This window comes from Oncorhynchus nerka, linkage group LG9a, assembly GCF_034236695.1.
Source record: "Oncorhynchus nerka isolate Pitt River linkage group LG9a, Oner_Uvic_2.0, whole genome shotgun sequence".
NCBI lineage: Eukaryota > Metazoa > Chordata > Actinopteri > Salmoniformes > Salmonidae > Oncorhynchus > Oncorhynchus nerka.
Genome location: NC_088404.1, coordinates 21,517,341 through 21,639,663, shown reverse-complemented (window position 1 = coordinate 21,639,663; position 122,323 = coordinate 21,517,341). Strand labels below are relative to the sequence as shown.

The 122,323-nt window shown below is 41.6% G+C and overlaps 2 protein-coding genes across 4 annotated transcripts; both read left to right on the top strand.

Moving 5' to 3' along the window:
* Positions 1-16,854: 16,854 nt before the first annotated feature.
* LOC115134040 (transcription factor E2F4-like) lies at positions 16,855-25,824 on the top strand. Of its 2 annotated transcripts, XM_065022412.1 has the most exons (11): positions 16,855-17,296; positions 18,078-18,187; positions 18,590-18,751; positions 19,173-19,216; positions 19,335-19,399; positions 20,057-20,354; positions 20,452-20,607; positions 20,804-20,851; positions 21,059-21,103; positions 23,769-23,836; positions 24,287-24,376. In XM_065022412.1, the coding sequence occupies exons 1-10, from the start codon at positions 17,141-17,143 to the stop codon at positions 23,786-23,788; spliced, it is 1,104 nt and encodes a 367-aa protein (XP_064878484.1). In that variant the 5' UTR covers positions 16,855-17,140; the 3' UTR covers positions 23,789-23,836; positions 24,287-24,376. The 2 variants fall into 2 exon arrangements, with proteins under 2 accessions (XP_064878484.1, XP_029523446.1); XM_029667586.2 differs by lacking the exon at positions 23,769-23,836 and having other exon boundaries at positions 16,856-17,296; positions 24,287-25,824.
* A 15,415-nt stretch (positions 25,825-41,239) lies between these two features.
* Positions 41,240-104,443, top strand: LOC115134039 (engulfment and cell motility protein 3-like). 2 transcript variants are annotated; one of them, XM_029667583.2, is made up of 21 exons: positions 41,240-41,421; positions 43,709-43,817; positions 44,758-44,798; positions 44,896-44,968; positions 67,657-67,707; positions 67,889-68,058; positions 68,860-68,959; positions 69,295-69,446; positions 69,698-69,776; positions 71,788-71,838; positions 72,032-72,154; positions 72,354-72,476; positions 72,663-72,767; positions 72,951-73,059; positions 76,906-77,042; positions 91,694-91,857; positions 97,057-97,169; positions 97,363-97,467; positions 97,616-97,695; positions 99,654-99,734; positions 99,968-104,443. In XM_029667583.2, the coding sequence occupies exons 2-21, from the start codon at positions 43,743-43,745 to the stop codon at positions 100,178-100,180; spliced, it is 2,145 nt and encodes a 714-aa protein (XP_029523443.1). In that variant the 5' UTR covers positions 41,240-41,421; positions 43,709-43,742; the 3' UTR covers positions 100,181-104,443. The 2 variants fall into 2 exon arrangements, with proteins under 2 accessions (XP_029523443.1, XP_064878483.1); XM_065022411.1 differs by lacking the exons at positions 41,240-41,421; positions 43,709-43,817; positions 44,758-44,798; positions 44,896-44,968 and adding an exon at positions 58,480-58,534.
* Positions 104,444-122,323: the final 17,880 nt, after the last annotated feature.

Here is a 122,323-nt window from a genome sequence, read left to right as displayed (position 1 = left end):
TCTGGACTGACCACTTCAATCTGGAGTACATCCGGACAGCGAGGAGACTGAACCTCGCCAGGCAAGGTGGGCCATGTTTTTCACCCGTTTTGTTTTCACACTTTCTTACAGACCAGGTTCGCAGAACGTGAAGGCAGACGCACTGTCCCGGCTGTATGACACAGAGGAGCGGCCCATGGATCCAACCCCCATACTCCTGGCCTCCTGCCTGTTGGCACCAGTAGTATGGGAGCTGGACGCGGACATTGAGCAGGCGTTACGTGCAGAGCCCGCTCTCCTCCAGTGTCCTGCTGGGCGTCTGTACGTTACGTCTGCTGTCCGTGATCGGCTGACCTATTGGGCCCACACGTCACCTTCCTCTGGTCATCCAGGCATCGTCGGTCGGACGGTGCGCTGTCTGAGTGGGAAGTACTGGTGGCCTACTTTGGCCAAGGACGTGAGGGTTTATGTTTCAGTGTGCGCTCAGTGTAAGGCTCCTGGGCACCTGTAAGGCTCTTGGCATCAGAGTCAGACCGAGGCTCCTGCGGTGGACGACTGGTTCAGTCGCTGCTCATGTTCACCTTCAGCGTGCCGTGCTGCGCCAGAAAGCCAGCGCAGACCATCACCGCAGTTAGGCCACCGGGTCTGGCTCTCGACCCGAGACCTGCCTCTCCGCCTACCCTGCCGGAAGCTGGGTCCACGGTTTCTGGGGCCATTTAAAGTCCTGAGGAGACTGAACGAGTTACAGGTTACAGCTTCCCCCGATTACCGTATTAACTACTCATTCCATGTGTCTCTCCTCAGGCCGGTGGTGGCTGGCCCACTCCAGGCGTTTGAGGTGATCCATACTGGATTCGAGGCGTCGGGAGAAATGCTGTGTTCCGGTGGAGGACGTGTTGGACCCTTCTATGCTGCTGAAGTTCCGGATTGGATCCATCCGGATCACCCTGCACCTCGCCCTCCGGGTCGTCCTCGAGGCCGGTGTTAGCACGCTGCTGGAGCCGCGCATCACCTAGTTAATATTGCCTGCTAACATGAATTTCTTTTAACTAAATATGCAGGTTTAAAAATACATACTTCTGTGTATAGATTTTAAGAAAGGCATTGATGTTTATGGTTAGGAACATTTGTGAAGATTGTGCTTTTTTTCGGCAATGAGCTTTTGTTAAATCAACACCTGTTTGGCAAAGTTGAAGTAGGCTATGATTCGGTGATAAATTAACAGCCACCACATTGATTATATGCAACGCAGGACAAGCTAGTTAACCTAGAAATATCATCAACCATGTGTAGTTAACTAGTGATTATGTGAAGATTGATTGTTTTTTAATAAGATAAGTTTAATGCTAGCTAGCAACTTACCTTGGCTCCTTGCTGTACTTGCGTAACAGGTGGTCAGCCTGCCATGCAGTTTCCTCGTGGATTGCAACGTAATCGGCCACAATCGCTGTCCCAAAATGCCGATTACCGATTGTTATGAAAACTTGAAATCGGCTATGCCGATTAATCGGTCGACCTCTAGGGTGTAATCATTAGTCCAAAATAAAAGGTTTTCAACAGAATCGGCTGAATGAATCCACCCCTGATCATACGCTAACACAGTTCAATTTCATAGCAGCCACATACAAACAGCATGATAATTTTGCTCATTGTAGAATTTCTTCTCACATCTACTTGCTCTCCTCCTCTCACCTTTTCCCTTCACTTGTAGACTTCAGTGCACAACACATCAGCTGTCTGTGACCAGGCGGGAAAAAAAACGTTCCAAGCCAAACCTTCGTATCATTACCGCTACACACAGCCTACCTACATCGTCATAGCTACTAGAACTAATGCATCAGCAAGCAGTTTATCAGTTACAAAAGCATGGAAGAGTTCCAGTGTTGGATAGCCATAGCCAGATAGCTAAAATAGCATCCCACTGTGTTTGAGTCGGGTGTTTGAGAAGGCTAAACTACCTAGCTGCATTCGCTAGCTATGTAAAAAAAATACAATGAAATATAGCTAGCTCCCTCTTGCCTCTCCTTCATGTTTAAAGAAATTAATTTGTTCAAAACTGTTCACAATTGTCTTTCTCTGTTTGAGTCAACTACTCACCAAATAGTATGCACTGCAGTGGTAGCTAGTACTGAAGCTCATGCTTTCAGTACTATATTCATTCTCTGATCCTTTGACCGAGTGGACAACATGTCAGTTCATGATGCAAAAGCTCTGATAGGTTGGAGGACATCCTCCTGAAGTTGTCATAATTACTGTGTAAGTCTATGGAAGGGGGTCAAAACCATGAGCCCCATAGGTTTTGTATTAAAGGCAATATACCCAGAGGAGGACAGAAACTAGCTGTCCCCTGGCTACACCTTGGCGCTACCCTACCAGGTGCTGTTGAGACTACTGTAGACCTTCATAGCAAAACAGTGTGTTTTAATCAATTATTTGGTGACGTGAATACATTTAGTATAGTTTTACATTTACATTTACATTTAAGTCATTTAGCAGACGCTCTTATCCAGAGCGACTTACAAATTGGTGCTTTCACCTTATGACATCCAGTGGGGGGGGGGGGGGGGGTGAGAAGGATTACTTTATCCTATCCTAGGTATTCCTTAAAGAGGTGGGGTTTCAGGTGTCTCCGGAAGGTGGTGATTGACTCCGCTGTCCTGGCGTCGTGAGGGAGTTTGTTCCACCATTGGGGGGCCAGAGCAGCGAACAGTTTTGACTGGGCTGAGCGGGAACTGTACTTCCTCAGTGGTAGGGAGGCGAGCAGGCCAGAGGTGGATGAACGCAGTGCCCTTGTTTGGGTGTAGGGCCTGATCAGAGCCTGGAGGTACTGAGGTGCCGTTCCCCTCACAGCTCCGTAGGCAAGCACCATGGTCTTGTAGCGGATGCGAGCTTCAACTGGAAGCCAGTGGAGAGAGCGGAGGAGCGGGGTGACGTGAGAGAACTTGGGAAGGTTGAACACCAGACGGGCTGCGGCGTTCTGGATGAGTTGTAGGGGTTTAATGGCACAGGAAGGGAGCCCAGCCAACAGCGAGTTGCAGTAATCCAGACGGGAGATGACAAGTGCCTGGATTAGGACCTGCGCCGCTTCCTGTGTGAGGCAGGGTCGTACTCTGCGGATGTTGTAGAGCATGAACCTACAGGAACGGGCCACCGCCTTGATGTTATTTGAGAACGACAGGGTGTTGTCCAGGATCACGCCAAGGTTCTTAGCGCTCTGGGACGAGGACACAATGGAGTTGTCAACCGTGATGGCGAGATCATGGAACGGGCAGTCCTTCCCCGGGAGGAAGAGCAGCTCCGTCTTGCCGAGGTTCAGCTTGAGGTGATGATCCGTCATCCACACTGATATGTCTACCAGACATGCAGAGATGCGATTCGCCACCTGGTCGTCAGAAGGGGGAAAGGAGAAGATTAATTGTGTGTCGTCTGCATAGCAATGATAGGAGAGACCATGTGAGGTTATGACAGAGCCAAGTGACTTGGTGTATAGCGAGAATAGGAGAGGGCCTAGAACAGAGCCCTGGGGGACACCAGTGGTGAGAGCACGTGGTGAGGAGACGGATTCTCGCCACGCCACCTGGTAGGAGCGACCTGTCAGGTAGGACGCAATCCAAGCGTGGGCCGCGCCGGAGATGCCCAACTCGGAGAGGGTGGAGAGGAGGATCTGATGGTTCACAGTATCGAAGGCAGCCGATAGGTCTAGAAGGATGAGAGCAGAGGAGAGAGAGTTAGCTTTAGCAGTGCGGAGCGCCTCCGTGATACAGAGAAGAGCAGTCTCAGTTGAATGACTAGTCTTGAAACCTGACTGATTTGGATCAAGAAGGTCATTCTGAGAGAGATAGCGGGAGAGCTGGCCAAGGACGGCACGTTCAAGAGTTTTGGAGAGAAAAGAAAGAAGGGATACTGGTCTGTAGTTGTTGACATCGGAGGGATCGAGTGTAGGTTTTTCAGAAGGGGTGCAACTCTCGCTCTCTTGAAGACGGGAGGGACGTAGCCAGCGGTCAGGGATGAGTTGATGAGCGAGGTGAGGTAAGGGAGAAGGTCACCGGAGATGGTCTGGAGAAGAGAGGAGGGGATAGGGTCAAGCGGGCAGGTTGTTGGGCGGCCGGCCGTCACAAGACGCGAGATGTCATCTGGAGAGAGAGGGGAGAAAGAGGTCAGAGCACAGGGTAGGGCAGTGTGAGCAGAACCAGCGGTGTCGTTTGACTTAGCAAACGAGGATCGGATGTCGTCGACCTTCTTTTCAAAATGGTTGACGAAGTCATCTGCAGAGAGGGAGGAGGGGGGGAGGGGGAGGAGGATTCAAGAGGGAGGAGAAGGTGGCAAAGAGCTTCCTAGGGTTAGAGCACATATGTCAGAGTCAAGGCCCGCGGGCCACATCCGGCCCGCAAGAAGGTTTTTTACGGCCCCTGGGATGATCTTGATTTATTATTAGAACCGGCCCGCAGCAAGCCGGCAGCCCGCAGATCTTTTACACGCACCAATACTACATTTCCCACAATGCAAAGGTGACGCACCGAGCAGTAGGCTGCTTCATTTCAATATTTATTGGCACAGCAGTCGTCAGCATCACAGTAAAATTAACTTTCAGATACCCATCAAAAATGGCAAAACGGAAGGTGGATACTGAGAACCGGGGGTTTCAAACAAGGTGGGAGTCGGAGTATATGTTCACGAAGGTAGCTGGAAAACCTGTGTGTCTTCTGTGTGGAGAAAGTGTGGCGGTACTGAAAGAGTATAATCTGAGACGACATTATGAAACGAAACACGCGGACAAAAACAAGAATATGGACATGGAACAAAGGCTACAAAAGGCAGAGGAATTAAAACGAGGCCTCAAATCTCGACAGGCTCTGTTCAAAAAAGCCAAATCACAAGGCCAGGCTGCTGTCAAGGCCAGTTTTATTTTGGCAGAAGAGATCGCTAAATCAGCCCGGCCATTTACGGAGGGGGATTTCATCAAAAACTGCATGATTAAAGTTTGTGACGAAGTTTGCCCAGAAAAAGGCAACTCTTTTTAAATGTGAGTCTGAGCAGAAACACCATTGCCGAGAGAGTAGACCAGTTGTCCATCAATCTAAAAGAGCAGCTTGTGAAAAAGGGAAAAGATTTTATTGCATATTCCTTGGCTGTGGATGAGAGCACCGACATTTCTGACATTGCCCAGTTGTCAATTTTCATCCGCGGAGTGGACTCCAACCTAAGCGTGACAGAGGAGTTTTTGGCTTTACGTCCTATGCATGGCACAACTACGGGGCATGATTTGTATGAAGAGGTGTCAAGATGTGTAAATGAGATGGAGCTGCCTTGGGAAAAACTCGTGGGTTTGACAACCGACGGAGCACCTGCGATGTGTGGACACAGGAGCGGACTGGTGGCGTAGATACGGGAAAAGATGCAAGAGGAAAACGCGACAGGTGAGCTGACAGCTTATCATTGTATCATACACCAGGAAGCGTTGTGCGGTAAAGCCTTGAAAATGGAGCATGTAATGAGCATCATCACGCGCACAGTTAACTTTATCAGAGCCAAAGGTTTGAATCACCGCCAGTTCAAGGCATTTCTGACGGAGTTAGAAACGGAGCATGGTGATTTGCCTTATCACACAGAGGTGCGATGGCTAAGCCAGGGAAAGGTGCTTCAAAGATGTTTCGAGCTTCGTGAGGAGATTTGTCTGTTCTTGGACAGCAAAGGGAAAGACACAACACAACTCCGAGACGAAATGTTTCTGTGTGAAATGGCTTTTCTGTGTGACATTACGAGTCATCTGAATGCAATAAACTTGCAGCTGCAGGGTCGGGATCGTGTCATCTCTGATATGTACAGTACAGTGAAGGCATTTAAAACCAAACTGACTCTGTGGGAGACGCAGATGCGGAAAGAAAATTTGAGCCACTTTCCCAGCTGCCAGACCATGAAAGAGAAGCTCTCTACCAGTGCGTTCCCGAGCACACAGTTGGCTGATAAAATAGGTATGCTTGCCGCTGACTTTCGACGCCGATTTGCTGACTTTGAAGCACAAAAAAGCAGGTTGGAACTGCTCGGTAACCCATTTGCTGTTGACGTGGAAAGCTCACCACCAAACCTCCAAATGGAGTTGATTGACCTCCAATGCAATGATGCACTGAGGGCAAAATATGCGGCAGTGGGTGCTGCGGAGTTCGCCCGTTTCCTCCCGGCACAATACCCCAGCTGCGCATCCAGGCTGCTCAAACGTTGTCTATGTTTGGCAGCACATACCTGTGTGAACAACTGTTTTCTTTGATGAACCTGAACAAAACATCACACAGAAGTCGACTTACTGCTGAACACCTCCACTCAATTCTGAGGATTTCTTCAGCTCAGAGCCTTACCCCGAACATTGATGAACTTGTGGAAAAGATGGGACACCACCAAGTATCACCCTCAACCTCAAACAAGTGAACATTACTGTGCAATCACATATTTAGAGTTTTTACTCAGTTCAAGTTTAAAAGTTAAAATTTAATATTTGTTTTCACTGCATGTTACTTCTCCTTAAACAAAGTGTTGTTTTTGATTAATAGATTTTTGCACTTTATTTTTTGTATTTCAATCCAATTATATTTTAAAAATATTTCAGTTGAGTGGATGATAGAAAATTGCTATTATTGTTTTTTCTTTGAAGTAAATTTAGCCCACTTTTGCTAAAATAGAAAATATAGTCTACTGATGGTGCCTTGAATACCGGTTTCTTTCATTTAATGTTCATGTTATGGGGATATTTATATAAAGGAAATTTGTCTTTTGTGTCTGTTGAAAATTAAAGATTACTGACAGAGCCATAAGAAAATATTGCTTTATTTATCTGATCATATTGTAATATATTTGTTAGGTTTTCAGTAGGTTCAATTAGGTTCACTAGACTATATGCGTCATTTAAAATTTTTTCAATGAACATTCGAACAGTCCGGCCCTCGTCTTGTAGCTGATTTTTTTATTTGGCCCTCCGTCCATTTGACTTTGACACCCCTGGGTTAGAGGCAGATGCTTGGAATTTAGAGTGGTAGAAAGTGGCTTTAGCAGCAGAGACAGAGGAGGAAAATGTAGAGAGGAGGGAGTGAAAGGATGCCAGGTCCGCAGGGAGGCGAGTTTTCCTCCATTTCCGCTCGGCTGCCCGGAGCCCTGTTCTGTGAGCTCGCAATGAGTCGTCGAGCCACGGAGCGGGAGGGGAGGACCGAGCCGGCCTGGAGGATAGGGGACATAGAGAGTCAAAGGATGCAGAAAGGGAGGAGAGGAGGGTTGAGGAGGCAGAATCGGGAGATAGGTTGGAGAAGGTTTGAGCAGAGGGAAGAGATGATAGGATGGAAGAGGAGAGAGTAGCGGGGGAGAGAGAGCGAAGGTTGGGACGGCGCGATACCATCCGAGTAGGGGCAGTGTGGGAAGTGTTGGATGAGAGCGAGAGGGAAAAGGATACAAGGTAGTGGTCGGAGACTTGGAGGGGAGTTGCAATGAGGTTAGTGGAGGAACAGCATCTAGTAAAGATGAGGTCGAGCGTATTGCCTGCCTTGTGAGTAGGGGGAAGGTGAGAGGGTGAGGTCAAAAGAGGAGAGGAGTGGAAAGAAGGAGGCAGAGAGGAATGAGTCAAAGGTAGACGTGGGGAGGTTAAAGTCGCCCAGAACTGTGAGAGGTGAGCCGTCCTCAGGAAGGAGCTTATCAAGGCATCAAGCTCATTGATGAACTCTCCGAGGGAACCTGGAGGGCGATAAATGATAAGGATGTTAAGCTTGAAAGGGCTGGTAACTGTGACAGCATGGAATTCAAAGGAGGCGATAGACAGATGGGTAAGGGGAGAAAGAGAGAATGACCACTTGGGAGAGATGAGGATCCCGGTGCCACCACCCCGCTGACCAGAAGCTCTCGGGGTGTGCGAGAGCACGTGGGCGGACGAAGAGAGAGCAGTAGGAGTAGCGGTGTTGTCTGTGGTGATCCATGTTTCCGTCAGAGCCAAGAAGTCGAGGGACTGGAGGGAGGCATAGGCTGAGATGAACTCTGCCTTGTTGGCCGCAGATCGGCAGTTCCAGAGGCTACCGGAGACCTGGAACTCCACGTGGGTCGTGCGCGCTGGGACCACCAGATTAGGGTGGCCGCGGCCATGCGGTGTGGAGCGTTTGTATGGTCTGTGCAGAGAGGAGAGAACAGGGATAGACAGACACATAGTTGACAGGCTAGAGAAGAGGCTACGCTAATGCAGAGGAGATTGGAATGACAAGTGGACTACACGTCTCGAATGTTCAGAAAGTTAAGCTTACGTAGCAAGAATCTAATTGACTAAAATGATTAAAATGATACAGTACTGCTGGGGTAGGCTAGCTGCGTTGTTGACACTACCCTAATCAAGTCGTACCGTTGAGTGTGAAGTTTCTACAATGCTGCTTTTCGGGAGCTAGCTGGCTAGCTTGCAGTGTTGGTTACGTTACGTTGCGTTAGGAGAACGACAATAGCTGGCTAGCTAACCTAGAAAATCGCTCTAGACTACACAATTATCTTTGAAACAAAGACGGCTATGTAGCTAGCTATGTAGCTAGCTACGATCAAACAAATCACACCGTTGGGACTGTAATGAAATGAAATGAAAATGTGATACTACCTGTGGAGCGAAGCGGAATGCGACCGGAATGCGAAAGTTCTATTCAGTAGACGTTGGCTGGCTATTGGCTAGCTAGGAGTGTCTCCTACGTTAAGGACGACAAAATAGCTGGCTAGCTAACCTCGGTGAATTAAGATAATCACTCTAAGACTACACACTCTAAACTACACAATTATCTTGGATACGAAGACAGCAAAGACAACTATGTAGCTAGCTAATACTACACTAATCAAGTCGTTCAGTTGAGTGTGATAGTTACTACAGTGCTACGGTAGCCGGTGAACGTATGCTAGCTGGCTAGCAGCTAGGCAGATAGGAGGACGACGAAATACGATAATAACGCAATTATCACTCTAAGACTCCACACTCTAAACTACACAATTATCTTGGATACGAAGACAGCAAAGACAACTATGTAGCTAGCTAACACTACACTAATCAAGTCGTTCAGTTGAGTGTGATAGTTACTACAGTGCTACGGTAGACGGTGAACGTGTTGGGCAGATAGGAGACGACGAAATACGATAATTACGCAATTATCTTTGATACAACGACGACTATGTAGCTAGCTAAGAAGAAATTGCTAAGATTAGACAAATCAGACCGTTGTACTATAATGAAATGTAATGAAATGTAATGAAAAAGTTATACAACCTGCAGACCGAAGCGCGGATGCGACCGGCTCGCTCCAACCCGGAAGTTGATGATCTGGTGTTTTATCTCAAAAGGATAACTTTCACTATTTTTATGAAATTTACTGAGGAGGATGGTCCTCCCTTTCCTGTTACATATACGCAAATCAAAAATAAATAAATATGTAAACCCAAATTTACATATTAGATTACATCAATCCGATTGAACCTCTGTCTAGAATATCCCCTTAACTAGTTTTCTCTGTCAGGGTGTGATTAGGGTGGGCATTCTAGTTTTTCGTTTCTATGATGGCCTGGTATGGTTCCCAATCAGAGGCAGTTGTCTATCTTTGTCTCTGATTGGGGATCATGTTTAGGCAGACTTTTCCCACCTGTTTATGGGATCTTGTTTTTTGTGTAGTGTCTGTGAGCACTACATTTGCGTCACGGTTCGTTACTGTTTTTTGTGAGTTTCATTTAATAAACATGTGGAACTCTATGCACGCTGCGCCTTGGTTCGTTAATTCTTTAGGCGATCGTGACAGTATGGTTTTGGGGACATGGTTGCACCAAACACAGGGGTGTAGTCAGGTTCCCCTGCGTCCTCAGGCCAGACCAACTTGAACCATCACAGTAGAGTAACCGTGATGAGGAAGAGCTCCATGCGAGCGAGTCCTTCTCCAAGATACATTTGTGGCCCTGCAACAACAACAAACTGCATTACCTATTTACTTCCTATGCAGTCAACAACATCAGTGATTCACCTTGTGTTGTTCTATCCCTCACCTGCAGAGAACGGCATGAAGGCCTCAGGCTTCTCAAACACTCCCTGCTCGTTCAGGAAGTTTAAGGGGTTGAACTCATGGGGGAATTTCCACTGACCCTTTTCAGACAGTACAGAGGTGAGGTTTGGAATGATCATAGTACCCTACAAGTTAAAAATGGAGAGAGATAATGAAACAGATAAGGTGAAGAAGAAAGGACATTAGGTAAGAGATTTTGAACACATTTTAGATACATTTGAAATGATACATTTGAGATGTATGTAAATACAGCCAGAAGAGGACTGGCCACCCCTCATAGCCTGGTTCCTCTCTAGGTTTCTTCCTAGGTTCTGGCTTTTCTAGGGAGTTTTTCATAGCCACTGTGCTTCTACACCTGCATTGCTTGCTGTTTGGGGTTTTAGGATGGGTTTCTGTACAACACTTTGTGACATCAGCTGATGTAAGAAGGGCTCTATAAATACATTTGATTGATGTTGGCAACAAAAAAAGTGCTAAGATCAAAAGGGATTATCAAAATTGCCTGACACCTTTGTTCTTGCAAAATAATCTACAACAACTGTAGAAGTAGAAAGACACAATTTGAATGTAAACATTCAATGGGTCATAAGGTAGAGGAATACAGTGAGCAGTGTCTTGGAGGTGGTGTCTGTTCCAGCAAAGTGAAAGTTCAGGAGGTAAAAGATGAGCTGGGCCTCTGAAAAAGATCCATCATCTCCTCTCTGCTGGGGAGAGTACAGCTGTGACAGTGATTTTGAAGGCATGGTACTAACTTATCATAACAATAGATGATGTGGTCTATCCCTCTCGTCCCTCTCGTCGCACTTAAACTCCCATAAGCAAAACTGACACACTTTTTCTAGTTCATCCAGGTAGCAGTCAATTAAGTCTCTTGGCTCCCCAGGAATCCTGGTTTCTTTATGCTGAGTGATAAGTCATCTGAGGGATAAGACATCTGTTTGTAACTAACTACATGTTTAAAGTCCTTCTGGAATGGCAAGGGAATGTGTTGCAGCATGGGCACTGTGTCGTAAAGCTGTGGAGAAACTCCCAAGTGAAGAGTCAGAACTACTATTTCACCAATCAGTGATCTAACACCCATATCTGTTTCATGGATTTTTTCTGTGGAAAAATAACAATTATTACCCTTTTTTATAAGAAATATGTTAGTTCTCGTTGAGAAAAGGGGTAATCTGTATAAGGACATCAGTTAAAAGGCTAATATGTTACTTTCTTACGAAACTTTTTTTTTTCTATGTTCCACTTTCGTACCAATGCTTTTCTCCAAGGGTGCAATGATGTGTGATATCTCCCCAAGAATCCTCTCCTCCATGGACTGCTTTCCCAGTCCAACGTTTCTCAAGGTCATCAGGGCGAAGCGACGATGCTCTTTCCAGCAGGAGCCGTAGTCCATAAGAATGACACCTAGGAGAGTTTATTAGAGTCGGTGAGTATTTATTGACATATTAAATTATTGTTATGTTTTTAAGGGAGAAAAACTGTTATAGAAAGAAAAGATACACTACATGACCAAAAGTATGTAGACACCTGCTCGTTGAACATCTCGATCCAAAATCATGGGCATTAATATGGAGTTGGTCCCCCCTCTGGTCCTATAACAGCCTTCACTCTTCTGGAAAGGTTAACCACTAGATGTTGGAACATTGCTCCGGGGATTGCTTCCATTCAGCCACAAGAGTGAACTCGGGCAATGGTGTTGGGAGATTAGGCCTGGCTCGCAGTCGGCGTTCTAATTCATCCCAAAGTTGTTCGATTGGGTTGAGGGCAATGCTCTGTGTAGGCCAGTCAAGTTCTTCCTCACCGATCTCGACAAACCATTTCTGTATGGACCTCGCTTTGTGCACGGGGACATTGTCATCCTGAAACAGAAAAGTGTCTTCCCCAGACTGTTGCCACAAAGTTGGAAGCATAGAATCGTCTAGAATGTTGCTGTAGTGTTAAGATTTCCCTTCACTGGAACTAAGGGGCCTAGCCCGAACCATGAACAACAGTCACAGACCAGTATTCCTCCTCCACCAAACTTTACAGGTGGCACTATGCATTCAAGCAGGTAGCGTTGTCCTGGCATCCACCAAACCCAGATTAGTCCGTTGGACTTCCAGATGGTGAAGCGTGATTCATCACTCCAGAGAACACGTTTCCACTGCTCCAGAGTCCATTGTTGATATATATGCATTATAAGGTTTAAAATGGTTCCACAGTTATTTTCAGTCTCTGCCTCTTATAAAGAAACGGTCTGAGAGATGTGTGAGTTATTGCAGTCAAAACAGGGTGTCTGTGAGAAAGCGCCTCAAGGCTAAAAGAGATTCATAGACACAGAACCCTGCAGGGGAGTGAAAGAGATAAGAGACTAGTCAGACATACCACTATAAAGCAACTTGGGGAGTGGAAAATTACTGCTGAGCCCTAGAAAACACTGGAACTATTGTCTCTCCTGCAAGTTTGTAAAACTGTATATGCATGGTGTGACGGCCCTGAATTTTTCTGAACGTCTCAGTGCTTCTCCTTCCAATAGGGTGCTTTCCCGTTAATTCCCAATTAAATAGCTAGCATCAGCTGCGCAAAAGTGGGGTTGTGATGGAGACGTGAATGAGGATGTGTTCAACCCTCAGTTCCGAAGCTTCTCTATTCCGTTTGTTTTGTAGCCTAATAGAGTTTACCCGGGATCGGATCCACTCTTTGCGTCCGTGGACTACACCTCTCTGTTCTTCGTGCCCTTTCTCCGCTGGAGATCTGTTGGCGGATTGGATTGTCTGACTGACCGACTGACTACAACCTTTTTATATAAGGTATTTCATTTGTTTTGATGTGATGTATACTGTAGTTAGTTGTATTTGAGGACTTAGTAAGAGTTGATACGCTTTATAGTTGTGTGGTAAAATAATTGTTATATTGATTGTATGATTAATACTGGGTTTACGCTACACTTGAATGAACAGACACACATTGTGTGACAAAGGTCACTTGAGTACAGGACATTTCTGGAGGAACCAGAACTCATTGTGTTATAATATTATATGTGTGTGTAATCATTTATGTTGGTAATACAACCCACGCAAAAGAATAGTTGTTGTTGAAGCAACTTGGACTTTTGCTATTTTGCAGTACTCAGGAGAGACATCAGTTGTATGTTTGATGAATGATCTTTGTCTTCTGTCTACAGCTGTATGTTGATTAAAATTGATATGATTTATAAGTGCACTTTTTGAGTATTCCTTATTTGTTAAGTAAATAACGGAGCCCAGAAAAGTGGAACCAACACAACCGAGGACAGGCGTCTTGCTCTGATACTCACATTTTAAAATGTTTATTTATATTTTATTTAACTAGGCAAGAACAAATTCTTATTTACAGTGACTGCTTACCCCGGCCGAACCCGGACGACGCTGGGCCAATTGTGCACCACTTTATGGGACTCCCAATCACGGCCAGATGTGATACAGCCTGGATTCAAACCAGGGACTGTAGTGACGCATCCTGCACTGAGATGCAGTACATTAGACCGCTGCGCCACTCGGGAGCCTGAAGGGCCATGTTCGAGATCATCAAAACGACTATAGGCGACTGCCGACTGACTGATCTACAAATCACCTTGCATCACAAATAACAACCCATTACTATTTGTATATCAGTCAGAATTTATGCGATTTTGATCCTCTCAGACACAGCCATTGACTTGATCTTAGAAGGCAGTGTGACAAAAAACACATCTAATGACCGAAGGAAATGAATTCAAACCTGATTTGACATTTTGTTGATTTTGACATTTATTGAGATGCTTTGTTTTCGGTGGATAAAATACCCAATTGTCATACTTGAGTAAACGTGAAAGTAACTCAGTAAAATACTACTTGATTAAAAGTCTAAAAACATTTTGTTTTAAATATACTTAAGTATCAAAAGTAAAAGTATAAATAATTTCTAATTGCTTATATTAAGCCATTTTTTTACATTTAAAATGTGTGTTTACGGATAACAAGGGGCAAACTCCAACACTCAAATCATTTACAAACGAAACATTTGTGTTTAGTGATTCCACCAGATCAGAAGCAGTACGGATGACCAAGGATGTTCTCTGGATAAGTGCATAATTTTGACCATTTTCCTGACCTGCTAAGCATTCAAAATGTAACAAGTACTTTTGGGTTTCAGGGAAAATGTATGGAGTAAAAAGTACATGATTATCTTTAGGAATGTAGTGAAGTTAAAGTAGTCAAAAATATAAATAGTAAAGTACAGATACCCCCCCAAAATAATTAAGTAGTACTTTAAAACACTGGAAATTGGGCGAACTATTAGAAATTTAGCTGCCAGGAAATGGCGGAGCGATTTCTGCATATTGCACCTTTCAATGATGATCAAATTTTTTGGTTGCACCTCAACTCAAATTGGTTTGAGTTTTAGCAACATTTAATCTTAAGAAAAGTGCTTTATTAGTGGTTGTACCTATCTTTTTTTACACAGTTCTTTTGGAGAATGACCGCCATCCCTGCAGTTAAATTCTTATACACACACATATATATGTAAAAAAAATATATATTTTTTCATCTGGCCTAGAGATTACATGCGACATAAACCTTTCATGTCCAAGAGACATGTTACTCAATTTTAGGTTTATGTGCAAATGTTGCTTTGATGAAAGTATTTCATAGATGCTTCATATTGCAAGGAAGACTTACAGTAGGCTATGTTTTTTTAATCTGACACATCAAGTATTTATTGATTATTAATGAAAGTTAGAAGAATAGCATAATAATAGAGTTGTATACAAGACCTACCATCTCCAGGTCTTTCATAAGATTGAGCCCTCTCCTGTACTCCCTGTTCACCCACGACTGCGTGGCCATGCACGCCTCCAACTCAATCATCAAGTTTGCGGACGACACAACAGTGGTAGGCTTGATTACCAACAACGACGAGACGGCCTACAGGGAGGAGGTGAGGGCCCTCGGAGTGTGGTGTCAGGAAAATAACCTCACACTCAACGTCAACAAAACTAAGGAGATGATTGTGGACTTCAGGAAACAGCAGAGGGAACACCCCCCTATCCACATCGATGGATCAGTAGTGGAGAGGGTAGCAAGTTTTAAGTTCCTCGGCATACACATCACAGACAAACTGAATTGGTCCACTCACACTGACAGCGTCGTGAAGAAGGCGCAGCAGCGCCTCTTCAACCTCAGGAGGCTGAAGAAATTCGGCTTGTCACCAAAAGCACTCACAAACTTCTACAGATGCACAATCGAGAGCATCCTGGCGGGCTGTATCACCGCCTGGTACGGCAACTGCTCCGCCCTCAACCGTAAGGCTCTCCAGAGGGTAGTGAGGTCTGCACAACGCATCACCGGGGGCAAACTACCTGCCCTCCAGGACACCTACACCACCCGATGTTACAGGAAGGCCATAAAGATCATCAAGGACATCAACCACCGAACCACTGCCTGTTCACCCCGCTATCATCCAGAAGGCGAGGTCAGTACAGGTGCATCAAAGCTGGGACCGAGAGACTGAAAAACAGCTTCTATCTCAAGGCCATCAGACTGTTAAACAGCAATCACTAACATTGAGTGGCTGCTGCCAACACACTGTCATTGACACTGACCCAACTCCAGCCACTTTAATAATGGGAATTGATGGGAAATGATGTAAATATATCACTAGCCACTTTAAACAATGCTACCTTATATAATGTTACTTACCCTACACTATTCATCTCATATGCATATGTATATACTGTACTCTAGATCATCGACTGCATTCTTATGTCACTAGCCACTTTAACTATGCCACTTTGTTTACTTTGTCTACATACTCATCTCATATGTATATACTGTACTCGATACCATCTACTGTATGCTGCTCTGTACCATCACTCATTCATATATCCTTATGTACATATTCCTTATCCCCTTACACTGTGTATAAGACAGTAGTTTTGGAATTGTTAGTTAGATTACTTGTTGGTTATCACTGCATTGTCGGAACTAGAAGCACAAGCATTTCGCTACACTCGCATTAACATCTGCTAACCATGTGTATGTGACAAATAAAATTTGATTTGATTTGATTTGATTTGATTCCCAAATATTAGAATGGGTTGTGGACCAGGAGGAAAGTTTTTGGGTCTATTAACCTTTCGGAAGAAGATGAGGAGGTAGATGCATATCCACACAGAACAATTGAACACACCATACATGTTGTTCAGATCCAACCATAGTGACAGCACTCTGCGCTCCTCTTCTCCAAAGTGACAGACATGGGCGTACACGCATGCGCACATTTGCACAAACAGTGTTCTGGTAAATAGAATTTGCCATCTATAATTCTCTATTTATTACACAGTCATTGTCACTAGCGTGACCATAGCTTTTTTGTCATTACCACTGAGATTTTCTTCATGTATGCGATATAATGTCTATAAAGCAATGAGTATGCAATGAAAAAAAGTAGTAATATCAGACAAAATAGGCACCACATATTCTCATTTTTAATTTCCTGGTACATGAATTGCAATTGATTAAGCATTTCTCAAACTGTAAAATCCTAAAGATTTAGCCTAAGCATATCCTCGAAAAATGTATTATATTATTTGACTGTAAAATGAAAGTAGTTAGGGCATGTAGAAAATAGAACTGTCCCTAAAGGGCCACATTTGCAGTCTAATCCATAATAAACAAACATTTAATGATCTTGTGATTTAGCATATGTGATGAGGTAATATCTAATAATGCGAAATGCTTTACTAGCAACAGTTGACTTTCTTGTCAAGTAAAACGATTACAATTTATAGTGTACGCTTTTCATAGTATCTCATGTTTTGCAGGTGGCCCCTTGGCTTCACAAACCAAACCATCCCAGCATTACCTCGTGTGTCCAACGGCTTCGGACCGTATGCTCGTTGAAATATTTTGCAGGCCTGTTTTAAAAAAATTATCAGGTCAATAATCTGGACCGGACCATATTGGATTATCCTACAATTGGTACCATGCAAAGTATTTTATATAGGTAAATTGCACTTTAGCACGGCGAATGTAAAGGGGTTTCTAGCTAGCAAGTGAGTTTGGGGCCGGCTAGCTAACGTTACTGTTGTACGGATTCGAACAAGAATTCCTAATCAGATGGAGCTGGAGTCGGAAAGAACCGAATTTGGAGCTATGGGAGACTCGCTTCAACCCCAAACCCCAAGTCGACACGAGAAGAGTCTAGGATTGCTTACAACCAAATTTGTATCTTTGCTACAAGAGGCCAAGGATGGAGTTCTAGACCTGAAAGCAGTAAGCATGCCTTACTCTTTGTGTTGTTGGCACGCGGATGTACATGTAGCTTGTGGCTTGCTACTGTTAGTAGTAAATCTAATTCAAGGTTTTCGCTAGCTAACATTAGCCATCAGCGTGATACGTTGGGTCAAGTGTTTTTTTCTTCTGTTTATGTGTTTGAATAGTTCAATTAACTCCCTAGTTTGTTACAATTTGCCAGTCCACTGAATGTAGGAAAAGTTGGCTAGCCAGTTGCCAAGTAACGTTACTTCAACTCCTCTGTTGAGGTCATACAGTCATTGGTTGAGGTACTAAGCAGCAAGCTAGCCAGCTAACTTTATATATTCTGCCCCCTGCAGCCGCAATGAAGACAAGCACGCAAGGCTGCACATTGTTGTTATGAACTGGATCTGGCAAAATAGTTAAAACCCGAACCCGGTTCAGAGTCACACACCCTTTTATGTAGCTAGAAAATAAATAAATCCGCAAGTCAAAATTATCATTGGTTAAATTATGCTGACAATATGTTAGGTTTTGTTTAGGCTGGGCGTGACTGACCAGCATTGCAGTAATGAGGATTAACCCATCGTAGTTATCAGCACTAGCCATATGTTTATTGCTGTAAGTGCTTGTTGAAGACTCAGTTATGTGTAACTTTGAAGCCCATGAATAGCTAAACTTCCTCAACGTTATAGAATCTACCAAGCTATTTGTTTTTAGCTGTGGATTTGTTCAATGGACCCCCAAACTGCTCTACACCAATGTATAAATAACATTGACCACTCTTTCTCTCCCACAGGCAGCAGACACCCTAGCTGTAAGACAGAAGCGGCGCATCTACGACATCACCAATGTGCTTGAGGGCATCGGACTGATCGAGAAGAAGTCTAAGAACAGTATTCAGTGGAAGTAAGTCAAGGGCATGGCGTTATGGGCTCCGTTAGTAAATCTTGGGTGACACCCTCTCGCCATTCAGAAACTACAAGTGTGCTAGCTGTCTGTTATGTAAGTGAAGTCAGATAAGGAGAGGTGTCTTAACTGTGTTCCTACCAATGCCTTGCCGTTGACTGTTGTGTGTGTTATCCAGAGTCATATATTTAGAGAGTTGGGTCAATGGGGTTTCTGTCTGAACATTCCGAGAGCCCCACTTTTTCCTCCATAGCCGTTGCTAAGTGATAACACTTCCTGTGTTGTGCTCTATTTCTGAAATAGATTTTGAAAACTATAAACATTTCCTGTGAAATTAGATATGCAAATTGTTGATACCACAACACGGTACATTTCTTTGTGATACCTGTTTCCTGTCCCCAGGGGTGTTGGTCCTGGCTGTAACACACAGGAGATAGCCGATAAACTCATTGATCTGAAGGCAGAACTGGATGATCTGGACAAGCGGGAGCACGAGTTGGATCAGCAGAGGGTCTGGGTCCAGCAGAGCATCATGAACGTCACAGACGACTCACAGAACAGCCCATATCCTCAACTACAATCCCTCTGTCTAGTAGTCACTAAGCTTAGCAGATCTAGCGTGTTAGGTACTAGATATTTTGTATTTATTTATTTCACCTTTATTTAACTAGGAACGTCAGTTAAGAACAAATTCTTATTTACAATGACGGCCTACCCTGGCCAAACGCGGACGACGCTGGGCCAATTGTGCGCCGCCCTATGGGACTCCCATTCACGGCCAGATGTGATACCGCCTGAATTCGAACCAGGGAATGTAGTGACTTCTCTTGCACTGAGATGCAGTGCCGTAGACCGCTGCGCCAAAATGGGTTAAGGTCACCCCAAGATGCTTTAGATGGTAGTGATCAGATTTTTAACTCAATGCTTAGTTCTTAAATTCATGTTGCAGTAGTAAATAAACTCTTGACCCTTAACACAAGCACACTATGGCTTATGTAAAACATGAAGACCTCTGTAGTGCTTTCAAAGGTATGTTTCTCTCTTGTATTTTTCTGTGTTCTTCAATTACCTGTTGGTTCTACCTATTTAAAAATAATAATAATAATAATTTTAAAAATCCCACTCACCCCATCTCTGGCCTCCACAGGTGACACTCTCCTAGCGATCCGCGCTCCCACAGGCACACAACTGGAGGTGCCCATACCTGAGTCGGTAAGTGTTTGTACTGTTAGACCCAACTACTCTCCCCTTTCTATCTCACCATCCTCAGACCAGGGGTCTCCAACTTGGATTCTGGCGAGCTGTTGGTTGTGCATGGCCTGACGACACACCCTGAACTTAATTCCTCTTCTCTATCGATTGCTACATACATTCAGTCTGAATCAGCAATCCTAGAGATCGTTTGTGTGACTTCAAAATGGGCGTTGTACAAAATAAATCAATCAGCGATTGGATCGTCTCAAACAAATTTAACCAATCAGAATATCAAAGTTGATAAGGTCATTATGTAGGCTGGCTCTTGCCCAACCCTTCGGTATCTGGGACCAATCAGAACGGTCAGAATGTGTTCGTATTCTAGAAATCATAGCGGGAGGAAGGCAAATCTAGACTCACTGTGAAGAAGAAACTTCAGTTTGGCTGGAGCGATGTGGATGGTAGCCAGCCACGGTTGTGCAGGCTTCTGTTCCAGCCTAGCACTAATTCTACTTTTAAAAATAAACTAATTGCAGTCTGGACAACGATTTATACAATTATATGAATCAACTGTGTCAGTGCTGGGTTGAGACAAAGGCCTACACGCAGCAGCTCTACAGAATCTGAGTTGGACTTTCCTGTGCCACGACCGTCTGACTGAGTGATTGTTGGCAGGTACTGATTGGACAGAAGAAGTATCAGATCCGTCTCAAGAGCTCAGCAGGACCCATTGAGGTTCTCCTTGTGAACAAGGACCCATCCAGCCCGTCTCCAGTGGTGCTGTCCGTCCCCCCACCCGAGGACATGCTCCAGAGCCTTCCAGTGCCTGCTGCTGCTGCTGCTGCCAACACAAAACAGACACCTACTGCCCCCTCACAGCCCAGCCAGCCTCTGGCCCACTCCTCCAACCCCAGTCCTGCCACACTCTTACCTGCCTGCACAGCTACTTCGAATCAGGCAGTCACCACTGCAGGTACGATTTTGGTCTTTATCTGAGCAGCGTAGTTATTACGTGATGAAGTGAAATTGCAGAAAAAGATGTCACTTATATCACCATCCTTCTTTTACAGTGTCCAGCACACCGACTGTTTCCACACCCACTACAAACACAAATGCCCAATCGACTCCCCTGTTGGACACCCAGCCTCTCCAGTCCTCTGCCTCATTGGATGGCTGCTGTTCTTCTTCAGCAGTCTTTGAACCAATCAAGGCTGACCCCTCAGAATGTAAGTGTCATCTGCTGTTTCCCTAAGATCATGATGCTTCTCTATCCTGCTACAAATTCATACAAGGGGGATACCGCATAACTACTAAATTTACATCAGAGTCTAGGTTTATTTAGTGTGTTTAGATACTCTTTGTATCAATCGTTTTTGGGAGTTGTTGAGTGAGTGACTAATGTTTTCTGTCTTCTGTTTGTAGTGCTGTATTTCCCCAAAGAACTTTCTGACATGTTTGACCCGACTAAAGGTAAAGATCACCTCAAAATAGTATGACGTCTATTGAAGGAGTTGACATGTGTAACCACTGTATGAACATGCTATTACAGATTATATCAATGTATAGACAATAATTTGAAATTATAGATACCAGAATAGATGTTGTATATCTTTATTCTAACCCCTCATCCTCATTTCCCATATCTCTCCCTCTCTTTCACACCATTTCTCTGAGTAGAGATCATGAGTGCAGACCTGTTGGAGGAGTTGATGTCTTCCGAGGGTAAGTTGACATTTATAAACTGGGTGGTTCGAGCCTTGAATGCTGATTGCCTGACAGCCGTGGTATATCAGACCATATACCACGGGTATGACAAAACATTTTATTTTTACTGCTCTAATTACATTGATAACCAGTTTATAATAGCAATAAGGCACCTCTGGGGTTTGTGGTATATGGCTAATATACCACGGCTATGGGCTGTATCCTGGCACTCTGCGTTGCGACGTGCATAAGAACAGTCCTTAGCTGTGGTATATTGGCCATATACCACACCACCTCAGGCCTTCTTGCTTAAGTATACAGTTCTGCTGACGTGGATTTGTGGATCAGCAAAGATTTACTTAACTTATCACAACTAAAAGAGGATTGTCTTTTAATTAGGAATGCACAATATATCGGTGAACATATAGGAATCGGCCGATATTAGCTAAAAATGCCAACATTGGTATCGGCCCAATGTCTAGTTTAACGCCGATGTGCAAAGCCGATGTCAAAACTGACGTGCATACCTATATAATGTAGGTACATGACGTAATGACGCCACATAAAATGTTGTGCTACATGTGTAACACAGCATTCCTAACCTAGCCCACAATGTCTGCTGTGTGGATCGAGCAGTCATTTGAAAGAGTAAGAACAATTCTGCGAGACAACTCAAAAGGCAAAATCCTTTAACGCCAAGATAATGGAATTCATTGCCCTTGACAATCAACTATTCTCTGTCATGGGTGATGTTGGTTTTCGCCGACTGGTCGAGCACGGGTATACACAACCAAGTGCGCTATTTTTCAGATGTTGCCCTACCGGAAGTTACACAGTAATAGCGTCCCTGCTATTAGCTTCACGACATACGATGGAACGCCGTTTGGGTCTTTGCGTGTCAAAAAAGATACACGTCAAATAACACTTTGACACGTTAAATAAAGCTTTTAATTTGACATGTAAAATAACAGTATAATAATATAACAGAGTTCTATTATAGAATGTTGTGTGTTTTGAATTTGCACGTGCAAGCCAAGTGCCACCACTACTATCAGTAGCACTGTCAAAGCTGTACAAAAAAGGTCTGCAAACACCGGCCACAAACGATGTGTTTACAATACCGCGTTGGTAATAAAGCATTATTTGTTCGACCGCAACTTCTGGGGTATCTTGGTACCTTGCTAGCACCAATACAACCAGCCTACAACTGCAGTCATTTTCATTATTCTTAGCAATGATTTAGGAATCCTTGTGAGTAAGTATTAGCTAGGTAGCCACTTATTGTTCGCCCATTGAAATTGAACTTACCGTAAGTAGCTAGCCAGCTAGTTAAACCTGTTGCCCAAAGCTAACGTTATAAGCAGCCAGCTAGCTTCATCTGGCTAGTGAGGCTCGACCAGACCGGGTTATGTGTTGTGAAGCAAGCCACAATAAGGATTTTGCACAATAGTGGAATTTGCGGTTTGCCTTCAAAATAAAAGTACCTCTTTGAAAGTGATGTAAAAGGTTAATTGGTGGTATCTTGCCATATTTAGACTAGATAATGTTAATGGAATGGATTGGAATGTGTTGCAATGAAATTGGGTATCTGTCTACTCGGTGACACCCACAGAACACAACTGAAGAGCTTATGCAAATATTAACATTGTAGCTCTTATCGCGGGACTGTGACTGTGTGAAAGCACCTTCCCAGTTAGCCTATTGTGTGTATTGACATTCATATTGCACTGTACAGCTTTACCTAAGGATTGGGGATCAATGAAATGGGGTATCAGTCTACTCAATACTCAAGATATTTTTTATCAGACTCCAAAACATCCACGTAGTATTGTTTTTCCTCAGGAATAGTGTTCAATACACACAGGTTGACAATAAATGTGGCTCAATTAACTTGTTTCAGAGTCCTGCAATGAGAGCTACGATGCTAATGTTCTCTGGGTGTCACTGAGTAGACTGATACCCCATGTCATTGATCCACAATCCATAGGTAAGGCTGTGCAATAAGTATGCCCCCAATGCAATTCTAAAGTATAATACATCCAGTGTGATTTCAACAGATTTTTGTCACATTAACAAATGATTGTCTTTTGTTGATTTTCTATAACATTCCAACCTCATTTAGCATGATCTATTCAATACTGGCAGAATTCTATTATTTGTATTCATTTGCATCACTGTCAATTACAAACTCTTATTTTGAAGGCTAACCGCAAAGTCAACAATTGTGGCTAATCCTTATTGTGGCTAGCTTCACATAGATGGGTCCGACCACCATTAATCAAATAAGAACTGTCTTATAAAGTAGGGTTATTTTAGATGATGACGCCTAGCTATATAGTTAGCTAGCTAACTATAGCTACTGAAACAGATTGTCGTTTTGCTATACTTTTGGGGAAGAACATGGTTTGCATCCATGAGCGAGCTAGCTAGCTTTTTTTTATGACCAGCACTGTAGGTGCGCGAGACAACTTTACCAGCATCATAGCATATGTATTGATGAATCGTTGTGACATATGAAATACGAGTGATAGTGTAATCAATGTGTAATAACTACGTACAAAAATTATGAATGCGTTAAATTATTATGTGACGTGCAGTCATATTCAGGTCCTGATTGTTCAACAAGCTTATTTAACACGTCAAATAGTGTTATTTGACGTGTATCTTTTTTCGACACGCAAAGACCCAAACGGCGTTCCATAGAAATCCTGGTTAAGAACGAAACGACTGAACAACGAAACAGCGCAGCAAGTAAGTGAAATAAATAGGTTTTGATTGTTTTACTGGTAATGGGGACATGCGTAAATGCCAACAAAATAACTTTTTGGTCAGTGTGGTGTGTGTGTGTGTAACCTTTATTTAACTAGGAAAGTCGGTTAAGAACAAATTCTTATTTACAATGACGGCCTATCCCGGACGACGCTGGTCCTGTTGTGCACCGCCCGATAGGACTCCCAATCACAGCCGGATGTGATACAGCCTGGATTCGAACCGGGGACTTATGTGACGCCTCTTGCACTGAGATGCAGTGTCTTAGATCGCTGCGTTCGTGTGTGTTAACTGTACTAGAATGCTAGTACATTTTTCTTATATCGGTTATCGGTATCGGGTATTTGACAAGGAAAATATCGGGTATCAGCCAAATATGGCATATCGGTGCATCACTACTTTTAATCTCTTATGTCCCTCTCTTTTTCCTAGTGTTCTCTCCACTACTTCGTCTATCTCCCCCTCCGGGTGACCACGACTACATATATAACCTGGACGAAACCGAAGGCCTGTGTGACCTCTTTGATGTTCCGATTCTTAACCTTTGACCTCTGAGCTGAGTTCCCAAAAATGTATTATGTAAGGAAATTGAAGAATCATTTTTACCATTTTCTATGGAAAAAAACAAATGTGTGATTCTATTTTTGGATCCTGGTGTATTATAAGATTTTTCTGTGTAAACAATTAAGTGTTTTGATGTCGTACCCAAATATTTCCACTAAACATTGGCAGCAAATGTTTGAGGGCATAGTGGCTTTAGGTTAGATAAAAAGGGGTATAGTCCTCCAATCTGAACGGATGATCTCTCAGGTGAAATGCCTCGCATTCATGCTGACCTGTGATTAACTCTATTCCCTCATTTATCTATGTTTGAAATATATATGTAACAAACTGGCAACAGCAGTCATCATCACACTCTGATCCTCATCAACTTGGTGTCAACAGATTCAAAGACACCTAGGCAGCTGCATACACTCGGACAGTACGCACGAATGTGTACAGATACACAGCTGATCAAAGTTATGCGCTTTTGTTCTGTATATAGAGAATATTTATATTTTGTATTAAGAGCCTTTGTGGAGTTGTGTATAATGAACTACATGTGAAATACATTGAGACAGCAGTAGTGAACTAGGGTGCCAAACAAAGACAGAGAAAGTTGAAGTGTTTCAGATGTAGCTCGCATTGAATCAACTGCTACACGTTTATCATTCACTTTGGTCCCCTTGCGTTGTTTTGTCAGTAAGTTTTATTTCTTACTCATTTCATTCACTTTTCAACATTGTCTGTGTCTCTCTTGTTTTTTCTTGCAATTATGTATATGAATATTATTTTATTCAGTCTGTTTGTAAATTTTTTTTTTTTTTTTTTCAGATACAGTAATTAGTTCCTATGAAGTAGGGGTTAGTGCTTTGAGAGCTGGTCTATAGTCTGTATATGTCGCTCAGAACTGTGTTCAATACAAAAACGTTCCCCAACATGCTTTCACCATGACTATGGAAACACAAATGTTGACTTTGTTCTTTTTGTGAGAGAATATTTATTTTAATTTTCCTTCAGTTTTCATTTATTCCCAGAATACATTGTTTCCTTTGTATTATAGAAGAGCATTTTTTTTATATATACACCACTATAACAACACTACCGTTCAAAAGTTTGGGGTCACTTAGAAATGTCCTTGTTTTTGAAAGAAAAGCACATTTTCTGTCCATTAAAATAACATCAAGTTGATCAGAAATACAGTGTAGACATTGTTAATGTTGTAAATGACTATTGTAGCTGGAAATGGCAGGATTTTATTTTTATGGATTATCTACATAGGTGCACAAGAGGCCCATTATCAGCAACCATCACTCATGTGTTCCAATGGCTAATTGATCATTAGCAATTATGTTAGCGCAGCTGAAAACTGTTGTCCTGATTAAAGAAGCAATAAATCTGGTCTTCTTTAGACTAGTTGAGTATCTGGAGCATCAGCATTTGTTGGTTTGATTACAGACTCAAGATGGCCAGAAACAAATTCTTTCTTCTGAAACTCGTCAGTCTATTCTTGTTCTGAGAAATGAAAGCTATTCCATGCGAAAAATCACCAAGAAACTGAAGATTTCATACAACGCTCTGTACTACTCCCTTCACAGAACAGAGAAAACTGCCTTTGACCAGAATAGAAAGAGGAGTGGGAGGCCCCGGTGCACAACTGAGCAAGAGGACAAGTACATTAGTGTCTAGTTTGAGAAACAGATGCCTCAGTCTGGCCAACAAAAACAGAAGATTAAGATGGGCAAAGTAACACAGACACTGGACAGAGGAACTCTGCCTAAAAGGCCAGCATCCCAGAGTTGCCTCTTCACTTTTGACTTCGAGATTGGTGTTTTGCAGGTACTATTTAAATGAAGCTGCCAAAGATAATCCTGAAAGAGCTGCAAAGCTCCACAGCGGAGATTGGAGTAGCTGTCCATAGAACCACTTTAAGCTGTACACTCCACAGAGCGGGGCTTTACGGAAGAGTGGCCAGAAAGAAATAAGCAAACTTGTTTGGCGTTCACCAAAAGGCATGTGGGAGACTCCCCAAAAATATGGAAGATGGTACTCTGGTCAGATGAGACTAAAATGTAGCTTTTTGTCCATCAAGGAAAACACTGGTGCAAACCCAACACCTTTCATCACCCCAAGAACACCATCCCATGTTTTTCATCGGCGGGGACTGGGAAACTGGTCAGAACTGAAGGAATGATGGATGGCGCTAAATACAGGGAAATTGTTCATGGAAACTGGGATGGAGGTTCACCTTCCAGCAGGACAATTACCCTAAGCATACTGCTAAAGCAACACTCAAGTGGTTTAAGGGGAAACATTTAAATGTCTTGGAATGGCCTAGTGAAAGCCCAGACCCCAATCCAAGAATCTGTGGTATGACTTAAAGATTGCTGTACACCAGCGTGCGTAACCCATCCAACTTGAAGGAGCTGGAGCAGTTTTGCCTTGAAGAATGGGGAAAAAACCCAGTGGCTAGATGTGCCAAGCTTATAGAGACATAGCCCAAGAGACTTGCAGCTGTAATTGCTGCAAAAGGTGGCTCTACAAAGTACTGACTTTGGGGGGGGTGAATAGTTATGCACGCCCAAGTTCAGTTATTTTGTCTTATTTCTTGTTTCACAATAAAAAAAATATTTTGCATCTTCAAAGTTGTAGGCATGTTATGTAAATCAAATGATACAAACCCCCCTCTATTTTAATTCCAGGTTGTAAGGCAACAAAATATGAAAAATGTCAAGGGGAGTGAATACTTTCACTAGCCACTGTATATGTATGTGTGTGTGTGTGTGTGTGTATATATGCGTGTGTGTTGAAAGCGTTCCACAGTGATGATGGTCCATGTTGACTCCAAAGCTTCCCAAAGTTTTGTCAAGTTGGCTGGATGTCCTGTAGGTGGTGGACCATTCTTGATACACGTGGGAAACTGTTGAGCGTGAAAATACCAAGCAGCGTTGCAGTACTTGACCCAAACCGCTGTGCCTGGCACCTACTACCATACTCCTAAACTAGTGTTTTATTGCCCCCTCCCCCCCCACAGGTTTTCTGAACAAAATAAAAAGTTGAATTTCCATTGTTTTCTATTAAAAAATGAAAAAACACCAGGAAATCAGCTCCAATTTATTTTAATTTGGGAAATCTGTTCCTATGTATTTCCAAACATAATAGAGCGACACGTGATCATATAGAAATGTAAGCAAGGTTTGAAATAATCTTTTAATAAAATATGTCTGGGCTTCTTGTTGTCAATTTGCAGGCTACAAATGATTTGTTATTATGTTCCGGCCCCCGACCATCCGCTCAAGAAAAGAAATCAGCCCGTGGCTGAATCTAGTTGATGATCCCTGCCCTACACTGATCGAAGTTGATTTAAGAAGTTACAATAAGGGATCATAGCATTCACCTGGTCAGTCTTTTTTTATTTTTATATTTTTATTTATTTCACCTTTATTTAACCAGGTAGGCTAGTTGAGAACAAGTTCTCATTTGCAACTGTGACCTGGCCAAGATAAGGCATAGCAGTGTGAACAGACAACACAGAGTTACACATGGAATAAACAATTAACAAGTCAATAACACAGTAGAAAAAAAAATGGGCAGTCTATATACAATGTGTGCAAAAGGCATGAGGAGGTAGGCGAATAATACAATTTTGCAGATTAACACTGGGGTGATAAATGATCAGATGGTCATGTACAGGTAGAGATATTGGTGTGCAAAAGAGCAGAAAAGTAAATAAATAAATAAAAAAACAGTATGGGAATGAGGTAGGTGAAAATGGGTGGGCTATTTACCAATAGACTATGTACAGCTGCAGCGATCGGTTAGCTGCTCGGATAGCTGATGTTTGAAGTTGGTGAGGGAGATAAACGTCTCCAACTTCAGCGATTTTTGCAGTTCGTTCCAGTCACAGGCAGCAGAGTACTGGAACGAAAGGCGGCCAAATGAGGTGTTGGCTTTAGGGATGATCAGTGAGATACACCTGCTGGAGCGTGTGCTACGGATGGGTGTTGCCATCGTGACCAGTGAACTGAGATAAGGCAGAGCTTTACCTAGCATGGACTTGTAGATGACCTGGAGCTTTATCATGGAAAGAGCAGGTGTTCTTAATGTTTCTATACTCAGTGTATATCTGTCAAATATATTACTAATTTGTGGTTATGGTGTATGAAATATATTGACAAAACTAGCATCTGTATCAAAAGCATCTGTATCTCACATCATTGCACTTTACATCACTCCAACCCGTTAAGATTGCACCATCCGTCTGGGTTGGGTGGTGTTGCCAGTTCACTGAAGCCTTCATTGCCCAAGGAATTGAAGCTAAGTCTGCTTACATGTAACATTGGATGTGTTAAGAGGCTCAGAGGATCTACAGTATCATTCCATTTGTAATAATAGGATCATGATGACTAAACTTGAGTTACATCACACATGAAAGGAATATATATATATTTTTAATATGTATTTGTAAACTTTGCATAGTTTTTTTCTGTTTTTGTCTTGTCTTATTGTTGGCAGAGAAGGCCAAATTGCAGGTAATGCAATGTTAGAACTTACTATGGCTAAAGAACCCCATATACAACTATGATGACTGCATGAATTGGATTGCAAAACATGTAGCATTGGCTGCACAGCTCTGTAGGTAGGTTATCCAAAATCAAGATAATATCATCTGACAATATTTATCAGACCAGATTCATATTTATGGATTAGTAGTAGCCTATATAATTGTAATACCATATATATTTGAATGCGGACAAGGATCACATCATTCCCCCCCAAAATGTATTACATTTTTAAATACTGAATGTGGAAAATAATATGTGCCATATTTTAGTGTATTCTAAACCCACCTATACTAATTTTGAGCGCTCTGTAGGTGTTTCACTGAATTTCCCCTTGAAATGAAGACCTACTGTAATGTTGGAAAAGTTGGGACGGGTCTACAACAGGGTGGCGGGTGGCCTAGCGGTTAAGATCGTTGGGCCAGTAACTGAAAGTTCACTGGTTCGAAAATCAGCTGATTAGATAAAAAAAACTCTGTGCCCTTGAGCAAGGCACTTAACCCTAATTGCTCATGTAAATAGCTCTGGATAAGAGTGTCTGCAAAATACCTAAAATGTAACATGGATGGGCAACTCCAGTCCTTCGGGACATGATTGTCACACTTTTGACCCAGCTAACACCTGAGTCCAATAATCAAGTAATCATGATCTTCAGTTTAGACTGCAATTAGTTTAATCGTCTGTAATTGCTAAGGATGGGGGAAATGTGACACCTTCCTAGGTCTACAACAATGATTTATATATACGCACATTAACTCTTTAGACCCCAATAGAATTATAGAATGATGCTGTAGATTACTGAGAATCTTCACACATTTCAAACAAAGACATAGCTAAAAAAAGACAATTACAAGTTAACTTAATTGTAATGAGCACCACCTTTTCTTTAATATGACACTGCATTCATGTACATAGAAATAACACTCATTTTGTGTAGACAATCACTATCAAAAAATACTATCTCTCAACACAACAAAGAACCCTAGAGTATTTCAATTGACGTATATTTGACTAAATTACTCACTCAAAATATATACAGTACCAGTCAGAAGTTTGGACACACCTACTCATTCAAGGGTTTTTATTTATTTTTACTATCTTCTACATTGTAGAGTAATTATATACACTGCTCAAAAAAATGAAGGGAAACCCTAAAATAACACATCCTAGATCTGAATGAATGAAATATTCTTATTAAGTACTTTTTTCTTTACATAGTTGAATGTGCTGACAACAAAATCACACAAAAATGATCAATGGAAATCAAATTTATCCACCCATGGAGGTCTGGATTTGGAGTCACACTCAACATTAAAGTGGAAAACCACACTACAGGCTGATCCAACTTTGATGTAATGTCCTTAAAACAAGTCCAAATGAGGCTCAGTAGTGTGTGTGGCCTCCACGTGCCTGTATGACCTCCCTACAACGCCTGGGCATGCTCCTGATGAGGTGGCGGATGGTCTCCTGAGGGATCTCCTCCCAGACCTGGACTAAAGCATCCACCAACACCTGGACAGTCTGTGGTGCAACATGGCGTTGGTGGATGGAGCGAGACATAATGTCCCAGATGTGCTCAATTGGATTCAGGTCAGATTCCTCTTGCAGGAACTACTGACACACTCCAGCCACATGAGGTCTAGCATTGTCTTGCATTAGGAGGAACCCAGGGCCAACCGCACCAGCATATGGTCTCACAAGGGGTCTGAGGATCTCATCTCGGTACCTAATGGCAGTCATGCTACCTCTGGCAAGCACATGGAGGGCTGTGCGGCCCCCCAAAGAAATGCCACGCCACACCATGACTGACCCACTGCCAAACCGGTCATGCTGGAGGATGTTGCAGGTAGCAGAATGTTCTCCACGGCGTCTCCAGACTGTGACGTCTGTCACGTGCTCAGTGTGAACCTGCTTTCATCTGTGAAGAGCACAGGGCGCCAGTGGTGAATTTGCCAATCTTGGTGTACTCTGGCAAATGCCAAGCGTCCTGCACGGTGTTGGGCTGTAAGCACAACCCCCACCTGTGGACGTCGGGCCCTCATACCACCCTCATGGAGTCTGTTTCTGACCGTTTGAGCAGACACATGCACATTTGTGGCCTGCTGGAGGTCATTTTGCAGGGCTCTGGCAGTGCTCCTCCTGCTCCTCCTTGCACAAAGGCGGAGGTAGCGGTCCTGCTGCTGGGTTGTTGCCCTCCGACGGCCTCCTCCACGTCTCCTGATGTACTGGCCTGTCTCCGGGTAGCGCCTCCATGCTCTGGACACTACGCTGACAGACACAGCAAACCTTCTTGCCACAGCTCGCATTGATGTGCCATCCTGGACGAGCTGCACTACCTGAGCCACTTGTGTGGGTTGCAGACTCTGTCTCATGCTACCACTAGAGTGAAAGCACTGCCAGCATTCAAAAGTGACCAAAACATCAGCCAGGAAGCATAGGAACTGAGAAGTGGTCTGTGGTCACCACCTGCAGAACCACTCCTTTATTGGGGGTGTCTTGCTAATTGCCTATAATTTCCACCTTATGTCTATTCCATTTGCACAACAGCATGTGAAATTTATTGTCAATCAGTGTTGCTTCGTAAGTGGACAGTTTGATTTCACAGAAGTGTGATTGACTTGGAGTTACATTGTGTTGTTTAAGTGTTCCCTTTATTTTTTTGAGCATTGTATATTTGAGATTCTTCAAAGTAGCCACCTTCTGCCTAGATGACAGCTTTGTACACTCTTGACATTCTCTCAACCAGCTTCATGAGATAGTCACCTGGAATGCATTGCAATTAACAGGTGTGCCATGTTAAAAGTTAATTTGTGGAATTTGTAGGGGTGGTATAGAGAAGATAGCACTATTTGGTGTCCTTTAGTAGTGGTTTCTTTGCAGTAAGTCAACCATGAAGGCCTGATTCACGCAGTCTCCTCTGAACAGTTGCGATGTGTCTGTTACTTGAACTCTGTGAAGCATTTACTTGGGCTGCAATTTCTGAGGCTGGTAACTCTAATGAACTTATCCTCTGCAGCAGAGGTAACTCTGGGTCTTCCTTTCCTGTGGCGGTCCTCATGAGAGTCAGTTTCATCATAGCACTTGATGGTGTTTGCGACTGCACTTGAAGAAACTTTCAAAATTCTTGAAATCATCCATATTGACTGATCTTCATGTCTTAAAATGGACTGTTGTTTCTCTTTGCTTATTTGAGCTGTTCTTAATATGGACTTAGCCCTATTTGGTAAAATACTATCTTCTATACCACCCCTAATTTGTCACAACACAATTGATTGGCTCAATGCATTAAGAGGGAAAGAAATTCCACAAATTAACTTTTAACAAGGCACACCTGTTAATTTAAATGAATTCCAGGTGACTACTTCATGAAGCGGGTTGAGAGAATGCCAAGAGTGTGCAAAGCTGTCATCAAGCCAAAGGGTGGCTACTTTGAAGAATCTCAAATATAAAATATATTTTGATTTGTTTAACACTTTTTTGGTTACTACATGATTCCAAATGTGTTATTTCATAGTGTTGATGTCTTCCCTATTATTCTACAATGTAGAAAATAGTAAATATAAAGAAAAGCCCTTGAATGAGTAGGTGTCCAAACATTTTACTACCGTTCAAACGTTTCAGTAATTGTATTTATTTATTGGCCAGTCTGAGATATGGCTTTTTCTTTGCAACTCTGCCTAGAAGGCCAGTATCAAACAGAAGGGGAAATTAACAAAGATTCACTGACAACAACCAAAACAAAACAGATGGGTTCTGAAAGTTAACTAGCACCAACAACTGGGACCTAAAAGACATCCACCATGAGCGTCCCCTAAATTTGCCCACTGAGATACAAACAAAAGAAAAACCCATACTAAACTTAAAAACAGAATACAAACCAAAAAGTTGAACAAAACAAAAACAGGGAAGATCAGACAAAGGAATGTTTTTCTAGAAATCTAAGGGTCAACTAATGGTGTTGACCCTTCGCATCTCTCAAGACAACTGGAGCACTGGGCCAGCCACTCTTAAATATAACTTGGGCCAGCACTGGTGAAACTCCTTCTGAATAACTATATAGACAAGCCAGCACAGGTGTAACACATATTGACTAATGAGGTGACACAAATCGGTGCTCCCTACGTACTAATGTGCTATACGTGCTAAAAGTCCAACCTCATGCACAGACAGAAAATGGTGTACGTGCTGTATTTCCACCATTTTCTGCCAGTGCGTCCAACATTATAGTTGCTCCTGAGCTGGTCAAGATGGTCATCCCCGACCATTTTCTTGTTGTAATTCATTACAAACTCTGCAAAAGATATACATTTGTTCTGCCTGAACTTAAGACAATGGTTTGAGGATGTCCTTCCCTGAGCTGTTTGTGGACAGAAAATACACGTCTCTTTTGTCCCTCCAGCGACATGATCTACTGACCATTTCACACTGACCTCTCTGGAGCTTGCCCTTCATAATGGCCTTGGGGAAGTTCTTACGATTGGGCCTTACTGTGCCACAATAATATGTGTTGGTGTCAAGCAAGTCTCTCACCAGAGGAATGGATTTGAAAAAGTTGTCTGCGTAAAGATGGTGGTGTGACAATAGGTAGCCTCTCATGAGCTCCATTACTAGGTCAGTTGCTTCACCCTACCCCACCCCCACCCTCCCGACCTGTGTGCACATTGAAAACAAGGCAGTAACCAGTCAATGAGTCACACAGACACCATATTTTAAACCCCCACTTCACTGGGTTCTTCAGCATGACCTGTTTCCATAAAGAGTCTACTGTCAAATTGGATCATTGCCTCATCCACAGAGAGGGCTGAAGGGATGAAATAGTTTGGGGAAGTTGTATTGCAAAATGTGGATGAAAGGCCTAACTTTCTACAATTTGTCTGTCTCATTTGTTAAATTTGGATCCAAAAAGTCCATGTACCTACATAGCTGCTCAATGCGTTTGCGTGCCATTTTACTAGCTATGTATGTGTACACTGAGGGCTGCATCAGTGGACCAGTACCGATGAGAGAGGGTAGGCGGTGGATTCCCATGAGAGTATTGATGCCTATGAAACTTTCAATTACATATTCAGACTCAGGGGAGGATGGCCAAAAATCCACAGTTTTATTTTATAGTATTTATTTTTTTATTTCAATCTTCAATGCTGTTACACAAAGCGTACAATGAGTATGAAAATTATATATTCTGAATTGGGTAAGGATGGACAAAAATCCACGGCTTGTTTTTGTTTTCTAGATTTTTTGGTTGCTTTCAGTCTTCTAAGGCTCTTTCTGTTAAAGGAGCATGTTGTTGGGGTGGGAGGAGGGTGATTAATGACCTGACAAAGATTCAACTCAGATCAAGCTACCCAGGAAAAGGGCTGAAAATAGCCCATATTATGACATCTATAGCAATGTGTGTTTTTGGTCATGAGGTTAGGTGAAACACGAACAAAGTAGAATAAATATGTGTGTATCACAGTTTAGTGTGAACCCTTTTTACTCCACTCAACACAGGATTTAATATTATCCAGCACACAATCCCAACAAAGAAGACCAGGACAGGTAAGTATGCTCAAGGTAAGTTTTATTTTAAATTCATGGGTTAACATGGATCGGAACCCAATCCCACATCGGGCATGCAAAGGTGACACACTGCACACTGATATGGCACTGCAACAATGTGGTGAAAGGCACCACAAATCTCACTCTAATGCACACTGTGAATTATTCTGATATGGCACTGCAACAAGATAGTTATTCGAAGGGATGGCACTACAAACAATATGGTGAAAGGCACTACAATCTCGCTCTATTGCTGCACACAATATGGGACCCACCCTTTGCACACAATATGGGGCCCACCCTTGGCCCTGCTCTACTCTGCCAACCCTCTAACGGACTCTACTGCTATGGGACAACATATGGAGGGGGAAAGACAGACAAGACAACATATAGAAAGGGTGGGGATCAGTTCATTTTCGAACCTGAGTGTAAATAAATCAAATCAAATCAAATCAAATGTTATTTGTCACATACACATGGTTAGCAGATGTTAATGCGAGTGTAGCGAAATGCTTGTGCTTCTAGTTCCGACAATGCAGTGATAACCAACAAGTAATCTAACTAACAATTCCAAAACTACTGTCTTATACACAGTGTAAGGGGATAAGGAATATGTACATAAGGATATATGAATGAGTGATGGTACAGAGCAGCATACAGTAGATGGTATCGAGTACAGTATATACATATGAGATGAGTATGTAGACAAAGTAAACAAAGTGGCATAGTTAAAGTGGCTAGTGACATAAGGATGCAGTCGATGATCTAGAGTACAGTATATACGTATGCATATGAGATGAATAATGTAGGGTAAGTAACATTATATAAGGTAGCATTGTTTAAAGTGGCTAGTGATATATTTACATCATTTCCCATCAATTCCCATTATTAAAGTGGCTGGAGTTGGGTCAGTGTCAATGACAGTGTGTTGGCAGCAGCCACTCAATGTTAGTGGTGGCTGTTTAACAGTCTGATGGCCTTGAGATAGAAGCTGTTTTTCAGTCTCTCGGTCCCAGCTTTGATGCACCTGTACTGACCTCGCCTTCTGGATGATAGCGGGGTGAACAGGCAGTGGTTCGGGTGGTTGATGTCCTTGATGATCTTTATGGCCTTCCTGTAACATCGGGTGGTGTAGGTGTCCTGGAGGGCAGGTAGTTTGCCCCCGGTGATGCGTTGTGCAGACCTCACTACCCTCTGGAGAGCCTTACGGTTGAGGGCGGAGCAGTTGCCGTACCAGGCGGTGATACAGCCCGCCAGGATGCTCTCGATTGTGCATCTGTAGAAGTTTGTGAGTGCTTTTGGTGACAAGCCGAATTTCTTCAGCCTCCTGAGGTTGAAGAGGCGCTGCTGCGCCTTCTTCACGACGCTGTCAGTGTGAGTGGAACAATTCAGTTTGTCTGTGATGTGTATGCCGAGGAACTTAAAACTTGCTACCCTCTCCACTACTGATCCATCGATGTGGATAGGGGGGGTGTTCCCTCTGCTGTTTCCTGAAGTCCACAATCATCTCCTTAGTTTTGTTGACGTTGAGTGTGAGGTTATTTTCCTGACACCACACTCCGAGGGCCCTCACCTCCTCCCTGTAGGCCGTCTCGTCGTTGTTGGTAATCAAGCCTACCACTGTTGTGTCGTCCGCAAACTTGATGATTGAGTTGGAGGCGTGCGTGGCCACGCAGTCGTGGGTGAACAGGGAGTACAGGAGAGGGCTCAGAACGCACCCTTGTGGGGCCCCCGTGTTGAGGATCAGCGGGGAGGAGATGTTGTTGCCTACCCTCACCACCTGGGGGCGGCCCGTCAGGAAGTCCAGTACCCAGTTGCACAGGGCGGGGTCGAGACCCAGGGTCTCGAGCTTGATGACGAGCTTGGAGGGTACTATGGTGTTGAATGCCGAGCTGTAGTCGATGAACAGCATTCTCACATAGGTATTCCTCTTGTCCAGGTGGGTTAGGGCAGTGTGCAGTGTGGTTGAGATTGCATCGTCTGTGGACCTATTTGGGCGGTAAGCAAATTGGAGTGGGTCTAGGGTGTCAGGTAGGGTGGAGGTGATATGGTCCTTGACTAGTCTCTCAAAGCACTTCATGATGACGGAAGTGAGTGCTACGGGGCGGTAGTCATTTAGCTCAGTTACCTTAGCTTTCTTGGGAACAGGAACAATGGTGGCCCTCTTGAAGCATGTGGGAACAGCAGACTGGTATAGGGATTGATTGAATATGTCCGTAAACACACCGGCCAGCTGGTCTGCGCATGCTCTGAGGGCGCGGCTGGGGATGCCGTCTGGGCCTGCAGCCTTGCGAGGGTTAACACGTTTAAATGTCTTACTCACCTCGGCTGCAGTGAAGGAGAGACCGCATGTTTTCGTTGCAGGCCGTGTCAGTGGCACTGTATTGTCCTCAAAGCAGTGGCACTGTATTGTCCTCAAAGCGGGCAAAAAAGTTATTTAGTCTGCCTGGGAGCAAGACATCCTGGTCCGTGACTGGGCTGGGTTTCTTCTTGTAGTCCGTGATTGACTGTAGACCCTGCCACATGCCTCTTGTGTCTGAGCCATTGAATTGAGATTCCACTTTGTCTCTGTACTGACGCTTAGCTTGTTTAATAGCCTTGCGGAGGGAATAGCTGCATTGTTTATATTCGGACATGTTACCAGACACCTTGCCCTGATTAAAAGCAGTGGTTCGCGCTTTCAGTTTCACGCGAATGCTGCCATCAATTTCTGGTTTGGGAATGTTTTTATTGTTGCTATGGGAACGACATCTTCGACGCACGTTCTAATGAACTCGCACACCGAATCAGCGTATTCGTCAATATTTCCATCTGACGCAATACGAAACATGTCCCAGTCCACGTGATGGAAGCAGTCTTGGAGTGTGGAGTCAGCTTGGTCTGACCAGCGTTGGACAGACCTCAGCGTGGGAGCCTCTTGTTTTAGTTTCTGCCTGTAGGCAGGGATCAGCAAAATGGAGTCGTGGTCAGCTTTTCCGAAAGGGGGGCGGGGCAGGGCCTTATTGGCGTCGCGGAAGTTAGAGTAACAATGATCCAAGGTTTTACCACCCCTGGTTGCGCAATCGATATGCTGATAAAATTTAGGGAGTCTTGTTTTCAGATTAGCTTTGTTAAAATCCCCAGCTACAATGAATGCAGCCTCCGGATAAATGGTTTCCAGTTTGCAAAGAGTTAAATAAAGTTCGTTCAGAGCCATCGATGTGTCTGCTTGGGGGGGATATATACGGCTGTGATTATAATCGAAGAGAATTCTCTTGGAAGATAATGCGGTCTACATTTGATTGTGAGGAATTCTAAATCAGGTGAACAGAAGGATTTGAGTTCCTGTATGTTTCCTTCATCACACCATGTCTCGTTAGTCATGAGGCATACGCCCCCGCCACTCTTCTTACCAGAAAGATGTTTGTTTCTGTCGGCGCGATGCGTGGAGAAACCCGTTGGCTGCACCGCATCGGATAGCGTCTTCCCAGTAAGCCATGTTTCCGTGAAGCAGAGAACGTTGCAGTCTCTGATGTCCCTCTGGAATGCTACCCTTGCTCGGATTTCGTCAACCTTGTTGTCAAGAGACTGGACATTGGCAAGAAGAATGCTGGGGAGTGGTGCGCGATGTGCCCTTTTTCGGAGTCTGACCAGAACACCGCCTCGTTTCCCTCTTTTTCGGAGTCGTTTCCTTGGGTCGCTGCATGCGATCCATTCCGTTGTCCTGTTTGTAAGGCAGAACACCGGATCCGCGTCGCGGAAAACATATTCTTGGTCGTACTGATGGTGAGTTGACGCTGATCTTATATTCAGTAGTTCTTCTCGACTGTATGTAATGAAACCTAAGATGACCTGGGGTACTAATGTAAGAAATAACACGTAAAAAAACAAAAAACTGCATAGTTTCCTAGGAACGCGAAGCGAGGCGGCCATCTCAGTCGGCGCCGGAAGTACTATAGAGACGAATATACTGATAAAAGTCACCTTGTCCAAGAGAGATTTAAATGGTTATCAAAACGTCACGCCAGGGTAAGCCTACATGAAATACAGGCCTTATTTTAAGTTTATAAAATGATGGAAAAACGATTGGAACCATTTCCTGTTTGACCACTAGGTTTTAAGGGTATTATGACCTCTCCACTGTGGGGCTCTATTGGCCAGTACAGAGAATAAAGTAAACCCACAAGTCCAAATCCTTATCTCCATCCATAGCTAATTTTTGTCAATTACACTTTGCTCGTGATGTGATGTAATTGGTGTAAAGCCAATCCAAACTGGCTTTCCTTGACACTTTTTTTTGGTGTGCCAGCTGAGCTCAATGCAGATTGGCTTGTATTTTATACTTTTTTTTAATCAAGGGAGACCAAATGCTCGCTGGCTTCCCTTGCATTCAATGGCACACTGTTGATTCGAGAGAGGTTGTTAATCACTCCATCTCCGAAACCTCAAAAAGCCAGACTAAAATAATACAGCTAACTAGGGTAGCTACAAGTTAAGTAGTACTTGATATAGGCTAACAACCCCTCACCCACAAACACACATAGGCAAGAATACCTAGCCCCAGCTTCACTATCTAAGTTATCTAGCTAGTTAACTAGCAAGCTAGACTGTTGGTTTATAAAAGCCAAAGAAAGCTAAACTAGTTTTTATGAATTTCACATGCATTTAAATGGATAGACGAAGACCACTAATGTAGCCATCTAGCCAGGCTAATGTTGCTAACTAGCTAACCAAAACTTGCCTAGCATAGTTCACAATTGTCCATTTAAACAACTTTAGCTAATTTATTAATTACAAAATGTAGCTAACATTAGATAGTTAATCCAGAGATTATTATGCTGCGTTCACATACTAGCGGGAACTAGGACATTTTCGGACCTGCTGATTCGTTGAATGCGTACCTGTATAACTACAACCAATTAGCAAGTGGGACATTTTGGAGTTTCCTAGTTCCTACTAGCACGTGAATGCAGCATTACCTTTGCCTTGATTTGGCAGTCCCGTCCAGATCATCATGGCCTTGTTGAGTGATGTAAAGCTTGAGACAGGCATTTCTGTATACATTTGTAGTTCACATTAGCAGCTAATTAGCATTTCATTTGGGGGGGGGTGAATACAGGCGAAAATATTGAGAGATTTATACCATTATCAAAACGGCATGCCTACATGAATCACAGCTCATACTTTAAGTGTTTCTAAAATCCACAATGGATCAAATTAATAGTGGAAAAATTATTGGAACCATTTCCATGTTTGACCTCGAGGTGAAAGATTTTTTATAACTATCCCAAGATAGACCTGGGTTTTATGAGCATTATGACTCATACACAGTGGTGTAAAGTACTTTAAAAAATACATGAAAGTGCTACTTAAGTCGTTTTTTTGGGTGTCTGTACTTTACTATTTCTATTTTTGACAACTATGACTTCACTACATTCCTAAAGAAAATGATGTACTTTTTACTCCATACATTTCCCCTGACACCCAAAAGTGCTTGTTACATTTTGAATGCTTAGCAGGACATGAAAATGGTCTAATTCACACACTTATGAAGAGAACATCCCTGGTCATCCCTTCTGCCTCTGATCTGGTGAATTCACTAAACACATGATTCATACTGTGGTAGACTATGGAGGACTGCTCCTTCTGGGAGTGCCAATACGGCCGACCGGTGTCTCCATAGCACTGAGGTATAAAGCCTCTCACTACATAGCTCAGCATTCCAGGGTTTATATACAGCTCCACGGTGGAGGTGTCATAATACCTGAGGCTCCCGAATGGCGCAGCGGTCTAAGGCACTGCATCTCAGTGCTGGAGGCGTCACTACAGACACCCTGGTTTGAATCCAGGCTCTTTCACAACCGGCTGTGATCGGGAGTTCTATGGGGCTGCGCGCTATTGGTCCGGCGTTGGCCAGTGTAGGGCGTCATTGTAAATAAGAATTTGTTCTTAACTGACTTACCTAGTTAAATACTTGTTGTTTTTAAATATTTTTTAAATAAAACCAAGTGGTCAAACAGGGAAAAGGTTCCAGTCATTTTCCACCATTCATTTTAGAAACACTTAAAATAGCTTACACTGGCGTGACGTTTTGATAACCATGTAAGTCTCTATCTGACAAGGTGACTTTTATCAATATATTCGACTCTATTTACTCTCAGATTCGAAAATGCTAATTTTTTATCAAAGTAGACATGCAAAACTATAAATCCCTGCAAGCTCCTGCATTTCATCTCTAGCTGACACCTTTGCTAACAGGAATTGTGTCAATTTAAAACTTGCACAAGACAGTTCACCGAATTGTCAATTTAAAGAAATGTTGCACATGTTTTCATAACTACATTTAGATAACATAGTTAATCCAGAGATGTTTTTACTTTTGCCTCGATTTGGCAGTCTCGTCCAAATCATCATGGCATTTGTATTTCTTTATGATAGCCACATTAGCAGCTAATTATCATTTACATTTTGGGGGTAAATACAGGCGAATATATTGATAAAAGTTACCTTGTCCAAGAGGGATTTACATGGTTATCAAAACGTCACAGCACAGTAAGCCTACACAGCCCTTATTTTAAGTGTTTCTAAAATCTTCTACGGGAAAAATGAATGGTGTAAAAACGATTGGAACCATTTCCCTGTTTGACCACTAGGTTTTATGGGTGTTATGATTCATACTGTGGTACTCCATACCTTCTTTTCACTGTCTATGGTCGACACACAGTGCTTCCTACAGGGGGCGGGTGACTAAACTCAACCCGGAACTTTGCATGGTCAATAATTTTTGGAAACCTCTCCACCTAGGCACGCACATAGGTTCTCCAAAATAGTTGAACATATAATTCACTCTCGGATTATTGTCGTCCTCTCTAGGGAGATATTTCAAATGCTTCCAGTCCCGATCTCGGCGCTTTCGCGAGGACAGTAACTTTTCTTTTCAAACAGGTAGGAGCCAAATAAAAGTGCAACTCAACCAGATATTTTCTTTGATTGTTCGCTAAACTTTGCGATCGAGAATGAACAAATCTGTTTCGTGAACCTGATACAAATGGCCCCCGGGTCCCAAGTTCAGCATTACCTGTCTCTTTTTAACGTTACCTGTTTCGTCCTTTTTTAGTGTCTACGGCGAACTAGTAGGATACACGGGCGGAGGAACGTTGACATCATCAATAGTCAGCCACCCTAACTTTTATATAGGAGTGAAACAACAACTCGAATCAACCTACATAATGAATAGTTTAATTCATTGGTTGGTCTTTTTTTAAGTCGTTTTCAGTGTATGCTAGCATGTACTGTGAAATGGCTTACTGCAAAGAAAATAGTTTCCATTCCATTTTTGTAAAGTGTCAGGTAACAAGCAATCCTCAATGTTTCGACATACATTTGCAATTAATCACGGCAGAAAAGGGCTGGCTCTCGAGACATGGATCAATTTCACTAGTGTGTCGACAACTGCCATTGACAAAGTTCTACTCAGCACCCAGAATGTAAAGCCTCAGGCACTAATAACCCCTCTCAAGTGGTGGTGCCGATGACAACAGACTTCAAAATGTGTGTGTTTGTATGTGTGTGTGTGTGTGTGTTTGTGGTGGCAGTTGTAGGTGGTCTGTCAGGATTGGAATTCCAGGGAGCTGAAGGCCAGCTCCTCCCCACCCCCAAAGGGGACAGGCGGTGGGATGGTTATTACAGCGTCAAGGGGCATGGCACAGTGTTAGTTCTGGAGGATACACATTTATGCATAGCCCTATATGGTCATGGGCACTATTACTATATGGTTCACTGTACTCAAATCAAGCTTTATTTATACAGCACATTTCCAACATGGAATGCAACGCAATGTGCTTCACAGGAAAAAACAAAAAATTATGAAACTAAAAAGTGAAATATTTACTACACAACAACCACAAGAGGAATGAACAGTAGTTATACCATTCATATACAGGATTTACAAATGCAGAGACACTGATTCACACTTTACCTCTACACTCATACAACACATTCTCTTTTTCTCTCTTTTCTTTTTCTCTCTCTCGCACCTCTTCCTCTTGCAGTAGTAGCAGCGAGAGGGTGCAGCCCAATGCATGCTGGGACAGGCAGGGGAGAGAGCCTAGGAAACCCAAACACTGCTCTCCGTGCCAGCCTGTCATATAGCCTACATTTTGCATTTTAGTAATTTAGCAGACACTCTTATCCGGTGCAACTTACAGTTAGTGGATTCATCTTAAGATAGCTAGGTGGTACAACCAAATATCTCAGTCATAATAAGTAACATTGTCCTCAATAAAGTAGCTATCAGCAAAGTCACTGCTAGTAAGAGGGAAAAAAGTAAAGTGCGAGTGTTAGTTCACAAAATGATTATTATTATAATTGCCTTGTATTAATAGTAGGCTAGTATAGTAATGTTTGGGTCGAAGGAGCATTGTATTTCACAAGGCTTCAAGAGTATTAGTATATGAAGTGAGTGAGAACATTTTCAGGTTAGAGTTTCCATCTGCTCTGCTTTAAATGTGTCTTAACAAAATACCAAGGCTGAAGAGCTTATGATATTCCAGTAATTACAGTGTTATGTGATCAGCTATCAATGTAGGCTACAAGTTAACATCTATTGACCTACTTGGGATGACATAGGGCTACTGAAATGGAAGGGTTCTAGAAAACTATGTGCAGTTTGTCAGGTGAAAGAGGAAGTGTCCATGTTTTGACAGAAATGGCACTTAAACACCAATAATAAAACATAACATATTTTTTGTAGGTTAGTTCCATTGACCTATGAATGGGAGACACACACACACATATATTTCCCTTTTCATCAAGTGAAGCATGTGCAGAATTGTTTAAAAAACTTTAGTGTTTCCATATGTGCTGGAGAGAGTATGAAAAGAGCTTGACTGTCCTCTCCTCTGGGACTCCCATCTGTGAGCTGAGGAGGAAATGGATGTCTATGTGTGCCATGGAGGTTGTGTATGCATGTCTGTCTTTGTCTGGCCTTGTATTCAATTGTATGTAGTCCTATGCACAGAAAGGGCTATGTTTCTGTACACACTGAAGCAAATGTAGACATAGTACCTTAAAAGAGGAAGATATAAGTTCAGCAAATTCATTTGGAAAATGAAAGCTCCAATGACTCGAGGGCAGGGCCAATCTGGTCAGGCAAGAAACGTACAGAAAAATACTAATTTACTGTCTGAATTATTTGATAGTAATATTAACCTCATTTGACCTTATCTCTCAGAGTCTTAGGAGGACACACATAAACACACTTCAAGATGCCCCAACAGGATATTGTGAAGATTGCCATCCAGATGCCAGGGGCATACCCTCAGCTCATTCAACTGGACCAGGTAAGCATCAGAACACAGGAGTGGAGCCTGAGTCAGAGAGTTTAGAAAATCTACTGTACTATCAACGCCTAAGTGGAAAGTTACAATAGGAATCCGTATTGCAGCCTGTGGGTTGTATTAGAGTGTGGTATATGTAGCAATACTGAGCGGCGATGGGCAGGATAATAATGTTTTTTATGAAGGGCTGATACACCTCGGCATTACAATGACGGCCCACCCCGGCCAAACACTAACCCAGACGATGCTGGGACAATTGTGTGCCGCCCTATGGGACTCCCAATCACATCCGGTTGTGATACAGCCTGCAATCGAACCAGGGTCTGTAGTGACGCCTCTAGCACTGAGATGCAGTACCTTAGACCGCTGCGCCACTCGGGAGCTAATGTGCTGGGTGTTTAGGATGTCAAACTGTTAATAGACCAAGGCCATAATTAAATAAAAGGTTTTAGTTAGATATGGGTGCCTGTGAAGTTTGAACAAGCTGCTTCTGTAGACATTTCATGGGAGAAAAAAACTAACGGCAAGTCCCTCAGAAGTACTCCTATTGGACTACCAGACCTCACCAAAAACCTCTGATTGGTTGACCCCCTACAGACCACAAATTACAGGGCAGTGATAGATCTACCACAGTACACAAACACTTTTGATTGGTTGACCACCATGTATACCACAAATGACAGGGCAATTGAAGTGTAGACATTAAAGTAGTTTGTCTCAGTTTGTCTTATTTATTCACTCTACCGAATGTCCCTGTTGCCTCATAAGTCAACAGCATAGAGGAAGTAAAAGCTTTGAGTTTATCTTGGATCAGCAGGCTCAGGGTCATAGGACCAGTGTACTATAGTTAATCCACCATGGTTTCCAAAATGAAAGCATGATATCTAAATCAGTTCTTACCTTCTGCTGCTTATTGACCACAACTATGTTTTTCTCCTGACAGAAAAAGCCCCTTTCTGCTGTAATAAAGGAGGTTTGTGATGGGTAAGTGTCTGTGTGTGTTCATGTTATCCTTGTAGAGTTCAAGCAAATACTTTGTCCACTTGCAGTAGTTACAGTGCCTATGATGACTGGGTTTTAGGTGGAATCTTCCAGGCCCTGATAACTACGCCCTCCAGTATGCCGACGGTGTTCAGACCTACATCACTGAATCTGTGAGTTGATTATCTTTCTTTTCAGTGAACATGGAGGCTGTCATAGGTCTTTCTGTCTGTCCAGTGTGTGACTTCAATACTTTAAGTTGACAGTAGAGGGTGTGGTGTCCCTGTCATGCCAGTGATGTCTGAAATGTCATCAACGCCAGTGGCCTTGGTCTGGGTAGCTGTTGGAGCTAAACTAAGCTTGTGACTTTTGAAAAGGCCAAACACAAACCTCTACCAAGAGGTATGCTGTGGCTGTGTTCATTGTTATTCCACTGCGTGTGTGATGAGCATGGGGTAATAGGAGGGCTGGTTGGCACTGTTACAGTTGTGTGTATGAGGAGAGATTCCAGCTATTTCCTGGGCCAGTGCAGGCATGAATGACAAATTAAACTCAACCAACTTAATTTCTTGCTCTCTCTCGCTCTCTCTCTCTCTTGTCCCCCTCTCTCCTTTCTCCCCTTCTCTCTCTCCCTCACTCTCTTTCTTTCCCCCCTCTCTAATTCTACTGAACAAAAATATAAACACAATATTAAGCAGATCTACTGTATATAGTTATAGCGTACCTACTGTATATGGTAGACCTACTGTATATAGTTATAGTAGACATAATGTATATAGTTATAGTAGACATAATGTATATAGTTATAGTAGACATAATGTATATAGTTATAGTAGACCTACTGTATATAGTTATAGCAGATCTACTGTATATAGTTATAGCGTACCTACTGTATATGGTAGACCTACTGTATATAGTTATAGTAGACCTACTGTATATAGTTATAGTAGACATAATGTATATAGTTATAGTAGACATAATGTATATAGTTATAGTAGACCTACTGTATATAGTTATAGCAGACCCACTGTATGTAGTTTTAGCAGACCTACTGTATATAGCTATTGTAGATTTACTTTATATAGTTATAGCAGACCTACTGTATATAGTTATAGCAGACCTACTGTATATAGTTATAGCAGATCTACTGTATGTAGAATGCCTACTGTATATAGTTATAGTAGACCTACTGTATATAGTTATAGCAGACTTACTGTATATAGTTATAGCAGATCTACTGTATGTAGAATGCCTACTGTATATAGTTATAGTAGACCTACTGTATATAGTTATAGCAGACCTACTGTATATAGTTATAGTAGACCTACTGTATATAGTTATAGCAGACCTACTGTATATAGAATGCCTAATGCATTTAGTTATAGCAGACCTACTGTATATAGAATGCCTAATGCATTTAGTTATAGCAGACCTACTGTATATAGAATGCCTAATGCATTTAGTTATAGCAGACCTACTGTATATAGAATGCCTAATGCATTTAGTTATAGCAGACCTACTGTATATAGAATGCCTAATGCATTTAGTTATAGCAGACCTACTGTATATAGTTATAATAGACCTACTGTATATAGTTATAGTAGACCTACTGTATATAGTTATAGCAGACCTACTGTATGTAGAATGCCTACTCTATATAGTTATAGTAGACCTACTGTATATAGTTATAGCAGACCTACTGTATATAGTTATAGTAGACCTACTGTATATAGTTATAGCAGACCTACTGTATATATAATGCCTAATGCATTTAGTTATAGCAGACCTACTGTATATAGAATGCCTAATGCATTTAGTTATAGCAGACCTACTGTATATATTTATAGTAGATCTACTGTATATAGTTATAATATACCTACTGTATATAGTTATAGTATACCTACTGTATATAGTTATAATATACCTACTGTATATAGTTATAGCAGACCTACTGTATATATTTATAGTAGATCTACTGTATATAGTTATAATATACCTACTGTATATAGTTATAGCAGACCTACTGTATATAGTTATAGTAGACCTCCTGTATATAGTTATAGTAGATATACATTATATAGCTATTGTAGACCTACTGTATATAGTTATAGTAGACCTACTGTATATAGTTATAGTAGACCTACTGTATATAGTTATTATAGACCTACTGTATGTAGTTATAGCAGACATAGTATATATAGTTATAGCAGACCTACTGTATATTGTTTTTGTAGACTTGCTGTATATAGTATAGTATACCTATTGTATATAGTTATAGTAGACCTACTGTATGTAGTTATTGTAGACCTACTGTATATAGTTATAGTAGACCTACTGTATATAGTTATTATAGACCTACTGTATATAGTTATAGCAGACATAGTGTATATAGTTATAGCAGACCTACTGTATATTGTTTTTGTAGACTTGCTGTATATAGTATAGGAAACCTATTGTATATAGTTATAGCATAGCTACTGTACATAGTTATAGTAGACCTACTGTATGTAGTAATCGCAGACCTTCTGTTTATAGGATGCCTACTGCATATAGTCATAGCAGACCTACTGTATGTAGTTATAGTAGATATACTGTATATCGTTATAGTATACCTGCTGTATATAGTTATAATATACCTACTTTTTATAGAATTCCTGCTGCATATAGTTATAGCAGATCTACTGTATATAGTTATAGCAGACATACTGTATATTGTTATAATAGACTTACTGTATGTAGTTATACCAGACCTACTGTATATAGAATGCCTAATGCATTTAGATATAGCAGACCTACTGTATATAGAATGACTAATGCATTTAGTTATAGCAGACCTACTGTATATAGTTGTAGTAGACCTACTGTATATAGTTATAATAGACCTACTGTATATAGTTGTAGTAGACCTACTGTATATAGTTATAATAGACCTACTGTATATAGTTATAGTAGACCTACTGTATATAGTTATAGCAGACCTACTGTATATTGTTATAATAGACCTACTGTATGTAGTTATACCAGACCTACTGTATATAGAATGCCTACTGTATATAGTTATAGTAGACCTACTGTATATAGTTATAGTAGACCTACTGTATATAGTTATCGTAGACCTGCTGTATATAGTTATAGTAGACATAATGTATATAGTTTTATTAGACCTACTGTATATAGTTATAGCAGACCTACTGTATGTAGTTTTAGCAGACCTACTGTATTTAGTTATAATATATCTACTGTATATAGTTATAATAGACCCACTGTATATAGTTGTAGAAGACCTACTGTATATAGAATGTGTTGTGGTAATTTCCTGTATTACTAAACATTGAGAGAGCAAACCACACACAAGTCAGAGTTCTATTATAAAGTCCCATCTTTATTTATATATGAGCTTCACCATAGCGCTATTTGACTCTCAGATCAATTCAGTGTCTATAAATGAATTCTCTGAGAGTGCTTACAAAACAGTTCTTAGTATCATTTATAGCCAAGACACACCCATCTCAACTCACATGACGAAACACAAATCTTAGGAACATTACAAAGGAACACTTTATTTGAAAGAGGAGTATCCCATAGCTAGATAGCACTAGCTATAAATTATCGTTCAGTTTGCTCTCCTAAAACGAGGTTCTACTTCTCGTTCTTGGTACAACATAGTACCAAAACATTACCTCATCCAATGGCATACAGTATATAAATGGTCAATTCTAGATACTCCCATCTCAAATACAGCCCCTCCTGGACAAGCTCAACGAGACAGTGAGCCTCTTAGGTCATATACTAGATCAAGATAAGGGCAACCTCATAGGGGACATACAATAGGAACCGACACATTCCCATAAGAAGACAAGCCTCCATTCTGTCTTCCTCCCCTTCTGATATTCTACATAGCATCACATGGTTTAACAGATATATTGACATATGAAGACAAGCCTGACCTCTCCCCTCTCTGGGCCCCTAGTGACTGAGCCCTAGCAGAGAAGGGATAACTGCAAACTGCCAACAGTATTATCCAAAAGAAGACATCCTAATGACAAATATCTCACATAAGCGTTATTATTTAAATAAAACATCTTATTTATCAATGTTACCTAACTAATTCTGATTCAGCCACGACAAATGCCTAATGCATTTAGTTATAGTATACCTACTGTATATAGTTATTGTAGACCTACTGTATATAATTTTTGTAGACATACTGTATATAGCTATAGCAGACACACTGTATATAGTTATTTATTTATTTCACCTTTATTTAACCAGGTAGGCAAGTTGAGATCAAGTTCTCATTTACAATTGCGACCTGGCCAAGATAAAGCAAAGCAGTTCGACAGATACAACGACACAGAGTTACACATGGAGTAAAACAAACATACAGTCAATAATACAGTATAAACAAGTCTATATACGATGTGAGCAAATGAGGTGAGAAGGGAGGTAAAGGCAAAAAAAAGGCCATGGTGGCAAAGTAAATACAATATAGCAAGTAAAACACTGCAATGGTAGATTTGCAATGGAAGAATGTGCAAAGTAGAAATAAAAATAATGGGGTGCAAAGGAGCAAAATAAATAAATAAATTAAATACAGTAGGGAAAGAGGTAGTTGTTTGGGCTAAGTTATAGGTGGGCTATGTACAGGTGCAGTAATCTGTGAGCTGCTCTGACAGTTGGTGCTTAAAGCTAGTGAGGGAGATAAGTGTTTCCAGTTTCAGAGATTTTTGTAGTTCGTTCCAGTCATTGGCAGCAGAGAACTGGAAGGAGAGGCGGCCAAAGAAAGAATTGGTTTTGGGGGTGACTAGAGAGATATACCTGCTGGAGCGTGTGCTACAGGTGGGAGATGCTATGGTGACCAGCGAGCTGAGATAAGGGGGGACTTTACCTAGCAGGGTCTTGTAGATGACATGGAGCAAGTGGGTTTGGCGACGAGTATGAAGCAAGGGCCAGCCAACGAGAGTGTACAGGTCGCAATGGTGGGTAGTATATGGGGCTTTGGTGACAAAACGGATTGCACTGTGATAGACTGCATCCAATTTGTTGAGTAGGGTATTGGAGGCTATTTTGTAAATGACATCGCCAAAGTCGAGGATTGGTAGGATGGTCAGTTTTACAAGGGTATGTTTGGCAGCATGAGTGAAGGATGCTTTGTTGCGAAATAGGAAGCCAATTCTAGATTTAACTTTGGATTGGAGATGTTTGATATGGGTCTGGAAGGAGAGTTTACAGTCTAACCAGACACCTAAGTATTTGTAGTTGTCCACGTATTCTAAGTCAGAGCCGTCCAGAGTAGTGATGTTGGACAGGCGGGTAGGTGCAGGTAGCGATCGGTTGAAGAGCATGCATTTAGTTTTACTTGTATTTAAGAGCAATTGGAGGCCACGGAAGGAGAGTTGTATGGCATTGAAGCTTGCCTGGAGGGTTGATAACACAGTGTCCAAAGAAGGGCCAGAAGTATACAGAATGGTGTCGTCTGCGTAGAGGTGGATCAGAGACTCACCAGCAGCAAGAGCGACCTCATTGATGTATACAGAGAAGAGAGTCGGTCCAAGAATTGAACCCTGTGGTACCCCCATGGAGACTGCCAGAGGTCCGGACAGCAGACCCTCCGATTTGACACACTGAACTCTATCAGAGAAGTAGTTGGTGAACCAGGCGAGGCAATCATTTGAGAAACCAAGGCTGTCGAGTCTGCCGATGAGGATGTGGTGATTGACAGAGTCGAAAGCCTTGGCCAGATCAATGAATACGGCTGCACAGTAATGTTTCTTATCGATGGCGGTTAAGATATCGTTTAGGACCTTGAGCGTGGCTGAGGTGCACCCATGACCAGCTCTGAAACCAGATTGCATAGCGGAGAAGGTATGGTGAGATTCGAAATGGTCGGTAATCTGTTTGTTGACTTGGCTTTCGAAGACCTTAGAAAGGCATGGTAGGATAGATATAGGTCTGTAGCAGTTTGGGTCAAGAGTGTCCCCCCCTTTGAAGAGGGGGATGACCGCAGCTGCTTTCCAATCTTTGGGAATCTCAGACGACACAAAAGAGAGGTTGAACAGGCTAGTAATAGGGGTGGCAACAATTTCGGCAGATAATTTTAGAAAGAAAGGGTCCAGATTGTCTAGCCCGGCTGATTTGTAGGGGTCCAGATTTTGTAGCTCTTTCAGAACATCAGCTGAACGGATTTGGGAGAAGGAGAAATGGGGAAGGCTTGGGCGAGTTGCTGTTGGGGGTGCAGTGCTGTTGACCGGGGTAGGAGTAGCCAGGTGGAAAGCATGGCCAGCCGTAGAAAAATGCTTATTGAAATTCTCAATTATGGTGGATTTATCAGTGGTGACAGTGTTTCCTATCTTCAGTGCAGTGGGCAGCTGGGAGGAGGTGTTCTTATTCTCCATGGACTTTACAGTGTCCCAGAATTTTTTTGAGTTGGTGTTGCAGGAAGCAAATTTCTGCTTGAAAAAGATAGCCTTGGCTTATCTAACTGCCTGTGTATAATGGTTTCTAGCTTCCCTGAACAGCTGCATATCACGGGGGCTGTTCGATGCTAATGCAGAACGCCATAGGATGTTTTTGTGTTGGTTAAGGGCAGTCAGGTCTGGGGAGAACCAAGGGCTATATCTGTTCCTGGTTCTAAATTTCTTGAATGGGGCATGTTTATTTAAGATGGTTAGGAAGGCATTTTTAAAGAATATCCAGGCATCCTCTACTGACGGGATGAGATCAATATCCTTCCAGGATACCCCGGCCAGGTCGATTAGAAAGGCCTGCTCGCTGAAGTGTTTCAGGGAGCGTTTGACAGTGATGAGTGGAGGTCGTTTGACCGCTGACCCATTACGGATGCAGGCAATGAGGCAGTGATCGCTGAGATCTTGGTTGAAGACAGCAGAGGTGTATTTAGAGGGCAAGTTGGTTAGGATGATATCTATGAGGGTATATATATATATGTATATAGTTATAGCAGACCTACTGTATTTAGTTATAATATACCTGCTGCATATAGTTATAATAGACCCACTGTATATAGTTATAATAGACCTACTTTATGTAGAATGCTTACTGCATATAGTTATAGCAGACCTACTGTATGTAGTTATAGCAGACCTACTGTATATTGTTATAATATACCTACTGTATGTAGTTATAGCAGACCTACTGTATATAGAATGCCTACTGTATATAGTTAAGTATAGCTACTGTATTTTGTTATAGTAGACCTACTGTATATAGTTATAGCAGACCTACTGTATATGGAATGCCCACTGTATATAGTTATAGCAGACCCACTGTATATAGTTATAGCAGACCCACTGTATATAGTTATAGCAGACCCACTGTATATAGTTATAGCAGACCTACTGTATATAGTTATAGCAGACCTACTGTATATAGTTATAGCAGACCTACTGTATATAGTTATAGTAGACCTACTGTATATAGTTATAGTAGACCTACTGTATATAGTTATAGCAGACCTACTGTATATAGTTATAGAAGACCTACTGTATATAGTTATAGAATACCTACTGTATTTAGTTATAGAAGACCTACTGTATATAGTTATAATAGACCTACTCTATATAGTTATAGAATACCTACTGTATTTAGTTATAATATACCTAATGCATATAGTTATAACAGACCTACTGTATATAGTTATAGAATACCTACTGTATTTAGTTATAATATACCTAATGCATATAGTTATAACAGACCTACTGTATGTAGTTATAATAGACCTACTCTATATAGTTATAGCAGACCTACTGTATATAGTTATAGCAGACCTACTGTATATAGCTATAGTAGACCTACTGTATATAGGTATAGCAGACCTACTGTATATAGTTATAGAAGACCTACTGTATATAGTTATAATAGACCTACTCTATATAGTTATAGCAGACCTACTGTATGTAGTTATAGCAGACCTACTGTATATAGTTATAGAAGACCTACTGTATATAGTTATAGCAGACTTACTGTATATATAATGCCTAATGCATATAGTTATAGTAGACCTACTGTATATAGTTATAGCAGACTTACTGTATATATAATGCCTAATGCATATAGTTATAGCAGACCTACTGTATGTAGTTATAATAGACCTACTGTATATAGTTATAGCAGACCTACTCTATATATAATGCCTAATGCATATAGTTATAGCAGACCTACTGTATGTAGTTATAGTAGACCTACTGTATATAGTTATAGTAGACATAATGTATATAGTTATAGCAGACCTACTGTATATAGTTATAGCAGACCTACTGTATTTAGTTATAATAGACCCACTGTATATAGGTATAGCAGACCTACTGTATATAGTTATAGTAGACTTACTGTATATAGTTATAGTAGACATAATGTATATAGTTATAGCAGACCTACTGTATATAGTTATAGTAGACCTACTGTATATAGTTATAGTAGACATAATGTATATAGTTATAGCAGACCTACTGTATATAGTTATAGCAGACCTACTGTATATAGTTATAGTAGACCTACTGTATATAGTTATAGCAGACCTACTGTATTTAGTTATAATAGACCCACTGTATATAGTTATAGCAGATATACTGTATGTAGTTATAGCAGACCTACTGTATTTAGTTATAATATACCTAATGCATATAGTTATAGCAGACCTACTGTATGTAGTTATAATAGACCCACTGTATATAGGTATAGCAGACCTACTGTATATAGTTATAGTAGACCTACTGTATATAGTTATAGTAGACCTACTGTATATAGTTATAGTAGACTTACTGTATATAGTTATAGTAGACATAATGTATATAGTTATAGCAGACCTACTGTATATAGTTATAGTAGACCTACTGTATATAGTTATAGTAGACATAATGTATATAGTTATAGCAGACCTACTGTATATAGTTATAGCAGACCTACTGTATATAGTTATAGTAGACCTACTGTATATAGTTATAGCAGACCTACTGTATTTAGTTATAATAGACCCACTGTATATAGTTATAGCAGATATACTGTATGTAGTTATAGCAGACCTACTGTATTTAGTTATAATATACCTAATGCATATAGTTATAGCAGACCTACTGTATGTAGTTATAATAGACCCACTGTATATAGGTATAGCAGACCTACTGTATATAGTTATAGTAGACCTACTGTATATAGTTATAGTAGACCTACTGTATATAGTTATAGTAGACCTACTGTATGTAGTTATAGTAGACCTACTCTATATAGGTATAGCAGACCTACTGTATATGGTTATAGTAGACCTACTGTATATCTTTATACTAGACCTACTGTATATAGTTATACTAGACCTACTGTATATAGTTATAGCAGACCTACTGTATATGGTTATACTAGACCTACTGTATATAGTTATAGCAGACCTACTGTATATAGTTATAGCAGACTTACTGTATATGGTTCTAGTAGACCTACTGTATATAGTTGTTATTCTCCCACAGCATATAGTTATACTAGACCTACTGTATATAGTTATAGCAGACCTACTGTATATAGTTATAGCAGACTTACTGTATATGGTTCTAGTAGACCTACTGTATATAGTTATAGCAGACCTACTGTATATAGTTATAGCAGACTTACTGTATATGGTTCTAGTAGACCTACTGAATATAGTTATAGCAGACCTACTGTATATAGTTATAGCAGACTTACTGTATATGGTTCTAGTAGACCTACTGTATATAGTTATAGCAGACCTACTGTATATGGTTATACTAGACCTACTGTATATAGTTATAGCAGACCTACTGTATATAGTTATAGCAGACTTACTGTATATGGTTATAGCAGACCTACTGTATATGGTTATACTAGACCTACTGTATATAGTTATAGCAGACCTACTGTATATAGTTATAGCAGACTTACTGTATATGGTTCTAGTAGACCTACTGTATATAGGTATAGCAGACCTACTGTATATAGTTATAGCAGACCTACTGTATATGGTTATACTAGACCTACTGTATATAGTTATAGCAGACCTACTGTATATAGTTATAGCAGACTTACTGTATATGGTTCTAGTAGACATAATGTATATAGTTATAGCAGACTTACTGTATATTGTTATAGCAGACTTACTGTATATGGTTCTAGTAGACCTACTGTATATAGTTATAGCAGACCTACTGTATATAGTTATAGCAGACTTACTGTATATGGATCTAGTAGACATAATGTATATAGTTATAGCAGACTTACTGTATATAGTTATAGCAGACCTACTGTATATAGTTATAGCAGACTTACTGTATATGGTTCTAGTAGACCTACTGTATATAGTTATAGCAGACCTACTGTATATAGTTATACTAGACCTACTGTATATAGTTATAGCAGACCTACTGTATATAGTTATAGCAGACTTACTGTATATGGTTCTAGTAGACCTACTGTATATAGTTGTTATTCTCCCACAGCATATAGTTATACTAGACCTACTGTATATAGTTATAGCAGACTTACTGTATATGGTTATAGCAGACCTACTGTATATAGTTATAGCAGACTTACTGTATATGGTTCTAGTAGACCTACTGTATATAGTTGTTATTCTCCCACAGCATATAGTTATACTAGACCTACTGTATATAGTTATACTAGACCTACTGTATATAGTTATACTAGACCTACTGTATATAGTTATAGCAGACTTACTGTATATGGTTCTAGTAGACCTATTGTATATAGTTGTTATTCTCCCACAGCATATAGTTATACTAGACCTACTGTATATAGTTATACTAGACCTACTGTATATAGTTATACTAGACCTACTGTATATAGTTATAGTAGACCTACTGTATATAGTTATAGCAGACTTACTGTCTATGGTTATAGCAGACCTACTGTTCAAGGCAGAGTTCATCTCCGCCTATGTCTCCCTCCAGTCCCTCGACTTCTTGGCACTGACGGAAACATGGATCACCACAGACAACACTGCTACTCCTACTGCTCTCTCTTCGTCTGCCCACGTGTTCTCGCACACCCCGAGAGCTTCTGGTCAGCGGGGTGGTGGCACCGGGATCCTCATCTCTCCCAAGTGGTCATTCTCTCTTTCTCCCCTTACCCATCTGTCTATCGCCTCCTTTGAATTCCATGCTGTCACAGTTACCAGCCCTTTCAAGCTTAACATCCTTATCATTTATCGCCCTCCAGGTTCCCTCTGAGAGTTCATCAATGAGCTTGATGCCTTGATAAGCTCCTTTCCTGAGGACGGCTCACCTCTCACAGTTCTGGGCGACTTTAACCTCCCCACGCCTACCTTTGACTCATTCCTCTCTGCCTCCTTCTTTCCACTCCTCTCCTCTTTTGACCTCACCCTCTCACCTTCCCCCTACTCACAAGGCAGGAAATACGCTCGACCTCATCTTTACTAGATGCTGTTCTTCCACTAACCTCGTTGCAACTCCCCTCCAAGTCTCCGACCACTACCTTGTATCCTTTTCCCTCTCGCTCTCATCCAACACTTCCCACACTGCCCCTACTCGGATGGTATCGCGCCGTCCCAACCTTCGCTCTCTCTCCCCGCTACTCTCTCCTCTTCCATCCTATCATCTCTTCCCTCTGCTCAAACCTTCTCCAACCTATCTCCTGATTCTGCCTCCTCAACCCTCCTCTCCTCCCTTTCTGCATCCTTTGACTCTCTATGTCCCCTATCCTCCAGGCCGGCTCGGTCCTCCCTCCCGCTCCGTGGCTCGACGACTCATTGCGAGCTCACAGAACAGGGCTCCGGGCAGCCGAGCGGAAATGGAGGAAAACTCGCCTCCCTGCGGACCTGACATCCTTTCACTCCCTCCTCTCTACATTTTCCTCTTCTCTCTCTGCTGCTAAAGCCACTTTCTACCACTCTAAATTCCAAGCATCTGCCTCTAACCCTAGGAAGCTCTTTGCAACCTTCTCCTCCCTCCTGAATCCTCCTCCCCCTCCCCCCTCCTCCCTCTCTGCAGATGACTTCGTCAACCATTTTGAAAAGAAGGTCGACGACATCCGATCCTCGTTTGCTAAGTCAAACGACACCGCTGGTTCTGCTCACACTGCCCTACCCTGTGCTCTGACCTCTTTCTCCCCTCTCTCTCCAGATGAAATCTCGCGTCTTGTGACGGCCGGCCGCCCAACAACCTGCCCGCTTGACCCTATCCCCTCCTCTCTTCTCCAGACCATTTCCGGAGACCTTCTCCCTTACCTCACCTCGCTCATCAACTCATCCCTGACCGCTGGCTACGTCCCTTCCGTCTTCAAGAGAGCGAGAGTTGCACCCCTTCTGAAAAAACCTACACTCGATCCCTCCGATGTCAACAACTACAGACCAGTATCCCTTCTTTCTTTTCTCTCCAAAACTCTTGAACGTGCTGTCCTTGGCCAGCTCTCCCGCTATCTCTCTCAGAATGACCTTCTTGATCCATATCAGTCAGGTTTCAAGACTAGTCATTCAACTGAGACTGCTCTTCTCTGTATCACGGAGGCGCTCCGCACTGCTAAAGCTAACTCTCTCTCCTCTGCTCTCATCCTTCTAGACCTATCGGCTGCCTTCGATACTGTGAACCATCAGATCCTCCTCTCCACCCTCTCCGAGTTGGGCATCTCCGGCGCGGCCCACGCTTGGATTGCGTCCTACCTGACAGGTCGCTCCTACCAGGTGGCGTGGCGAGAATCCGTCTCCACACCACGTGCTCTCACCACTGGTGTCCCCAGGGCTCTGTTCTAGGCCCTCTCCTATTCTCGCTATACACCAAGTCACTTGGCTCTGTCATAACCTCACATGGTCTCTCCTATCATTGCTATGCAGACGACACACAATTAATCTTCTCCTTTCCCCCTTCTGATGACCAGGTGGCAAATCGCATCTCTGCATGTCTGGCAGACATATCCGTGTGGATGACGGATCACCACCTCAAGCTGAACCTCGGCAAGACGGAGCTGCTCTTCCTCCCGGGAAGGACTGCCCGTTCCATGATCTCGCCATCACGGTTGACAACTCCATTGTGTCCTCCTCCCAGAGCGCTAAGAACCTTGGCGTGATCCTGGACAACACCCTGTCGTTCTCAACTAACATCAAGGCGGTGGCCCGTTCCTGTAGGTTCATGCTCTACAACATCCGCAGAGTACGACCCTGCCTCACACAGGAAGCGGCGCAGGTCCTAATCCAGGCACTTGTCATCTCCCGTCTGGATTACTGCAACTCGCTGTTGGCTGGGCTCCCTGCCTGTGCCATTAAACCCCTACAACTCATCCAGAACGCCGCAGCCCGTCTGGTGTTCAACCTTCCCAAGTTCTCTCACGTCACCCCGCTCCTCCGCTCCCTCCACTGGCTTCCAGTTGAAGCTCGCATCCGCTACAAGACCATGGTGCTTGCCTACGGAGCTGTGAGGGGAACGGCACCTCAGTACCTCCAGGCTCTGATCAGGCCCTACACCCAAACAAGGGCACTGCGTTCATCCACCTCTGGCCTGCTCGCCTCCCTACCACTGAGGAAGTACAGTTCCCGCTCAGCCCAGTCAAAACTGTTCGCTGCTCTGGCCCCCCAATGGTGGAACAAACTCCCTCACGACGCCAGGACAGCGGAGTCAATCACCACCTTCCGGAGACACCTGAAACCCCACCTCTTTAAGGAATACCTAGGATAGGATAAAGTAATCCCTCTCACCCCCTCCCCTGAAAAGATTTAGATGCACTACTGTTCCACTGGAGGTCATAAGGTGAATGCACCAATTTGTAAGTCGCTCTGGATAAGAGCGTCTGCTAAATGACTTAAATGTAAATGTAAATGTATATAGTTATACTAGACCTACTGTATATAGTTATAGCAGACTTACTGTATATGGTTATAGCAGACCTACTGTATATAGTTATAGCAGACCTACTGTATATAGTTATAGCAGACTTACTGTATATGGTACTAGTAGACCTACTGTATATAGTTGTTATTCTCCCACAGCATATAGTTATACTAGACCTACTGTATATAGTTATACTAGACCTACTGTATATAGTTATAGCAGACCTACTGTATATGGTTCTAGTAGACCTACTGTATATAGTTGTTATTCTCCCACAGCATATACTTATACTAGACCTACTGTATATAGTTATACTAGACCTACTGTATATAGTTATAGTAGACCTACTGTATATAGTTATACTAGACCTACTGTATATAGTTATACTAGACCTACTGTATATAGTTATAGTAGACCTACTGTATATAGTTATACTAGACCTACTGTATATAGTTATACTAGACCTACTGTATATAGTTATACTAGACCTACTGTATATAGTTATAGTAGACCTACTGTATATAGTTATACTAGACCTACTGTATATAGTTATACTAGACCTACTGTATATAGTTATACTAGACCTACTGTATATAGTTACACTAGACATACTGTATATAGTTATACTAGACCTACTGTATATAGTTATACTAGACATACTGTATATAGTTATACTAGACCTACTGTATATAGTTATACTAGACCTACTGTATATAGTTATACTAGACCTACTGTATATAGTTATAGTAGACCTACTGTATATAGTTATACTAGACCTACTGTATATAGTTATACTAGACCTACTGTATATAGTTATAGTAGACCTACTGTATATAGTTATACTAGACCTACTGTATATAGTTATAGTAGACCTACTGTATATGGTTATACTAGACCTACTGTATATAGTTATAGTAGACCTACTGTATATAGTTATACTAGACCTACTGTATATAGTTATACTAGACCTACTGTATATAGTTATACTAGACCTACTGTATATAGTTATACTAGACCTACTGTATATAGTTATATTAGACCTACTGTATATAGTTATAGCAGACCTACTGTATATAGTTATAGCAGACTTACTGTATATGGTTCTAGTAGACCTACTGTATATAGTTGTTATTCTCCCACAGCATATAGTTATACTAGACCTACTGTATATAGTTATAGCAGACTTACTGTATATGGTTCTAGTAGACCTACTGTATATAGTTGTTATTCTCCCACAGCATATAGTTATACTAGACCTACTGTATATAGTTATAGCAGACCTACTGTATATAGTTATAGCAGACTTATTGTATATAGTTATAGCAGACTTGCTGTATATAGTTATAGCAGACTTACTGTATATAGTTATAGCAGACTTACTGTATATAGTTATAGCAGACTTACTGTATATAGTTATAGCAGACTTACTGTATATAGTTATAGCAGACTTACTGTATATAGTTATAGCAGACCTACTGTATATAGTTATAGCAGTCTTACTGTATATGGTTCTAGTAGACCTACTGTATATAGTTATAGCAGACCTACTGTATATAGTTATAGCAGACTTACTGTATATGGTTCTAGTAGACCTACTGTATATAGTTATAGCAGACCTACTGTATATAGTTATAGCAGACTTACTGTATATGGTTCTAGTAGACCTACTGTATATATTTGTTATTCTCCCACAGCATATAGTTATCCTAGACCTACTGTATATAGTTATAGCAGACTTACTGTATATGGTTCTAGTAGACCTACTGTATATAGTTGTTATTCTCCCACAGCATATAGTTATACTAGACCTACTGTATATAGTTATAGCAGACTTACTGTATATAGTTATACTAGACCTACTGTATATAGTTATACTAGACCTACTGTATATAGTTATAGCAGACTTACTGTATATGGTTCTAGTAGACCTACTGTATATAGTTGTTATTCTCCCACAGCATATAGTTATACTAGACCTACTGTATATAGTTATAGCAGACCTACTGTATATAGTTATACTAGACCTACTGTATATAGTTATAGCAGACTTACTGTATATGGTTCTAGTAGACCTACTGTATATAGGAATAGCAGACCTACTGTATATAGTTATACTAGACCTACTGTATATAGTTGTTATTCTCCCACAGCATATAGTTATACTAGACCTACTGTATATAGTTATAGCAGACTTACTGTATATAGTTATAGCAGACCTACTGTATATAGTTGTTATTCTCCCATAGCATATAGTTATACTAGACCTACTGTATATAGTTATAGCAGACTTACTGTATATGGTTCTAGTAGACCTACTGTATATAGTTATAGCAGACCTACTGTATATAGTTATAGCAGACCTACTGTATATAGTTATAGCAGACCTACTGTATATAGTTATAGCAGACCTACTGTATATAGTTATAGCAGACCTACTGTATATAGTTATAGCAGACTTACTGTATATAGTTATAGCAGACCTACTGTATATAGTTATAGCAGACTTACTGTATATGGTTCTAGTAGACCTACTGTATATAGTTGTTATTCTCCCACAGCATATAGTTATACTAGAGCTACTGTATATAGTTATAGTAGACCTACTGTATATAGTTATACTAGACCTACTGTATATTGTTGTTATTCTCCCATAGCATATAGTTATACTAGACCTACTGTATATAGTTATAGCAGACTTACTGTATATGGTTCTAGTAGACCTACTGTATATAGTTATAGCAGACCTACTGTATATAGTTATAGCAGACCTACTGTATATAGTTATAGCAGACCTACTGTATATAGTTATAGCAGACTTACTGTATATAGTTATAGCAGACCTACTGTATATAGTTATAGCAGACTTACTGTATATAGTTATAGCAGACCTACTGTATATAGTTATAGCAGACTTACTGTATATAGTTATAGCAGACCTACTGTATATAGTTGTTATTCTCCCATAGCATATAGTTATACTAGACCTACTGTATATAGTTATAGCAGACTTACTGTATATGGTTCTAGTAGACCTACTGTATATAGTTATAGCAGACCTACTGTATATAGTTATAGCAGACTTACTGTATATAGTTATAGCAGACCTACTGTATATAGTTATAGCAGACCTACTGTATATAGTTATAGCAGACCTACTGTATATAGTTATAGCAGACCTACTGTATATAGTTATAGCAGACCTACTGTATATGGTTATAGCAGACCTACTGTATATAGTTATAGCAGACCTACTGTATATAGTTATAGCAGACTTACTGTATATGGTACTAGTAGACCTACTGTATATAGTTGTTATTCTCCCACAGCATATAGTTATACTAGACCTACTGTATATAGTTATACTAGACCTACTGTATATAGTTATAGCAGACTTACTGTATATGGTTCTAGTAGACCTACTGTATATAGTTGTTATTCTCCCACAGCATATACTTATACTAGACCTACTGTATATAGTTATACTAGACCTACTGTATATAGTTATAGTAGACCTACTGTATATAGTTATACTAGACCTACTGTATATAGTTATACTAGACCTACTGTATATAGTTATAGTAGACCTACTGTATATAGTTATACTAGACCTACTGTATATAGTTATACTAGACCTACTGTATATAGTTATACTAGACCTACTGTATATAGTTATAGTAGACCTACTGTATATAGTTATACTAGACCTACTGTATATAGTTATACTAGACCTACTGTATATAGTTATACTAGACCTACTGTATATAGTTACACTAGACATACTGTATATAGTTATACTAGACCTACTGTATATAGTTATACTAGACATACTGTATATAGTTATACTAGACCTACTGTATATAGTTATACTAGACCTACTGTATATAGTTATACTAGACCTACTGTATATAGTTATAGTAGACCTACTGTATATAGTTATACTAGACCTACTGTATATAGTTATACTAGACCTACTGTATATAGTTATAGTAGACCTACTGTATATAGTTATACTAGACCTACTGTATATAGTTATAGTAGACCTACTGTATATGGTTATACTAGACCTACTGTATATAGTTATAGTAGACCTACTGTATATAGTTATACTAGACCTACTGTATATAGTTATACTAGACCTACTGTATATAGTTATACTAGACCTACTGTATATAGTTATACTAGACCTACTGTATATAGTTATACTAGACCTACTGTATATAGTTATAGCAGACCTACTGTATATAGTTATAGCAGACTTACTGTATATGGTTCTAGTAGACCTACTGTATATAGTTGTTATTCTCCCACAGCATATAGTTATACTAGACCTACTGTATATAGTTATAGCAGACTTACTGTATATGGTTCTAGTAGACCTACTGTATATAGTTGTTATTCTCCCACAGCATATAGTTATACTAGACCTACTGTATATAGTTATAGCAGACCTACTGTATATAGTTATAGCAGACTTATTGTATATAGTTATAGCAGACTTACTGTATATAGTTATAGCAGACTTACTGTATATAGTTATAGCAGACTTACTGTATATAGTTATAGCAGACTTACTGTATATAGTTATAGCAGACTTACTGTATATAGTTATAGCAGACTTACTGTATATAGTTATAGCAGACCTACTGTATATAGTTATAGCAGTCTTACTGTATATGGTTCTAGTAGACCTACTGTATATAGTTATAGCAGACCTACTGTATATAGTTATAGCAGACTTACTGTATATGGTTCTAGTAGACCTACTGTATATAGTTATAGCAGACCTACTGTATATAGTTATAGCAGACTTACTGTATATGGTTCTAGTAGACCTACTGTATATATTTGTTATTCTCCCACAGCATATAGTTATCCTAGACCTACTGTATATAGTTATAGCAGACTTACTGTATATGGTTCTAGTAGACCTACTGTATATAGTTGTTATTCTCCCACAGCATATAGTTATACTAGACCTACTGTATATAGTTATAGCAGACCTACTGTATATAGTTATACTAGACCTACTGTATATAGTTATAGCAGACTTACTGTATATGGTTCTAGTAGACCTACTGTATATAGGAATAGCAGACCTACTGTATATAGTTATACTAGACCTACTGTATATAGTTGTTATTCTCCCACAGCATATAGTTATATTAGACCTACTGTATATAGTTATAGCAGACTTACTGTATATAGTTATAGCAGACCTACTGTATATAGTTGTTATTCTCCCATAGCATATAGTTATACTAGACCTACTGTATATAGTTATAGCAGACTTACTGTATATGGTTCTAGTAGACCTACTGTATATAGTTATAGCAGACCTACTGTATATAGTTATAGCAGACCTACTGTATATAGTTATAGCAGACCTACTGTATATAGTTATAGCAGACCTACTGTATATAGTTATAGCAGACCTACTGTATATAGTTATAGCAGACTTACTGTATATAGTTATAGCAGACCTACTGTATATAGTTATAGCAGACTTACTGTATATGGTTCTAGTAGACCTACTGTATATAGTTGTTATTCTCCCACAGCATATAGTTATACTAGACCTACTGTATATAGTTATAGTAGACCTACTGTATATAGTTATACTAGACCTACTGTATATTGTTGTTATTCTCCCATAGCATATAGTTATACTAGACCTACTGTATATAGTTATAGCAGACTTACTGTATATGGTTCTAGTAGACCTACTGTATATAGTTATAGCAGACCTACTGTATATAGTTATAGCAGACCTACTGTATATAGTTATAGCAGACCTACTGTATATAGTTATAGCAGACTTACTGTATATAGTTATAGCAGACCTACTGTATATAGTTATAGCAGACTTACTGTATATAGTTATAGCAGACCTACTGTATATAGTTATAGCAGACTTACTGTATATAGTTATAGCAGACCTACTGTATATAGTTGTTATTCTCCCATAGCATATAGTTATACTAGACCTACTGTATATAGTTATAGCAGACTTACTGTATATGGTTCTAGTAGACCTACTGTATATAGTTATAGCAGACCTACTGTATATAGTTATAGCAGACTTACTGTATATAGTTATAGCAGACCTACTGTATATAGTTATAGCAGACCTACTGTATATAGTTATAGCAGACCTACTGTATATAGTTATAGCAGACTTACTGTATATAGTTATAGCAGACCTACTGTATATAGTTATAGCAGACCTACTGTATATAGTTATAGCAGACCTACTGTATATAGTTATAGCAGACCTACTGTATATAGTTATAGCAGACCTACTGTATATAGTTATAGCAGACCTACTGTATATAGTTATAGCAGACTTACTGTATATAGTTATAGCAGACCTACTGTATATAGTTTTAGCAGACCTACTGTATATAGTTATAGCAGACCTACTGTATATAGTTATAGCAGACCTACTGTATATAGTTATAGCAGACCTACTGTATATAGTTATAGCAGACCTACTGTATATAGTTATAGCAGACCTACTGTATATAGTTATAGCAGACCTACTGTATATAGTTATAGCAGACTTACTGTATATAGTTATAGCAGACTTACTGTATATAGTTATAGCAGACCTATTGTATATAGTTATAGCAGACTTACTGTATATAGTTATAGCAGACCTACTGTATATAGTTATAGCAGACTTACTGTATATAGTTATAGCAGACCTACTGTATATAGTTATAGCAGACCTACTGTATATAGTTATAGCAGACCTACTGTATATAGTTATAGCAGACTTACTGTATATGGTTCTAGTAGACCTACTGTATATAGTTATAGCAGACCTACTGTATATAGTTATAGCAGACCTACTGTATATAGTTATAGCAGACCTACTGTATATAGTTATAGCAGACCTACTGTATATAGTTATAGCAGACCTACTGTATATGGTTCTAGTAGACCTACTGTATATAGTTGTTATTCTCCCACAGCATATAGTTATACTAGACCTACTGTATATAGTTATACTAGACCTACTGTATATAGTTATAGCAGACTTACTGTATATGGTTCTAGTAGACCTACTGTATATAGGAATAGCAGACCTACTGTATATAGTTATACTAGACCTACTGTATATTGTTGTTATTCTCCCATAGCATATAGTTATACTAGACCTACTGTATATAGTTATAGCAGACTTACTGTATATGGTTCTAGTAGACCTACTGTATATAGTTATAGCAGACCTACTGTATATAGTTATAGCAGACCTACTGTATATAGTTATAGCAGACCTACTGTATATAGTTATAGCAGACCTACTGTATATAGTTATAGCAGACCTACTGTATATAGTTATAGCAGACTTACTGTATATAGTTATAGCAGACCTACTGTATATAGTTATAGCAGACTTACTGTATATAGTTATAGCAGACCTACTGTATATAGTTATAGCAGACTTACTGTATATAGTTATAGCAGACCTACTGTATATAGTTGTTATTCTCCCATAGCATATAGTTATGCTAGACCTACTGTATATAGTTATAGCAGACTTACTGTATATGGTTCTAGTAGACCTACTGTATATAGTTATAGCAGACCTACTGTATATAGTTATAGCAGACTTACTGTATATAGTTATAGCAGACCTACTGTATATAGTTATAGCAGACCTACTGTATATAGTTATAGCAGACCTACTGTATATAGTTATAGCAGACCTACTGTATATAGTTATAGCAGACTTACTGTATATAGTTATAGCAGACCTACTGTATATAGTTATAGCAGACCTACTGTATATAGTTATAGCAGACCTACTGTATATAGTTATAGCAGACCTACTGTATATAGTTATAGCAGACCTACTGTATATAGTTATAGCAGACCTACTGTATATAGTTATAGCAGACTTACTGTATATAGTTATAGCAGACCTACTGTATATAGTTTTAGCAGACCTACTGTATATAGTTATAGCAGACCTACTGTATATAGTTATAGCAGACCTACTGTATATAGTTATAGCAGACCTACTGTATATAGTTATAGCAGACCTACTGTATTATAGTTATAGCAGACCTACTGTATATAGTTATAGCAGACCTACTGTATATAGTTATAGCAGACTTACTGTATATAGTTATAGCAGACTTACTGTATATAGTTATAGCAGACCTACTGTATATAGTTATAGCAGACTTACTGTATATAGTTATAGCAGACCTACTGTATATAGTTATAGCAGACTTACTGTATATAGTTATAGCAGACCTACTGTATATAGTTATAGCAGACCTACTGTATATAGTTATAGCAGACCTACTGTATATAGTTATAGCAGACTTACTGTATATGGTTCTAGTAGACCTACTGTATATAGTTATAGCAGACCTACTGTATATAGTTATAGCAGACCTACTGTATATAGTTATAGCAGACCTACTGTATATAGTTAAAGCAGACCTACTGTATATAGTTATAGCAGACCTACTGTATATGGTTCTAGTAGACCTACTGTATATAGTTGTTATTCTCCCACAGCATATAGTTATACTAGACCTACTGTATATAGTTATACTAGACCTACTGTATATAGTTATAGCAGACTTACTGTATATGGTTCTAGTAGACCTACTGTATATAGTTATATTCAGACCTACAGCATATAGTTATACTAGACCTACTGTATATAGTTATAGCAGACTTACTATATATGGTTCTAGTAGACCTACTGTATATAGTTGTTATTCTCCCACAGCATATAGTTATACTAGACCTACTGTATATAGTTATACTAGACCTACTGTATATAGTTATGAGTTATCTGTGACCAACAAATACATATCCATAGATTAGGGGCTATTGAATTTTTTTCAATTGACTTATTTCCTTATTTGAACTGTAACTCAGTAAAATCTTTGAAATTGTTGCATGTTGCATTTATATGTTTGTTCAGTACATGTTCCTCAGTGGAGTGTGAAATTAGTAATCATTGTGTGTATGACTATATTTGTTATTGTGTCTACTCTGTGGTCTTCATGTTCTAGAACCGTCTGGACATTAAGAATGGCTGCATTCTCCGTCTGACCAAGGCACCGGTGAGTCTGCAAACAAGAGCCTAACAAACCAACCATGCTCTGTTCCTTACATAATTCCCTCTTGGCTGTGTGTGTGTGTGTGTCTGCACGCTATGTATGCCTATTGCAATTGTATTACATTATGGGTATATCTACTTCATTCATCCTTTGTCTGTGTGTTTTTATGCTGTGTGTGTTGTAGGGCCGTTGTGCCGAGGACCTCTACAAGGGCATCCAGAGCTCAGACTCAGGTGTGCGCTGTGATTCGCTGAAGCAGCTGGCCTGCGTGTCCACTGACGTCACTTTTGCCCAGGAGTTTATCAGCCGTGATGGCCACTCTCTGCTGGTGAAGATCGTAGAGGACGCTGACGAGTCAGTTCCCTTCTCTGTATCTCTCTATATGTCTATGTGTCTCTTATAATGTCACTATGTCTTTGTGTGTGTCTCTGTCTCTCTCTACTCTCTCTTCAACTAACCTTATATAGCAGAGACAGCAGACTCACATAAGTGAGCGCTTCTCTGTCTGTCCTGTTCTCCTAGCAGACTGTGTGGTTATTTAGGGGGATGGGGGAAATGCAGTGCAGTAGTGCATATTTCTGCTGGCTGCAGTTGAATGCTGTGCTTTGATAGATGCTGCTGCAGAGATATGAGACGATTACCTCACGTGGGAACACGTCCCTGGGTGAAGTATGGGCTGAGTCTGGCCTTCCCCTCATACTGTTAGCATAGTTACTGTGGAGGAATTCAAGGATGCTGTAGTTGGGTTTGTCTGTTGAATTCTAGAATAACATTGAGTTGGCATGGAGAATTGGCTAGGAAGAATATGCAGCTGTGTTGCGTAGTTAGTGATTTGGTTAGTTTGATGAAAATCAACATGGGATGGAGAGATCCAAGGATATGAGTCTGACCTCATGCTTTTGAAGATGTAACATGTCTTATAGTCCCAAATCAATTATACCTCTATTATACCACTTGAATCCCAGGGAAGGCATGAAACACATTCCTACCAAACCTGAGAAAACATTTCAGCCTGGTATAGTCTAGTCTCTCCTAATCTCGCCACCTAGAACCAAATCAGTGGAAATACTCAGTGGCGTCTGTGGTTTTCTTTGTCAATGTTGTATTTGCTGAAGTTGTAATATTCTGTTCTGAGTTGTGTGTATTGTCTGTTAGGGCCCCTCTGATCATGACCCACACACTGACAGGCTTCATGGAGTTGATGGACCATGGGATTGTATCATGGGAGAATCTCTCTGCTGTCTTCATCAAGAAGGTAGGTTCCTAAACTATTGGCTTCTTTAACCTAAGTGGAGGAGGAGAAATAAAGATATGTCAGGAGTAAGAAAGTAAGGCACATTTAGGGTTGGTTCCCAGGACTAGGCTTAATCTTTGTCTGGGAAACCGTCCCATAATCTTAATGTGTGTAATGTTTGACCATGAGAAATGTCTGATAGGAGCTCTGGTGACCACTAGTCATGGGACTGACTCTCCGCACTCAGTTTCAACCTATTATATCCCCATCGCATTCTATCCCACTACTATCCTACTCTGCTATTTGTGCTCTTCTATACTAACTGTATCCTGTGTCTATTTCCTGGTACCTGTCAGATTGCTAACTTCGTCAATGCCAAGGTGCTGGACGCGTCCATCCAGCAGGTGTCCCTGGCCATCCTGGAGAGCATGGTGCTGAGCAGCAGCAGCCTCTTCCAGCAGGTCAAGCAGGAGGTCACTCTGGAGAGACTCCTCTCACATCTGCAGGTGTAAGTGTGTGTCATCCATGGATAGAATTGTAGGAAAAACCTGCATTACCTCCAATGAATGAGTGTGCGTATACCTGCTTACACACATAGACCCTCATCTCTAAATCATATTACGGTTAAATGTACCTCAGGAAAATGTAATGATAAGCTTGTCCAGGGTCTGAAGTCTACAGTTCATCTAAGAAATACACACACATACTACTCTCTCCCATCTCTCATTATGCCCACCCATACGCTCTCTTTTATTCCAGGACAAACCAACAGATTCAAACCAAAGCCATGGCCCTCCTCATGGCTCTGCTACAGACTGCTGGAGATGCAGACAGACAGGTAAGAATGGTCTCTATTTCCCCTCTCTCTCTCTCTCTTTCTCTGTCTGGATCTCCCTCTGTCTCTCCCTCTGTCTTTCTCCCTGTCTCTCTATCTCTCTCTCAATTTAATTTAATTCAATTTGCTGTGTAACAATGTACATATTGCTTACTTTGGAGATTTACAATATTAACATAATTAATAATAATAATCAATATTCTCAACGGGACAACAGTAACAACAATAACCAAGGGTCAAAATAACCAGACATTGGACAATAACAATAAACATAGAGGACATGTGCAGGTTGGTTGGTCTGTCAGACATTGTCCCTCATCTTATGGCAAGCAGCAATGTAGTGTGCTGCCATCCCACAGCTCTCTGCTTCCTCCCCCAACAGGACAGAAAGCCTATCCTCATCAGAGAGGTCTTTGAAACCTTGAATACAGGTTTTTGTCAGGAATTGCAGCTCTGTCTTGGGTTCTGCTGTGGTGCAGTGGTTGCACAGCCTTTCCTCTACAGGGAGCCATGTTTTCCTGTGTCTACCCTTCTCAATGGCAAGGCTGTGCTCACTGAGCCTGTACTTTCTCAAGGTTTTTCCAAGGTTTTGATCACTAACCATGGTCGCATAGTTTGCCATGGTGTACTGTCGATTTAGGGCCAGATAGCACTGCATTTTGCTTTGTGCTTGTGTTTGCATTTCCCAATAGGTAATGTAGTTTTGTTTTGACTGTGTTGTAATTTGGTTTGATCTGATTGATTGGATGTTCTGGTCCTGATGCTTCAGTGTGTTAGTAGAGGCTTGAGTGTGTTAGTAGAACAGGTTTGTGAACTCAGCCCCAGGACCAGCTGGATGAGGGGACTCTTTTCTTTGCTCAGCTCTTGGTATTGAAGGGCGTGGTAATGATATGAGAGGGGATCACTGTATTTGAGATGTTTCCAAAACTTAATTGCTTTTTAAAAAGTTTTTATTATTAGTGGATATTGTCTTAATTCTGCCCTGCATGCATTGTTTGTAGTTTTCTTCTGGACATGTAGGAGAATCTTACAGAACTCGGAATGCAGGGTTTCAATGGGGGGTTTGTCCCATTGGGTGAAATCTTGTTTTTCAAGTGGCCCGCACTCCTCGCTGCCATAAAGTGCAATTGGTTCAATGACACATTCGATTAGGTATTTCAATTTGAATTTGTTTTTTAATGGCGTAGAATGCCCTGCTTTCTCTCTCTGTCTCTGTCTCTGTCTCTCTCTCTCTCTCTCTCTCTCTCTCTCTCTCTGTGTGTATCGCTCTCTCTCTCTGTCTCTTCTCTGTGTATCGCTCTCTCTTCTCTGTGTATCGCTCTCTCTCTCTCTCTCTCTCGCTCTCTCTCTGTGTATTGCTCTCTCTCTCTTTGTCTCTTCTCTGTGTATCGCTCTCTCTCTCTCTCTCTCTCTCTCTCTCTCTCTCTCTCTCTCTCTCTCTCTCTCTCTGTCTCTGTCTCTCTCTCTCTCTGCCTGTCTGTCTGTCTGTCTGTCTGTCTGTCTGTCTGTCTGTCTGTCTGTCTGTCTGTCTCTCTCTCTCTCTCTCTCTCTGTCTGTCTCTGTCTGCCTGCCTGTCTGTCTGTCTGTCTGTCTGTCTGTCTGTCTGTCTGTCTGTCTGTCTGTCTGTCTGTCTGTCTGTCTGTCTGTCTGTCTGTCTCTCTATCTCTCTCTCTCTCTCACTCACTCTCTCTTTCTCTCTGTGTATTGCTCTCTCTGTCTCTCTCTCTATCTCCCACTCTCTGTCTGTCTCTTTCTTTCTTCTCTCCCTCGCCTGCTCTGTTTTCCAGAGGGAGGTACAAGTTAATCAGTTTAACCAGCCTGAGTGAGTCTGTTCAAAACAAAGGGTTTTGTTCAGATTTATGTGACCATTACTGGTGGCAGAGTCCTGACCTGATTTGTGACTGTATCGCTTTTACCGCCTACTTATGGGGAAGTAGTGTCACTGCATTTCAGTAATAACTGATATAGCCAGTGGTAGTTATTTGGTGATGACACACATGATATTGGTTTTCAGGAGCTGTTTGCCTTCTTAGGAATGAAGAATCTTCGACAGTACATCTATAAGGTAAACCATCTTGAATGTTCAAGATTGAGGTACAAGGGCACCTTACTGTCATTGCATCCAGTAGAATGTCAAATTGGGGAAATGCAATTGTCTTTCATTAAATGTAGCAATTTTTTGGTCTTCCAGTCATTTTATCCATAGTAAATACTCTACTGTCTTGATCCTATGTCTCATGGTTTGTTGTGACCCACAGAACATTATCCATAGTTCTGCCTCCGTGGGGGATGAGATGGCCCACTACCTGTATGTCCTCCAGTCTGTCACTCTGAACCACCTGGAGCCTCGCATGAGGATGCCCCTGGACTCCTACAACCAGGTGAGATAGATGACCTCCCTGACTTCTGACCCCTCCCACACCTGGAAACCACTGCCTCTTCGCACCCCAGGAGAGAGTGCTGACTAGTGCTTACTAAGTATCCTTGAAATCCACTTAGTCATATAGTACCATACTCCCTTATATTGGACCATTGTGTCTCTCTACTGTTATCTTTCCATCCTTCCCCTTCCTCCCTCAGGACCAGAGGGAGATTCTACACGGCCTGCGGCAGGCAGCCTTCGAGACGGAGAGTGAGAACAGCTTGAGTCATGAGCGACGGCGCTCTCTCTGTGCCAAAGAGTTCAAGAAGCTGGGCTTCTCTGTGAGTCTACTCTATGGGATTCTACTTACCACCACCTCAATCAGTCACTCTCATTCGGCCTCTGTGTGTCCTACATATACTGTACATATTAATAAACTTCTCTGAGTCTTGCTCTTGTCTATCCAAACCATTATCTCCCTCCATACAGAGTGTGTTTAATTCCTGTTCTGTCTTCTCTCTCTAAAGAACAACAGTAACCCAGGTCAGGACCTGCTGCGGGCCCCTCCTGGCCTGCTGGCTCTGGACACCATGGCCTACTTCGCCTCCCGCTACCCCGATGCCTACAGCAGGGTGAGCAGAGGGAGGGGAAAGGGAAGAACGGGGAGGAACAGAGGGCGGGAGGGAGTTAAAGGGACAATCATGGGTTTTTGTTCGGGAGAGGGTTAAGTATTTGTCATCCTCTGACTATTTATTTCTCTCTCGTTTTATTTCTCTCTCTGTTTCTCTCTCTCTCTGTCTGTCTCTTTCTCTCAGTTTGTTCTAGAAAACAGCAGTAGGGAGGATAAGCACGAGTGTCCATTCGCCCGCAGCAGCATCCAGCTGACTCTAATCTTGTGTGAGATCCTACGCATCGGAGAGCCCCGTAAGTCAACCTGAGCTCGTACATGTAGGCCTACATGTATTTAAGACAGGTTAAGCCAGGTCTGGCTCTTTTCCCCACTGATGTCAGGCATGTTTCCTCTACTTATGACATTCAGCTGTTAGTGTCTACATGCTGGTGTGAGTTCACACAGTATGGATACGTCTGTGTATGGGTGCATTGGGTCTGTACTGGAAGCATACAGTACCAGTCATGAATTTGGACACACCTACTCATTCAAGGGTTTTTCTTTATTTGTACTATTTTCTACATTGAAGAATAATAGTGATGACATCAAAACTATGAAATAACACATATGGAATTATGTAGTAAACAAAAAAGTGTTAAACAAATCAAAATATATTTTGTATTTTATATTCTTCAAAGTAGCCACCATTTGCCTTGATGACAGAATGCACACTCTTGGCATTCTCTCAACCAGCTTCACCTAGAATGCTTTTCCAACAGTCTTGAAGGAGTTCCCACATATGCTGAGCACTTGTTGGCTGCTTTTCCTTCACTCCAACTCATCCCAAAACATCTCAATTGAGTTGAGGTCGGGTCATTGTGGAGACAGGTCATCTGATGCGGCACTCCATCACTCTCCTTCTTGGTCAACTAGCCCTTACACAGTCTGGACGTGTGTTGGGTAACTATTTGTTAACCTCTCTGGGATATTCGGGACGGTAGCGTCCCACCTCAACAACAGTCAGTGAAAGTGCAGGGCGCCAAATTCAAAACAACAGAAATCCCATAATTCAAATTCCTCAAACATACAAGTATTTCACACCATTTTAAATATAAACGTGTTGTATATCCAGCCACAGTGTCTGTTTTCAAAAAGGCTTTATGACAAAAGCACACCAAACGATTATGTTAGGTCAGTACCTAGTCACAGAAAAACACAGCCATTTTCCAGCCAAAGAGAGGAGTCATAAAAAGCAGAAATAGAGATAAAATTAATCACTAACCTTTGATGATCTTCATCAGATGACACTCATAGGACTTCATGTTACACAATACATGTATGTTTTGTTTGATAAAGTTCATATTTATATAAAAAAATCTCAGTTTACATTGGCGCGTTACGTTCAGCAGTTCCAAAACATCCGGTGATTTCGCAGAGAGCCACATCAATTTACAGAAATACTCATAATAAACATTGCTAAAAGATACAAGTGTTATGTGTAGCATTTTAGATCCACTTCTCCTTCATGCAACCACTGTGTCAGATTTCAAAAAAGCTTTACCGAAAAAGCACACCATGCAATAATCTGAGTACAGCGCTCAGACAACAAAGCAAGCCATACAGATATCCACCATGTTGTGGAGTCAACAAAGTCAGAAATAGCATTATAAATATTCACTTATCTTTGATGATCTTCATCAGAATGCACTCCCAGGAATCCCAGTTCCACAATAAATGTTTGATTTGTTCGATAAAGTCCATAATTTATGTCCAAATACCTCCTTTTTGTTCACGCGTTTAGCCCAGTAATCCAAATTCATGAGGCGCGAGCAGATGAAAAGTCAAAAAGTTCTGTTACAGTCCATAGAAACATGTCAAACAATGTATAGAATCAATCTTTAGGATTGCCAGCAAAGCACCCCCACACCAATACACCTACTCCTCCAATGCTTCACGGTGGGAACCACCTACTCTGCGACTCACAAACGGTTCGAATCAAAAATCTCAAATTCGGACTCATCAGACCAAAGGACAGATGAGTAGGCCCTCATTGTGAATAGGCCGGAGTAGGCCCTCATTGTAATTAAGAATTTGTTCTTAATTAACTGACTTGCCTAGTTAAATAAAGGTTAAAATATTTTCCATTGCTCGTGTTTCTTGGCCGAAGCACGTCTCTTCTTCTTGTTGTTGTCCTTTAGTAGAGTGTTGAATGAAGGCTTGATTCACACAGTCTCCTCTGAACAGTTGATGTGGAGATGTGTCTGTTACTTGAACTCTGTGAAGCATTTATTTGGGCTGCAATTTCTGATGTTGGTGACTGTAATGAATTTATCCTCTGCAGCATAGGTAACTCTGGGTCTTCCTTTCCTGTGGCGGTCCTCATGAGAGCCAGTTTCATCATAGCACTTGATGGTTTTTGCGACTGCACTTTCATTGATTATTTGAGCTGTTCTTGCCATAATATGTACTTGGTCTTTTACCAAATAGGGGTATCTTCTGTATACCACCCCTAGCTTGTCACAACTGACTGGTTCAAACGTATTAAGAAGGAAATAAATTCCACTTTTGAACTTTTAACCTTTCTAGCGCAGGCGTTCCACTAGCAGAACAGAACCCCTCGACAACATTCCGCTGGAAAGGCAGTGCGCGAAATTCAAAAATATTTTTTTGAAATATATAACTTTCACACATTAACAAGTCCAATACAGCAAATGAAAGATAAACATCTTGTTAATCTACCCATCGTGTCCGATTTAAAAAATGCTTTACAGTGAAAGCACAACATATGATTATGTTAGGTAATAGCCAACCGCTGTGTCATATTTCCCAAAAACTTTATGGAAAAAGCATAATCTGAGAATGGCGCTCAGAGCCCAATCCAGCTAGAGAAATATCCGCCATTTTGGAGTCAACAGAAGTTAGAAATAACACTATAAATATTCACTTACCTTTGATGATCTTCATCAGAAGGCACTCCCAGGAATCCCAGTTCGACAATAAATGACTGATTTGTTCCATAAAGTTTAATAAAGTACATCATTTATGTCCAAATAGCCACTTGTTGGTAGCGTGTTCAGCCCAGTAATCCATCTTCATGAGGCGCGAGCACTTCGTCCAGACAAAAACTCGAAAAGTTCCGTTACAGGTCGTAGAAACAAGTCAAACGATGTATGGAATCAATCTTTAGGATGTTTTTAACATAAAACGTCCATAAGCTTCCAACCGTTGAATTCCTATGTCTGAAGAAAAGCACTGGGACAAGAGCTAACTCTGTCGGGAGCGCACGTCACGAGCCTGAGATACTCTGCCAGACCACTGACTCAAACAGGTCTCATGAGCCCCTCCTTTATCGTAGAATCCTCAAACCAGTTTCTAAAGATGGTTGACATCTAGTGGAAGCCGTAGGAAGTGCAACTTGACTCCATAGACACTGTGTATTCGGTAGGCCAAGCTTTGAAAAACTACAACCCTCAGATATCCCACTTCCTGGTTGGATTTTTCTCAGGTTTTCGCCTGCCATATGAGTTCTGTTATACTCACAGACATCATACAAAGAGTTTTAGAAACTTTAGAGTGTTTTCTATCCAATAATAATAATAATATGCATATATTAGCATCTGGGACAGAGTAGGAGGCAGTTCACTATGGGCATGCTATTCATCCAAAAGTGAAAATGCTGCCCTCTATCCCAAAAAGGTTAACAAGGCACACCTGTTAATTGAAATGCATTCCAGGTGACGACCTCATGAATCTGGTTGAGAGAATGCCAAGAGTGTGCAAAGCTTTCATCAAGCCAAAGGGGGGCTACTTTGAAGAATATAAAATATGTTTTGATTTGTTTAACACTTTTCTGATTACTACATGAATCCATATGTGTTATTTCATAGTTTTGATGTCTTCACTATTATTCTACAATGTAGAAAATAGTAAGAATAAAGAAAACCCTTATGTATATGTATATGTGTACAGTATACAGTATATCTTAAACTACTGATTAAGAATATACTGAAGCTATGTGTAGCTCTATAAAGGTATGCTGATACAGGGCTGTGTTCATTAGGGTTTGCAACGGAAAACATTTAAAAACATTTTGCAACAAAAAACTAAAATGAACGTTTCTTAAAGGTCTCATATTGTTCCTCTCGCTCTCTCTCCCCTAGCCTCAGAGACTGGTTCAAACTACCACCCCATCTTCTTCTCTCAGGACCGGCTGCTAGAGGAGCTTTTCTGCGTCTGCATCCAGCTGATCAACAAGACCTGGAAGGAGATGAGAGCCACGCAGGAGGACTTTGACAAGGTAACACAGCCTGTGTTACCCATCATACACCTGTCTGTGTCTCACAGCAACTTTTTTCTCACTCTTTCCCCATATCTAACTTTCATCTATGAGTACAAGCAACCGCTTCTTAGATAGTAAGAATTTGTGTGGCAAAGCAGTAATCTAATTTAGAAAATCTAACTTCAAAGCAGTCCATGGCATCTGGAGTGGACACTGTCTATTTGACTGCATACACTACACTGAAAACAATAACAAGCGCCCTGTGTCCTATGAGCCACCATAAGCCACTACAGTATCCAAGAACAGTATACAGGACAGTGACAGGCAACCCGCTGGGGTATATTAGTCAGACGGAAATGTTAGAACGGAACATTGATTAGTCAAAGTCTAGATGGTAGACACGGATGTAGAGCTATAGCCTTTGAAGCGTTTTTATTTCCCAATAACCATCCCTAGGTGATGGCCATCTCCTTTCTAATACTAACTGCACTGGGCTCCCTCAGACAGAACCATTCAAGAACACTCAACAACAACAAAACAGCCTCACAACAGGGCCATATTTTACAAAGGAGTCATTCCATGTCATTTGAGCAAGCCATGACACCCACCATCTCAGATTGTTCTTAAATTGTTTCTGTAGTTAGAAACAGGTAAGATTGTCATTCCTGAAACATTATTTTGTTGAAATGTTATTTTATATATGAGAAATTAAGCTAATTGATTGCACCCAAATGGGCCATTTTAATTTATAGGATTCAGATCATATTCAACAAATATAGTACCCAACATCTGACATTTCCTAGCCACAGATTAAGCGTAAAAGAAGGCCAAACTGATTTGCTTTCATAGAGGACTAGCTTGAATTAAGAGGATGACCACAAAATATATTTTCATAATGAGCCAAATCTATTGGTTTTCTACCCAAAGTATAGCATGAACTGTGGCATCTAGTGGTCAAAACCTGATACTTTCACACTACTTTATGGTAAATAATACAAGCGACTTCAATGACTAATTTCTCTGAAAAGTTCAATTTTTATTTTTTTAATTTACCTGGATTTTTGCATAAATTGGTCATGACATTTGATCTGATCTTCATCTAAGTCACAACAATAGACAAACACAGTCTGCTAAAACTAATAACACACAAACAATTATGCGTTTTCATGTCTTTATTGAACACACCATGTAAACATTCACAGTGCAGGGTGGGAAAAGTATGTGAACCCTTGGATTTAATAACTGCTTGACCCTCCTTTGGCAGCAATAACCTCAAACAAACATTTTCTGTAGTTGCGGATCAGACCTGCACAACAGTCAAGAGGAGTTTTGGACCATTCCTCTTTACAAACTGTTTCAGTTCAGCAATATTCTTGGGATGTCTGGTGTGAACCGCTCTCTTGAGGTCATGCCACAGCATCTCAATCGGGTTGAGGTCAGGACTCTGACTGGGCCACTCCAGAAGGCATTTTTTCTTCTGTTGAAGCCATTCTGTTGTTGATATACTTCTGTGTTTTGGGTCATTGTCCTGTTGCATCACCCAACTTCTGTTGAGCTTCAATTGGCGGACAGATAGCCTTATATTCTCCTGCAAAATGTCTTGATAAACTTGGGAATTCATTTTTCTATTGATGATAGTAAGCTGTCCAGGCCCTGAGGCAGCAAAACAGCCCCAAACCATGATGCTCCCTCCACCATACATTACAGTTGGGATGAGGTTTTGATGTTGTTGTGCTGTGGATTTTTTTCTCCACACATAGTGTTGTGTGTTCCTTCCAAACAACCCAACTTTAGTTTAATCTGTCCACAGAATATTTTGTCAGTAGCGCACCTGGAACATCCAGGTGCTCTTTTGCAAACTTCAGACGTGCAGTGTTTTTTTTGGACAGCAGTGGCTTCTTCTGTGATGTCCTTCCTGAACACCATTCTTGTTTAGTGTTTTATGTATCGTAGACTCGTCAACAGAGATGATAGCATGTTCTAGAGATTTCTGTAAGTCTTTAGCTGACACTCTAGGATTCTTCTTAACCTCAGTGAGCATTCTGCCTCTGAGCTTTTGCAGTCATCTTTTTTTTGTGTTAATTAATATAAAAAAAAAATATTTGGGATTTTTACATTTGCAAATATATATATATATATAATTTACCCCTCCACCATGTTGCTTGTGAGCTCAATTATAATATTCTATATATTTTCCAAAAAGTTGTGGATCATCATTATTTGGCCCATATAGATGATTTAGCCAGATCTGTTTTTGGTCCAATAGCATATTTAAAATAATCCATCTTCCTTGAGGATCTGTTTGCACAGTTTGCACAATCGGACCAGAATGTGTATTAATTAGTATAATCACTCCTTTTGAGTTTCTTTGACCATGACAAAAATATACATTCTCCCTCCCAGTACTTTTTCCACCCAACCCGATCTATTTTTGTAGAATGAGTTTCCTGTAGACAATATATATTATATTCTTTCTCTTTTAACCATGTAAAAATGTATATTATTTTTTATGATCTGCTGAGCCATTACAATTATATCTTGCTATACTTATTTCCCCACTTACCATAATGATACCCAAGTTTCAATTATACTTACCACAACCAATGTTTGTAAACGTACCATTATAAAGCACCATGATGATTAAGTGTCCATATACAGTGGGGCAAAAAAGTATTTAGTCAGCCACCAATTGTGCAAGTTCTCCCAATTTAAAAGATGAGAGAGGCCTGTAATGTTCATCATAGGTACACTTCAACTATGACAGACAAAATGAGAAAAAAAATCCAGAAAATCACATTGTAGGATATTTAATGAATTTATTTGCAAATTATGGTGGAAAATAAGTATTTGGTCAATAACAAAAGTTTAACTCAATACTTTGTTATATACCCTTTGTTGGCAATGACAGAGGTCAAACGTTTTCTGTAAGTCTTCACAAGGTTTTCATACACTGTTGCTGGTATTTTGGCCCATTCCTCCATGCAGATCTCCTCTAGAGCAGTGATGTTTTGGGGCTGTTGCTGGGCAACATGGACTTTCAACTCCCTCCAAAGATTTTCTATGGGGTTGAGATCTGGAGACTGGCTAGGCCACTCCAGGACCTTGAAATGCTTCTTACGAAGCCACTCCTTCATTGCCCGGGCGGTGTGTTTGGGATCATTGTCATAGTTGAATTGTACCTATGATGAAAATTACAGGCCTCTCTCATCTTTTAAATTGGGAGAACTTGCACAATTGGTGGCTGACTAAATACTTTTTTGCCCCACTGTAGCTGTACCATAATAATTTGCACTGTTAAGCATACTGTAGATGCTACTTTGTAAACCTCCAATTGTCCTAATATTCCACCCACTAAAACCTCCCCGCATATCTAGGTCTGTTGTCACTAAGACCATCAGACCATCTCCCTGACTCATGACACACCTTTGCGTCCTAAGGCAAATCCTTGGCCTCCAATTGGTGTTGGCCAGAGGGAAATATGGGCAATCCTATGATAACATAATTATCTATGAGGATGCCTAAGAGAACTAACCAAATAACATGGAAAACAGTCAGAAAAAGTAGTAACAATAATAGATAGTATTAATATGAATAATAACAGCACACATCTAACAGCATGCTCATATTTGAAAGTCCTAGCAAGGCTATAAGCATGTCAGCCCAGCCTGCTCAGTTCATTGGATTCAATTGTTGGTAAAAAATAAAATATAAATTGAAACAAAGAAGAGAAAACAACCTAAATATATCTCAAGACGACCCCAGGCACTCCCTTATTCCGGCACAGCCACGCACAACAGCCAAGAACACATGCAGTACTGACAATCCAGAGCGAGTAAACCTGTAAAACCAACCTGTTATGTGCCTCCTTGAAGGAGGGAGGTGCAGGAATCAAGAGCAGGAGAGCAAGGAAGTCCCAGTGGCACAATAGTTTATTTCCGAAAGTCCCAACTCAACAACATCATGGGGGGGGGATACGCCCAAACGAGGTCGCCACACACAGGGAAAATAAACGATACCCACGGGGGAGAAACCTCTACTCCTACACACATACCAAACCGGTACAACTGCCGTGTGAAAGAAAAAAACCTGTGGTGCAGACACACATCCCTAACACAGTAACCACAGCAAAACAATCCCGCACAGACTAACAGGCAGCGGAGGTACTGTAAATAAACCCACCGAAATCAACTAACAGGACACAGGTGTAAACAATACAGACAGACACAATCAAAAAGGAAAAATGGATCGGTTGCAGCTAGTAGGCCGTCGACGACGACTGCCGAGCACCGCCCGAACAGGGAGAGGAGCCACTTTCGGTGGAAGTCGTGACACAACCCTCTCTCCACCCTATACATTATGTTTTTTTATTCCAGGGTCATTGCTCTATCACCTTGGCTGTTTTACACCATTTAAGTCATTTAGCAGACGCTCTTATCCAGAGCGACTTACAAATTGGTGCTTTCACCTTATGACATCCAGTGGAACAGCCACTTTACAATAGTGCATCTAGGTCTTTTAAGGGGGGGGGGGAGGGTGAGAAGGATTACTTTATCCTATCCTAGGTATTCCTTAAAGAGGTGGGGTTTCAGGTGTCTCCGGAAGGTGGTGATTGACTCCGCTGTCCTGGCGTCGTGAGGGAGTTTGTTCCACCATTGGGGGGCCAGAGCAGCGAACAGTTTTGACTGGGCTGAGCGGGAACTGTACTTCCTCAGTGGTAGGGAGGCGAGCAGGCCAGAGGTGGATGAACGCAGTGCCCTTGTTTGGGTGTAGGGCCTGATCAGAGCCTGGAGGTACTGAGGTGCCGTTCCCCTCACAGCTCCGTAGGCAAGCACCATGGTCTTGTAGCGGATGCGAGCTTCAACTGGAAGCCAGTGGAGAGAGCGGAGGAGCGGGGTGACGTGAGAGAACTTGGGAAGGTTGAACACCAGACGGGCTGCGGCGTTCTGGATGAGTTGTAGGGGTTTAATGGCACAGGCAGGGAGCCCAGCCAACAGCGAGTTGCAGTAATCCAGACGGGAGATGACAAGTGCCTGGATTAGGACCTGCGCCGCTTCCTGTGTGAGGCAGGGTCGTACTCTGCGGATGTTGTAGAGCATGAACCTACAGGAACGGGCCACCGCCTTGATGTTATTTGAGAACGACAGGGTGTTGTCCAGGATCACGCCAAGGTTCTTAGCGCTCTGGGACGAGGACACAATGGAGTTGTCAACCGTGATGGCGAGATCATGGAACGGGCAGTCCTTCCCGGGAGGAAGAGCAGCTCCGTCTTGCCGAGGTTCAGCTTGAGGTGATGATCCGTCATCCACACTGATATGTCTGCCAGACATGCAGAGATGCGATTCGCCACCTGGTCGTCAGAAGGGGGAAAGGAGAAGATTAATTGTGTGTCGTCTGCATAGCAATGATAGGAGAGACCATGTGAGGTTATGACAGAGCCAAGTGACTTGGTGTATAGCGAGAATAGGAGAGGGCCTAGAACAGAGCCCTGGGGACACCAGTGGTGAGAGCACGTGGTGAGGAGACGGATTCTCGCCACGCCACCTGGTAGGAGCGACCTGTCAGGTAGGACGCAATCCAAGCGTGGGCCGCGCCGGAGATGCCCAACTCGGAGAGGGTGGAGAGGAGGATCTGATGGTTCACAGTATCGAAGGCAGCCGATAGGTCTAGAAGGATGAGAGCAGAGGAGAGAGAGTTAGCTTTAGCAGTGCGGAGCTCCTCCGTGATACAGAGAAGAGCAGTCTCAGTTGAATGACTAGTCTTGAAACCTGACTGATTTGGATCAAGAAGGTCATTCTGAGAGAGATAGCGGGAGAGCTGGCCAAGGACGGCACGTTCAAGAGTTTTGGAGAGAAAAGAAAGAAGGGATACTGGTCTGTAGTTGTTGACATCGGAGGGATCGAGTGTAGGTTTTTTCAGAAGGGGTGCAACTCTCGCTCTCTTGAAGACGGGAGGGACGTAGCCAGCGGTCAGGGATGAGTTGATGAGCGAGGTGAGGTAAGGGAGAAGGTCACCGGAGATGGTCTGGAGAAGAGAGGAGGGGATAGGGTCAAGCGGGCAGGTTGCTATATCATTAGGATCAAGAATATAAAAGGTAGCATAAATAGCTTATATAGAAATATATAATATACTTTTCTCTCGCTTAGAGAAGTGCTTCCATAAGCCAATTATTGTGATAGTTCTACCGTTAACTTTAATCACTTTATCCCAGTGTTAACCAGCCCACACACACACTAGAGACAACAACCCTGTTGACAATATCTAATCCATCCATTCGCCAGTGTGTATCAGAAGAATAATCATCCTTTACATTTTTTCTTTTGAGATTTATTTTTTAAATGTAAAAGGTTAATACCAATTACTTTAGTATAGTTTAGTATCGTATAGGCCTATTCCAATTGAGAACCTAGGCAGAAATGTAAATGATATAATCCTTTATCCTAGCCCTATAATACATCTATTCATATTTATAAAGTTTTATTTTAAAAGCTAATCCTTCTGATTCACATTGGCGAACAAGGGCGGCACTATATAACAGCTTTTAAGCCATATTATACCCAACCTCTGCAATTAGGACATACAGTTGAAGTCGGAAGTTTACATATACACTTAGGTTGGAGTCATTAAAACTAGTTTTTCAACCACTCCACAAATTTCTTGTTAACAAACTTTAGTTTTGGCAAGTCGGTTAGGACATCTACTTTGTGCATGACACAAGTAATTTTTCCAACAACAGATTATTTCACTTATAATTCACTGTTTCACAATTCCATTGGGTCAGAAGTTTACATACACTAAATTGACTGTGCCTTTAAACAGTTTGGAAAATTGCAGGAAATTATGCATGGCTTTAGAAGCTTCTGTTAGGCTAATTGACATCATGTGAGTCAATTGGAGGTGTACCTGTGGATGTATTTCAAGGCCTACCTTCAAACTCAGTGCCTCTTTGCTTGACATCATGGGAAAATCAAACGAAATCAGCCAAGACCTCAGAAAAATAATTGTAGACCTCCACAAGTCTGGTTCGTCCTTGGGAGCAATTTCCAAACGCCTGAAGGTACCATGTTCATCTGTACAAAAAATAGGAGGCAAGTATAAACACCATGGGACCACGCAGCCGTCATACCGCTCAGGAAGGAGACGCGTTCTGTCTCCTAGAGATGAATGTACTTTGGTGCGAAAAGTGCAAATCAATCCCAGAACAACAGCAAAGGACCTTGTTAAGATGCTGGAGGAAACAGGTACAAAAGTATCTATATCCACAGTAAAATGAGTCCTATATCGACATAACCTGAAAGGCCGCTCAGCAAGGAAGAAGCCACTGCTCCAAAACCGCCACAAAAAAGCCAGACTACGGTTTGCAACTGCACATGGGGACAAAGATCGTACTTTTTGGAGAAATGTCCTCTGATCTGATGAAACAAAAATAGAACTATTTGGCCATAATGACCATCGTTATGTTTGGAGGAAAAAGGGGGAGGCTTGCAAGCCAAAGAACACCATCCCAACCATGAAGCACGGGGGTGGCAGCATCATGTTGTTGGGGTGCTTTGCTGCAGCAGGGACTGGTGCACTTCACAAAATAGATGGCATCATGGGGTTGAAAAATTATGTGTATATATTGAAGCAACATCTCAAGACATCAGTCAAGTTAAATCTTGGTAGCGAATGGGTCTTCCAAATAGAAAATTACCTCAAGGATACTTCCAAAGTTGTGGCAACATGGCTTACGGACAACAAGGTATTGTTGAGGTATTGAAGTCAAGGTATTGGAGTGTCCATCACAAAGCCCTGACCTCAATCCTATAGAAAATTTGTGGGCAGAACTGAAAAAATGCGTGCGAGCAAGGAGGCCTACAAACCTGACTCAGTTACACCAGCTCTGTCAGGAGGAATGGGCCAAAATTCACCCAACTTATTGTGGGGAGCTTGTGGAAGGCTACCCAAAACGTTTGACCCAAGTTAATCAATTTAAAGGCAATGCTACCAAATACTAATTGAGCGTATGTAAACTTCTGACCCACTGGGAATGTGATGAAAGAAATAAAAGCTGAAATAAATCTTTCTCTCTACTATTATTCTGACATTTCACATTCTTAAAATAAAGTGGTGATCCTAACTGACCTAAGACAGGGAATTTTTTCTAGGATTAAATGTCAGGAACTGTGAAAAACTGATTTTGGTGTATGTAAACTTCCTACTTCAACTGTATGTTATTGAACAAACAAAAAACGACCTTGATATTTCTAATGTACAATCTTCAAATTAAATACATAAAAAATCATAAAGAAAAAAAAGGTCAGCCTTACCCATCCCCGCCTTCCCCTAAATCAAAACTTGATATTACGTCCATATAGTTCAAAGTTCCATATTGCCTAGATAGAAAAATGATAAGTTCATCATACCCATTCTGCATTACCATAAATCCAACCTTATTTTAAGTCCACATAGTCCACGGTTCCATAGTGCATGAAACATGTTTGTTGTTGTTGTAAAAAAACAATAAATCCATATTTGTACTGTGTAATGCAGTGCAAATATGTATTGGGGACTACTTCAACAGGAGGTAGCTACACTCACAGCCACGTTGTAATCTTCCAGTCCTTGAACATTTGATTATTTACATGTAATTTATCGACCACTAGACAAACATTCTGCTTCTCTGCTCAGAGCCTTTTGAAAGTGGGGTACAGGGCACGTCGTCTCTCCACTATTTCATGAGGAAATTGTTCATTAATAGAGAATGGGGAGTTCTTCAATTCCCTACCCTGTTGTAAGAAGGCAATTTTCATTTCGTAGTGGGTTAGCATAGCTACGATCGGACAGGGCCTTCCCTCTGTTCTTCCACCAAAACGGTGAGCCCTTTGAAAATCAATTGTTTCCACATGTTGGTCCGTCATCTTGAGATTACTTTTCATGAACACTGACTTTTTCCTCCGTTGACTGATAGATTTAGTTTTCATCCTCCTTTATTCCCATTATAACAATATTATTTATCCTACTTCTGCACTTTAGATCAAGTAATTCTGCTTTCATTGTTTTATTATCATACCGTAGCCTCTCTGTAGTGTCTTTTAGGGAGTCCAATATTTTCAATATTTTATTTTCCGCTCGTATTTCTTCCATATTTTTATTACTGTAATCCATTCCTGTTTTTAAAGCCTCAACCTCCCCCAGTAGCCCAGGCAATAGATCCAGTTTTTGTTAACTGATCGCTCATGCTTGTAAGCAATGCTCTATCTTCTGGAGACATAGTTATAAAAACATCCCCCTCCAATGTTAAGTTTGGAATTTTTGAAGGCAGCTTTCCTCCCGTTTGGCTCGCAGAACTCGAAGAAAGATCTTCTCTTGTTCGATTCGATGTATCCGTTTCTTTTTCGAGCATATCAAAATGCTGATCAATAAATAGTTCCAGATTCACTATAGTATCCAGAATGTTTGTTTCGTAGTTATCAGCTATTTTTTTGTGATTAATTCATGGGACAAGCTGTGCCTACCATGCTGCCACCTGCCACATCATCACCCCCCTTGCAGTCATCTTTGCAGGACGGTCACTCCTAGGGAGAGTAGTAACAGTGCTAACTTTCTCCATTTATAGACAATTTGTCTTACTGTGGACTGATCAACATCAAGGCTTTTAAAGATACTTTTGTAACCCTTTCCAGATTTTGCAAGTCAAGAATTCTTAATCTTAGGTCTTCTGAGATCTCCTTTGTTTGAGGCATGGTTCACATCAGGCAATGCTTCTTGTGAGTAGCAAACTCAAATTTTGTGAGCGTTTTTTATAGGTCAGGGCAGCTCTAACCAACATCTCGTCTCATTGATTGTACTCCAGGTTAGCTGACTCCTGACTCCAATTAGCTTTTGGAGAAGTCATTAGCCTTACATACTTTTTCCAACCTACACTGTGAGTGTTTAAAGTATGTATTTTATGTAGACAAGAAAAATACAATAGTTTGTGTGCAATTAGTTTAAGCACAATGTGTTTGTCTATTGTTGTGACTTAGATGAAGATCAGATCAAATTTTATGACCCGTTTATGCAGAAATCCAGGTATTTCCAAAGGGTTCACATACTTTTTCTTGCCACTGTAGTATGGAGAAGCAATACTCCAAGCCACAGCTTCATACTACTTGGTGTGGGGGTACATGGGCGTTTTTTGACAATTTTGGGGATTCCTCATGTCTTACTCATTCGTATGAAGAAGTTTGGTCCACATTGGATGTTGGGTACTATATTTTGGTCATAAGTCCCTAACCTTGTGTAACGATCTTCTTCATCTGAGGAGTATGAAAGATCGGACCAAAACGCAGCGTGGTAAGTGTCCATTTTAATGAAATATAACTGAACACTGAAATACAAAATAACCAAAGTGAAACAATGAAAATCGAAACAGTTCTGTATGGTGAAACACAGACACAGAAAACAACTACCCACAAACCATAGTGGGAAAACAGACTGCCTAAGTATGGTTCTCAATCAGAGACAACGATTGACAGCTGCCTCTGATTGGGAACCATACCAGGCCAAACACATAGAACTATGACACACACATAGAGCAAAAACATAGAATGCCCACCCCAACTCACACCCTGACCAAACTAAAATAGAGACATAAAAAAGGAACTAAGGTCAGGACGTGACACCTTGTGTCATTGTGTTGCACAGCTTGTGCCCACAACTCCCTTCCACAGTCCCGTGGGGCAGGGACAATGGGGCATTAGAAGCACAAAGAGAATCCTGCTCCATAGCAGAATCATAGCAAGGGATAAAGGCCCCACACAATCGCTTGTTTCCATCAGCAGTAATTACACAAGAGAAAAACCTCTGGACGCCGACAATGGAGAGATGGACAGTGGTCACCCATGTTAGAAAGAGAGACAGAGAGAGGGGGGATACAAAATTAAGGCATCTTCCTATGTTGCTTGTGTTATTCTTCTCTCCGCTTTAGATTAGTTCACCCTTTAGTCAGCTACTTGTTAGGTCTGATGAGAAATATTAAGGGAATGAATGCAGACTACTGGTGCTGAGCGAATGTGTTGTTTACTGCTTGAAGAGTGACTGGTGTCTGTCCCGTCCATGCTTGTCTCACAGGAGCAAATTCAACACCTCAGTTAGACTGTCAACAAGCCATAATGAGAGTCTATATTTGGCTTTTACTACCATGTACCTCAGACTCACCTCTCATCCTCTACCGCTCTGTTGCAGTCTCGCTGTTTCTCTTCTCATTCAATCACAAACCCTGTCTCTCCATCTCTTTCTCTCTCTCCCCCTTCTCTCCAATAAACCCCTAACTGTGCTGTCGATTTCAGCCGTTAATCGCTACCGGCAACACGCTGCTGCCAGCTGGGGGCCTCCAACTAGCTCTGTGTGTATGTGTGTGTGACGACCCCCCCACCACACACACACACACACACTTTTCCCGTGCACACACACACTGCTGGGTAGTAAGGGAACAGAGACAGATGCTCCTCACTATGGCTGAGGTAACAGTCTCCTGTACTAGGGTTCTCTTTCTATTGGCTAAACCAGAGGAGTGACGGCAGGGAGAGAGGCACCGGACGGGAGTGTTTGTGACTATGTGTTTACAAAATAACCTTAGCTCTGGACTATGATGCCATAAAGGTGCTACTCTCTCTTATTCCCCCCTCGGCTGTCCTCTCCTCCATTTCTCTCCTCTCATATCTCCATTTCTCTCTCTCTTGACCCTGGAACTAACATTGTTGGCCTCTGGGTTGTACTTGAAGGACACACTATGGAGGTGAGATACTGTATTTTTGTTAATTTATCATTTATAGGTGGTATGTACACAGAATGTGGATAATGTTGTTACACAGGGTGGAGCTTGGGGGCATTTAAGCAAGGTGTCAATTATAGCTTTGTTTTGTTCAAGTATTTATCAGAATATAAAATTACTGTCTGAATTTCGGTTACAGTTTTAGTGCCATTGTCCTTGGATGTGTTGTTATAAAGATATTTTTGTGCCTACATGGATTCATTAAGTAATAAGGCCTGAGGAGGTGTGATATATGGCCAATATACCATGGCTAAGGACTGTTCATATGCACGACCAAATCTGGAGTGCCTGGACACAGCCCTTAGAACCCCCGAGGTGCCTTATTGCTATTATAAACTGGTTTCCAACGTAATTAGAGAAGTAAAATGAAATGATTCGTCATACCCGTGGTATACGGTCTCATATACCACAGCTGTCAGCCAATCAGCATTCAGGGCTCGAACCACCCAGTTTATAATACATATTATATTACATGGCTATCACATATTAGTACAATTCTGGGCTTTAAAAAAAAATATGATTTTAGAATTGTGTGATTACTATACCATAAAGTGCTGTGTATGTAATGTACAGTAGTTGCTGTGTTGTAGTGTAGCCTTGTCCAGTTCTGTGTTTAACACAGGATATTTGTTTAACGGTCACTGGTTGTAAAGTTATATTGTTTTTATGTATTTTGTTACAGGTGTTGCATTCTATTTCCTTTCATTTCTGTTATTGAGGCTTGATTATTTTGGATTTAACATCAGCACGACAGGCATTGGGATGAATTGGTCCAATAGACTTGCTGCTGACAAATACAACTATGTGCCTCATGAGTACTGTATGCACAGCAGATAGATGATGAGTTCCCCATTGCTATACACTGTTTGCTCCTTGCTTCTTACTCCATAGATACTGGGGTCTCTATAGACACTGTAACTTAGAGCCTGTCATCCTTCATGGGTCATGGTTATTGTGCCCTTCACATATCTGTACACATTATTTCATAAAAGGGCTCCATACTGTGGTGCTGTGGAGCTTTTGAGAGGGCAGGTTACCATGACGCACAGAAAAATGACATTCCCATGGCGACGGCTGCTTGGGGTCAAGAGCAGTGTTGAGACACATTCCAAGTAGGGACACGCTGAGAGGAAGAGAGATGAAGATAAAGTGAGTGAGACAGAGGAGGGGAGGAAAGAGGGAGATTGAATTCAATTGTGTTGGGTTTGGTGTGTTCTCATAGATTTCTTTAATGAATTTTTAAACTGTGGCCACAATGGTAGAGAGAAACATAGATTTTCCTCTCTCACATACAGACACACACCAGCGGCGGTCGGTGCCATTTAAGATGATGGAGGATGATCATTTTTTTATGAGCTTGGCCTTATTTCTATTAAAGCATATTGGATGACTGTCATTCATATTCCATTCACCCAGATACATGTGACATTGATAGTTTTAGGCTACTACATGATACTCAACATGTTCCCTATACCCATCATGATGTTGCTACAACCTAGCCTATGAATGAAAGTTTACAAGGTAGGTGCACAGGTTGAGAGAAGAATTTGAGTAATCAAGGTGACAGACAGTGACACATTCAATACTGCATTGCACACTCTTGCCTGCATCTAGTTGATCTAGGCCCTAGAGTGTAATCATTAGTCCAACAGTGGCAAACTACAGTTTCTATTGGACAAATTCAGGTATGTTTATCCCTGTTTCGTTCCGTTTAAGAAACGTTTTTCAACAGAATTGGGGGAAGAATACACCCATGACCACACGCAAACACAGTTCACTTTCATAGCAGCCACATACAAACAGCATGTACACTTTGCTCATTGTATATTCCTCCTCTCACCTTTTCCCTTCACTTGTGGACTTCAATGTACAACACATCAGCTGTCTGTGACCAGGCTAAAAAAGCTTTCCAAGCCAAACCTTCATATCACAACCGCTAACCGCTACACACAGCCTACATCATTGTCACCAAATGAGCTAATGTCATAGTCAACATAGCTACTAGAACTAACACCTTAGTAAACTCGCCACAATCATGCAGTACAGTGTACGATCGGCAAGCATGTTATGCAGTTACACCGGCAGGCCCCGGTGGCAATACATTAATACAATCAAAAGCTTACTTGGAAAGGTTCCAATGTTGGATAACCATAGCCAGCTAGGTAACATAGCATCCCTCTCTGTTTGAGCTGGGTGTTTGAATAGGCTAAACTAGCTAGCTGCATTCACTAGATAAGTGTAAATAAATATAATACAACAAAATATAGCTAGCTCTCTCTCGCTTCTCTTTCTTTTTTGAATAAAAGTATTTGTTCAAAACTAGGCTAGCTAGCTGTAGCTTATGCTTTCAGTACTAGATTAATTCTCTGATCATTTGATTGGTTGGACAACATGTCAGTCCTCCAGAAGCTGTCATAATTACTGTGTAAGTCTATGGAAGGGGGTGAGAACCATGAGCCTCCTAGATTTTGTATTGAAGTCAATGTACCCAGAGGAGGACGGAAACTAGCTGTCCTCCGGCTACCCCATGGTGCTACCATACAGAATGTTGTTAAGGTTACTGTTGACCTTCGCTGCAAAACAGTGTGTTTTAATCAATTATTTGGTGACGTGAATTTATTTAGCATAGTTTTATCTAAAAGGTGTGTAAAGCCTTGTGTAAGCATCACTGTGTCCAGCTCTCTCTCAACTCATACCCATATTCACTCAAATGGCTAGCTACTGAAATATATTCAAACATACATAAATTATGATATACAGTACTGCATACGTTTGAATAGTGTAACCCACCAGAGAAACCATTTCTACAGCCATAACATAGCTGGTATTTTTTCCATTTAAATAATCATTGTTGACTCTCTCTGTACATCTTTAGGTAATGCAGGTTGTGCGTGAGCAGATCACTAGGACTCTGTCCAGCAAGCCCACGTCTCTGGAGCTGTTTAAGAACAAGGTGAATGCTCTGAACTACAGTGAGATCCTCAAACTACGCCAGACAGAGCGGCTGCACCAAGAGGAGACCCTCGCCCCGCCTGTATTGTGAGTCCTTTAACTGTTTGAGCAGAATTTTCTTCTCTCTATCTCGCTCTCTCACTCTCTCTATGACACACACACACACACAACCCCTTGTCAGCCTGTACTTCCCCCAAAGGCCTCTAGAGGGCAGCGATCAGCCCCCGTAGTGTGTGTATGTGTGTATACTTCAGTGTGTATCAAAATCAAATCAAATCAAATTGTATTTGTCACATGCACCGAATACAACAATGCTTTAAAACCTTAACCAACAATGCTTTAAAACATTAGAGAAAAATAACTGATAAGTTAAAAATAGATAAGTAAAAAAGTAACAAATAATGAAACAGCAGCAGTAAAATAACAATAGCGTGGCTGTATACAGGGGGTACCGGTACGGTACAGATACAATGTGCGAGGGCACATTGAGATAAATGAGGTAATATGTACATGTAGGTAGAGTTATTAAAGTGACTATGCATAGATAATAAACAGAGAGTAGCAGCAGCGTAAGGGGGGGGGGGGGGGGGGGGGGTGATTAGATGTTCAGGAGTCTTATGGCTTGGAGGTAGAAGCTGTTAAGAAGCCTTTCGGACCTAGACTTGGCGCTCCGGTACTGCTTGCCATGTGGTAGCAGAGAGAACAGTCTATGACTAGGGTTGTCTTTTACAATTTTTAGGGCATTCCTCTCACCGCCTGGTATAGAGGTCCTAGATGGCAGGAAGCTTGGCCCCAGTGATGTACTGCGCCGTACGCACTACCCTCTGCAGTGCCTTGCGGTCAGAGGCCGAGCAGTTGCCATACCAGGCAGTGATGCAACCAGTCAGGATGCTCTCGATGTTGCAGCTATAGAACCTTTTGAGGATCTGAGGACCCATGCCAAATCTTTTCAGTCTTCAGAGGGGGAATAGGCTTTGTTGTGCCCTCTTCACGACTGTCTTAGTGTGTTTGGACCATGATAGTTTGTTGGTGATGTGGACACCAAGGAACTCTCAACCTGCTCCACTACAGCCCCGTCGATGAGAAGGGGGGGTGTGCTCGGTCCTCCTTTTCCTGTAGTCCACAATCATCTCCTTTGTCTTGATCACTTTGAAGGAGAGGTTGTTGTCCTGGCACCACACGACCAGCTCTCTGACTTCCACCATAAAGGCCAGGGGTGCACAATTAGAATTCAAAGAGGCCCAGTGACTAACATTTTCTCCCCCCAAAGGTCCAAACCATTAAAATGTCTAACATGCGCTATGATTTGAGTTTGAGTTTATTTTATTTTTACAGGGACAGTGCACATTAATCAACGTTTCAGTAAAAGTGCCGGTTTTAGCCAGTCGGCTAATTTTCAACCGCAGTCCCTGGGCAGGTTATTAAAAACAATTACAATATAGACAATCATTGAGCAGTGAGCACATGCAGAGCAACATAGGACAAGCAAGACGTAGCATACAGACAGAGCAACATAGGACAAAAAGCAACAAGACAAAATTCATAAAAGCAACAAAGTGTTTCCACACCTCACAAGCTACAGACAACAGACAACATGGAAAGCGGCAACACACAGCTAGGGATTATGATCACAAATCTGATTGACCTTTAGCCATGTATTCATACATTTTGTGAAAGTGTGATAGGTGGTGCAGTTATGTGTGTCTGATGGCAGTGTATTCCAGACATGGGAAGCTCTCACAGAGAAAGCGGATTTACTAAAGGTGCTTATCCTTAAGGGAACTATACAGTCACCTCATACAGTCAACTATACAGTCATTTGGGGGCATATGTAGTTCTTGAATATGTATAGCTAATAAACACAGTACCTAATTTCAATAACATTTCAACAATATTTATTGCACATTTTCAATGCAGACACATTAAACATGAGGTAAAAATAAATATGCAGCCAAATCATAAATAAAAGTAGGCCTATCACAAATGTTCTTATTTCAAGTTAAACAAGACTGCATCTTCATCTAGTGCCTGTTTCTGAAAAAAGTGCTTTGATTTTTGAACAAATAAGAAACCACAGGTTTAATATTCATCTTTCCTTCTCTCTCACACTTCACTTCTCCATATCTCTTCTTTAGTGAGAGAAATTAGCTTTTGCTTGCCCTGCCAGTATTTGAACCTTGGCTGGAATGGAGTCAGTGCCATTCTTATGCACATATGTAGGTGCTCATTGGTGAGTCTAGAATGGTACTTATTTTTAATGATGTTCATAGTGGAGATAGAAGACTCACAACTGTATGTGGAGCCAAACATGGTCAAGGTGTGTAGTGATACTTTGGTTAGACCAGGGAAAACAGTCTCAGACACAGTCTGCAGCCAGAAAGGGTCATGATCAGTTAGTTGAAAGTGCTCTCGCAGTGCAACATTTGCTTGCAGATCAATCAGTTCCATCTGTAGAGATCCAGCATGTGCCCACTTGAAGGTCTTTGTCACCTCCTTTAAAAATCCCCTGACATCTATGATGAGGAATTGATTCTCAATTAGAAGAAGGAGCTGCTGTCCAAGGCTGAAGCTGTCAAAGCGATTTCTGAAGTTTCCTATCAGCTTATCTATGAATTCAACATGAGGAGAAACATCTCTCTCACCCTGAATCTGTTCCTGGACTTTTGGGAAGTGTGCACAGTTTCCTTGAAGATCTTCCTTGAACACTTCCAGTTTCCTCTGGAAGGACCAGACAGATGTTATCAAATCACAAACTGAATTGTTCTTTCCCTGTAGTCTCACGTTGAGCTCATTAAGGTGTGATGTGATGTCTACCAAAAAAGCAACAATATCCATTTAGCTCTTGTCTTGCAAAAATAGTGAAAACTATGTTGCCTTCTGACTCCTGAGCTGTACTAGGAAAGCTGTTATTTCCTTTCGAATGGACCAAAAGCGTTCCAACACCCTGCCTTTACTGAGCCATCTTACATTGTTGTGCAGCAGTTGGTCATTTGCATTTGCCTCAACTCCTTTCAGGAATTCTCTCAGCAGGCGATGTTGATGAGATGAGGATGCCCTGAGGAAGTTGATGAGTTTCATCATTGTATTCATCAGTTCAGCATACTCTTCTGATAGATTGGTGCACAGGACAGACTGATGAATGCAGTGGTAAGCAGTGAATTCAGGGTTGTCCTCTTTCAGCCGTGCCACAGCTCCTCTCTTTCTTCCTGTCATGACAGGGGCCCCGTCTGAGGTGATAGAGACCAATTGTTTTAGATCTATCCCCCTCTTTCTCAACTTCTCCTTTATGGCTTTGTGTATGTGTCCTTTCCTCTTGTATGTGTCTCGAGTGGTGTTACACCTAACAGGTCTTCACAGAATTCCTTCTTCTCTGTGTGGTAAAATCTAACATACACCAGAAGCTGGGCCTTATCACTCACATCAGTAGGTTATGCTATGCTCTGCATGGTGCACTCTGAATAGCTTCATCAAGCTGTGTTAATACATCCTCTGTTAGTATTTCACTCTTTCTTGCTGATGTTTTATGTGACAGTGGGATTTGCTTGATCTTTTCACACAGCTCGTCTTTTTGTTTACCATCAAGTAAAGTTTCAGCAACAGCATTCATGCACTCCATCACCACTCCCCTGTCAGTAAATGGCTTTTGGTGTTGACCCAAAATCCAAGCAATCTTTTGTGAACATTCATTTGCACGTTGTTGGGCAGTGAATGCATGGAAGAGGACCGATCATACTGGGCTTTGAGTTCATTTATTTTGCGTGCCCTCACCTCAGACTGATGTGGATATGTTTGCTCAAAAGATCTGTGATTTGTCACGTAGTGGCGCTTCACTTTGACACGTTTCATTAGAGCCACGGTCTCTGAACATATCAGGCAGAGTGATTTGACACTCGCTGCGGGAAGGATAAATGCATATTTGTCTGTCCACTCCTCTAAGAAAGATACATTTTCTGGATCGACTTTCCTGACTTTTTCGCATGCCATTCTATAAGTTCTCCCCTCGCTTCTGCTTTTGCGTCTCTCGCTGTCTCTCTCTCTGACAACATCAGTCTCCTAACATGCATTGTAAACATTCACTTTGATTGGCTGAGTTTTGTGAAGTGATTTAAATAGCACACTTGATTGGACAACACACAGTAGTATGGGACGCTGTCTGGATGTTTAGCTCAGTGTGGATGTTGCCTGTAATCCATGGTTTCTGGTTGGGATATGTACGTACGGTCACTGTTCGGACGACGTCATCGATGCACTTGTTGATGAAGCCTGTGACTGATGTGGTGTACTCAATGCCATCGGAAGAATCCCGGAACATATTCCAGTTTGTGCTAGCAAAATAGTTCTGTTTAGCATTTGCTTCATCTGACCAGTATGCAAGTGTAAATGAATGACCACCATTCTTCTCTGGTCCAGAATGCTTTCAACCCCTATGAAATCAGGGGTGTTGCTATATTCTGTCCTTGCTTTAGCAATGCAAGATACTCACTTATCAGTATCAGGTCAAATAAAGCTCATTGAAATGAATAGAATGATGTTAAGTGTGTTATGGGTATGGGAGAACTGGGACAAAAGTAACACAGTTTTCTTCCTAAATACTCAGTGATCGATAGAGCTAGAGAGACCATATTTTATGACAAACAACGTATATATCTCCTCTGCCATTAGTAACTGTAATTTAATTTCTAGGGTAAATGAGTTGAAATTAAATAGACAGAGAACAGAACTACCGCAATGTTACTTTTGTACCTGCCGGCGGGGCAGGAGTAACAGCCTTGGAACGGAAGTAACAGTTTGCGAGAAGCGCACAATATCTGTCTTATCTCCATGTTTCTGGTTTGTAATGCTCGTTACGTTCAACAAATGTACTATCAGCCATAATTTTATGTTTGTGTCGATTTGAATAATTAATTAACTATGCATCAACATCACAATGTTGTGCAACCACAATATTTTGCCTTACAATATTAATCAGACTAAAATGGATGACATAATAGCTGTATTAACCATCCTTTTCTCGTCTCACTTTAATGGGAATGTAGAAGGATATGTTTCTCACCATTTTCATTGACTATTCATGCTTAGCCATAGCTCGGCGAAACATTGTAGGACTTTGTTTTTTTTTGCAGAGAGCTCGTCCTATGCATTAGGAACATACTGACTTCACTACGTCATTCTAGCTTCTATCTTATCTGAGAAATTGAGTGCATTACTTTAGACCCGTAGTACTTTCACCCTGGCTCTCCCCTACTTGCAGTGTGTGTGACTCTTTCTTTGTCTCTGCCCCTGCAGAGAGCTGAAGGAGCGTCTGAAACCTGAGCTGTTGGAGCTGATTCGCCAGCAGAGACTGAACCGCCTGTGTCAGGGAACACTCTTCCGCAAGATCAGCAGTCGACGAAGACAGGGTGAGACTCTGAGCACCTCTGTGAGGGGTGGACAGGCATTTACATTAGAAAGAGAGAGAAAAGTAAAAGGGGAAGCTACCAGGAGAGCCCAACCCCCAGTGAAAAATAGGGAGACAAATGAAGGATGGGAGATGAAGAGACAGATGCCCTTTCTTTAATCATGCTGATGATTTGTTATTATTGGTCATTTCAGATAAGTTGTGGTACTGTCGTTTGTCACCCAATCACAAAGTCCTGCACTTTGGCGATGTGGAGGAGGACACAGAAACACCCCCCATTGAGAGTCTCCAGGAAAAGAGTGAGTTTTTAACAACAGCAACACTATGAGTGACTGTAACCTTCCATTGTAGCCTTGACACTCCTTTGACATCACCCTCTTGTCATTGGCTCTGTGTTCAATGCTGAAGTGTGCCGCTAAACATGCTTTTCCTATTTTCCTCTCTCAGTTCCTGTTGCAGATATCAAAGCACTGCTGACAGGGAAAGACTGCCCTCACATGAAGGAGAATAAGGGCAAACAGACCAAGGTTTGTACGATAAGATAAAAGGAATGGATATGTGTCTTCTGCTTTTATCCAACCCCCTCCCCCGATATATACACCTACACACACATGGTTGGAGAGGCAGGAGCAGAGGGCAGCGCAGCAGCCAATGAGAAATTTAGGGGGTTAAATTGAACATCAGCAGAAGGTGGAAACTGAGATATTGATCAAAGCAACCCTCCAGTTGCCGGCTCACTTGCCCGCTAGACCCCGCCCCCCATAAGCATTGGCTACCACTGCCCCTACTGACAACGTCCCCTGAACACACCTTTAGCCCTACAGCTAATTTCCTCTTTCACACTATGTACAGCGGGGAAAAAAGTATTTAGTCAGCCACCAATTGTGCAAGTTCTCCCACTTAAAAAGATGAGAGAGGCCTCTAATTTTCATCATAGGTACACTTCAACTATGACAGACAAAATGAGGGAAAAAAATCCAGAAAATCACATTGTAGGATTTTTAATGAATTTATTTGCAAATTATGGTGGAAAATAAGTATTTGATCACCTACAAACAAACAAGATTTCTGGCTCTCACAGACCTGTAACTTCTTCTTTAAGAGGCTCCTCTGTCCTCCACTCGTTACCTGTATTTAATGGCACCTGTTTGAACTTGTTATCAGTATAAAAGACACCTGTCCACAACCTCAAACAGTCACACTCCAAACTCCATTATGGCCAAGACCAAAGAGCTGTCAAAGGACACCAGAAACAGAATTGTAGACGTGCACCAGGCTGGGAAGTCTGAATCTGCAATAGGTAAGCAGCTTGGTTTGAAGAAATCAACTGTGGGAGCAATTATTAGGAAATGGAAGACATACAAGACCACTGATAATCTCCCTCGATCTGGGGCTCCACGCAAGATCTCACCCCGTGGGATCACAAGAACGGTGAGCAAAAATCCCAGAACCACACGGGGGGACCTGGTGAATGACCTGCAGAGAGCTGGGACCAAAGTAACAAAGCCTACCATCAGTAACACACTACGCAGCCAGGGACTCAAATCCTGCAGTGCCAGACGTGTCCCCCTGCTTAAGCCAGTACATGTCCAGGACCGTCTGAAGTTTGCTAGAGAGCATTTCGATGATTCAGAAGAAGATTGGGAGAAAGTCATATGGTCAGATGAAACCAAAATATAACTTTTTGGTAAAAACTCAACTCGTCGTGTTTGGAGGACAAAGAATGCTGAGTTGCATCCAAAGAACACCATACCTACTGTGAAGCATGGGGGTGGAAACATCATGCTTTGGGGCTGTTTTTCTGCAAAGGGACCAGGACGACTGATCCGTGTAAAGGAAAGAATGAATGGGGCCATGTATCGTGAGATTTTGAGTGAAAACCTCCTTCCATCAACAAGGGCATTGAAGATGAAACGTGGCTGGGTCTTCCAGCATGACAATGATCCCAAACACACCGCCCGGGCAACGAGGGAGTGGCTTCTTAAGAAGCATTTCAAGGTCCTGGAGTGGCCGAGCCATTCTCCAGATCTCAACCCCATAGAAAATCTTTGGAGGGAGTTGAAAGTCTGTGTTGCCCAGCAACAGCCCCAAAACATCACTGCTCTAGAGGAGATCTGCATGGAGGAATGGGCCAAAATACCAGCAACAGTGTGTGAAAACCTTGTGAAGACTTACAGAAAACCTTTGACCTCTGTCATTGCCAACAAAGGGTATATAACAAAGTATTGAGATAAACTTTTGTTATTGACCAAATACTTATTTTACACCATAATTTGCAAATAAATTCATAAAAAATCCTACAATGTGATTTTCTGGATTTCTTTTCTCATTTTGTCTGTCATAGTTGAAGTGTACCTATGATGAAAATTACAGGCTTGTCTCATCTTTTTAAGTGGGAGAACTTGCACAATTGGTGGCTGACTAAATATTTTTTTGCCCCACTGTACCTGGCCCTCCATAAACTATGTTGTGCTGTGTCCTGCAGGAAGGGTTGGACCTGGCTTTCAGCATCACTTATGACGTGGAGGAGTACAGCCTCAACTTTATTGCCTCATCCAGAACAGATGTGAGTAGTCATGTCACAGGAGCTAGTGTCTGTATTGTCCACATCCTTCTCCCACTCTCTTTTCCCAGAGTTAAATCACACATCTCTCTTTCTCTCTGTTTATCTTTCTCTCTCAATTCAATAACTTAATTGGTGTGTAAATTTAAAGCATTTACAGTACATTGCCAAAGTAAACATAAAGTATAACAAAGATGGTCAAATAACAAGATGATATCTCTGTCTCCCTCCTTCAGTTCTGCCTGTGGACAGATGGACTGAGCGTGCTCCTGGGGCGGGACATGAGTAGTGAATGCATGAGGAGTGAGCTGGATATCCTGCTTTCCATGGAGATCAAGCTCCGCCTCCTGGACCTGGAGAACGTGCCCATCCCAGACTGCGCCCCCCCGGTGCCCAAACCCCCCAGCAACTTCAACTTCTGCTACGACTTAAGCCAGGCTGAGCAGTAGGCCTGGAGAGAGGTCAAGGCATGGTAGAGGAGGAGACCTGGGGCTTGTTCAGGAGGATGTAACGTTACAGAATGTTCGGATAGAAATGCATGAAGTAGAACATACATGATCATCTGTCCTATGGAATAGGGGCATATGTCAGTTCTATTCATTCTATTTCTATCTGCAACATTCAGAATGTTTCATGTCACTGAATGTACCCCAATAACGACCAAGCATGTGGACATAGCTAGATACACAGCAGGAACAGTGGCAACATGGAGGCCTGGATGGATATAAAGATGATCTAAAGCAGAGGCAAAGATGTCTTCTTATATGGGCGGAGTAATGTGGAAGACGAGAGGCTGAACGTGATTCCTTAGGTACTATTAGAGTGGTCATCTTTTGGGGTGTGGTCTGGGAACACAAGTGTATTGTAACTGTAGAAATGAAAAACAGAAAGGAAAACGCTGCACACTGCTGCTCCCAGGTGATATTTAACGTTTCAACCCTTAGGTCTTCATCAGGCATCCATATCCCAGGTGGGGGTGGAAGGTCCTATATATAGGGGCAGTTCTCAGTGACATCACTTCCTGAAACGGGAGGTAAAAAATATATAACATAGGTTGACAATATTAACATTCAATGTATCAAAATATATGATCATACACAATGTGATCAATATTTACGGTAATATATATATATATATATATATATATATATATATATACACACAATACAATATTAAATTAGGATAAAAAAAACACAATCATTTGGACATTTTGAAACTATAAAAACGGTTTTCAAGAAATTACCCACAAAATGACAAGTGGCTAATGAAGGGAGTTATGTTTTCTATAGTTGAATGCTTCATACTTTAGCATTACTTGTCTTCAGCGTTTCTCCCATTCTTACTTCGGGCGTCACCTCTCCATGGCTCCAGTCCTTCACAGTCCTCTGTGTATTGTGTTTGGGCAGAGTTCATGTTTCGTTTTGGTCATATCTGTGTTTAAGTTTTTCTAGTTTTTCAACTTTTTGGGGGTTTTCTATAAACTGATACCTTTGTGAAACAGGCAGCATGACAGCTCTTCTGAACGTACTGAACCAAAGGATTGAAACAGAACAAAACAATACATATATATTTTTGTATATATATATGCCTCTGAGACAGAATCACTTGTTTTGATGTTTACATTTTACATTTCAGTAATTTAGCAGATGCTCTCATCCAGAGCGACTTACAGGAGCAATTACAGTTAAGTGCCTTGCTCAAGGGCACATCGACCCTTGAGCACCTAGTTGACATGGTACTTAACAACTTGACCTCCTACACCAACAGAATCCTGTCTCGCAGATTGTAACGGGTTTTATTAGTCTTTACAGGATAGGTACAGTTTGGCGTAGCACATAGCATTTTCCACCAACCTTAAAGGGATTCTCTGGTACTTTTCTATACTTTTTAGACAGTAGTTCTGAAAGTAGCACCCATGAGCCAAAAGTGGTCCCCGAATATTGCGTAATACATCACATGTGCAGATATGTGTACCACGTCATTGCTCTTTCTCACTCTGCTGTGTATGATTCTTGCTAGTAGTCACTCAAGTGGCTAGGGGGTCAATCTCATTAGCTGGAACTGGAATTGCTAGGGACTGGCCCACAAAGGGGAAAATGGTGCAGATAGTATCGCCAAGTTAAGGTTGGTCGAAAATTCTCTGTGCTATGCCTAACAGTACTTATTCTGTAATGGCTAATGGAGCATCACATTAGCCCGTTACAATCTGCTAGCTAGCAGAATCCTAACTCCCTGTTCTAAAGTGGTACTTTAATAATTTGAAGACAGAAACAAGAAAATAGAGGTAACCAAGATAATCAGGCTCCAAGCCTGGTAGAATCCCTATTTATAATATATGAAATATCCTTTATATGTACAGTGCCTTCGGAAAGTATTCAGACCCAGTGACTTTTTCCACATTTGGTTATGTTACAGACTTATTCTAAAATGAATTAAAAAATAATAATAATCTCAGCAATCTACACACAATACCCCATAATGACAATGTGAAAACAAGTTTTTAGACATTTTTGCAAATGTATTAAAAATAAAAAACAGAAATGTGCATAAGTATTCAGATCCTTTGCTATGAGACTCGAAATTGATCTCCGGTGCATCCTGTTTCCATTGATCATTGTTTCTACAACTTGATTGGAGTCCACCTGTGATAAATTCAATTGCTTGGACATGATTTGGAAAGGCACACACCTGTCTATATAAGGTCCCACAGTTGAGAGTGCATGTCAGAGCAAAAACCAAACCATGAGGTTGAAGGAATTATCTGTAGAACTCCAAGACAGGATTGTGTCGAGGCACTGATCTGGGGAAGGGTACCAAAAAATGTCTGCAGCATTGAAGGTTCCCAAGTACACAGTGGCCTCCATCATTCTTAAATGGAAGAAGTTTGGAACCACCAAGACTCTTCCTAGAACTGGCCGCCTGGCCAAACTGAGTAATCAGGGCACAAGGGCCTTGGTCAGGGTGGTGACCAAGAACCCGATGGTCACTTTGTGGAGATGGGAGAACCTTCCAGAAGGACAACCATCTCTGCAGCACTCCACCAGTCAGGCCTTTATGGTAGAGTGGCCAGACGGAAGCCACTCCTCAGTAAAAGTACATGACAGCCTGCTTGAGGCACCTAAAGACTCTCAGACGATGAGAAACAAGATTCTCTGGTCTGATGAAACCAAGATTGAACTCTTTGGCCTGAATACCAAGTGTCACATCTGGAGGAAACCTTGCACCATCCCTACAATGAAGCATGGTGGTGGCAGCATCATGCTGTGGGGATGTTTTTCAGCGGCAGGGACTGGGAGACTAGTCGGGATCAAGGCAAAGATGAACGGAGCAAAGTACAGAGAGATCCTTGAAGACCTGCTCCAGACCTCAGACTGGGGTGAAGGTTCAGCTTCCAACAGGACAACGACCCTAATTATACAGCCAACACAACGCAGGAGTGGCTTCGGGACAAGTCTCTGAATGTCCTTGAGTGGCCCTGCTAGAGCCCGATCTAACATCTCTGGAAACCTGAAAATAGCTGTGCAGCAACACTCCCCATCCAACCTGACAGAGCTTGAGAGGATCTGCAGAAAAGAATGGTAGAACCTCCCCAAATACAGGTGTGCCAAGCTTGTAGTGTCCTACCCAAGAAGACTTGATTCTGTAATCGTTGCCAAAGGTGCTTCAACAAAGTACTGAGAAAAGGGTCTGAATACTTATGTAAATGTGATATTTAAATTTTAAATTGTTAAACTGTTTTTTATTTGTCATTATGTGGTATTGTGTGTAGATTGATGAAAAAAAAAAAAAGATTTATTCAATTTTAGAGTAAGGTGTAACAAAATGTGAAAAAAGTCAAGGGGTCTGAACACTTTCCGAAGGCACTGTATGTGCAGATAGCATTTTAATTAGTTCCATTTGCTTATGAGCCCTTTGATGAGAATACCTCAGAGATACTCACATGGGCTGATGATCATGATTGATCTTCTGTACGCTTTATTTAAGGTTGTCCTAAGGTTTGATGGCTAACATTCAAACGGTTCTGTCTTAGGCAATGGGCTTTTGTGCTTTTATTGGTGTTGAGAGCTTGATCAACGATACAATCACCTTCCATATGCTCTTTATTGTAGGTACTATTCAAGCTACAGATAAGGTAGCTTAAGATACAGATAATGTAGCTAAGGTACAGATAAGTATTTTGTATCACTGACAAATGATTTAGCTTCAAGCACCATATATTTATCTCTGCTATTAATTCATTTTGCCTGGTAACCATTTTTGCTCTGGAGCTGAGGGCAAATGCTCTAAAAGGTCCACTATGAATTTCAGTCCATACTAAATGGATATTAGTTCAACATTGATATTGTTGTAGGGTACTTAGGATTTATTTTCATGACAATATGAATGATTCTAATAAATAAATCTGACCTCATCAAATCTGACTGTAATATATTGTAAAACAGTAAACCAATGTGCTATTAGTATGGTGGACCTTCAACTTTACATATTCAAAATCTCAATGGCCTGTGAGACGGGTGAAAAGGTCAACTCATAATAATGGATTTTTGTAGCCAGTTCCTTAGCCAGTGATCTGGGCTTCTCTGAAATTGGTGGTGATTTTGCTGTTCATTGCACGTGTGTTCATGTTAAACACACAATAATCTCCATAGTAACCCCTAATTTATGCTTTACTAAGATTAGGGTTGACATGAATAAATATGATTTATACAGATTGTCTTTGTCTAGCTTGGTTCATGGTCTGGTGGAATTGTAGAATAAACAAATCTACTCCAACTCATGGATGATTCCAAGCAACAGATAAACAAGAGATAAATGTACATTTATTGATATAATTAAATATTAAATAAATACATATGTAATTTTACACAAAGAAACATTTGAACTAGTTTGCTTCCTTCAGTGGCAGTGTTAAATTAAGTTGAATACAAAATGACTTAAGCCTGCTCAACTAAAAACATGATGATTAAGGGCCAGGGTCCTCAGACACAGATTAATTATGTTCCTAGACTAGATAAAATACTTTATTAGTCCATACAGGATGGAAATGTGTCTTCTGCTTTCCCCCCCAACCTCTCCCACACATACTCATTAGGTTGGAGGGGCTGGAGCAGACTACAGCCAGGATGTAATCTGATCGTGCTTTGTCTGCTAAGCACCTTTTGAAGGCAATGTTCCCGCATTCGCGAGAACGCATTCATGGTAAATGCTCCATATGTCGGCTCAACCGTGAATTACTTGGAAATTGCACATAGCCTACAAAGCGCTATCAGAATGAATCCTGGCCTAAAATGCATTTACATGGGAGATTCTCCAATGAGAAGGATTTTTAATCCAGCACTAGACAATTTGACTCTAAGAAATTGGCTCTATGAGGCCTACTAAGTGTCTAACTGCTGGAACCTGCTAGTTTTAGAGTTCACATGGGTTTGAAACTAAAATAAACTACTGAATCTATTACAAATAAACTCTGGATAATAGGAGCAAGTAGGTGCGTAATGCAATTACTGAAATGTGATTCAAGCAGCTGGGGAGAGAAAAAATCAGAGATGGAGGGTCAGGTCAGTTCCACCCACAAAGCGGCAGTGGACGTTCTCTATGAATGGAAGCTGTGATTGAAGGAGCTCAACCATTGTTAGGGAGATGTATTTACACATGGAGATGTCCAGTGTCCGTGTCGTAGATAATTGTTACAGAAATATAATACTCTCAGAAGAAACTGTTGAATTCAATGTAGACTTTAATGCAAGTTATTAAAGCCGTGCTGGTCCGCGGGAAAGCCGCCGCGTCTCAACCCTGGCTTCACTTTTATACATACATAGTACTGGGGTACATCACATATGTAAATAGAGCTACTCCCCCTTAGTATCCGGTTTTGGTAACAACGATGGCAGAACTCTTTCCATGTTCTAAAAATAATGTATATACTGCATGCCCATGTTTTATGTGTTAGTCATCAGTTATCTTGCCTACATCTTTCTTCCTATACCCTGCTGACCACAGCACGTTCAGCTGTCATGAATGCACGTATGGTCTTGGTTAATGTATTCCTACAAAAATAGAGTATGGTCTGGGTGTCATATGGCCTGGATATCATCTTCTCTTAATGTGCATGTGCTTGCTACTTCAGCCTAGCAGCCAAACCTATCTACATGCAATGCTGAGCTCACTTCAATGGTTTGCTCCAACATCCGCAGTCTCTTACAGTGTTGGACGAGCATGGATAGAGACCTGTGGGAGCATAAGTTTACTGCTGTCACACACTGATATACAGATAACATAATTTATTTATCACAGTCTAGTTCTAGTTACTCAACTTAAACAATGCTTCACTGTTTCATAGTACTGGCTTAGTTTTACATTCTGTCTGTGTGTATGTTGGTGTGTGTCTCACCTATCTGTGAGTGCATTGCAGCAGGACAGGTAGAGGTGCTGCAGCCTGGCGAGGTAAGGGGCGGCACGGGCGATACCCTGGTCACTAATGCGGGGGCAGTGGCTGAAGTCCAGGCTGGTGAGGCTGCGGCATTGGTAGGCCACCGACGCCAAGCTGTCATCACTGATCTCAGGCAGCATGGAGAGAGAGAGGCGCTGGAGGTCTGGATAATGCAGCACATGCTCACAACAACAAAGGCCCGGGTTAACTAGGGTTCCCCATTCAATGGTCATCAACCACTCAATCACTTTATGGAGTTTTTCCTAACCTGACCAGGAAAAACTATTGGCATTGATAATAACCTAAAACTAGGGCCAATAGTTAATCCTGCCTCATCAGGAAAAACTCCTAGGCTTAACCATAGCCTGTATATATACAGTGGGGCAAAAAAGTATTTAGTCAGCCACCAATTGTGCAAGTTCTCCCACTTAAAAAGATGAGAGAGGCCAGAAAATCACATTGTAGGATTTTTAATGAATTTATTTGCAAATTATGGTGGAAAATAAGTATTTGGTCATCTACAAACTAGCAAAACGTCTGGCTCTCACAGACCTGTAACTTCTTCTTTAAGAGGCTCCTCTGTCCTCCACTCGTTACCTGTATTAATGGAACCTGTTTGAACTTGTTATCAGTATAAAAGACACCTGTCCACAACCTCAAACAGTCACACTCCAAACTCCACTATGGCGAAGACCAAAGAGCTGTCAAAGGACACCAGAAACAAAATTGTAGACCTGCACCAGGCTGGGAAGACAGAATCTGCAATAGGTAAGCAGCTTGGTTTGAAGAAATCAACTGTGGGAGCAATTATTAGGAAATGGAAGACATACAAGACCACTGATAATCTCCCTCGATCTGGGGCTCCACGCAAGATCTCACCCCGTGGGGTCAAAATGATCACAAGAACGGTGAGCAAAAATCCCAGAACCACACGGAGGGACCTAGTGAATGACCTGCAGAGAGCTAGGACCAAAGTAACAAAGCCTACCATCAGTAACACACTACGCCGCCAGGGACTCAAATCCTGCAGTGCCAGACGTGTCCCCCTGCTTAAGCCAGTACATGTCCAGGCCCGTCTGAAGTTTGCTAGAGAGCATTTGGATGATCCAGAAGAAGATTGGGAGAATTTCATATGGTCAGATGAAACCAAAATAGAAGTTTTTGGTAAAAACTCAACTCGTCGTGTTTGGAGGACAAAGAATGCTGAGTTGCATCCAAAGAACACCATACCTACTGTGAAGCATGGGGGTGGAAACATCATGCATTTTGGGCTGTTTTTCTGCAAAGGGACCAGGACGACTGATCCGTGTAAAGGAAAGAATGAATGGGGCCATGTATCGTGAGATTTTGAGTGAAAACCTCCTTCCATCAGCAAGGGCATTGAAGATGAAACGTGGCTGGGTCTTTCAGCATGACAATGATCCCAAACACACCGCCCAGGCAACGAAGGAGTGGCTTCGTAAGAAGCATTTCAAGGTCCTGGAGTGGCCGAGCCAGTCTCCAGATCTCAACCCCATAGAAAATCTTTGGAGGGAGTTGAAAATCTGTGTTGCCCAGCAACAGCCCCAAAACATCACTGCTCTAGAGGAGATCTGCATGGAGGAGTGGGCCAAAATACCAGCAACAGTGTGTGAAAACCTTGTGAAGACAGAAAATATTTGACCTCTGTCATTGCCAACAAAGGGTATATAACAAAGTATTGATAAACTTTTGTTATTGACCAAATACTTATTTTCCACCATAATTTGCAAATAAATTCATTAAAAATCCTACAATGTGATTTTTGGATTTCTTTTCTAATTTTGTCTGTCATAGTTGAAGTGTACCTATGATGAAAATTACAGGCCTCTCTCATCTAGTATTTGCATCTTTTACTTTCAGTTTTGTACACCAGCTTCAAACAGCTGAAAATTCAATATTTTTGCTTATTGAAAATATATTTCACAGTAGTTTAGATTGTACAATGATTCTCTACACTATGCATTGCTTGTTTTGTCACATGAGCTGAAATTAGGCGAACAATTAGAATTTTTGAAACCAGGAAATAGAGAAGCGATTTCTGCATATGGAACCTTTAAGGGTTGCCTGTCTTCCTAGTAGCCGATTTGGTGTGTGAACTGCTGACTCCTCATGACCTGTAGATGATTTTTGACACATCAACCAGGATAAAGGGGCAGGGCAATTTGTGACTGTTGTTGTTTTGGTAATTAGTGGCTGTTAGAAGGGGAGTGGTTGCTCCTCTCCTACGCAATCAGCAATTAGTACCGGGAGATGTGCTTTCCTTGGCTCATTACGTTCTTGTAACTCCTTGTGGCGGGCTGGGCACTTGCAAGTTGACTTTGGTCGTCAGTCAAATGGTATTTCCTCTGACACATTGGTGCGGCTGGATTCTGGGTTAAGCAAACAGTGTCTTAACTTCTTATGGCTGCAGGGGCAGTATTGAGTAGCTTGGATGAAAAGGTGCCCAGAGTAAACCGCCTGCTCCTCAGTACAAGTTGCTAATATAGGCATATTATTATTATTAGTATTGGATAGAAAACACTCTGAAGTTTCTAAAACTGTTTGAATGATGTCTGTGTATACCAGAACTCATATGGCAGGCAATAACCTGAGAAGAAATCCAACCAGGAAGTGGGTATTCTGAGGTTGGTCGATTTTCAACTCAGCCCCTATTGAAGTTACAGTGGGATATTGGTCATCTCTCACTTCCTAAGGCTTCAACCGTCTTTAGAAACTTGTTTGAGGCTTCTTTTGTGAAGTGGGGCCAAATGAGAGTGGATTGAGTCAGAGGTCTGGCAGCAGTCACGGGCTGGTCACGAGCATTTCACATGAGAGGTAGCTCTCGTTCCATTGCTTTTCTACAGACAATGGAATTCTCCGGTTGGAATATTATTGAAGATATATGTTAAAAACATCCTAAAGATTGATTCCATGCATCGTTTGACAAGTTTCTAAGGTCTGTAATGGAACTTTTTGACATTTTGTATGCAACTAGTGAACGTGCTTCGTGAGTTTTGATTTGTTTACCAAACGCGCTAACAAATGTAGCTATATGGACATAAATGATGTACATTATCGAACAAATCAAACATTTATTGTGGACCTGGGATTCCTGGGAGTGCATTCTGATGAAGATCATCAAAGGTAAGTGAATATTTACTATGTTATTTCTGACTTCTGTTGACTCCAACATGGCGGATATATGTATTTGTTCTCTGAGTGCTGTTCTCAGATTATAGCATGGTTTGCTTTTTCCATAAAGCTTTTTTAAATCTGACACAGCGGTTGCATTAAGGAGAAGTATATCTTTAATTCAATGTATAACACTTGTATTTTCATCAACATTTATGATGAGTATTCCTGTAAATTGATGAGCCTCTCTGCAAATTGACCGGATGTTTTTGAACTACTGAACATAACGCGCCCAATGTATACTGAGATTTTAAAAATATAAATATGAAATTTACCGAACAAAACATACATGTATTGTGTAACATGAAGTCCTATGAGTGTCATCTGATGAAGATCATCAAAGGTTAGTGATTCATTTGACCACTATTTGTGCTTTTTGTGACTCCTCTCTTTGACTGGAAAAAGGGCTGTGTTTTTCTGTGGCTTGGCTCTGACCTAACATAATCGTTTGTGGTGCTTTCGCTGTAAAGCCTATTTGAAATCGGACACTTTGGTGGGATTAACAACAAGATGACCTTTAAAATGGTATAAAATACTTGTATGCTTGAGGAATTTTAATTATGAGATTTCTGTTGTTTTGAATTTGGCGCCCTGCACTTTCACTGGCTGTTGTCATATCGATCCTGTTAACGGGATTGCAGCCCTAAGAAGTTTTTAAGAAGCAGCGGGTCATGTTTCGCAGGATGCATGTCTCGACCTTTGCCTCTCGCCAATAAAAATAAAATATTAAGATGGAAAAAAGAACACAGACACTGTACAGAGGAACTCTGCCGAGAAGGCCAGCATCCTGGAGTTGCCTCTTCACTGTTGACGTTGAGACTGGTGTTTTGCGGGTACTATTTAATGAAGCTGCCAGTTGAGTTTCTCAAACTAGACGCTAATGTACTTGTCCTCTTGCTCAGATGTGCACTGGGGCCTCCCACTTTCTATTCTGGTTAGGGACAGTTTGTGCTGTTCTGGGAAGGGAGTAGTACACAGTGTTGTACGAGATCTTCAATTTCTTGGAAATTTCTCACATGGAATTGCCTTCATTTCTCAGAACAATATAGACTGACGAGTTTCAGAAGAAAGTTATTTGTTTCTGGCCATAAGAGCCTGGAACCGAACCTACAAATGCTGATAAATAAATGACTTAATTCAATGTTTTTTCAATAAATAGTTTAACAACACTAATCTTTTAAATGATACTCTGTTCATCTTTTCCAGTGATGAAGACATGGATGTCTCATGGTATGGTGGTTTATGCAAAATGGGTCAACTTTGAGCACCTTTATCACTAGTCCAATAATGGACTAAAGGAGCCTAACGTTATTCCTTATAGTCAAAGGACCTTACATGTTCTGTTCAAAGGCAAAACAGCCAAATACTCTATCTAAATGTGAATAGATTCTCAATTGAGGTATGATTCTAGAAACATACAGTTGTAGTCGGAAGTTTACATACACTTTGTTTGGAGTTATTAAAACTAGTTTTCAACCACTCCACAAATTTCTTGTTAACAAACTATAGTTTTGTCTTTTCCAACAATTGTTTGCAGAGAGATTATTTCACTTACAATTCACTGTATCACAATTCCAGTGGGTCAGAAGTTTACATACAATAAGTCTGTTATAGCTTTAGAAGCTTCTGATATCATTTTAGTCATCATTTGAGTCAATTAGAGGTGTACCTCTGGATATATTTCAAGGCCTACCTTCAAACTCAGTGCCTCTTTGCTTGACATCATGGGAATATCAAACGAAATCAGCCAAGACCTCAGAAACCCGTTGGGGAGTTGCAGCAATGAGACAATATCGTAACTACCAATTGGGGAGAGAAATGGAAACCAACACTCTACTCCTCTGACGTCAAACTACAGACCGGATTCCCTTTCCTTTTCTTTCCAAAACACTTGATCATGCGGACTCTGACCAAGTCTTTTGCTATCTCTCTCAGAACGATCTTCTTGACCCTAATCAGTCAGGCTTCAAGACTGGTCACACAACTGATGTTGATGTGCCACGGAGGCTCTCCTCAATGCCAAAGCTGAATATCTCTTTCTCATCCTCATAGAACAATCCACTGCCTTCAACACCGTGAACCCCCCTCCCCCAACTGACACCCAGGTACCCACAAAACACCAGTGTCAATGTCAACAGTGAAGAGGCGACACCGGGATGTTGGCCTTCTAGGCAGAGTTGCAAAGAAAAAGCCATATCTCAGACTGGCCAATATTAAGATGGACAAAAGAACACTGGACAGAGGAACTCTGCCTAGAAGCCCAGCATCCCGGAGTCGCCTCTTCACTGTTGACTTTGAGACTGTACAAACAATAGTACGCAAGTATAAACACCATGGGACCACACAGCCGTCATACCGCTCAGGAAGGAGACGCGTTCTGTCTCCTAGAGATGAATGTACTTTTGTGTGAAAAGTGCAAATCAATCCCAGAACAACTGCAAAGGACCTTGTGAAGATGCTGGAATAAACAGGTAAAAAAGTATCTATATCCACAGTAAAAACGAGTCCAATATTGACATAACCTGAAAGGCCGCTCAGCAAGGAAGAAGCCACTGCTCAAAAACCGCCATAAAAAGCCAGACTACGGTTTGCAACTGCACATGGGGAGTTTGAGAAATATCCTCTGGTCTGATGAAACAAAAACAGAACTGCTTGGCCATAATGACCATCGTTATGTTTGGAGGAAAAAGGGGGAGGCTTGCAAGCTGAAGAACACTATCCCAACCGTGAAGCACGGGGGTGGCAGCATCATGTTGTGGTGATGCTTTGCTGCAGGAGGGACTGGTGCACTTCACAAAATAGATGGCATCATGAGGATGAAAGTTATATGGATATATTGAAGCAACACCAGTCAGGAAGTTAAAGCTTGGTCTCAAATGGGTCTTCCAAATAAACAATGACCCCAAGCATACTTCCAAAGTTGTGGCAAAATGGCTTAAGGACAACAAAGTCAAGGTATTGTATTGGCCATCACAAAGCCCTGACCTCAATCCTATAGAAAGTTTGTGGGCAGAACTGAACAAGCGTGTGCGAGCAAGGAGGCCAACAAACCTGACTCCGTTACACCAGCTCTGTCATGTGGAATGGGCCAAAATTCACCCAACTTTTTGTGGGGAACTTGTGGAAGGCTACCTGAAACGTTTGACACAAGTTAAACAATTTAAAGGCAATGATACCAAATACTAATTGAGTGTATGTAAACTTCTGACCCACTGGGAATGTGATGAAAGAAATAAAAGCTGAAATTAATCCCTCTCTAATATTATTCTGACGTTTCACAGTCTTAAAATAAAGTGGTGATCCTAACTGACCTAAGACAGGGAATTTTTACGAGGATTAAATGTCAGGAATTGTGAAAAACTGAGCTTAAATGTAATTGAGTAAGGTATATGTAAACCTCCGACTGTAAATCCATCAACTTCAAAATAAACATGTCAATTTCACAAATGCAAAATACACTGTTATATCCAGTTTTAACAGTTGCAGCCAACATTATTTTTCAGGCACAACGTGTTTGTGGCCTCCATCTTCTGTTAATACACAGGTGTTCAGCGAAGCAGATAGCTAACTATTTTAGCACAGGTAACTCTGTTTTCCCTAAACAAACGCTGTAACATGGAAATATGTGGTGTGGTGAATCCTAAACCCAAACTTATAAAAAGGTGTGTATTATTTAAACATTTTCGTTTTATTATTATTTCTTGCTAATGTGAAAGATAAGGTTCATATGCTTCCAAAACCATACCGCAAGCTATACATTATAATGTTCAGCCCGAGCGTAGGGGTCTTAACAAAACTCCTCCATACAGAATATGCCTTTGTCCAACGACTCGTGTAATGTAATGGAACAGAGTCATGGTTAAGGGCTACTTTACCTACTGAATGTTTTGGCATTCAGGTCCAAAAAGTCAGTTTCTGACCACTTCTTCCATGGGGAAACATGTCTGGAAAGTTAAAAACCTTTTCATCAACATATACTACATGATAACACATATCGAGTTGTCAAGACACCCAAAGCATTGACAACCACATCATTGAAACTTACTTTTTATTTAACCAGATAGGCCAGTTGAGAACAAGTTCTCATTGACAACTGCGACCTGGCCGAGATAAAGCAAAGCAGTGCGACACAAACACAGTGAAACATGGGATAAACAAACGTACAGTCAATAACATAATAGAAAAATATATATACAGTGTGTGCAAATGTAGTAAGATTAGGGATGTAAGGCAATAAATAGGCCATAGTGGCAAAATAATTACAATTTAGCAATTAAACACTGGAGTGATAGATGTGCAAGTAGAGATACTGGGGTGCAAAGGAGCAAAAAAATAAACAACAATATGGGGATGAGGTAGTTGGGTGGGCTATTTACAGATGGGCTGTGTACGGGTGCAATGATCGGTAAGCTGCTCTGACAGCTGCAGATGCTTAAAGTTAGTGAGGGAGATATAAGACTTCAATGATTTTTGCAATTTGTTCCAGTCATTGGCAGCAGAGAACTGTAAGGAAAGGCTGCCAAAGTATGTGTTGGCTTTGGAGATGACCAGTGAAATATACCTGCTGGAGCGTGTGCTACAGGTGGGTGCTGCTATGGTGACCAATGAGCTGAGATAAGGCGGGGCTTTACCTAGCATAGACTTATAGATGACCTGGATCCAGTGGGTTTGGCGACGGATATGAAGCGAGGGCCAGCCAATGAGAGCATACAGGTCGCAGTGGTGGGTAGTATATGGGGCTTTGGTGACAAAACGGATGGCACTGTGACCCACTACATCTAATTTGCTGAGTAGAGTGTTGGAGGCTATTTTGTAAATGACATTGTCGAAGTCAAGGATCGGTAGGATAGTCCGTTTTGCGAGGGTATGTTTGGCAACATAAGTGAAGGATGCTTTGTTGCGAAATAGGAAGCCGATTCTAGATGTAATTTTGGATTGGAGATGCTTAATGTGAGTCTGGACAGAGAGTTTACAGTCTATCCAGATACCTAGGTATTTGTAGTTGTCCACATATTCTAAGTCAGAACCGTCCAGAGTAGTGACGCTAGACGGGCGGGCAGGTGGGGGCAGCGATCGGTTGAAGACCATGTATTTAGTTTTACTTGTATTTAAGAGCAGTTGGAGGCCACGGAAGGAGTGTTGTATGGTATTGAAGCTCGTCTGGAGGTTTGTTGTCACAGTGTCCAAAGAAGGACCGACATTAACTGAGTTATAAAATAGCAATTTTAGCAATGAAGTAGGCTACTAGCCTATTAGTCTTACCTCGAGGTAACTCAGGCGTTTCCATGGTTATTTCACTGATCCCAAATCATATCCTTGGATTACACGATTGAGTTTAGTCCTTTATAGCTACAACATCCAGATGACCTCCGTTGATGCATTTCAAATATTGTTTACACTTCAACAACAGTCATTTAATTTAGAGCACGAAGAAGATGTCATCACCCTCTTTACTTTGCAATTTACAGATGGTCCATCAGCTGACTGCAGATCAAAACGAACCCTCTGATGTCACACTAAAACCGAGGGGCTCTCTGGGTGACGTAGTTGTTCACTGCTTTATTATTTTATTTTCTCTGCAACATTTAAAGACTCACATCAAATATTGTCTATTGTATTGACAAGATAGTCAAGTGACTGAAATACATGTCCTCCATAGAGATCCTATTAAACTACTAGAGGGGCTATGTCATAAACCCTCAAAGGTCCAGAATGGTGTAAAAATTGCACCCATAGAAATCCAAACCAGAAAAATATGGGAGGTGCATAAAGATGGATGGACCCTGTTTGTGGGTGCCTTCAGGACAATGCCTGTTGAGGCATTGCAGGTGGATAGTGGGGAACTGCCATTGAGGATAAGGCGGGACAAACTTGTGTACTGGGTGAGGTTGAAAGGGAGTTCAGAAGGACATCCTGCAGTCATGGCGAAGAGGGGGTAAGCAGAGGGCGTACTGGTGGACAATCGGGCAGAAGGTGGTATAATATGGACTGGGGGAGAGAGAGATAGGGCTGACTGTTTCTGAAACCAAGTGTAGATGTGGACATGATTGAGGGCAGGAGGCTGAAGAAATTTGGCTTGTCACCGAAAACACTCACAAACTTTTACAGATGCACAATCGAGAGCATCCTGTTGGGCTGTATCACCACCTGGTACGGCAACTGCTCCGCCCACAACCGTAAGGCTCTCCAGAGGGTAGTGAGGTCTGCACAACGCATCACTGGGGGCAAACTACCTGCCCTCCTGGACACCTACAGCACCCGATGTCACAGGAAGGCCAAAAATATCATCAAGGACAACAACCACCCGAGCCACTGCCTGTTCACCCCTCTATCATCCAGAAGGCAAGGTCAGTACAGGTGCATCAAAGCTGGGACTGAGAGACAGAAAAACAGCTTCTATCTCAAGGCCCTCAGACTGTTAAACAGCCATTGAGTGGCTGCTGCCAACATACTGCCTCAAATCTCTAGCCACTTTAATAATAAAACATTGGATGTAATAAATGTAATCACTAGTCACTTTAAACAATGCCACTTTATATAATGTTTACATACCCTACATTACTCATCTCATATACATATATTGTATTCTATACCATCTACTGCATCTTGCCTATGCCGCACGGCCATCGCTAATCCATATATTTATATGTACATATTCATTCCTTTACACTTGTGTGTATAAGGTAGTTGTTGTGAAAATGTTAGATTACTTGTTAGATATTACTGCACGGTCAAAACTAGAAGCACCAACATTTCGCTACACTCACATTAACATCTGCTAACCATGTGTGTGACCAATACGATTTTATTTGAGAGAATGGGTTGAGGACGAGAGACGGAGTATGGAGAGATATATCATCTATTTATTCATTTTTAAGAATATATGCATATGGTTCAAAGGATCCAGTCAGTGGTAGGGTAGGGGCAGGGGTGTATATCCCAGATTTAGGGGAGACTTGTTTGTGGAGATGATGGTGTTGTTAATGGGATTAGAGAGGATGGGAGTGGTGGTAAGATTTTGCAGGATTCTCGCCCATATGGATGTAGAGGGTAATAAGAAGGCTGATTTGGTGGCTAAGAGTGCTGTGAGGAGAGAGGGGGTAGATATTCAGATACCGCTGGGCCATATGGAAGTCAAGTCCTTGATCTGGGGAAAAGGGCTTGATCTTTGGCAGTGGGATGCTAGTAGTAAGGGGAGGCAATTTTAACACGTGCACCGGTCAGTAAAGGAAGAAGTGGGGAGTATGGGATGTAGGAGAGAAGAAGTTCGGTGGAGTAGACTACAGTTTGGGCACACAGGTTTGAATGCCATGTGGTGGATGATAGGGAGACATGAAACAGGTCTGTGTGATGAGCATTTAGTGGAGGAAACGGTGGAGCATGTGTTTTGATATTTTGTGAACTGTATGACGTAGATGGGGAGAGATTGACGATGAGACGGCCTATAGGGAGGAGGTCAGAGAACTGGCTGTGTGGTGCCAGGACAACAACCTCTCCCTCAATGTGAGCAAGACAAAGGAGCTGATCGTGGACTACAGGAAAAGGCGAGCCGAAGAGGCCCCCATTAACATTGACGGGGCTGTAGTGGAGCGGGTCAAGAGTTTCAAGTTCCTTGGTGTCCACATCACCAATTAACTCTCATGGTCCAAACATACCAAGACAGTCGTGAAGAGGGCACAACAAAACCTTTTCCCCCTCAGGAGACTGAAAAGATTTGGCATGGGTCGCCAGATCCTCAAAAGGTTCTACAGCTGCACCATTGAGAGCATCTTGACCGGTTGCATCACCGCATGGTATGGCGCTACAGAGGGTAGTGCGAACGGCCCAGTACATCACTGGGGTCAAGCTCCCTGCCATCCAGGACCTATACAATAGGCGTGTCAGAGGAAAGCCCATAAAACTGTCAGAGACTCCAGTCACCCAAGTTATAGACTGTTTTCTCTGCTACCGCACAGCAAGCTGTACCGGAGCGCCAAGTCTAGGACCAAAAGGTTCCTCAACAGCTTCTACCCCCAAGCCATAAAACTGCTGAACAATTCATAAAATCGCCACCCGACAATTTACATTTACCCCTCCCTTTTGTACACTGCTGCAACTCGCTGTTAATTATTTATGCATAGTCACTTCACCCCCACCTACATTTACAAATTACCTCAACTAACCTGTACCCCCAAACACTGACTCAGTACCGGTGCCCCCTGTATATAGCCTCGTTATTCTTATTGTGTTACTTTTTATTATTACTTTTTATTTTAAATATTTTCTTAACACTTCTTGAACTGCACTGTTGGTTAAGGGCTTGTAAGTAAGCATTTCACATTAAAGTCTACACTTGTATTTGGCGCATGTGACAAAGTTTGATTTGATATTGATTTGATTGTGTGAAAGGGTTAGAGACGGGGTTGGGGTTTGGGTGGTGTAGTGGGGGTTGGGAAGTGGTGTCTGAGGCTCTTTCACATTCTTAGAGGAACAGGACTAAATGAAGTAAATTTTATCTATAGTCGTGGCCAAAAGTTGAGAATGACACAAATATTCATTTTCACAAAGTCTGCTGCCTCAGTTTGTATGATGGCAATTTGCATATACTCCAGAATGTTATGAAGAGTGATCAGATGAATTGCAATTAATTGCAAAGTTCCTCTTTGCCATGCAAATGAACTGAATCCCCCCCAAAACATTTCCACTGCATTTCAGCCCTGCCACAAAAGGACCAGCTGACATCATGTCAGTGATTCTCTCGTTAACACAGGTGTGAGTGTTGACGAGGACAAGATTGGAGATCACTCTGTCATGCTAATTGAGTTCGAATAACAGACTGGAAGCTTCAAAAGGAGGGTGGTGCTTGGAATCATTGTTCTTCCTCTGTCAATCATAGTTACCTGCAAGGAAACATGTGCCGTCATCATTGCTTTGCACAAAAAGGGCTTGACAGGCAAGGATATTGCTGCCAGTAAGATTGCACCTAAATCAACCATTTATCGGATCATCAAGAACGTCAAGGAGAACGGTTCAATTGTTGTGAAGAAGGCTTCAGGGCGCCCAAGAAAGTCCAGCAAGCGCAAGGACCGTCTCCTAAAGTTGATTCAGCTGCGGGATCGGGGCACCACCAGTACAGAGCTTGCTCAGGAATGGCAGCAGGCAGGTGTGAGTGCATCTGCACGCACAGGGAGGCGAAGACTTTTGGAGGATGGCCTGGTGTCAAGAAGGGCAGCAAAGAAGCCACTTCTCTCCAAGAAAAACATCAGGGACAGACTGATATTCTGCAAAAGGTACAGGGATTGGACTGCTGAGGACGGGGTTAAAGTCATTTTCTCTGATGAATCCCCTTTCAGATTGTTTGGGGCATCCGGAAAAAAGCTTGTCCCTAGAAGACAAGGTGAGCGCTACCATCAGCCCTGTGTCATGCCAACAGTAAAGCATCCTGAGACCATTCATGTGCGGGGTTGCTTCTCAGCCAAGGGACTGTGCTCACTCACAATTTTGCCTAAGAACACAGCCATGAAAAAATAATGGTACCAACACATCCTCAGAGAGCAACTTCTCCCAACCATCCAGAAACAGTTTGGTGACGAACAATACCTTTTCCAGCATGATGGAGCACCTTTCCATCAGGCAAACATGATAACTAAGTGGCTCGGGGAACAAAACATTGATATTTTGGGTCCATGGCCAGGAAACTCCCCAGACCTTAATCCCATTGAGAACTTGTGGTCAATCCTCAAGAGGCGGGTGGACAAACAAAAACTCACAAATTCTGACAAACTCCAAGCATCGATTATGCAAGAATGGGCTGCTATAAGTCAGGATGTGGCCCAGAAGTTAATTGACACCATGCCAGGGCGGATTGCAGAGGTCTTGAAAAAGAAGGGTCAACACTGCAAATATTGACTCTTTGCATCAACTTTATATCATTGTCAATAAAAGCCGTTGACACTTATGAAATGCTTAATTCAGTAACATCTGACAAAAATATCTAAAGACACTGAAGCAGCAAACTTTGTGGAAATTAATATTTGTGTCATTCACAACTTTTTGCCACGACTGTAGATAGGCCATGACTGGCCTCACACTCCAGTACAGTTGGAGGCGATCCACCAACCCAATCCCAAAGAAGGAGCCCCCCCCTCCCCATGCATTTACCACAAATTCCTCGTTTTGCTGTATTGTACATTGCTCTGTTACTCTTGTTTGTATGTTCATTAGCACAGTATACATGATGCCAATAGCTAGGTTTCCATCCAACTGGCGACAGATTTTCTTGCGAATATTCTAAAATCCATATACAAACAATATGCCCACTTTCCCAGCAGATATTTTTCTATCAAATTGACTTGTTGATAAAAGGCTGTGCGTGTTGATGTAGTGCACATAAAAATACCTTTTGCGGAATAAATGTACCAAATTAAAAATACAAGTTAAATGGGTTTCCATCGCATTTTCAACTCTCCTGGTGATTTACTCACAAAATGGTTTCATTATATAGCGAGTGTGCTCACTCTAGCATTGGCGCCCGCAGTCCACCTAACTGCTCGCAGATACAGTGCCTAGCCTACATGATGAGATTATTATGGACAAAAGAGCAAATCATTCGATGATCCTGACACCAGAATAAGACCGTCAACATTTATTGTAAAGGAGCATCAAGCTCATCACCTCATTTATTTCAGCTGTAGCCGTATAAACTGCACTCTTTCCTGTTGAGTCCCAGTGGGAGGACCACACGTCATCACGTGACTCCAAGTTTACTTCTAAACTCAGCAAAAAAGAAATGTCACTTTTTCAGGATCCTGTCTTTCAAATATAAATCGTAAAAATCCAAATAACTTCACAGATCTTCATTGTAAAGGGTTTAAACACTGTTTCCCATGCTTGTTCAATGAACTATGAACAATTAATGAACATGCACCGGTGGAACGGTCGTTAACATTTACATTTACATTTAAGTCATTTAGCAGACGCTCTTATCCAGAGCGACATACAAATTGGTGCTTTCACCTTATGACATCCAGTGGAACAGCCACTTTACAATAGTGCATCTAGGTCTTTTAAGGGGGGGGGGGGGTGAGAAGGATTACTTTATCCTATCCTAGGTATTCCTTAAAGAGGTGGGGTTTCAGGTGTCTCCGGAAGGTGGTGATTGACTCCGCTGTCCTGGCGTCGTGAGGGAGTTTGTTCCACCATTGGGGGGCCAGAGCAGCGAACAGTTTTGACTGGGCTGAGCGGGAACTGTACTTCCTCAGTGGTAGGGAGGCGAGCAGGCCAGAAGTGGATGAACGCAGTGCCCTTGTTTGGGTGTAGGGCCTGATCAGAGCCTGGAGGTAAGACACTAACAGCTTACAGATGGTAGGCAATTAAGGTCATAGTTATGAAAGCGTAGGACACTAAAGAGGCCTTTCTACTGACTCTGAAAAACACAAAAAGAAAGATGCCCAGAGTCCCTGCTCATCTTCATGAAAATGCCTTAGGCATGCGGCAAGGAGGCATGAGAACTGCAGATGTGGCCAGGGCAATAAATTGCAATGTCCGTACTGTGAGACGCCTAGGACAGCGCTACAGGGAGACAGGACGGATAGCTGATCATCCTCGCAGAGGCAGACCATGTGTAACACCTGGACAGGATCGGTACATCCGAACATCACACCTGCAGGACAGGTACAGGATGGCAACAACTGCCCGAGGTACACCAGGAACACACAATCCCTCCATCAGTGCTCAGACTGTCCGCAATAGGCTGAGAGAGGCTGGACTGAGGGCTTGTAGGCCTGTTGTAAGGCAGGTCCTCACCAGACATCACCGGTAATGTCGCCTATGGGCACAATTCCACCGTCGCTGGACCAGACAGGACTGGCAAAAAGTGCTCTTCACTGACGAGTCACGGTTTTGTCTCACCAGGGGTGATGGTCAGATTCGCATTTATCATCGAAGGAATGAGTGTTACACCGAGGCCTGTACTCTGTAGCGGGATCGATTTGGAGGTGGAGGGTCCGTCATGGTCTGGAGTGGTATGTCACAGCATCATAGGACTGAGCTTGTTGTCATTGCAGGCAATCTCAACACTGTGCATTACAGGGAAGACATCCTCCTCCCTCATGTGGTACCCTTCCTGCAGGCTCATCCTGACATGACCCTCCAGCATGACAATGCCACCAGCGATACTGCTCGTTCTGTGCGTGATTTCCTGCAAGACAGGAATGTCAGTGTTCTGCCATGGCCAGCTAAGAGCCCTGTTCTCAATTCCATTGAGCACGTCTGGGACCCGTTGGATCGGAGGGTTAGAGCTAGGGCCATTCCCCCCAATAATGTCCAGGAACTTGCAGGTGCCTTGGTGGAAGAGTGGGGTAACATCTCACAGCAAGAACGGGCAAATCTGGTGCAGTCCATGAAGAGATGCACTGCAGTACTTAATGTAGTTGGTGGCAACACCAGATACTGACTGTTACTTTTGATTTTGATCCCCCCTTTGTTCAGGGACACATTATTCCATTTCTGTTAGTCACATGTCTGTGGAACTTATTCAGTTTATGTCTCAGTTGATGAATCTTATGTTCATACAAATATTTACACATGTTAAGTTTGCTGAAAATAAACACAGTTGACAGTGAGAGGATGTCTTATATTATTATATTTTTTAAATCAATATTCATATCAAGTGTTTCCACCAACATTTCTCTCATTATTTTTTACCAATACAAAAAGATCCCACCCTGTCTAGCATATTTTTTATTTTAAACATTTGGAAAGCTAGCATCCACAATTCCCCGACCTCAACCAAATTGAGATGGTTTGGGATGAGTCGGACCGCAGAGTGAAGGAAAACCAGCCAACAAGTGCTCAGCATATGTGGGAACTCCGTCAAGACGGTTGGAAAAAACATTCCAGGTGAAGCTGGTTGAGAGAATGCCAAGTGTGCAAAGCTGTCAAGGCAAAGGGTGGCTATTTGAAGAATCTCAAATATAAAATATATTTGGTT

Excerpts from the sequence above, each read along its gene's own strand:
- LOC115134040 (XM_029667586.2), top strand. The coding sequence starts at position 17,141 with ATGGAGCTGGAGTCGGAAAGAACCGAATTTGGAGCTATGGGAGACTCG. Across the intron at positions 18,752-19,172 it reads GACGACTCACAGAACAGCCC|TATGGCTTATGTAAAACATG; the intron begins ATATCCTCAACT and ends ACACAAGCACAC. Across the intron at positions 21,104-24,286 it reads GGAGTTGATGTCTTCCGAGG|TGTTCTCTCCACTACTTCGT; the intron begins GTAAGTTGACAT and ends TCTTTTTCCTAG.
- LOC115134039 (XM_029667583.2), top strand. The coding sequence starts at position 43,743 with ATGCCCCAACAGGATATTGTGAAGATTGCCATCCAGATGCCAGGGGCA. Across the intron at positions 77,043-91,693 it reads CGCAGGAGGACTTTGACAAG|GTAATGCAGGTTGTGCGTGA; the intron begins GTAACACAGCCT and ends GTACATCTTTAG. Across the intron at positions 97,468-97,615 it reads TGAGAGTCTCCAGGAAAAGA|TTCCTGTTGCAGATATCAAA; the intron begins GTGAGTTTTTAA and ends TTCCTCTCTCAG.